The 144,179-nt window shown below is 46.7% G+C and overlaps 1 protein-coding gene across 1 annotated transcript; it reads right to left on the reverse strand.

Moving 5' to 3' along the window:
* Positions 1-40,045: 40,045 nt before the first annotated feature.
* TNFRSF21 (TNF receptor superfamily member 21) lies at positions 40,046-109,692 on the reverse strand. Its single transcript, XM_077811529.1, has 6 exons — positions 109,582-109,692; positions 89,883-90,537; positions 87,553-88,056; positions 71,924-72,189; positions 42,598-42,820; positions 40,046-41,284 (listed from the first exon to the last, which is right to left on the reverse strand). The coding sequence occupies exons 1-6, from the start codon at positions 109,666-109,668 to the stop codon at positions 41,055-41,057; spliced, it is 1,965 nt and encodes a 654-aa protein (XP_077667655.1). The 5' UTR covers positions 109,669-109,692; the 3' UTR covers positions 40,046-41,054.
* Positions 109,693-144,179: the final 34,487 nt, after the last annotated feature.

Raw genomic sequence — 144,179 nt, forward strand, 5'->3', positions numbered from 1 at the left:
ACAATTAAAAACAATTTCATTGATCAGTTCTACACAGGCCCAGGAAGCTGCCTGGTGCTCTAACCCAAATCCCTAACCTTATATCCAGTGACTCTGCTCCCCTGTCCCAGCCGCCTGGGGGGTACTGCCTCAGCCTGAATCTCAAGGGACCAGATGGATTGGATGCAGAGAAATGCCGTGGAGTTGAGTGTAAGACCTGACTTCGCTCGACCAGCTAGCAGTCTGTGGAGTGTATCAGCATGAAGTTTGATAGCCCCAGAGGACAGGTATCTCCCTGCCCCCGACCCTTGTTGTTATTATTGGCCAAGAACTACTGCTTCTCTCCTGGACTGGTCCCTCCAAACAAGGCAGAGACACACTGACCAGGAAGAGTGCAGAAATTTGCACAGCCTCTGCCCATGCTAGACCTATGCTGTGGCTAAGTAGAGGACTTGAATTCCCAGAGCCATCAGGTTATGTGACTCCTCCTCCTGAGGGGACAGGCCTTTTGTTGTTCCGGTTGGCTTCATCCACCATTACAGGATTTACACAAACCAGCACATGTCACCAGCACTACATTAATTTAATTTAAAAGAGAGAGAGGAACAGAGCACAGAGAGAATTATTCGGGGAACACTGCCATCATCCATGACTGCACTTGCTTCCAACACACCAGGCCAAGATTTTCAAAAGCAACGAGTGATTTTGAGTGCCTCCATCATGGCCTGGCCTGCCTGAGATTCCTTAATTGGGTCTTGTTTTTCAGAGGGCTGGTGAGATGTGAATCAAAAACAGAGACACTTAAAAATCACAAGTTACATTCGAAGTTGTAGACCTATGTGTTTCTTGTATTTCACACTAGGGCTGATTAGCCATAGATTCTGATCCCCAGTGTGCAGATCTTCTGTCTGGCAAATAAACACTCAGCACAGCATGACAGCAGCTGGGGTTTTCTGTGTATCTCCTAATGGCACTCCTCTAGGTTCCATGCAGCTTCCTCTCCTCTGTTTTCTTTACAGACAGTTTCCTGGAACTGCACTGGTAATCACACTCCCATGCAGTTGTCTCATTCAGTGACAGGTATATTACTCCCAGAAGCAATCATTAACTAAGTGGTCTTCAGAAATTCTAAAGTCCTTGTTTTGCTTTTACTTTCAAGATTACTACCTCAGTTCACGGCCTGGTTAACCCTCATCGGAGCTTCCTGAAAGGAAGTGTTTTCCTATCCAAATAATTTAATAAAAACCAGATGTCCAGGTCCACAGCCGGTGTAAATCTGTAGCACAGAAGTCAGTGAAGCTGTGTCAGTGAACACTCTCTGAGGATCTGGGTCAGATACCGGATTGCTGCATGTACCATAGATACTTACGTTTCAGTTTACAAATCTGGCATCCTGTGCCAGTCCAGGGCCTCTGGAGTGGGTCTCAGATGCATCAGAGCAGGTGATCAGAAATTCTGATCAGGCCAAATTGCACATAGCCATGCACATAGGGTCTTAGCAGCATAAAAACACTTGAGCTGCTGGCATTATTTATCCCATGACATAAGTGAGCACAGCCCTTTAAAGACCAGTGTAGGAAGACAAGGGCCCCCATGTCCTGAGGAATGTAAAAGCTGAGATACACAAGACCAGATGTTATAGTGAGAACAGAAAGCATAGATCAGCAATGGGAGGCTGTGAGAAATAAGTAGGATGAGAAGAGAGGAGGGAGGTTATCCAGGAAAGAGGCTGATTCAAACCTAGGCCATTGCTTGGGCTGGTTGTAAAAAAAAAAAAAAAAAAAAAAAAATCATTTATTCAAAACCCTAATTTTTCATCAAAATAGTTTTTCAATAAATGAAAATTTTTGCAAAAATTGTCTCTGTGGAAAATGTTGATTACTTTTCAAAAAACACATGCCCTGAAATGGTAAATAGCTCGATTTAGTCACGCAGCTGAAGTGCCTCAAGGGAGTTGTAGTTCAGTTGTCCCATGTCCCCATTCTCCTCTATGGGCTGGGCTCCACAGCTGGACTACACCTCCCCTCTTCCAAAGGGCAGACCTTGGGGCATCATGGGAGATGTAGTCTGACAAAGGGTCCAGCCCTAAAGAGGGAAATGGGATCATGAGGCAAACGACAACTCCTGCAAGGCACCAGAGTAGTATTTCCAAATCGAATTATTTCAGTTTTCAGATCAAATTTTTCATTTTTCAAATTTCCACTGAAAATCAAAATTTTCCTTGGGGGGTGGGGGGGAAAAAACAACCAAACACTATTTTTGACCAGTTCTAGATATTCCTACACTTGGGGGATACACTGCATGAAGGGGTCCCATTGTGCTAGGTGCTGTACATAAACATAGTGAGAAAGAGCCCCTTCCCTGAAGAGCTTACAAATCAACACACACACAACACACAAAGGTGGAGAAAGGCAGTATATTCCCCATTTTATGGATGGGCAACTGAGGCATGGAGCAGTTAAGGACCAGATTTTCAGAAGAACTCAGGGGCAGATTTTCAAGTGCTCAGGACCCACATATGGGGCCAGATTTTCAAAGTATATGAGTTCCCATTTAGGGACCTAAATAAGAGCCATACCTGAAAACATGCTTAGCAGCCAGCAGCTCCCATCTGTCACACACAGTGTCTGGTGGGGAGCTCAGCTCTTCAGCATAAGATACTTGCCCAAAGTCTCATACTGGGGGTCTGTAGCAGAACCAGGAGAGGAGCTCGGGACGCTTGACCTCCAAGTCAGTACCGTAACCACAAGACCACTCTCCCATTCAACTACAGTCAACTAATGCTTCATAGGCTGGGTAAGGCCTTTATGCTTTACTAAGAGGTGGGGGAGGGGGGCAGTGATGCTGAGATAGAGCACTAGACTGAGATTAAGGAGATCAGGGTTCTATTCCCAGCTCAGCCTCTGGCCAGCTGTATGACATTGGGTAAGTCACTTCACTTCTCTGTGTCTCAGTTCTCCCATCTGTAGAATGGGAATAACGACAGCAGTCTCCTTTGTAAAGCACTTTGAGCTCTAGCAATGATGAGAGCTAGGTATTATTATTATTGTTGTTAATAAAAAGGAACGAGAAGACTAGGTCATAGAAAGTTCCTACCTACACATGAAAATACCTTGAAAGGATGGCAACCTCACTCCTACTAAAGAGGTACAAGCGCCATGGAATCCAATCTGTCAGATTAATATCCTGTCCAGGAACCTCCTGGTTTCCCCACTGAGGTGTGAGAGGTTCTGACGAAAGCCATGGTGTGGAGAAGCTGATTTGGAAAATAAAACGCATTGTAATTAGTTCCTTTCATATACAGTTAAAATGAGGTTAATCAAATACATGTTGGAAACAGAGCAGATGACTGAAGTTGACATTTCAGCCACGATGCCTTCTCAGGGTCATATGGAAAACAGGAGGAACCAGGTGCCCATGCTCAAATTTTTAAAGATATTTAGGCATTGTTGCACTCAGCACAGAAAGGCCTAAAGTCTAGATCCTCAAAGGTATGTCACTGCCTAACTCCCATTAGGGATCAGTGACTAAGGCCTGGTCTACACGAGAAAATTAGGTCAGTTTAACTACGCTGGTCAGGGATGTGAAAAATCCACACCCTTGAGCAGCGTTGTTAACCCAACCTAAGTCCCCATGTAGACAGTGCTAGCTTGATGGAAGAATTCTTCCATTGACCTATCTACCACTTCTCAGGGAGGCGGATTACCTCCCGTTGGTGTAGGTAGTGTCTGCAATGAAAAGCTACAGCAGTGCAGCTGTGCCAATGTAGTGTTTTAAGTGTAGACAAGCCCTTAGAAAGCTAAGTCTCATTTTCAAAGTGACTTAGGCACTTGGGCCTAAAATCTGGCCGTAACATCCTAGCCAACCTCAACCAGGAGTGCAAAATGAAATCACCACAAATTATTTCTTCATTGTGCATATAGTTTCCAAATGCTGCACTGAAAAATATTGACTTCTTCCTACCATCTACAAAAGATCGGGAATCCATACAGTCCCAGAGCTGGAGCGTTACAGCCACCCTCAGCGTGGCCCATCGGATGGGGCACAGGGAGTTAAGGGAGAGGCATTCTTTTCCTAGGGCTCCCACTGATGCTGGGGCAAGTTGCTGCACCTCTCAGTTTCCCCACCTGTTCAGATGGGAATGATGAGACATCCTCCTTTATATAGTACCATGAGGTCTATGACTGTAAGATGAATGTGTCAATCTCAACGAATTACTACCTCGAAATATTTGTACTACTCAGAAAACTCCCTTTCTCAACACTGGCCACTCTTGTGACAACTGGTGTTTTCGTTCTTGCCCTAGCTTCTGAAGTTATGTGATCTCATGAGAATTGCAGCTTCCAGTTAAATAAAAATACTTTCTAGCCCTTGGGGGTTACAGAGAAAAGCTTGGAAACACACCATAATCAGAAGGTCAAATACAAGGACCCAACTTTCTTTTTTTAAAAAACTGCATGTGTTTTAACTGATCTTATGATTTAGGATGGGGACGAGCTCTTGATTTTGGGGTCAGCAATCCTGCAGTCTGACAAGTACATGGCTGTGATGTTAATCCCCTGGACCTATGCTGCAGAGCAGGTGAGATTTTTACGCTTCCTTGACCGCAGCTGATGTTCCCCTTTGAAATGTTGGCGAGGCAAAAAGTGAAACTAGTGGGAATGGTCTGAAGTTGCTGCGATACAAATGCAACAATCTGGCAAACCCTTGTTCCTTTGATCTGTCTGCGTCCCTCCTGGGGAATGTCCAGGGACTGTGTGCATAGAAGTGGGAGTCAGAGATTCATCTCATATTTTCCACCACAGGGGCTGTGCTATCATCATAAAAAATGGAATAGTGTATTTTATGCTGAGTCATATAATGCCAGGGCAGGGAGCATCCAGGTTCGCAGGGCTGGGGTGGAGATTGCTTTGCTATAGAACCATCTCCCACCGAGAAATTCTGCTCCCTGCCACCAGATATGAAAGGCGTTACCCACGCAGCTGTCTGGGGAGCAAATGACCAATATCTTAGCAGGGCAGGCACTGTGGGCATTAAAGTAATTGAGTTCAGTGTTCACTGCTAGACAGAGCATGATGTGTTTTCTGGGGAAAGGCCAGTGAAGGGCCCTGTGCCAAATCTTTAATTATAATGGTGCAGGAGGGAGCGAGAGCAACTGCACATCCATTGCTCTGAGTAAAGCTTGCTGCGCAAATTAAGCAGGGCTGTCAGATGCTGGCTTGGCTCAGTGCACGGGTTGACTGCCTGTTAGTGGAATGATTGATGAAAGGACTAAACAAGCCTGCAGAGAATCCAGCTCCTACAGGGAGGCATCTGAGGAGAACCGCTCGGCTCCTCCAGAAACAGCTTAGCATTGGCACCTGACTCTGCAGATCTTTGCCTTCACTATTAAACAAACTGAGCTCCTGGGCAATTATAAATCCCCAGGAAATGGCCTGCATCAGCCAGTGCTATTGCTTAATTAGAGAAGCCGATTGCTTTGTGTTACACAGGGAACATATATCACATAGCAATATTCCTTACATGGTTAATGGCCATTTAGTTGCCTGGTAAATGCTGTTAATGTGAGGATAGTTCCATGACAATTACATAGGGCTGTCTCCCACTATTCAATTTTTAAGCAGAATTTCCCATTGATTTCAATAGGGAGTTCCAGGTAAAAATCCTTAGCACAATAAGACCCCAGGTAGCAGGCTTATTGCTGACTTTTACATTGGAATGTAACTATGGGACCAAACCAAGCCATATTCCAGAATCCCGTAACTGCCTACTGCAGGATTTCTTGCACCCTCCTCTAAAGCATCTGGTACTAGTCATTGATGCAGAGAGAATATTAGACTATATGGGGGTATGATCCAATATGGTAATACCTGTGTGTCAAACCTCCCCCCAACTTTTGGGCAGTTCAGATCAGGACTGAACTTTGCATCTGGCTCTTGTCTCTATCCCGAGCTGACCCTAGATCCCAGACATGCACAGGACTAGACACTACATTCTGGATCCTAATGCTGCGGCTCAAGCGTCTCTTCAGAACACAGTTACATGGAGATCTGCCCCAAAGAAATCACTTTCATTTTGCAAACTTGCCTAAGCTACATCTGAAATTGTACTGAGGAAGAGAGAGGGCGGGGGTCATCCCTACCTTCCAAATTTGCCTAGTGTTCAAGTCATCTCCATGTGGTTGCAAGATTCCTGCATGCTCACACCTAGCTCCCCACCCTCAAAGTATTATTTGTGTGTTTGCAGCTATACCCCAAAAGGGAGCAAATGCCACTTTGGAACAAACAAACAAACCATAAACAAACACTTTCATCCATTAGTAGCACCATGTTAAGTAGAGAGAGCCAATGATTATATTACTGTACAATGTTGCTCTAAACAAAAGCTCACTGTTGTAATGATTATTGTATTGCTGGTGACAGTTACATGGCCAGAATTTGTAAGCCTCTTAGAACTTCTTAAAGACCTCATTTTTAAAAAAATCACCTTTAGATTTGTGGAAAAGTGAACTAAAATAGAGGAAAATCAGCAAAACATTTTGCTTCTTGCAAAACAGGTAATAAAAGTGGCCTTGCAAAAGTGCTGCCTGGATATATATTCGCAGAGCCCTAATGGGAATGAATGACACTGGGAGCTAAATGGTATTTATGAAGGAAAATCCTATTGAATTGTGGAGGTAAATGCGTGGTTACGCAGGTGATGTCGGAGAGAGGGCTTGGGATTCTTTAACCATGGGATGTTGTTCCAAGAAGGGTAGCTAGGAAGAGATGGGATCCACCTAACGAAGAGAGGGAAGAGCATCTTTGCAGGCAGGCTTGCTAACTTAGTGAGGAGGGCTTTAAACTAGGTTTGCTGGGGGATGGTGACCTAAGCCCGGAGGTAAGTGGGGAAGTGGGATACCAGGAGGAAACGCAAGGAGGAAGGTGCTACAGGTGAGCCTCCTGACTTGGGCAATCGGCTAGTTATCTTAGGTGCCTGGATATAAACACAAGAAGCCTGGGAAACAAGCAGGAAGAATTGGAAGTCCTGGCACAGTCAAGGAACTATGATGTGATTGGAATAACAGAGACTTGGGAATAACGGTGGGGTAACTCACATGACTAGAGCACTGTCATGGATGGGTATAAACTGTTCAGGAAGGACATGCGGGGGAGAAAAAGTGGAGGAGTTGCACCGTATGTAAGAGAGCAGTATGGTTGCTCAGAACTCTCATATGAAACTGGAGAAAAGCCCGTTAAGAGTCTTTTGGTTAAGTTTAGAGGCTAGAGAAACAAGGGCGATGTCATGGTGGGCACCTGCTATTGACCACCAGACCAGGATGATGAGGTAGACGAGGCTTTCTTCGGACAACTAACAGAAGTTTCCAGATCACAGGCCCTGGTTCTCATGGGGGACTTCAATCACCCTGACATCTGCTGGGAGAGCAATATAGCAGTGCACAGACAATCCAGGAAGTTTTTGGAGTGTGTTGGGGACAAGTTCCTGGTACAAGTGCTGGAGGAACCACTAGGGGCCGTGCTCCTCTGGACCTGCTGCTCACAAACAGGGAAGAATTGGTAGGGGAAGTAGAAGTGGGTGGCAACCTGGGCAGCAGTGATCATGAGATGGTCCAGTTCAGGATCCTGTCAAAAGGAAGCAAGGAGAGCAGCGGAATACAGACCCTGGACTTCAGAAAAGCAGACTTTGACTCCCCCAGGGAACGGATGGGGAGGATCCTCTGGGAGACTAATATGAGGAGGAAAGGAGTCCAGGAGAGCTGGCTGTATTTTAAAGAAGCCTTATTTAGGGTGCAGGAACAAACCATCCAAATGTGTAGAAAGAATAGCAAATATGGCAGGCAACCAGCTTGATTTAACAGAGAAATCTTAGGTGAGCTTAAACACAAAAAGGAAGCTTACAAGGAGTGGAAACTTGGACGGATGACAAGAAAGAAGTATAAAAATATTGCTCGAGCATGAAGGGGTGTAATCAGGAAGGACAAAGCACAATTGGAGTTGCAGCTAGCAAGGGATGTGAAGGGGAACAAGAAGGATTTCTACAGGTATGTTAGCAACAAGAAAAAGGTCAGGGAAAGTGAGAGACCCTTACTGAATGGGGGAGACAACCTAGTGACAGATGATGTGGAAAAAGCTGAAGTACTCAATGCTTTATTTTGCCTTGGTCTTCACAGAAAAGGTCAGCTCCCAGACTGCTGAACAGGGCAGCACAGTACGGGGAGGAGTTGAGCAGCCCTGAGTGGTGAAAGAACAAGTTAAGGACTGTTTAGAAAAGCTGGACAAGCACAAGTCCATGGGGCCGAATCTAATGCATTTGAGAATGCTCAGAGAGTTGGCTATTGTGATTGCAGAGCCATTGGCCATTATCTTTGAAAACTCGTGACGATCAGGGTTGGTTCCAGATGATTGGAAAAAGGCTAATCCAGTGCCCATCTTTAAAAAAGGGAAGAAGGAGAATCTGGGGAACAACAGACTGGTCAGTCTCACCTCAGTCTCTGGAAAAAAGTCATGGAACAGGTCCTCAAGGAATCCATTTTGAAGCATTTGGAGGAGAGGAAGGTGATCAGGAATAGTCAACATGGATTCACCAAGGGCAAATCATGCCTGACTAACCTGATTGCCTTCTATGACGAGATAACTGGCTCTGTGGATATGAGGTAAGCGGTGGACGTGATATACCTTGACCTTAGCAAAGCTTTTGATACAGTCTCCCACAATATTCTTGCCAGCAAGGTAAAGAAGTATGGGCTGGATGAATGGACGATAAGGTGGATAGAAAGCAGGCTAGAACGTCAGGCTCAACCATGTGACAAATTGCCGGCACTACTATGGTGGGTCTCACGCTTTCTCTTCTTGGGTGGGGGTTCAGGGCACCGTTTCTTGCCCCTGAACTGGGGTATTAACTGCCCCACTAGTGTCCTAGAGGAGGGGAGTGGAGAGGGAGGGACCCGGGCCCGCCTTCCACTCCGGGTCCCAGCCCAGGGGCCCTAGGGATAGCGGTAAACCACTAGAACTAGCGGTTCCTTCCCCTGGGCTACTTCCCTCTGCTGCCCTTCAGCTTGTGGGGCTTCCTGCCCTCCCTCTGCACAAACCAGTTGTCCCTTTACCTAGGGTCTTGGTCTTCTTAGCCCACCACAGCACTTCTCCAAATGCTCCTCTGCTTCCCTCCAAACTGCTTTCTGCTCCAACACCAATCCACTCTGCTTCAACTCCTCCAAACTGCTCTCTGCTCCAGCGCCAATCCACTCTGCTTCAACCCCTGCACTTGTCTGATTGAAGCAGGGGGGTTTTATCATGTGACTGGCTTCAGGTGCTTTAATTAATTTATAGCAAACTTTCTTCCCTCTACAGGGAATAAGGCTCCCTTCTAACAGTCTCCTGCTGCCCTCTGGCCATGCTGTATCACAACAGGTAGTGATCAACAGCTCAATGTTTAGTTGGCAGCCGGTATCAAGCGGAGTGCCCCACGGGTCTGTCCTGGGTCTGGTTTTGTTCAACATCTTCATTAATGATCTGGATGATGGGATGGATTGCAGATGACACTAAACTGTGGGGAGAGGTAGATACACTAGAGGGTAGGGATAGGGTCCAGAGTGACCTAGATAAATTGGAGTATTGGGCCAATAGAAATCTGATGAGGTTCAACAAGGACAGGTGCAGAGTTCTGCACTTAGGACGGAAGAATCCCATGCACTGCTACAGGCTGGGGACTGACTTGCTAAATGGCAGAAAAGGACCTGGGGATTACAGTGGACGAGAAGCTGGATATGAGTCAACAGTATACCCTTGTTGCCAAGAAGGGTAACGGCATACTGGGCTGCATTAGTAGGAGCATTGCTAGCAGATCGAAGGAAGTCTACTCGACACCGGTGAGGTCATATCTGGAGTATTGCATCCAGTTTTGGGCCCCCCACTACAGAAAGGAAGGATGTGTACAAATTGGAGAGAGTCCAGCAGAGGGCAACAAAATGATTAAGGGGCTGGGGTTCGTGACTTATGAGGAGAGGCTGAGGGAACTGGGGTTATTTACTCTGCAGAAGAGAAGAGTGAGGGGAGATTTGATAGCAGCCTTCAACCTGAAAGGGGGGGGGTCCAAAGGAGATGGAGCTAGGTTCTTCTCAATGGTGGCAGATGACAGAACAAGGAGTAATGGTCTCAAGTTGCAGTGGTGGAGGTTTAGGTTGGATATTAGGAAACACTATTCCACTAGGAGGGTGGTGAAGCACTGGAATGGGTTACCTAGGGAGGTGGTGGAATCTCCGTCCTTAGAGATTTTTAAGGCCTGGTTTGACAAAGCCCTGGCTGGGATGATTTAGTTGGGGATTGGTCCTGCTTTGAGCAGGGGGTTGGACTAGATGACCTCCTGAGGTCTCTTCCCATCCTAATCTTCTATGATTCAATGGTAGTTGTGAGTGGAAACCAGGCCTTTCTAAAGGAAACTGACACAACCAAGATCAACTGCCCCTTCTGAAAATGAGTCTCAACCACTCTGTGCCTCTGTTTCCCCACCTGCAAGCTAGGGATAACAAAACTTGCCTCCTTGCAGGGGTTTCAGGATTTGCAAAATGGCTCAGCATTGGCTTAACTCTTCTCCCATTGATACCCATGGAAGTTCTCACACGAGAAATCCAAAGTATTCTTATTGCTCTTACCTTTCTTTACCTGCTGGGATCAATCGAAGCACCCAGGCACCTCTTTCTTATCTTCAGTCATGTCATTGCCTGAGAACAAATCAATCATAGCCGTGAGTTGCTTGTGCTTGGTGACCTGCAGATGGTTCAGAGTTCAGGGCAGTTCAGATACCTACTTGGAAGTTTATTATTAGTAAAAACTGGGCTGGACACCTCCGGAGCACACACCCTTCAGTGGGATTTCCAGCACTCCTTGCTTCTGGCTCAGCCTTTCTGCTGCTGCTTCAGTCCCTACAAGAACCCAACAAGTGCAAGACCATGGCACATAATGGGGATAGAGCAAGACTGGGGTTGATCAGGGTCTCTGCTCCAGGCACTGTCCTCCTAGCCTCACTTAACATGTTAGATGCACCTATTCCTCTTCTCTGTGGCAAACCATTTCTAGTTCGCTCATATTGAACCTCCCAAGGTCTGAGGGCTTTACAGACTCACAGAGCCGTGGATTTTAAGGCCAGAAGGGAACATTCAAACAGTGGATCTGAGGGTTTTATTGACTTCAGTGGGAGTTGGAGGGACTCACGTTTAAATCAATCAGTAGGCGCATCAATATATTTGAGGATCTGGACCCCAGTGCTTTATAATACAATCCCAAATGAGAGAATTGATTTGGTTCTTTGCTTGATCATCAGATACAGCAGACGAACTAATTAATTGTTTTTTGTTTGTTTTTTTTTTAAATAATTCTCTCTGCACAACTGTTCTCTTCAGACTTGAAAAGAAAAATAGAAGTTTTCAAGGCTAGCCTATTTTAAAAAGGAAATAATGTTGACATGATCTCTCATATCTACAGCTTTGTTTTTCACCCCATCTTTATCTCAGTCTTGTTTGGCACTTGTCATTTTGCACCCATCTTTAGCTACCTGAACCTACCTGCTTATCAGGTTGTTAGATATTTCAACAACTAAGGCCTGGACCCTGCAAACAGCTGCACCTGGGAGGTGCTGGGCCCCACCTGCCTGGAGCAGCTTGTAGGATCAGGGCCGTCAATTGATCCTGTAATTATTTGTTTCTGCAAAACTGCAGATGCCAAAGGGATGCCAGGTTTTAAAACGCGTCCCTTAATGTTCTGGGTCTGTGCTGTGCTGCGGGCTTAGTGTTTTTCATTTTAAATAATTGAATTTAGAAGAACAACAACAACAACAAAAACAGTTAGGAAGGAGTGAGGGAGTTGTTTGTTTGGGGTGGGTTGTTTTTTTTCCTCTTGAGAAGCCCTTCAGCAAACAATGAATTGCTGACAAGTGTGGCCTGAAAACATTTTTAACCACAGTACATGACAACTGTTCCAGCAAATCTGCTGCATTAAGGAGGATCCAATTTTAGTTGTGCTGCCCATTGCAGAGTAAATTTTTGCAAGGCAGGAAGAGGAAAAAGAGAGCAAGACAGAGCATGCTTTTCAAGTATCCCGAATAGTACTGAGCTTAGGGTGGGATCCATAAAGGTACACAAGGTGCCTAAGGGTATGTCTACACAGTAATTAAACACCTGCGGCTGGCCCGTGCCAGCTGACTCAGGGTCCCAGGGTTCAGGCTACAGGGCTATTTAATTGTGGTGTAGATGTTTGGGCTCAGACTGGAGCCTGGGCTCTAGGACCATGTGCGGTGGGAGGGTCCCACGGTTTGGGCTGCCCAAATGTCTACACTGCAATTAAACAGCCCCTTAGCCTGAGTCAGCTGGCACAGGCCAGCCACAGGTGTCTAACAGCAGTGGAGACATACTGTAAGTCTTAGGTGTAGGCACCTAAGTCCTAGTTTTGGCTCCACTGTGATCCAAAATCTCCCACTGAACCCTGTAGGTGCTTAAACTTAGTGCCTAAGTTTCAGCCTCTGAGCATGAGCACTGATGCCTCCCTATCAGCGTCCCGATGCCTAGCCCCGGAGTGAATCACAAACTGGGGGAAGACAGGCATTTGGCTGCCTGTCTTATGTGCGGGGCCCAATCCAGTAGGTAGCTTCAGGCCACCCGTACCAGATCAGGTCCCATTCAGTTTCTGGCTGGAGACTGAGCCCACCTTATGACTGTTAGCCCAGTGGTCAGAGCACTCCCCTGAGATGTGGGAGACCCAGTCTCAATTCCCCCCTCTCTGCCACAGGGGGAAGAAAGGGTTTGAACAGGGGTCTCCTAACTCTCAGGAGAGTCCTTTAATCACCAAGCTATGATCCTGTTGAAGCTGTTCCATTATAGTTAAACCATTAAATAGTCGTTAAGCTAGAAAGCAAGAGCAAGAGAGTGGGAATGACTGTAGTCCAGTAATTAGGGGAGTAAGGGCACCTCCCTGGGAGGTGGGAGACCCAGGGCCCTGTCCTCTGCTCCAATCACTCTTTCATTATGCATCCACAATGAAATGGCTTAAACCAGGGGTTCTCAGACTGGAGATCGGGACCCCTCAGGGGGGTTGCGAGATTATTACAGAGCGGGATTGTGAGCTGTCAGCCTCCACCTCAAAACCCGCTTTGCCTCCAGCATTTATAATTGTGTTAAATATATTAAAAAGTGTTTTTAATGTATAAAGGGGGTTGCACTCAGAGGCTTGCTGTGTGAAAGGGGTCACCAGTACAAAAGTCCGAGAACCCCTGGCTTAAACTGACAGAGTGGGGAACTGAACCTGCATTTCCCCATCTGAGTGCTCTAACCACTGGGCTAACGATCGTCAGTCAGGCTCCTTCCCTCCTCCCTCCCCAATTTTGTGTGGTGTGAGGCAGGCATCTAACGCATTCCCTCCAGCACGGGCGCTGACTTTCTCATTCCCCCAGGGCTGCTTGACCTGCTTCACCCAAGCCCCCGCCCCCACTCCGCCTTTTCCTGCCCCGTTCCACTCCCTCCCCCAAGCACATCCTGCCCTCGCTCCTCCCCCTTCCCCCAGTGCCTCCCACATGCTGCTAAACAGCTGATCCGTGGTGGAAAAGAGGTGCTGGGGGGGAGGGGCAGGAGCTGATCGGTGGGTGATAAGCATCCCCTGTTTTTTTTTTTTTTTCTTTCATTGGTGCTCCGGGGCCCTCAAGAAATGCCTAAGCCCCATGGAGTCAGGCAGCAGGTGCCGATTCTTGGGTTGCCTATCTCAGAGAGGTGCAGGGCTTGGCACACACGCCTCTCATTGGCATCTTCCACTGGCTCGCTTAAGAGGCTGCCTTTTGTGAATCCCATTTGAAGGCGCCTACCTCTCCTCGTGCATTGTCTAGGGAACCTAGGCACCTAAATCGCGTTTAGGGATTGAAGTGTTGTTCCTGTGATTTTCTAGGTATCTCAGCATTGCAATGCCTTAGTCCCTCTACGGATCCCACCCTAAGCTTCCAGGGGGCTGAGTAGCATCATGTATACAGCCATAATTCTCCTCATTAGCACATCTTTTCACTTGCTTAACGATAGCAAAAATGAATAATTAGCATACTCATAATGGCATTCTAGGCTGAAAACAATCTGTGTTCGAGAATGGATGTGGAGTGGTAAACCATCAGCCTTAAAGATTAAATAAAGGAGATAAACCCATTAGGTCATAATTCCTCAGGCTGCAATGTAGAATTTTTCCCTTGTCTGGTCCAAACCTGATATCCTGGGTGTGTCTGTTGTCGGCATGCAGAATTAGATGAGTCATAGCCGCACAACTGTAGAGGTGCAGGTCTTGAAACAGGGGAAGGAGAAAATGGATAGTGACAATCCTATTTCAGTCCAATCCAAAGTGGGGAATCTTTTGTTCCCCACATATTTTTGGTCACCAGACCCACCTTTCATCTCTGGAGATAGGGTTTAAACTCCACTTTACAGCACACGTAAGATGAGTTTTGGTGGGCCCCACCCTATCTGTGTAGGTGCTTGCATGGGCCTTGTCATTGTAGTATAGTAATCCTTGGTGGACATTAGTCCACACTAAGGCTGGCTGGAAAATGAAGGTTACTTACCTGTAACTGGAGGTGCTGTGCTGTGTTAGAAGGTCACTGGGTCTCCTGGCATTGGCCACTGTCAGAAGACAGGATACTGGGCTAGATGGACCTTTGGTCTGACCCAATATGGCTGTTCTTATGTTCTAAGGTCCAGGGACATTATGGTTGGTTGAACTGAGTTTCAACAGATCTGTAAACCAGCACTGTCTCAGCCAGTTGGGAGCAATCAGGACAACCCGAGCTCTGTCTTGGCGGCTCTTCTGTGGAACTTGTGGTATCAATGAAATGGGAGGGAAGGCATACCCCAAGGGATCCTTTCATGACACCAGTAGGGCATCTGCCACCCAGCCAATGTCCAGGGCTTCTCTGAAACAGTACAGAGGAAGTTTCCTGTTTGCCCATGAACAGAAAAGTCCCAGGCCAGCATTCCCCATTGTGATTTGTGGGGAAATGTCTGTTCAAGCAGTCCACTGGGGAGTTTTGCACCCCTGGTAAATATGCTATTGCTAAGTGTAGCAGAGCAGTTATCCCGCTCCTGTGAAAGGCCAGGCTGATTGGGGAAGCAGCCACAGCTGGATCCAAGCCCCAATCAGGCCACAGCTGGTCCTATAACAGGGCTGTGAGCCAGGAGCTGAGTCAGTCTCTCTCCAGCCTTGGAGAGAGAAGGGCCTAGCTGCCTGGGAGAAAAGGGTACCTGGAGCAGAGTGGGGGGAAAGGTAAGAGGAGCTGGGGAGCTCCAGCCTGGCAATGCCCCAGGCTGAGGGCCTTGTAAGGCCTAGGAAGGTACTGGGGCTACAGAGGTGTAGCCCGGGGATAGGCAAAGACAGCAGGTCCTAACCCCTTGCCAGTGATGAGTGGTTTACAGACTGTAGTCTGCCCCAGTGAGTGGGGACTAGATGATGACTGGCAGTAGCTACTGAGCCAAGGTGGGTATAGATGGTTGGGGGTTCCACTGGGAGGGGAGACTCAGACTGTGGGTTACTGCTGGGGGTAGAACCCCAAGGCAAAGGGCACCGGGGTCCAGGAGGGACACGGGGGCCAGCGGCAGGTAAGCCACTGGCCTGCAGAGGGCACTCCATATGCTGGAAGAGAGCTAATTCCCAGACGACCAGCAGGAGGTGCCGCAGCGGTGAGTCGTCGCTTTGCTACATTAAGAAATATAAGAAACAAAAGAACTGCCATACTGGATCAGACCAGTGGTCCCTTTTGCTCAGTATCTTGTCATCTGATGGTGGCTGGTGCAGGTTGCTTCAGGGGCAATGAACAGAACCGGGCAATTACCAAGTGATCCATGCTCTGTTGTTCAGTCTCCAGCTGAGGTTCAGGAGACATCAAGTCTGTGGGGATAGGAACCTCCAACTGTTTCTTTGCCAGAATGTCTGCCATTTTGTTGCCCAATCACTAGTTTTGTGGGATCCTTTTGTAACTCTTCACAGAATTAACTATGAGTAATTTTGCATAATCTGCAAACTTTGCCACATCACTGTTCACCCCTTTTTTCCAGATCATTTATGAATATGTTGAACAGCACAGGTCCCAGTACAGATCTTTGGGGGACCCCACTATTTACCTCTCTGTGTTATGAAAACTGACCATTTATTCTTACCCTTGTTTCTGATCTTTAACCACTTACCGATCCATGATAGGACCTTCCCTCTTATCCCATGACTTCTTACTTTGCATAAGAGTTTTTGGTGTGGTACCTTGTCAAAGGCTTTCTGAAAGTCCGGGTACACTATATCCACTGGATCAGCCTTGTCCACATGTTTGTAGACCTCAAAGAATTCTAATAGATTCATGCGGCATTATTTCCCTTTATAAAAGCGGTGTTGATTCTTCCCCAACAAATTGTGTTCCTCTATGTGACCGATAATTCTGTTCTTTAATATAGTTTCAACCAATTTGACTGGTACTGAAGTTAGGCTTACTGGCCTGTAATTGCCAGTATCACCTCTAAAGCCTTCCTTAAAAATCAGTGTTACATTAGTTATCCTCCAGTCATTTGGTACAGAGGGTGGTAGGGTTATGCCATGCTGATGCACCAATTCCAGATGGTGACTGCCTGTATGCACAGAGGAAGAGATCTCACTCCCCCTTGCTTGTTTATATAAAATACTGTTGTCATCTTGTCCAACATTATTTGGACATGTCTGAATCGGATGAGTGGGAGTAAGGCATTGCAGACAATGGACTGCCCAGAATTCTAGTAAACTGATATGCATTCTGCACTCCTGTAGAGTCCAGATGCCTTGTGCCATATGATTACCCATGTGAGCTCCCCAACCCAAGAGAGAGGCATTGGTAACGATGGTTGTCTTGGGTATTAGTGTGAGGAAAAGGATCCCCATCTGAACCTTCACCAGTTTTGTCCACCAGATGAGAGTCTAAAACTTTAGGCGGAATTGTCACTTTGCTGTTTATGTTGCTCATCTCTGGTGAGTGCACAGAAAGAAGTCAGGCTTGTAGGCAGTGAAATGAAGCCTGCTAGACTTCGTCAGGTGTGTGCATGAAGCCACATGGCTGAGGAGGGAAAGGCAAGTTCTGATTGACATTCTGGCTCAGAGCTCATGGCCTGAAAACTCCTCAGAAGGAGATATGCACTTGCTGTGGTCAAGACCAACATTGCGCCTATGAAGTTTTTGAACCTTGTGGGGGTCAAGGTGGATTTTTCGTGATCAACGTAGATGCCAAGAGAAGGGAAAAGGCTGAGCAGAACACTGGTTGCCTACTGGACTTCCTTGTAGGAATTGCCCATCCGAAGCCAGGTGTCAAGGTCAGGCAAGACTGTAAATCCCTCTCTTCTCATCCAAGCTGCCACTACTGAAAAACCTTTGTAAAGACCCTGGGTGCTATGGCTGGATCAAAGGGGACGACTCTGAATTTGTAATGGTCTTAATCAAAGAGGAACCTCTTGTGGTCTGGGAGGATATCTATGTGAAAATATGCATCTTTCATATTTAGAGCTGCGAACCAGGTGCCCTCCTCTCACGAGGGAATTATTGATGCCAAGGATATCATCATGTGGAATTTGAATGAACCTGTTCAGCTGTCTCATATTGAGAATTGGCTTCCATCCCTCATTCTTCTTGGGGATCAAGAAGTAAGGGGTTCAAAATCCCTTCCCTTGACGTTGAGGTGGAACCCTTTCTACAGCTCCCTGAGAAGGGAGTTCACCTCTTGTTGTAGAATCTCCTTGTGAGAGTGATCCCTGAAAAGTAACCGGGAAGGGGTTTGTGGGTAGGAGTTACCGGAAATTTGATCAGATAGCCACCATGAATAATCTCTAGTATCATAACTTGACTTTAGTTAGGGCTCTCAAGTTTTTGGCAAATTGGGTAAGGCAGCCTCCGAATATCAGAGGAGGGGAATGAAGTAGCTTCAACAAAGGGAAGCAGGTCTCAACAGTCCCATCAAAAGAAGCCCTTTGCTTGGGGCCTAGAGTACAGTGTGGCAGTGGATGTTGCAGAGACTGGCTTCCTGGGTCTATAACCCTCTGTCTCTTGTATGGTGGCTCCTGAGGATGTTGGTAAGTAAGAAGGCTGAGGAGGTGGTCTTGCCCTATATACCCCTGCCTATGGTGTTTTCTCTTAGGCCAGGGGTATAAATGCCCAACTAGCAAAGTGTTGTCCTTGAGGCTTTGAGGGAGTGGAGAGACTCATCCATCTATTTGTGGAATGGGTTGATAGTATCAAAGGGCAGATCTTGGATGGAGCTCTGCACCTCTGTCTGGAAATCTGAGTGTTGCAACTATGAGTCTCTCCTCATAACAACGGCAACAGCCATCTCCCTAGATACACTATGTGCTGTGTCCACCACAGCTTGGAGGGAAGTTTCAGCCACCAATCTGCCCTCATCCACTAAAGTCTGAAAATGGCAGTATGCTGGACTTTAAATACCATAAACCGTATAAATAGTAAAATCATATTTGGCCAAGAGGGCCTGATCATTTGAGATCCTGAACTGGAGGGAGGTAGAAGAGAAGACTTTTCTCACTAGAAGACTTGAGTCACTGGTGTACCTTATCCAAGGGAGTAGCCTTTGGATGCTCTCGCTTGGACCACTCTGTAGCCACCTGAGCCACCAAAGTGTTAGGTGGTGGGTAAGAGAACAAAAAGCTCTGCCCCCCTTGGGCAGAATGAAGTACTGCCTCTCGTTCCTCTTGGGAGGGGAGCACAAGCAGCAAACCATCTTTGCTAGATCCAGGATGGTCCTTTGATGGGGAGGGTCACTCAAATGGAACCAGCAGGCTGAAGAATGTCTTGTAAACTGTGCTGAGGTTCCTTGACTTCCTTAAGCTGAAGCTCTGCAGCCTTCCTGTGCATGAGCTCTTGACATTGACTAAAGCTGTCTGGCAGACACAGAAGATGGAGTAACCGCCTCATCTGGTGAAGACGGTGAGATTGCTCCCAGAACTGTTGGGACTGACAAATTTGGCTCACCTTCCCCTTCTGAATAAATATTCCAAAAGGGCCAGTTGCGAGGGTGATGGCAAATAGGATTCCTCTACTGATCCAGGGTGTCGAAAGTAAGGCTCCCTCAGTCCCCTGTTTTACCAACAGGCTGGATCAACTGGTGAAGGAGGACACCATGGCATAGGGTACCACCTGTCTCTCGGCCAACTGTATCTGGTGACAGGCTACACCTGCAGTCTTCTGAAGCTCCTTTCCCCTCTGCCGGATGCCACAGAGAGTCCTTAGGGGCTTCAGACTCATCCAAAGGGCCATTTCCTTGATCTCCGGCAAAATTGATGGTATCAATGGTTGTGCCTCAAGGCTGGCAGGTGGAATGGGAAAACAAATGCATCATCAGGTTAGTCTCTTCCTGTGGTGTAACAACATCTTGGAATAGCAAGAGTTCCAACAGGTGAGGTGAATGTGGATAGGGAAGGGTAAAGATATTGTCCAGCAAGATGCAGCTCTCAGATCATCCTGGGTTGCAAGGAGAGTCCACTGGCAGACCCATCAGAACCAGATTCTCTTGGTCATCATGGTGGCTGGCTCCCTCCGGGTTTGTATCGCTACCAGTACTGCATCGGTTTAGAAAAATATTTGAATTTGTTTTTGTTGCACATTGGAATACAACAGAACTTTCAGAATTTTTCACCAAAGTGGGGGGGGGGGGGAGGAAGAGCTCCCCGAATCTAGCCAATAGAGCAGTGGAGAGGGCGCTAACCTGGGAAGTTCTTGCTGTGCCCGATTCAGAATCTGGCTCTCCTACATTGCAGGACAGGGCCCTAACCACCAGGCTATAGAATCAGCCAGGCTCGTTTTCTCACTCTCTCCTGTTGGAGCTGTTCCACTGGGCATAAGTAATTAAATAGTCACTGGTCTACAGCGAGAATCTGCAGAGCAGGGATTTGAACCTGGGGTCTGTCTGTACTGTAAGTGAGAGGTGGGACTGAAGCTCATGTAGACCTACCCAAGCTGGAGCAGCAGGTGCTTCAGGGTGGGCTGTACAATCCCACCTGGAACACTGGGTAATTACTCAAGGGGCTAGCCTGTGCTGAAGCATGTGCTGCTGCAGTTTACCTACTCCACTATCTGAATTAAAGCTAGCTGTGGTGTGACTACTCAAATTGCCCTCACACTTGATAAATGACTGCAGATACCCTGCGTCTCTGAAATCTTACATGACTGCCCTGACCACTGGGCTATTGGCTGTTCTAAAGCTGGTCTCATATATATATACACACATACACACACACACACATATATATATATCCTGGAGCAGATTTTTTTTTTTTGACAGATCAGCATTTTCTGACAGACAAAAGATTCATGGATAAATTCACAACCAGATCTAGTCTGCATCACAAAGCCTGGGAAGACTGTCTTAGGGCAAGTCAAGAATTGTGCAAGACAACCCTTAAACAGACATAATGGGAGCTTGTGGTTCAGGAGCGAGGACCATCAGCAGTTCTGCAGGAAGTTGCATCCACCAATGAAATTAGTGCCTCAGGAGCAGTGAATTCACACAACATCGCAAAGGATATAAATGAGACAAGTGAAGTGGGGAGGAACAACAGAGACAGGGAAGGGACAGTCACTGGCTAACTAATGAGCCTGAACCCCTTATTCCTTAACATAATTTCATAATTTGACATTCTTCACCATGACTGTAAAATCAGCCCAGCGTGGGCCAACCCACATGGGACCTTCAGCACTAAAGGAGTGAGGCCCAGATCCTCAAAGATATTTAGATGCTTTAGACCCTGTCAGGGTTCCTTCCCCACTCTGAACTCTAGGGTACAGATGTGGGGACCCGCATAAAAGACCCCCTAAGCTTATTCTTACCAGTTTAGGTTAAAACTTCCCCAAGGTACAAACTTTGCCTTGTCCTTGAACAGTATGCTGCCACCACCAAGCATTTTAAACAAAGAACAGGGAAAGAGCCCCCTTGGAGACATCTTTCCCCAAAATATCCCCCCGAGCCCTAAACCCCCTTTCCTGGGGAAGGCTTGATAATAATCCTCACCAATTTGTACAGGTGAACACAGACCCAAACCCTTGGATCTTAAGAACAATGAAAAAGCAATCAGGTTCTTAAAAGAAGAATTTTAATTAAAGAAAAGGTAAAAGGATCACCTCTGTAAAATCAGGATGGAAAATACTTTACAGGGTATTCAGATTCAAAACACAGAGGATCCCCCTCTGGGGAAAACCTTAAAGTTACAGAAAACGGGAATAAACCTCTCTCTTAACACAGTTATAATTCACATAAAACAAAAGATAAACTAATCCACTTGCCTGGCTTATCTACACTGGTTGCAATATTGGAGACTTGGATTAGGATGGGTTGGAGAAGATGGATTTCTGTCTGGCCTCTCTCAGTCCCAAGAGAGAACACACACATAAACAAAGAGCACAAACAAAAGCCTTCCCCCACCCCCCGAAGATTTGAAAGTATTTTGTTCCCTTATTGGTCCTTTGGGTCAGGTGCCAGCCAGGTTAGCTGAGCTTCTTAACCTTTTACAGGTAACAGGAGGTTGCCTCCGGCCAGGAGGGATTTTATAGCACTGTATTCAGAAAGGTGGTTACCCTTCCCTTTATATTTATGACAGACCCCTAACTCCCACAATGGGACTTTCCTAAATACCTTTGCAGATTTGGGCCTCATTCCTAGCTGGAAGCAGTAGATGACTCATTAACCTATTGTGTGGATCAGCCACTAGAAAGGGACAAAGGCCTGCATTGTCCTAGTGTGGGTCAAAGTGATCCATAATTTCCCTACATCATTGACCCCGATAGCATGAGGAGAAGCCCATACTGTCTAACATTTGCTCCACTTTTTCCTGAGAAATACTTCTCTGCCCAATTCTCAGATCCTTCCTCCACTACTGGAGCAATCTTCCCGAGTGGGAGTGGGTCACTCAGGGGTATGTCTACACTGCAGCTGGAAGGTGTGATTCCCAGAGTGGGTAGACAGCCTCGTACTAGTTCAGCTCAAGCGAGCATGCTAAAAATAGCAGTGTGGCGTTTCGGCACTAGAAATGGCTCTGTTTAAACCAATCTAGAGGAATGTCCCCATACCCGCATCTGTCATCGGGGTTTTTTGTTGGCCCCTTAAAAAAAAGAAACAACTAGGATGTGTGGGTGTGGGTGTGTAGGTATTTATTAAACCATTGTCAGTTATAAACAAGGTAAACCAGAGGTAAACCAAATGAATAAGAACACAGGTAAAGGCAAGGACCCCCACAACAGGTGATATAAGGTAAGTAAAGGACCGGCAGTATGCTGACTGTGACTGAGGGGGAGTTCCCTCCCCGAGGATGGGACCCAGATAAGAGGATGGAGGATCAATGGACCACTGCCATGTCTTGCAGCTCCGAGGACCCTCACGACAACGGGACAGCTCCGGACTCTGTCCAGGTAGGTGGAACCCACAGGTAAGGAGTGGACCTCAGGATCAGGCAATGACAGCTCTGCCCCAGTGATGACTCGGCTTGTACTCCCCCTGCGACGTCGTGGGCACGTGGTTGTCCTCAGTGAAAGAGTGAGAGCTGGTGACACACACTCTGCATGCAAGTGAGAATCACCCTCCCGCAACCCGATGAAAGAGCGCGGTGCTCAGCGCACTCCTCTGAGGCAATCTAGAGAGCTGAGGTGTCTGCTGTGCTTTCCAACACTTGCAGCAGCAGCACCTCCAGACTCTGCCACTCAGAAGGGCAGCCCCTTCCCTCTGCTGTGCAGGCCCTTATATGCCCTGCTGTTACTGGGAAGATCATAGGTCACATGGCTTGCTTAGTTTCCCGCCTTTTGGTAGGAAGGGCGGGAAACTACACCTGGGGAGAGGGAAGAAGGGCAACCAAGATGGATCCCCAGTTGTTGTTTGGGCATTTCAAGATGGCGCACCTAAGATGTTAAGCACCAAAATTTTTTCCCCTACAGCTCAAGCTAGCTGTCTGAGTCCACGTCTGCCTGAGCCCCCGGGTCCCAGCTCAGGCACTGAGCCTGAGCTGCTGCCCATGCTGCAATGCCCACATAGGTGTTTTTAGTGCACTCGCTCCCGCTGAGCTAGCACAAGTCTGTCCGCCTGTGCAGGGAATGGCACTTCCAGATGCAGGGTAGAGTACACATACCCCAGAGCCCAGAAGCCAAATAAAGAGCCAGAGGGGATAGACGCCATTTGAGGAGGAGCAGCAGCAACAGCTGTAGGCTGAGGGAAACCCAAGAAGAATGGCATAAGACATATGTTTGCCTGCAGCCAGGAACTAGCTGCCTGTATGCAGCTGTGAACTCCTCACCGTTCCTGGCCTGTCTGGTTAGCTGAGTTTCTTTACTCTAGGAACATGAAACAAGCACTAAAATTCTTGTAATGATCTTATAACTTACTGACAAATACCAGCTTGGATGAAAACCAGTTTACACACTTAGGGCTCAATCCTGCAAGGTGCTAAGCATCCTGCATACCACACACATCAATGTCACTAAAGCAAGGAAGGCAAAGGAGGACAGAATAAGAGACATGAAGATAACATGAACGGAGAACACTCAAGTCCAGATCATCTATGCTAGTTGGTGCCTAAATCCCATTGGTTACAATGGGAGTGAGGACCCAGATCCTTAAAGGTATTTAGGCTCCTAACTTCCATTGAAGTCCATGGGAGTTAGACACCTAAATAGCTTTGTAAATACCACCGTAGGTGCCTAAATGATCTGGGTGGGCTTAAGTACCTTGTAAAATTAAGCCCTTAATGTGGAATGGTTACATGACTGAAAGTCATTAATATTTACCCAATAATAGTAATTGAAACTAATGACTATTATTTGCATTACAGTAGCACATAGCTACCCCAGTTGAGATCAGTGCCCTAAAGTGCAGTGCATTGTACAAACACAGTAAGAGAGACCCTTCCCTGAAGAGTTTATGATATAAACAGACAAGGAGCAGAAGAAAGGAAGTATAGTTATCCCCATTTTACAGATGGGCAACCGAGGCAGAGAGAGATCAAGTGATTTTCCCAATTTCCCACAGGTAGGTTGTGGCAGACCGGGGAATTGAACATTGATCTGCTGACTCCCAGTCCAGTGCCTTAAACATAAGACCATCTTCCTCTGAATTACTGATGGATTAATACCCGTTGTTAGCCACAGGGTCTTGATAAAATTATCAAGTCAATGGCTCTCCAAATGTCCACAAATATCCTGTAGAGAAGCTATTGTTTCTCTCTCCTTTTTGCTTAACTGATAATACCTTGTATGTGTAACCCTTCTGCCAGGCCAAGTTGATAGCAACAAGGGCCGGGTTCAGTACACAGGGGTTCCCTCTCATCAAAGCAAATGCAAAACTGGCTCGAGCCCCCACCCAGTGACCTGGGAAAATCTTACACACCCCCTGGGCGCCTCAAAGAGGCAATACTTCCCCTCTCGCAAGCACAGAGTCTCGGTGTAGTAGAGAATCTTTAATAACATGAGGTAAACGACATCAGCATTAAATTGGGGAAACACCACAACTAGTGTTCATTAACCAAACCATGAGCAAAGACCCACCCCAGAAAATTGGGCCACATCCTTTCCCTCGGGTTCTTGAGTCCCAGAACCCAAACGTCTCTTGAGTCCAACAATCCACAAATCACCCAAAGTCCAAAAAGTCTAGCCCCAGAGTTCAAAAGTTCATCTGCAGAGTGTTACTCCCCAGTCTGGCTAAAATGTGCCTGTGTGTGGGGGAAAGAGGTAAGGGGCACCTTACGTGTCCTGAAGCTGACTGCCCCACAGGGCTCTGCTCTGCTGTCTCACGAACGGCTCTGCTCCACCATGACCGGCTCTGCTCAGCTCGCCATCTCACGAACAGCTCTGCTCAGCTCGCCATCTCACGAACAGCTCTGCTCAGCTCACCGTCTCACGAACACACCGCTGTCTCACGAACAGCTCCGCTCCACCACACGACCGGTTCTGCTCTGCACAGCTCACCGTCTCACGAACAGCTCTGCTCACCTCGCCGTCTCACGAACACTCCGCCAGCCTATCCACGAACAGCACCGCTTTACTCTAGATCTTCCTGCTCCCCACTACTTGACACAGTGCTCAGTGATTTCAGCTCATAGTAGTGGGAGCCTTAGTGCTGGTGCACCATAAGGCCAAAGCGAATGCAGCACAGTACCTGTAGCAAGACTCTTAATAGACCCAAAATTAGCTCTGACATTCCACAGGGGAGAAAGACAGAGGTGCAATTGGTGCTTCAGGCCCTCACAAAGGGACCCACACCACCAGGTACTAATACCTGTCTCAAGTCTCTCTACATTCACAGAGTTTTGGAACCCATGTCCCTTGCCTAGCGAGTGCTACTCAGTTGATGGTGAGTCCCTCCATCATAACAAAAGGCCAAGTACAGTTCCAAGCACAGTTCCAATAATCAGGGTAATAACAATTTATTCTTCCCGCCCCAATAACAGAGACACTGGGGATCCCACAACAGCCAAAGTGACTATTTGGGCAGTTATGGCCTCATTCTAGGCGGGGTGGGTGTGCCTATGCAAATGAGATCAGCCCCTGAAGTTCTTTTCCACAACTTGCCACACCTCACCACCAGATGTCAGGGTGGAGCCCATCCTGACTCTGCTTACATCTGGAAACAAGTGCCCTTGTTAAGAATTCATCACCTCGCTGCAGTTTCCCTGCTCGAAATCATAATCCTGTTTGTAACAACACAATTAGTTGCTGTGGAGATTATGACGATGTCATAGAGAACTATGACTTTGGGTGGGGAATAAACAACAGATTTTCTTACCACCCGCCCCTTCCCCAACATCCTCTTTGTTATGCAAGTCTCCTCATTAATGAAGAATGAGGAAGTCCCCTCTGGATTATACAGCAGTAAGAGTATCTTAAAACCACAGAAAGAAAAGGAGTACTTGTGGCACCTTAGAGACTAACGAATTTATTTGAGCATGAGCTTTCAGCTCACGAAAGCTCATGCTCAAATAAATTCGTTAGTCTCTAAGGTGCCACAAGTACTCCTTTTCTTTCTGCGAATACAGACTAACACGGCTGTTACTCTGAAACCTGTCATTCTTAAAACCACAGTTTCCCATGGAACGTCAGCAGCTGTTTTATGGATTGCGAAACTAACAGGTTTTTACATGGGCCTCTGAGTTCATAGGACATTAGTGAACATTAGACTACTCCCAAAAGCTACAGAACATGAGCTTGTCCAGTAAAAGGTGTGTTTTCAGCTCTTTTATGCCTGCACATACCTGATGAACTTGGAGAGTGAGCTTTAATACAGGAAGACTATTAGGACAGTGAATGATCCACACATCATTACAGAAGAAGCAAGCACACACTATTCACCACAACCATCTTGAAATCAGAGACGGCCCCAAGCCCCAAATCAGCAATCACTGTGCTTTGGTGCCACTCAGACCCAGCCTGGAGCTTGTTTCTCTAGCTCATGTCTAACTGGAGATTTAAAATTGGAACAAGGTTATCACAGGGCAAGTGCAACTTAATTCAAGAGCATTCAGAGTCCCGGGGAATGAGGAGGCGGCAGCAGAGATGTTATGGTTTAAAGGAGAAAGTGGAAGAGTCTGCTGTTCAGCAGGGATGCTACTTGTTTCCCAAGGCAACTTGGGCCTTCAACTCTCTGTGACCCAGCCTCAGGCAGTTGTATCAGGCCAGAACTCCCACATATTGCCACATTCCTTTCAGTCCCATTCACTCTATTCTTTCTACCAGGCCAAGGATTTCATTATCCCCATTCAACCTGTTTGCCATATCTCCAGTGACGGCACAAAGGTGGTCTGTTTTCAATCATTAATGCTCTTTGTTATGTAAGAGAAGGAAAAAGAAGTGACTTTACAAAATAGAACCAAAGAAACTCTGTTAGGGCTTGCTTAGGAGGGACAACTGACCCTGCCTAGGGGCAGTGCACTCTAGTGGATAAAGAACTGGACTGAGAGTTAGGAGACCTGGATTCTGTTCTATTCTATTCCCAGCTCAGTCACTGGCCTGGGAGGTGACCTTGAGGAACTCACTTGACCTCTCTGTGCCTCTGTTCAGTGGTTTGAGCATTGGCCTGCTAAAACCAGGGTTGTGAGTTCAATTCTTGAGGGGACCATTTAGGGATCTGTGGCAAAAATTGGGGATTGGTCCTGCTTCAAGCAGGGGGTTGGACTAGATGACCTCCTGAGGTCCCTTCCAACCTTGATATTCTATGGTTCTGTCTTATTTCAGGAGTGACGTCTTCAGGGTAAAAGCGTGCCTCTCGCTGTGTGTTTGTGCAGCGCCTGGCACAGAACTCTGAAGGCACGCTATTAAAGTACACTTGTCTCCATAAGAGTTCAATCATAGAATCATAGAATCATAGAATATCAGGGTTGGAAGGGACCCCTGAAGGTCATCTAGTCCAACCCCCTGCTCGAAGCAGGACCAATTCCCAGTTAAATCATCCCAGCCAGGGCTTTGTCAAGCCTGACCTTAAAAACTTCCAAGGAAGGAGATTCCACCACCTCCCTAGGCAACGCATTCCAGTGTTTCACCACCCTCTTAGTGAAAAAGTTTTTCCTAATATCCAATCTAAACCTCCCCCACTGCAACTTGAGGCCATTACTCCTCGTTCTGTCATCTGCTACCATTGAGAACAGTCTAGAGCCATCCTCTTTGGAACCCCCTTTCAGGTAGTTGAAAGCAGCTATCAAATCCCCCCTCATTCTTCTCTTCTGCAGGCTAAACAATCCCAGCTCCCTCAGCCTCTCCTCATAAGTCATGTGTTCTAGACCCCTAATCATTTTTGTTGCCCTTCGCTGGACTCTCTCCAATTTATCCACATCCTTCTTGTAGTGTGGGGCCCAAAACTGGACACAGTACTCCAGATGAGGCCTCACCAATGTCGAATAGAGGGGGACGATCACGTCCCTCGATCTGCTCGCTATGCCCCTACTTATACATCCCAAAATGCCATTGGCCTTCTTGGCAACAAGGGCACACTGCTGACTCATATCCAGCTTCTCGTCCACTGTCACCCCTAGGTCCTTTTCTGCAGAACTGCTGCCTAGCCATTCGGTCCCTAGTCTGTAGCGGTGCATTGGATTCTTCCGTCCTAAGTGCAGGACCCTGCACTTATCCTTATTGAACCTCATCAGATTTCTTTTGGCCCAATCCTCCAATTTGTCCAGGTCCTTCTGTATCCTATCCCTCCCCTCCAGCGTATCTACCACTCCTCCCAGTTTAGTATCGTCCGCAAATTTGCTGAGAGTGCAATCCACACCATCCTCCAGATCATTTATGAAGATATTGAACAAAACCGGCCCCAGGACCGACCCCTGGGGCACTCCACTTGACACCGGCTGCCAACTAGACATGGAGCCATTGATCACTACCCGTTGAGCCCGACAATCTAGCCAGCTTTCTACCCACCCTATAGTGCATTCATCCAGCCCATACTTCCTTAACTTGCTGACAAGAATACTGTGGGAGACCGTGTCAAAAGCTTTGCTAAAGTCAAGAAACAATACATCCACTGCTTTCCCTTCATCCACAGAACCAGTAATCTCATGATAAAAGGCGATTAGATTAGTCAGGCATGACCTTCCCTTGGTGAATCTATGCTGGCTGTTCCTGATCACTTTCCTCTCATGCAAGTACTTCAAGATTGATTCTTTGAGGACCTGCTCCATGATTTTTCCAGGGACTGAGGTGAGGCTGACTGGCCTGTAGTTCCCAGGATCCTCCTTCTTCCCTTTTTTAAAGATTGGCACTACATTAGCCTTTTTCCAGTCACCCGGGACTTCCCCGGTTCGCCACGAGTTTTCAAAGATAATGGCCAATGGCTCTGCAATCACAGCCGCCAATTCCTTCAGCACTCTCGGATGCAACTCGTCCGGCCCCATGGACTTGTGCACGTCCAGCTTTTCTAAATAGTCCCTAACCACCTCTATCTCCACAGAGGGCTGGCCATCTCTTCCCCATTTTGTGATGCCCAGCGTAGCAGTCTGGGAGCTGACCTTGTTAGTGAAAACAGAGGCAAAAAAAGCATTGAGTACATTAGCTTTTTCCACATCCTCTGTCACTAGGTTGCCTCCCTCATTCAGTAAGGGGCCCACACTTTCCTTGGCTTTCTTCTTGTTGCCAACATACCTGAAGAAACCCTTCTTGTTACTCTTGACATCTCTCGCTAGCTGCAGCTCCAGGTGCGATTTGGCCCTCCTGATTTCATTCCTACATGCCCGAGCAATATTTTTATACTCTTCCCTGGTCATATGTCCAACCTTCCACTTCTTGTAAGCTTCTTTTTTATGTTTAAGATCCGCTAGGATTTCACCGTTAAGCCAAGCTGGTCGCCTGCCATATTTACTATTCTTTCGACTCATTGGGATGGTTTGTCCCTGTAACCTCAACAGGGATTCCTTGAAATACAGCCAGCTCTCCTGGACTCCTTTCCCCTTCAAGTTAGTCCCCCAGGGGATCCTGGCCATCCGTTCCCTGAGGGAGTCGAAGTCTGCTTTCCTGAAGTCCAGGGTCCGTATCCTGCTGCTTACCTTTCTTCCCTGCGTCAGGATCCTGAACTCAACCAACTCATGGTCACTGCCTCCCAGATTCCCATCCACTTTTGCTTCCCCCACTAATTCTACCCGGTTTGTGAGCAGCAGGTCAAGAAAAGCGCCCCCCCTAGTTGGCTCCTCTAGCACTTGCACCAGGAAATTGTCCCCTACGCTTTCCAAAAACTTCCTGGATTGTCTATGCACCGCAGTATTGCTTTCCCAGCAGATATCAGGAAAATTAAAGTCACCCATGAGAATCAGGGCATGCGATCTAGTAGCTTCCGTGAGCTGCCGGAAGAAAGCCTCATCTACCTCATCCCCCTGGTCCGGTGGTCTATAGCAGACTCCCACCACTACATCACTCTTGTTGCACACACTTCTAAACTTAATCCAGAGACACTCAGGTTTTTCTACAGTTTCGTACCGGAGCTCTGAGCAGTCATACTGCTCCCTTACATACAGTGCTACTCCCCCACCTTTTCTGCCCTGCCTGTCCTTCCTGAACAGTTTATAACCATCCATGACAGTACTCCAGTCATGTGAGTTATCCCACCAAGTCTCTGTGATTCCAATCACATCATAGTTCCTTGACATCACCAGGACCTCCAGTTCTCCCTGCTTGTTTCCAAGGCTTTGTGCATTCGTATATAAGCACTTGAGATAACCTGTTGATCACCCCTCGTTCCCAGTATGAGGCAGGAGCCCTCCCCTCACAGACATTACCAATCACTCCTGGTAATGTGTCTCTTTAAGTCCATACTTGCAGATTTAGGTTCAGACAGCTTGACCATATTCTTCACGTGCACAGAAAGTGCTTCCTTTACCTCTTGTCAAAATGACTACTTGTTTGGCCTCTCCTTGCTCAGCCTTCCTGGTTCAGAACCATACTTCCTCTTTCCTGCTTAATTAGCATGTCCACAGTCTATCTCACTTACCAAACAGTCTGGTCTGCTCCCGTGGAGCTGAGTTTCATTTCCCTTGTGAAATCCTTGACAGTTAGTCAAGCAGGGACATGTTATAGAGTGCTTCCAATTTTGCCACCACGAGGGCAAGGATGGGGTACCAAAACCCCTTGACTGTGACAGAAGACATTTTAGAAACCCAGGGCCTGATTTTCCGAGGTGCTGAGCCCCCACAGTGACAAATGAAGTCAGATGGAGCTACAGGGGCTTGGCCGTTCTGGACATCAGACCCCAGGTATTAAGAATGCTCCTTTTTAAAGAAGAACTGCAAAGCAAGCATGAGTTAAATCCAGGTTTTTCCACTATCAGCTAAAAGTCCCGTATATCAGAGAGCATTCAGAATAAAAATAAGTTAACTACCCCTTTTTAAAAATCCCTCAGGCTTTCTGTTGGTATGGCTCAGTTCACTGTGACATTACAAGTAGCATGGGGTTCAGTGGGAGATTAGACATGTTGGATGTCACACAAAGTGCCAAGTTCACAAAGGGTTAAATCATTTACAAAAATTAAAGCTTATTTCTGTGTTGAATAGCCCCAACCACTTGGCCAGCGAGAACACGGAGTACAGAAAGCCAAGCTCCAGTTTTGTTATGCACCTTGCCTTTAAAACAGTGAAACATTAATCTGTTGGCTGAACACTGGTTTTATTGCCAATGTCTGAATGAAAGGGCAGCAATCAAGGCCCCAAGGAGCTGTTTATTATGAAACTAAACTGGTTACAAAGAACTCTAACGCTATTAAACACACACGAATCACCTCACTTCTCAGGCTAAACTGCTCCAAGCCAAACTTGGCTCAATAGGGCCCATGGTCCTAAAATCTCAGACATTTCAAATGTTATTTTCCTTCAGATAGAGACTGGGATTAAAGGTTGTTTTATTATATCATCCAGCCTAACCCCTTGAATCAGGTCTACCTCCTGCATCTATTATATCCCCTTATGTACCATCACCGTGGTAAGTAGCTCCAAGTACGTCGACTTCGGCTACGTTATTCACGTAGCTGAAGTTGCGTAACTTAGATCGACGCCCCCTCCCCCCCGGCCAGTGAAGACCAGGACTAAGGCTATGTCTACACGAGCAAACCTACAGCAGCATAGCTCTACTGATACAGCTGTGCCGCTGTAAAAGTGCTTGTGTAGCCACTCTACGCCGACTGGAGAGAGCTCTCCCGTTGACCTAATAAACGAGCATTGGTAGCTACGTCAGCAGTCGAAGCTCTCACACCGACATCGCACTGTGCGCATAAGCACTTATGCCAGTAAAATTTATGGTTTTAGAGTAACAGCCGTGTTAGTCTGTATTCGCAAAAAGAAAAGGAGGACTTGTGGCACCTTCATCGATGAAGTGAGTTGTAGCTCACGAAAGCTTATGCTCAAATAAATTGGTTAGTCTCCAAGGTGCCACAAGTCCTCCTTTTCTTTTTAGTAAAATTTATGTTGATCAGGGGGGTGTTTTTTGCCACCCCCAAGCTAGATAAGTTTTGCCGATGTAAGTGGCCGCGTAGACATGGCCTTCCACTCTTCCCCTACGCTCATGCTCCCCAGTCACTTTTTTGAACGTCTCAGTGATGCCTCATCAGTCACTTGGGTGTGGCCAAAGATCAGTGAAAAGAAGGCAACAACGGAGCTGGATGAATGATTGTTTTTCCATTTTGCCTCCAGCTCCCGGGGAAAAACAAAACAAACAGACAAACAAACAAACGTGGTTCCAGTTGAACTGAATCCTAAACATTGCACAAAGTTTTGGCAATTGAAATAAAAAATCTGTTCCATTTGACTGGAAATGGATTTTTTTCCAGTTATTTTTAAATGGCTGGATTCACAAATGACGACAGCAGCAGCAGGAGCCACCCACCTTATGACTTTCAGTCCAGGGGTTAGGGCACTCACCTGAGATGTGGGAGATCCAAGTTCAAGTCTTTGCTCCAAGGACTAATTATTTATAAAAAAGTGGAACAGCTCCAATAGGAGAGAGAGAGAATGGGAAGTAGGCACCTAAATACCTTTGAAGATCTGGGCCCCAGTGGGATGTGCCTGGACACCTAACTCCCACTGCATCACTTACCTGCATCTTTAGGCAAGTAGATACCTTTAAAAATCTGGCAGCTAAATCACTTAGATGCTTTTGAAACTTTTACCCAATGATTATTAGGGCCTGGAGTGACTAAGGGCAAGTCTACACTAAAAAATCAAGTCCATGTAAGTTACCTAGAAATACAGCCACTGCAGTAAAATAAAATTGATTTTTCATGGCCACACTAGGCTCCTTCCGTCGGCGGTGCGCGTTCTCACCAGGGGGCTTCCACCAATTTAAACAGACAGTGCGGAGCATTGTTCGCTGATGGCTCTGGGCTGTCAGCCGCCAGGGGCTGACAGCCAGAACAGTCAACTAGCGTCTACACCAGGGGTCAGCAACCTACGGCACACGAGCCGATTTTTAATGGCACACTGCTGCCTGCCGGGTCCCAGCCACCGGCCCTACTCAGCCCGCTGCCAAACCCAGGCTTGGACCCCAGCAGGCAGCAGTGTGCCATTAAAAATCCTGCCCACCCTGACCCGCTCTTCTCTGCCCCCCTGCAGGGGGCAGAGTGAAGATGCTTGGTCCCGCCAGCTGCTGCAGGGCAGGCAAGGTCCCCCTCTCCCCAGCCATGCTGGGTTCCTGCCCCTCCTCCTCTCCCTCCCTGCTGCCGATCAGCTGATGGCCCTTGCAAGGGAGGGGGAGAAGCGCAGCTGCATCCGGAGAGGAGGCAGAGAAGAGGTGGGGACAGGGCCTTGGGGGATGGGGGTGGAATCAGGGCATATCCCCTCCAGCCCCCTGCCGTGAGCCGCTCTAGGCAGGGAGCACCCCCATGACTCCAGCCCAAACCCACAGCCCCCTGCCCTGACCTCTGCACCTCCCTCACACACACCCAGCCCTCTGCCCTGACCCCTGCACCCCCCCTTCAACACCCCCCACCCATGCCCTGATTCCTGCACCCCCCCACATTTCCCCAGTCCTCTGCCCTGACTCCTACACCCTCCTCACACCCCCAGCCCTGACTCCTGTACTCCCACACATACCCAGCCCCCCCACCCCATGCCCTGACTCCTGCATCCCCCCACATGCTCCCAGTCCTCTGCCCTGACTCCTACACCCTCCTCACACCCCCAGCCCTGACTCCTGTACCCCCCACACATACCCAGCCCCCCACACCCCATGCCTGACTCTTGCACCCCCCCCACATTCCCAACCCCAACCTGAGCACCAAACAGGAGCTCTGCACCCCACCCCACCCCCACAGTCCCACCTGCACCCCTTGCACCAAATGGGAGCTGCCCAGGTAAGCACTCCACACCCAAACCTCCTGCCCCAACCCTGAACCCCCTCCCTCATTCTAGCTCCTGGCCAGATCCTTCACCCCCAGCCCTGTGCTCAGTGCATTCCCACCCTCAGCTCAGCGCAGAGAGAGAGAGAAAGAGAGCTAGAACCAGGGAGAAGGTAGGTACCCACTCTATGTGGGCAGGGCCGGGAACCCAGACCGGCAGCGGGCTGAATGGGGCCCTGGCTGGCAGGAGCCAGCGGACGGAACCCCAGACCGGCAGCGGGTTGAGTGTCAGCAGGCTGAGCCGCTCAGCCCACTGCTGGTCTGGGGTCCTGGCCGTCAGCCCTGCCCAGCCTGCTGCTGGCCCGGGGTTCTGGCTGCTGGCCCCTTGCCAGCCGGGGTCCTGGCCACAGGCCCCACTCAGTCTGCTGCCAGCCTAGGTGAACGGAACCCCAGGCAGGCAGCGGGCTAGCAGCATAAGATCAGCATTTTAATTTAATTTTAAATGAAGCTTCTTAAACATTTTGAAAACCTTTTTACTTTACATACGGCAATAGTTTAGTTATATAATATATAGACTTATAGAGACCTACTAAAAAAGGTTAAACTGTATTACTGGCACGCAAAACCTTAAATTAAAGTGAATAAATGAAGACTCAGCACACTACTTCTGAAAGGTTGCTGACCCCTGGTCTACACTTGTACCGTGTGTCGGCCTAAGTACATCGACCTAGGTGCTATGCCTCTCGCAGAGTGGGAGATATTAGGTTAGTGTAGTGGGCAACTTACAGCGGCAGGAGCAACATTGTATTGAAGACGCTCACAGAGTTGAGTTGACGAAAGCTGCCTTACATCGACCTAACTCTGTGGCACAGACCAGGCCTAAAGCAGAGAAGAAAATAAAAAGGGCAATAGACAAATTGTAAACAGATTTCATTGCGTGTGCAAATTCCCTCTTAAGAAGGTGAATGGAAAGCCTGGTACTCCTGGTTCTGTAACTATGAGAGCGGTTGTCACCACTAACCAGCTCTTACATCACTAAACGGTTAGACTTCTGTTGTTTGTGTTTTACCTTCCCATTTGGTAGCAGTAACCCTAGAAACTCCCTCATTATGCCATCAACAGTAGCAATGATCAACAAGCAAATGGAAAACCTGAGCAAAGCACCAATTCAAATGGGATTAATTTAAACATTCTCAGTCATCTGCCCAGAATGAGTTTCCCTCAGAGCTGGTTAGCTTCACAATAATTCAAGCCTTCCCTACCCTAACTTGCCATGGCCCTTTCACACCCTAGCAGCAGAGAGTCTTTCAAAACCTTGCAGGTGATACACCTGTTCTTCTTCGGCTGCCACAGGGTGGCTCATACAAAGGCAGAGGAGCTAGAAAGAGACAAGAAAATGGCACGTGCCCAAGGAGCTAAAACCGGCCTTGAGACAGTCCTAAATGATGCACTTATCACAGTGGCTAAAATAGGCACATCCTTTACCCCGACTGTGAACAGTGTTTGATACTAGCCCAATGGCATCTTATTGCACTGCACAGATTAAGCTGAACCACAACTGAATGTAACTGGTTCCAGTACTCAGCTGATGTGGCCTGTTGGCCCGCATTAGGATGTTATCTGGGGAACCCTATTGTTCTCTATGAGCTCATGGTCCAGACGCTTCTGCAGCCACTTGACGAGAGATGGTCTCGTGACAGCAGAGGCCCATCTCCCAGTGGATTATTCACACAAATACTGTCCATATCTAAAAAGAAAAGGAGTACTTGTGGCACCTTAGAGGCCAAACCAATTTATTTGAGCATAAGCTTTCGTGAGCTACAGCTCACTTCATCGGATGCATACTGTGAAAAATACAGAAGATGTTTTTATACACACAGACCATGAAAAAAAGGGGTGTCTATCATTACAAAAGGTTTTCTCTCCCCCCACCCCGCTCTCCTGCTGGTAATAGCTTATTTAAAGGTTTCAGAGTAACAGCCGTGTTAGTCTGTATTCGCAAAAAGAAAAGGAGTACTTGTGGCACCTTAGAGACTAACCAATTTATTTGAGCATGAGCTTTCGTGAGCTGTGATGAAGTGATGAAGTGAGCTGTGGCTCACGAAAGCTCATGCTCAAATAAATTGGTTAGTCTCTAAGGTGCCACAAGTACTCCTTTTCTTTTAACTTATTTAAAGTGATCACTCTCCTTACAATGTGTATGATAATCAAGGTGGGCCATCTCCATGCTTATCTAAAGTGATCACCCACCTTGATTATCATACACATTGTAAGGAGAGTGATCACTTTAGATAAGCTATTACCAACAGGAGAGTGGGTTTGGGGGGTGGGGAGAAAACCTGGATTTGTGCTGGAAATGGCCCACCTTGATTATCATACACATTGTAAGGAGAGTGATCACTTTAAATAAGCTATTACCAGCAGGAGGGGGGGGGGGGGGAGAAAACCTTTTGTAGTGATAGACACCTATTTTTTCATGGTCTGTGTGTATAAAAACATCTTCTGTATTTTCCACAGTATGCACCCGATGAAGTGAGCTGTAGCTCACGAAAGCTTATGCTCAAATAAATTGGTTAGTCTCTAAGGTGCCACAAGTACTCCTTTTCTTTTTGCGAATACAGACTAACACGGCTGTTACTCTGAAACCTGTCCATATCTAGTTATCCCTACACTCTGCACTGTATCCCAAGACTGTGTCATAGTTAATTCACCAATCGGATGATATAAAACTATCTGGAGGGTAAAGTTTTCAAAAGCACCTAAGTGACTTACAAGGAGACTTTGGCTGTTTGCTAGTTTTAAAAAAATGCGGCTCGGGCTTTGAAGTCACTTAGGCATTTTTAGAAATTTTACTGGAGATCAAATCCCAGCAAAACTAACACGCCACTGATTGGCTGAGGCAGATGTGGTAAGAGCAACAGTACACAAGACACCATTTTCAGTGGGACGCTGTTGCAGAAGGTTCGTGTGATACAAAAGGCCACTTGGGCAACGTCCTTAACCGAGGCTTGAAACTAGGAGAGCAGTTTTAACTAACAACCAGTGAGGTTATCACCAGTTTAGAATCTCAACTGCAGCCTCCTAACCTGTTGAGCTGACAACTCTGATTAGTGTGATGCAACAACCCTGCCACAATGTCACACAAGCATGTAGTGTGGGCTGGCAGGAAGGCTGTACATTGTTTAGCTGCTACAGAATGCAAAACCTTATTATGGGAGGTGGTTGGGCAGAGGGTGATCCTGCTCACAGGCTGTTTGCTCTCTTGCCTGGAGCAACCAACTCAGATTATTTTAAGATTGTAATTCTTAGCGTCGTTTACTGGACTAAGTGGAAAGACGAATACTTGAGACCCTCTGATGGAAGGCTCTATAAATGTGTTAGTCTCTAAGGTGCCACAAGGACTCCTCGTTGTTTTTGCTGATACAGACTAACACGGCTGCCACTCTGAAACCTGCCACAGAAGCAAAGAGCTTCCCATAATGCTTCTGGCAGTCCAAGTAAATACAATGGAGCTTGAGCTAGTGAGAAAGTGAAGGCATAGATCATAACCATCACCGAAACTGTAGAATCAGTCTCTATGACAGTTATCTGGGGAAAGGGCCTAAGTAACCGGGAAGACCTAATGGAAGTTGATGGGAGGAAGGCAATAGGATGACCAACCTGAAAGCAAAGCTGTTGTAGGGGCTGCCTGAAACCTAAAAAGGCTGGATTAGGAGGGTAATTTCCTACCTGAAGCAAGTGGTTCAAACATCCAGAACTGAAAATAGGGGGTGGGAGGAGGCATGCTAGAGAAGAACAAAGTGACTATGAGCGTAGCTTGTAAAGGGGGGATTTGTTTTAGAGCACTAGATGATGCAGGGAATTGGATGTAAAAGCTGTACGTCTCTAGGAAGCTGGCTTAAACCTACTCCCATTTGATGGCAACCAAAGTTGCACCAGCTGATAGTTCTTTGGGGTCAGCCTGATTGACTCATTAAGCCTCAGTCTGTACACAAACCTTCACAAAATACCACCACCGGCAGAGCAATGCAGGGAGGTTTGTACTCACTGCATGCACTGGACCCGGTCTATGGCTAGACAGAGGGCTTCAGTCTCCAAGACTATCAATCCAGCACTAGAATTCACCTTCTTCCCCCTTTCCTGCCCCATAAGTTCCCCTAAAAGATTCCTCATCAAGCTGGTAGCCACAGCTACAGAATTACATCACTTAGATTGCAAACAGGGCATTCTTTCAAGGGGTTTGTTAGCTTCTCTAAGGCAGTGCCCCCTATCTCTGCGGGGGTGGTGTTCAGTACTGGCTCAGGTGTATCAATTACAAATTACACACCTATCAAAAGTACACGCAAGATTGACAAGCTGTTGCCTGGGCTGTTACTTTAAATAACAGGAAAAACTGTGGCACAATAGGAATAACTACACTGTATGGGCCTTGTGCTATCTCAAACGCAACAGAGACTGGACAAGATCGAAGGGTGAAAGGGAAGGAACAATTCAAAACAGACACACCTCTGTTCTGGCAAAAACAGCCCTGTTCAATTTGTACAGATGGAGATCAACAGGGAGGGGTAAGCCACAAAGCTCTCCTTGTCAGCAGCAGTTTTCAGACAGCTGTTTTGCTATTTCAGTTTTGTCTACGCTTCACTGGTTTAACCACAGCTTCAACCACACAGGGCAGTGAAATTTCAAAGTGAAACAGCAAGCAGATTTCTTTCCCATCTCCTTTGATGTCTAAATATCTGCACTTGACTTACAGATCCCACAATAATCAGCTGTACCCATAAAATGAGACAGAGTTCCAGCCAGGCAGTGTCATTTATATGGATTTTTGGGGCTTCACTTTGTGCCTCCAGGCCATGAATGAATCAGTCCTACCCAATTGCTTGAGACTGTCTCTACAAAGACCTGGGGATGTTTTAGTCTGAAGCTTCCACATGCATTATGGGGTGGTAATATCAGTGTGATAAATTGAACGTTGACTACCACAAACACACGCTGGCCACTGACCCATCTCCCCACAACTTTGCATTCCAAATCTCTGAGCAGCTCTAAGCTGCTACTTTTAAAAGACGGCCTTAAAAAAGGTTTCTTCTTTGTTCCATTTCCCCAGCAGAGAGCCTCTATTGGTTGAGCTGGGAAATATCCAGTCCTGCACTTCAGACAGGCTTATGCTCATCAGGTTAGGAAAAATAGGGAGCTTTATATCACTGGAAAGGAAAGATTCCCAGTTTTCCAGCATTCATCTTACTGTGGGAAAGTCCTCAGATAGTCTGCTTTCAAAGTACTCCACGTATATACTGAACACCTAGTTTAGGTGATAATTATAGCTCCATTTTACTTTAATATCTACTAAGCCTGTCTCCTCTAACTGAATCCTGGGCTCTCCTAGTACACCCCTAGCTACCCTGGGGTCCATACACTAGAGTTCCTTAACATGGCTTGATTCAGCCTTTGAAAAAATGTAGCCACCCACTAGCCAGAAACCAACATGAAAAATCTCCCACAATTGAGGGGTAACTCAGTGAGAAGTCTCCTCCCGCAAACATGCTGGGAACAAAAAAGGATGCAACATTTTACCAAGGTGAGATGTGTTCACCTCTGCCTTTGTTGTTTACTACGTGTGCTGCACCAGACTTAGCCTTCTAGTGGTGGCAAGTTACGTTCAGTCTCAGGTAAACAGAGGTGCAGCAGCCTAACCTGGCGGCACAGATCACCTTGGCTAGATGCTTGTTCAAGAGGAAAGTGTGGCACAAGGCACCATGCCTCACCTCTGTGGCAGTCCACATATCCAAAACCATCAACACAAATGAAGAGAAAGTATGAGCTTTCTTGGGTATGAATTTAATGTAACAATTTCACTTAAGACAATCACCCATTATGCCTAGACCACGTATGCAGAACTTCAAACCAGACTACATCTTAGAACTAGTTCAAATGCCCCACATCAAAACTAGGGCTTACTGAAACAGATTCCAATCATCTTATTTATAGCAGTGATTTGGAGACATCCAGCCCACAGAGCGAAGCATCACAGAAGTTAACACAGAAGCATGTCAAGTAACAAACATCTAGTATTTATTAATAAATTAGTACACTGGAAGGCAATTTTTCCATATCAGAACCTCCCCTCCCCTCAACCTCACCCCATCCCAAGGTAGCAAATGCCATCCTTGTATTATAGTTCTTCAAGCTGAACATATTACAGACTGTTCATTATGGGAGCATAACAGTTGCAAATATAATCAGACCGTTCTGGTTTTGCTTTTTTTTTTTTTTTTTTTTTTAATAAAAAGTGAAGTGTGATTTAAGAGACCACTAAGACCAGGTAAGGTCTTCGGAACCTTACCTATTAGCCAACACCTGTATAAAAAAAACCCCAAACAAACAAGAGAGAACTGTAAAAGCATAGCTCAGGAAGTTTTATGATCACAAGGAGAGTGTCACCACCAGGGCTCTCCCTCACCTTCCACAGTTCAGCACCAGTGCTGACTGAGATGATTTATTCAGGGCCTGCTTATCTCTTAAGTTGCAAGGCAAGATACTTCTTGTTGCGTGTGGTACATTCAGCTGCAGGCCAAGTGACTTTGTTATAGTCTTGAAGGCTGGAGGAATTAAGCCATTTATTTTCTTTAAAACATTTCTGCTTTAGCTTAAAGGAGCACAAGTAATCAAGCATTTTATGCATTGTCCAGGTGAAAACCATACAATAAATAACTGTGCTAGTAAAATCTCCGCAAGGAAAATGAACCATACAATAGTACATTTAAAAAAAGTCAGCTCAAGAAAAAAAATAAAAGCTAGTTGCATTAGAGAGTAACAGATGAAACTCAATTCTCATGTTTTCCTATTTTCCACCAAGGAGAAGAGGGGACAAGGGGAAAAAAAAGGTTTGTGAAGAGGAAAGCTACTTTGGAATAAGACAGATATGACAAAAACTAAAATGAGTTAAGAACTATTCCAGATTCAATGTGTAAGTTACACCGGATTTGTGGTCTTTCGTTAATGACATGTTTTAAAGTGCATAAAATGACTGACTGGAATGAAAACAGAAAAATAATTCAGAAGGGGACAGAGGGAACAAAGATTTTAATTCTGAAAGTTAAGCATAAAAGGGGCAATGTTTGCAAACTGCCCCTTCCACAAACGAGAGAGAGACCTTGAAGAAAATACTGGCCATGTATTCTACAAAAAAACAGCCTGCATATTGTCACTCATCTTTAATGAGTGCCAAGCTAGTACTAGCAAGATTCAGAGTGCGTGGTGGCCATTGTCTACAATAGATCGGGAAGATGACTATAGACAGAGTCCAGCAGTGTTTGGCTGGCTTCCTGGCTCTTGACTCCAGCAATTTCAAATAGCCTGTCCAGCTTATCCTCTGCCTGTGGAATCTCTTCAATCACATGGAGCTCCTCAGGAGTTAGGATGTGAAGCATATCGTCAAAGATGGGTTGCAGGTCACAAGGGTCCAACCGCACCTGACGCAACACTGTGTCTTTCTTTTCTGTGAAGGGAAGAAGGGACCGATGGTTAAGGCACCATTTCCTGGAAGAGCATTCTCCCAGACAGGAGACAAACAAACAAATAAATTCACACCTTGGAGACCTCACTCCCCATTCCCTGCCTCTAGGAAGCAGGTCACAACTTGCGAAGAACATGAAAAATGTGGGTGGATGTTAGTCACAGAAACTAGAGATGGAGAAAGCCTATTGAGTCACCCAATCCAAACCTCTGCCACAGCAGCATGGTTCCCCAGAGCATATTTGCTAATGCTGAATTACAAATATTAAAAATCACAGGGAAAGAAGAGAGGCCAAAAGCCAGGGAGTGCTACATTCTGTTGGTTTCAGTCGTTTTAAAGGGTCAGATTACTTTGTGTCCTCAAGTGTAGATGATTGGGTTAGGTTCCAATGAGTCATGCTTCAAATTACAAGTTACCTTAAAGGAAGTTGGTTTAAAAAAAGAAAATGTACGACCTGGAATTCATGCAACAAGGAAGAGGCTCAAGCAAGAAGGTCTCCCTTCCTTGGGATCTCTCAGACATCTGATCTCCTAATACTGACTAGGAAAGAGGCAAGTGTCATGGGAATAATAAAAAAAAAAAAAATCTCCAAGGAAAATCACCATGTTGAAACCTACTCTGTTTCAAAGACAGCAAATTTAAAATAAATTCAGGTATGACCTGCCAATTCTTGTGGTTTTATAGCCACGTTTTCCTATTTAAAAATCTCCCCCCCACCACCATGTGTTAAAAACCTTTACAAAGGGAAGGAAATTCATTGACTGAATACCCAGGGAATACAGTAAAAATCAACTGTAAAGTTGGACCTGGTGAAACACCAAATAGCGTCAATGGGCATTTTCCTTTAATGAAAATTCGATCAGTAGCCATGAAGACCCTAAAAAGCCATCTCCAATCTGAGAGATCTTAGATGTTATGTACAGCAATAGTAGACAAAATTTGACAGAAGAGTGATTTTTAGGTTGAGTGTCCCTTTAAAGCACTTTGTCCTTTCTACTCAGGTCTTTATACCATGTCTACAACAAAGGTATCTGGTACCTGAATCCCCATATCAAGTGCCTATACTGTCAACTCATAATAGTCTCTCCAATTGATATTCAAATTGTATTTATTCTAGTGACAACATACTCCCAATAACTCACTAATTTCTTCTCCACATATCCTGGCTTCCTAGTTTTACTGGATGCAGCAAAGAAGCAGTAACCCTTCCTATGGTCAGACATTAGCACTTTCCACCTTTTATATTGTTCTGAAAACACATTTAAACATGCAGACTAGCATGCTGACTTGGGTACCTTTGGTAATAAAAGAGCCTGTTCGGCTGAGTGGAGAGGAGCTGCTGGAAGTCGAATCACAGCGCAGAAGAGGTTCAGATTCATCGACAAAGAAGCCCTTGTTCTTCTCGCAAGGAGACTGTTCCACGGGGAGGATGGTGGCATCAGGAAGTTTCAGATTTGGACTGGCAACGGGACCGAGTGGGCCAGGGCTCACTGGAAGGGCCAGTTTGTCAGGTTCTAGCTGTGAAGACAAAAGTTGATTATGATTTGTTACGCAAAACCTAAAGCAAAGTTCACATTCAGAACCATTTGCATCTCAACTTACCAAACAGGGACAGAGGCCAGGACATTAATATTGTAACTTTATAGGTAGACTCTAGCCCCTTCTCAGTGGAATTCAGAGTAAACACGTAATAGCTCTACCTTTTAACAGGATTCACAATATTCTGATTGACTTCTCCACAAGGAAAACTGAAAGTGCCTAACGTGAATGGCCTGTTCTCAAAGGAATTTCTCTCCCTACATCCTACTGTCCCAGTAAATAGGGAACAAAGCAGAGAGTTCAAAATGATGGGGTCTAAATTAGCTGTTACCACTCAAGTAAGAGCTCTTGGAGTCACTGTGGATAGTTCTCTGAAAACATCCACTCAATGTGCAGCGGCAGTCAAAAAAGCTAACAATGTTTGGAACCATTAGGAAAGGGATAGATAAGACAGACAATATCATACTACTACTATATAAATCCATGGTACCCCCACACCTTAAATACTGCATCCAGTTCTAGTCACCCCATCTCCAGAAAGATATATTAGAATTGGAAAGGTACAGAGAAGGGCAAAAAAATGAGTAGGGATATGGAACAGCTTCTGTATGAGGAGAGATAAAAAGACTGGGATTTTTCAGCTCGGAAAAGAGAGGACTAACGGGGGATATGATAGAGGTCTATAAAATGATGGTGTGGAAAAAACGAGTAAGGAAGTGTTATTTACTACTTCACATAACACAAGAACCAGGGGTCACCCAATTAAATTAATAAGCAGCAGATATGAAACAAACAAAAGGAAGTACTTCACACAATGCAGTTAACGTGGAACTCGTCGTTAGGGGATGTTGTGAAGGCCAAAACTATAATGAGGTTAAAAAAAAAATTAGATAAGTTCATGGACGATAAGTCCATCAATGGCTATTAGCCAAGAGGGTCAGAGATGCAACCCCACGTCCTAAGTGTCCCTAGCCTCTGTTTGCCAGAAGCTAGGAATGGGCGACAGGAGATGGATCACTTGATGATTGCCTGTTCTGTTCATTCGCCCTGGGGCGCCTGACATTAGCCACTGTCGGGAAGACAGGATACTGGGCTAGATGAACCATTGGTCTGACCCAGTATTGCCATTCTTATGTGGTGGAAAACCGTTACCAGTATTTGGTGTACTTACATGTGTGTCCCAGAGCGTGTCCAAGTCCAAGTACTTGTGTTAAAAGCAATTAAAAATATACTGGCCATTTAGTATCCGATATACATATTCAAAGGTGAGTCACTATAGCTTATCTTCATGTTCTTTTCATTCCTTTGCATGGTTAACGGAAAGAGAGAGAGAAAAGCCCAAGATGGCTTGCTGATACCAAGAGTCAGGATTCCACAGCTCCAAAGTAAACATACAGGCCCCAGTTTCTCACTATGGCTAAGCTGTGCTGATGTACTGGAGAGCAGCAGCTGCAGGGAGCAGGTTGTAGCTCCCCCATTCAGGGCCAACCAGCTCTGGTCAGAGGCTCCATGTACCACAATAGTGGGTTCAGGAATAGCTGAGCTCAATTCTGCCACACTCCCTCATACCCCAACCCACCGCGTCTTCTTATGGCAGGTTTGGAAGGGACTTGTGTAGGAGCTGGTGCTATTGCCAGCACAAATTCCCACTAACTGGGAGGAATTATTCACTGGAAACCACTGGCCACTTAGTGTTGCATAGCAGAATGGAGACCCACAGCTATACCTCTATGACCACAGAGCACTCAATGGGGTTGCACAAGTGTAACTTAATGGAACACCCTGAACAGTTCTGTTGCTGACGCACCAGACGAGAATCTAGCTCCCGCTCCTAGAGCTGAAGATATTTTCATTAAATGAAGTGCAATTTTCAGCTACTTTTCAGAGTTAATCACATTTTAAATTAGTCATTTATTTGGCCAAACTGTGTCTCCTCCCCAAAAATACATACACCTGCTCTAAAAGTTACACTGTATTTAACTCCACTATGGGCTTACTCACAGATCTTAAAGCCAGAAGGGACCATTAAATGATCAACCGTCTGACCTCCTCTGGAGCACAGGCCATTAAAATTCCACCCAGTTATCTCTCTTATTGAGCACAATAACTTGTGTTTGGCTAAGGCGTATCTTCCAGAAAGACATCCAGCCTTGGTCCGAAGACATCACATCAACCTATGGAGAAGCCACCACTTCCGTGGGTAGGTCATTCCAATGGTTAATCAACCTGAGTGTGCTTATTTCTAATTTGAATGTCTACTTCCAGTCATCAGTTCTTGTTATGCCATTCTCTGCTAGATTAAAGAGGCCTTGAGTAACCAGTATTTTCTCCCTGTAAAGATGCCTATACACTAATCAAATCACTTCTCAATCTTTTTCATAAGCTAAATATATTGAGCTCCTGACATCACACCGGAAAGCATTTTATCCATTCCTCAAATAATTTGTGTAGCTCTTTTTTTGCATGCTCTCCAATTTATCAACATCCTTTTTAGATGTGGACACCAGAACTGTATGCAGCATTTCTGGACTCCCATTTTCCTTCATCTAAACCTATAGGTATTGAGAGCGAGATTTAGGCAACAGCACTGTTGAGAACCAGAATATCCCAGGAAGGACTAGGACTGTTCATACTCAGTTCTTTTGGTCCCAAGTCCCATATCTTGACTCATTTCACTTGGTAGCAGAAAGTCCAATTTCCAGATGGAGCCAGTTTTATTTAACTTGCGCACACGAATAGAGAATAGGGAGCATAATACCACATGCAAGGCAATTTATATTCCATGGACTAGCTAGATACACAAGCAATGAAGCCCATTTAACTATTCCACTAGATAAATAATAAAGGCTCAAGGTATTGATTTAGAATCATATTAAGGCAACTTCTTAGCATTGGTAGCCCAATAGCATTTCATAGCCACACCCGAACCCCACTCTCTAGTATACAAAGGAAGTATGGAACAATGTTCGCATGCTGTCAGATTGTTTAACGCAGCCCAGCTCTGCTAGGCATTTTAGGTGTTGTATTAGAAGAAGGAAGCTTGCTCCACTCAGCCCTCTGCATATGCTGGAAATGGTAAAAGGTTTCTGGTATTAGCTCTGCAGACTGACCCCCTAAGACATATGACAACTGCAGTCACTCCCTCACATTCATACAAATGTCTTATGCACCTAACAAAGAGGTACTTGTACACACTGTGCGGTTCTCAGGAACTCTGCACTGATCTTTAGTACTGTGATTCACATTAATGTAATTCTACATTCTGCGTGTGCAAAGCATTTACTGCCTACAAATGTCCATTGAGCCGCCCACCTCACTTCCATCAATTCATGAAATTAACTTTCAGTCCTGTTCCACTGTAATAAAAGGACTTCTTTCAGCAGGAGACAGGGGATTGTTCTACTTCAACATGTTTTGCAATATATTTACAGTGGTGATTGATTAAAAAAAAAACCAAAACACACAATTTTGTACTCTCCATTAAAATGCCCTGCATGATTCTGCACGATTTGTTCACAAGATTTAGACTACTGTTCTTTACTGGCATTCTTTTTCTCAGTTGAGAATTGGTCTAGTAAACCTGGATGCTTCCAACACAGCATCCTACAGGACAGGGATTTTACCTTTAAAAATAATTTGACAGTGGGGCTAACTCTTCCAAAACATGCAATTTGCCTGCTCAATACCCAGGTGCAAGCCTATTTTTACCCACAAGAGAGGTCTGAAGAACAAGGGGCATGAAGAGACAAGACTGAAAGGATCAGAGATGTTGAAAACTTAATGCCTCCTAACACTAAACACCAAATAAATCACAAACAGCTGCTAAAGCATTCATGAAAGGGTGGTTTTCTAGAATGTAAAAATCCTCAGAGCCTGACCTGTTCTGAACACACTGTTTACTTAATAAGCGAAGTACACAGGATTCTGGGATGTGTAGTTAATGTTTAAACAGTGAGGGAAAGAAAGCAGAGTGAAGTGACAGTGTTTAGGAGGAGAGTAAAACACTGCTTTGGAGAACTATTAATAGACTGAGTAACTTACATGAACCTGCTTGCAAGATTTATTTTTAAAGCACTAGTCTAGAAAGGTGCTGTCCACTTCCTGACCTAAGCTGGGTTCATGGTGTTGCATCCAGATGAGCACTGCCCCATGGGTAGCTATGTTTCAGAAGCTGGAAAAACAATTCCCGTATACAGTTTATCCAGCACCATGGGCTCCTTGGAGAGTGAACACACTCCTAGAATCTGTGCCCAACTGATCATAAATAGTCTCCTGGGTAAGGTTTCAGAGTAGCAGCCGTGTTAGTCTGTATTCGCAAAAAGAAAAGGAGTACTTGTGGCACCTTAGAGACTAACCAATTTACTTGAGCATAACCTTTCGTGAGCTACAGCTCACTTCATCGGATGCATAAAGTGGAAAGTACAGGGAGGAGATTTTATATACACACAGACCATGAAAAAATATACATTGTAAGGAGAGTGATCACTTAAGATGAGCTATTACCAGCAGGAGAGTGGGGTGGGGGGAGAGAACACACTGGTCTGGGATTCTGGAGATCTAGATTCTATTCCCAGCCTTCCTGCGCAACCCTGGCCAAGACAGCTTCTATGCCTGGGCTACCCCATTTGTGGAAAAAAGGGGGACAATACAACCTACTCACAATTGGTTAGAGTTTATGGATGCTTAGACAGAAGGTACTATGGAATTCCTCTGTTTTCTCATTCCCTTTTACCATTCTACAGGGGAGCCTCACATTAGTTATTGTAGTAAGAGTCTAATGATGATAAAAGCAAATATCTGTAAAGCGCAGAGGAGGCAAACGAGCTCTCTCACTACACTGGGAATCACCATGTCTAATCAGAGAGGCATTCACTACCACTGACCCGCAGTTACCTCACTAAAGCAGTTACACATTTGGTTTTCACACTGAAACCAACTAATGGCTTTGACGAATCAGTTACCCTCTGCAACGAAACAGGATTAAATCGCACCAATTTTTCTAAGTTTTTTGCAATGTAAAACTTCTATCTTCCACTTTTCTGCTATTCCAGGCTCTTTAACTTCCAGGCTCCAAGGACTTGAGTGACTGCACCTCCCGCTATGTCTGTTCAGTCCCTAAACGTTGTGGCAATGGGAACTGGCACCAAGGCAAAACAGATAGCTTCAAGCTTGCTGCCCCAGACACGATGGATTAGTTCCTAGCTGGGAACAGAGAGGCAACAATTTTTAAAAAGCCCTAGAAGGCACTTAAAATGGCCTACTGAAATACACAGGACTTGTTTCCTAAAGACAGCTGTGAGGACCTTCAGCCAACAACCATCTGCTGACAGCATCCCTACAGCCTGTATTTTTACAGCTGGTGCTTTATTTTGGCTGAAAATGTTTGCATTGGCTTTATTACACTATAGTACTAGATCATCTTCACAATAACTTATCAGCCAGCTGAACTGATCTTTATGTATTAACATCCGTGAATAATATGAATGTACTTATGCTCATTCATTTATAGCCCCTTCTAGAGCACTCATCATGGTACCTGGGCGACTCAGCCAGCAGCGTCTGAAGTTCAGTGATCTTAAATATAGAGGGAAGACCAACCTATGCCTGAACCACCTCGAAGGTGAACTGTAAAACCAGAGGAGAAACACTGATCCCTGTACCTGAACATCCTTGCCCTCTCCTCCCACCTACCTCCATCGGGCAACATTCAGATGAAACTGTCAATTCTTTCCCATTCGTGATGACTGCCAGCTCTTCCTGGTTTATTAATGGTATCCCAGAATTCATCATATTGTTGGACCATATTAAAGAAGTTCTGTACTAAAATCACAAATGAGTTTGATTCCTCATAGTTTAAATTCCAGGGTATTACTAATTAAGAGGTCCCTTGGTTTTGGATACTGTTTCTTTCCCTCTGTGTGAAACTTGCAAGCTGTTAATTGTGTTAGTACATTCTAAGACAGTCTGTTCTCAAAGCAATTCTTTGTAATAACTACTCACACAGAGAGAGACTCAAAACAATACTCTGTAACAACAGAAACAGCACCCAGAGACTCCCCGCCCTTTTGTTGTATTCATCTCGCTTTGTTAACAATTGTGATTAAAATAGAGATAGAGAATGTATGTGGATGGATGCTTGGTGTGGATAATAACTGAATGATCAGGGAGGTGCCAGCCTAAGAATCCAGTGTCCATCAGCTGAAGAAGGCGTCAAGTGGAAATAACCAAAGGACTCCTGGAGGGCATACTGGAATCCACCCAACCGCCTCAAGAATGGGAGAACTGAAGAACAAGATAACATCTGGTAGCATGGAGACGTCAGGAATGTGCCATCTGCTGATTGATTCAGCAACAGCATGATGAAGCAATTCCCATAGTCTGGCGTAGGAAGAAATTCCTATAAAAATGGACTCTAGAAAGTGAGAACTTTGGGGTCTGATTCTGCAAACCAACTTCCAGGAGCATCAGATGAGCATCTGACAAGGCCCTGCTCCCTCCTTGTGTCCAGGCCACCTGGCCAGTGGCTTGGCATGAGCAACTCTAAGGCTGGTAACTATGATAACCTTGCAAAACGTGTGTGTGTGTGTGAATCAATATGAAATTGAATGGAATGTTATAGCTATAACTAACTGCTTACTATAATTCTTTCTGTATTCATAATAAATGTGGCATTTTGCCTTTTCCCCTTTAATAAGAGCCTGCTGGTTTTTATTTTATTGGTATAACAATATTGGCACATCACCGGTGTCTCCACAGTTACAGAAGACTTAGATTTGCTAGGTGGGGAATTTAGCAAATGGTGCTGGACTTCTACTCATTTTAACTTTGCATCCCCCTTTTGGATTATTCCTTAAATTTAGCAATAGCTTTTAGAAGCACATGGTGGGACAGACAAATTCACCCGACAAGTGCAAGAAAAACTACTACTTCAGGGCTCTTAACTCTAGCTAGAAAGATTATCCGGTCCACCTCATGCAATGAACCTTTCAGTTTTCTGTGCATGTCAGCAAACTGCCACGGTCTCTTACATCAAGGGTAATTCTATGACAGCCAGGCCCATATGACTCACTGAATACCTTAACTTATAGAAATGGAGGGCTCTGGAAGTTAAGAAAAACACTGGGCTCAGCTAAATTCAATTCACATTTGTACAAAGCGGCAATTCATACTGGGATGTCTGAGGACTCAAGTGACCTCAAACGTGCATTTGCAGCCCCCTCATGGAAGGGAACAGTCAAGGAACACGTTTCGACACAATAGCTGTTTGGATTTTTGCCCCTAAAAGACATGTGTTGCACTCCCCGCATTCCCTCGGCGGGAGTCTTGTTGTGGGTGCTTCGTTAAGGAACGCATCAAGATTCTTTCTGCTGTCTCTTCACCTTACAGAGACCTTCAGACAGCATAATGGGTTTAAAATTTATATGCAGCTCATGAACAAGCGCTAACAGATGAATCTGGCTCACTGGAATCAGAACAGCACTTGCGTTGTTTTTGTTATTAAACTACAATGAGGGAAATTAAATGTTGGGACCTGATGATTAAGAAGAAGCCTGATGGTAAGTTTTAATTAAACAGTGCATTATACTGGCTAATTGCCTAATGCCAATGAAGAAACAGCTACCTGTAGTTTGGTTAAGCAAAAGTTTTCTTGCCTAACACACACAACTGTAATTTTCCTGGCCAATTTAGCAGCTGGCTCTAGTCAATGGAGAAAATCTTAGAGACTGAGACTTTGCGGTCATTGGGTCAGGTGACAGCGCAGATTTCACTGCATAAGAGAGGAGGGATTTACATATAGGATGGGGTTGCTGTTTTCCTGCTTCCTTGTGGCGGGACAGCTCAGTGGTTTGAGCATTGGCCTGCTAAAAACCCAAGGTTTGAGTTCAATCCTTGAGGGGGCCATTTAGTGATCTGGGGCAAACATTGGGGATTGGTTTGGACTAGATGACCTCCTGAGATCCCTTCCAACCCTGATATTCTATGATTCCCTCACCACTAAGATTCCACAGCCCTGGAGGAGGGGATGACCTGAATGAAACTGATGAGAGCCCAGTCAGTTCCAAGCTGTGAGGGAGGACATACTCTGCACACAGTACAGCAGAGGAGACATGCCTCAGCAGGCGCTCACTGCAAGCAGGCATGATCTTACCGGAAGGAACAGAAGGCACAGCAGGTGGGAGGAATAAGACACTGCAGTGCCAGCCAGACTGCAATTAATAATCTCTCAAAACACTTAACTCCCATTAAACCTAACAAGCCCTCCATGCACACGAGGAAGATACACCCCAATAAATGGTGTACATGTTCAACTGGCAGCAGATTTGGTCTATTTTACAATCAGCCCTCTAAATTAAAGTTTCCAGATTATCTGCACCAGTGGGGGTCACAATGTCCACAGCTTAGCAGTTTTGATCACTGCTTGGGGCGCAGGGGGTGGGAGTGTACATTGGATTAAGTTCCCGTACAGAATTTCAAAGGAGGAAGACATTTATATTGCGATTCTCTTCCGAACCCTCTTCAGAGCTCCAAGCTCATTTTTATCAACAGAGGAACTTCACACCACTCCTCCAAGCTACAGTGTTAAAAGTTTATTAAGGGGAGGGATTTTAATTCTGAAAGATCTTTTTCATTCAAAGTCAGTTAACTGCTACCATTAACTGGACAGCCAGCCAAAAGGGAGACTTCTGCTGTGTCTATTGAAAGACGAACAATTGGCTTCTTCCTCTTACCACTCTTCCATTAATTTTCCTGGTTTGAAATAAAAGACTGGCCATTTTGAAAAAAATTTAAAAAGTGCCAGGAAGACTCATACAAAATCTTCACACCCCTCTCCTGCACATAAGAGCCAGAGAGATGACAGAGACTGTGCGCAATGCCAAACACCCTCACTCTTAGTTCTCCAGCTCAACACCCTCATCCCTCAAAAAGAGCCATTTAAAAATCCACGTTTTCCCCACCTCTGATTTCTGGATGCGTTCAGTCTGTGTGGCTACAGTTGAAATGTTAAGCTCTTTGGGGCAAGGGCTGTATTTGTGCCCTGTACAATGCCAAGAACATTGTTAACACCAATAGTGCAGTTTATTGGGCTATGTCTTCCTGAAGTGTGCATGCAGGACTCAGTTTTAATGGTATTAAGTTTAACAGGGTGCCAGCCATGATTAACAGTGTTTGTTCCAATACTTTGTCACTAGTGTAGACTAGACACACCATGGTTCTCACACCGAATTAGGGATTGTCATTATAGTACAGGTCAAAATCTTGGGGGTTTGTCTACATTGAAAATATAATCAAAACCAGGGCAGCTGGTTACAATACTTCTTGTATCCTGATAGCCTTGAACTTTCCAAAGATTTTGTAAGAAGACTACATGGGCACTACAGGTGTTAACCACAGTAACCAGTGTAGATCCAGAGCCGGATTAGTTCGAGATCTAGGCTCTAAAGCCTGGTCTACACTAGGACTTTAGGTCGAATTTAGCAGTGTTAAATCGATGTAAACCTGAACTCATCCACACAATGAAGCCCTTTATTTCGACTTAAAGGGCTCTTAAAATCTATTTCCTTACTCCATTCCTGACAAGTGGATTAGCGCTTAAATCGGTCTTGCCGGCTCGAATTTGGGGTACTGTGGACACAATTTGACGGTATTGGCCTCCGGGAGCTATCCCAGAGTGCTCCACTGTGACCGCTCTGGACAGCAGTCTCAACTCAGATGCACTGGCCAGGTAGACAGGAAAAGAAGAGCGAACTTTTGAATCTCATTTCCTGTTTGACCAGCGTGGCAAGCTGCAGAGCTCATCAGCGTGACCATGCAGAGCTCATCAGCAGAGGTGACCATGATGGAGTCCCAGAATCGCAAAAGAGCTCCAGCATGGACCGAATGGGAGGTACGGGATCTGATCGCTGTATGGGGAGAGGAATCCGTGCTATCAGAACTCCGCTCCCGTTTTCGAAATGCCAAAACCTTTGTCAAAATCTCCCAGGGCATGAAGGACAGAGGCCATAACAGAGACCAGAAGCAGTGCTGCGTGAAACTTAAGGAGCTGAGACAAGCCTACCAGAAAACCAGAGAGGTGAACGGCTGCTCCAGGTCAGAGCCCCAAACATGCCGCTTCTGTGATGAGCTGCATGCCATTTTAGGGCGTTCAGCCACCACTACCCCAGCCGTGTTGTTTGACTCCTTCAATGGAGATGGAAGCAACACGGAAGCAGGTTTTGGGGACGAAGAAGATGATAATGAGGTTGTAGATAGCTCACAGCAAGCAAGCAGAGAAACCAGTTTTCCCGACAGCCAGGAACTGTTTCTCACCCTGGACCCGGAGCCAGTACGCCCTGAACCCACCCAAGGCTGCTTCCTGGACCCGGCAGGCAGAGAAGGGACCTCCGGTGAATGTACCTTTTAAAATACTATACATGGTTTAAAAGCAAGCATGTGAAAGGATTACTTTGCCCTGGCATTCGCGGTTCTCCTGGATGTACTCCCGAAGCCTTTGCAAAAGGTTTCTGGGGAGGGCAGCCTTATTGCGTCCTTCATGGTAGGACACTTTACCACTCCAGGCCAGTAACACATACTCGGGAATCATTGTACAACAAAGCATTGCAGTGTATGTTTGCTGGCGTTCAAACGTCCGTTCTTTATCTCTCTGTGTTATCCTCAGGAGAGTGAGATATAATTCATGGTCACCTGGTTGAAATAGAGTGCTTTTCTTCACGGGACACTCAGAGGAGCCTGTTCCTGCTGGGCTGTTTGCCTGTGGCTAAACAGAAATGTTCCCCGCTGTTAGCCACACAGAGGGGGGAGGGTTGAGGGGGTAGCCACGCGGTGGAGGGAGGCAAAATGCGACCTTTTAACGAAAGCACATGTGCTATGTATGTAATGTTAACAGCAAGGTTTACCCTGAAAGAGTGTAGCCACTGTTTTATAAAATGTGTCTTTTTAAATACCGCTGTCCCTTTTTTTTTCCTCCACCAGCTGCATGTGTTTCAATGATCACAGGATCTTCTCCTTCCCAGAGGCTAGTGAAGATTAGAAAGAAAAAAAAAAAACGCACTCGAGATGAAATGTTCTCCGAGCTCATGCTGTCCTCCCACACTGACAGAGCACAGACGAATGCGTGGAGGCAAATAATGTCAGAGTGCAGGAAAGCACAAAATGACCGGGAGGAGAGGTGGCGGGCTGAAGAGAGGGCTGAAGCCCAAATGTGGCGGCAGCGTAATGAGAGGAGGCAGGATTCAATGCTGAGGCTGCTGAAGGACCAAACCAGTATGCTTCAGTGTATGGTTGAGCTGCAGCAAAGGCAGCTGGAGCACAGACTGCCACTACAGGCCCTGTGTAACCAACCACCCTCCTCCCCAAGTTCCATAGCCTCCACACCCAGACGCCCAAGAACGCGGTGGGGGGGCCACCGGCCAACCAGCCACTCCGCCACAGAGGATTGCCCCCCCAAAAAAGGCGGCGGACATTCAATAAATTTTAAAGTTGTAAACTTTTGAAGTGCTGTGTGGCATTTTCCTTCCCTCCTCCACCACCCCTCCTGGGCTACCTTGGTAGTCATCCCCCTATTTGTGTGATGAATGAATAAAGAATGCATGAATGTGAAGCAACAATGACTTTATTGCCTCTGCAAGCAGTGATCGAAGGGAGGAGGGGAGGGTGGCTAGCATACAGGGAAGTAGAGTGAACCAAGGGGCGGGGGGTTTCATCAAAGAGAAACAAACAGAACTTTCACACCGTAGCCTGGCCAGTCATGAAACTGGTTTTCAAAGCTTCTCTGATGCGTACCGCGCCCTCCTGTGCTCTTCTAACCGCCCTGGTGTCTGGCTGCGCGTAACCAGCAGCCAGGCGATTTGCCTCAACCTCCCACCCCGCCATAAACGTCTCCCTCTTACTCTCACAGATATTGTGGAGCACACAGCAAGCAGTAATAACAGTGGGAATATTGGTTTCGCTGAGGTCTAAGCGAGTCAGTAAACTGAGCCAGCGCGCCTTTAAACGTCCAAATGCACATTCTACCACCATTCTGCACTTGCTCAGCCTGTAGTTGAACAGCTCCTGACTACTGTCCAGGCTGCCTGTGTACGGCTTCATGAGCCATGGCATTAAGGGATAGGCTGGGTCCCCAAGGATACATATAGGCATTTCAACATCCCCAACAGTTATTTTCTGGTCTGGGAATAAAGTCCCTTCCTGCAGCTTTTGAAACAGACCAGAGTTCCTGAAGATGTGAGCGTCATGTACCTTTCCCGGCCATCCCACGTTGATGTTGGTGAAACGTCCCTTGTGATCCACCAGAGCTTGCAGCACTATTGAAAAGTACCCCTTGCGGTTTATGTACTCGGCGGCTTGGTGCTCCGGTGCCAAGATAGGGATATGGGTTCCGTCTATGGCCCCACCACAGTTAGGGAATCCCATTGCAGCAAAACCATCCACTATGACCTGCACATTTCCCAGGGTCACTACCCTTGATATCAGCAGATCTTTGATTGCGTGGGCTACTTGCATCACAGCAGCCCCAACAGTAGATTTGCCCACTCCAAATTGATTCCCAACTGACCGGCAGCTGTCTGGCGTTGCAAGCTTCCACAGGGCTATCGCCACTCGCTTCTCAACTGTGAGGGCTGCTCTCATCTTGGTATTCATGCGCTTCAGGGCAGGGGAAAGCAAGTCACAAAGTTCCATGAAAGTGCCCTTACGCATGGGAAAGTTTCGCAGCCACTGGGAATCGTCCCAGACCTGCAACACTATGCGGTCCCACCAGTCTGTGCTTGTTTCCCGAGCCCAGAATCGGTGTTCCAAAGCATGAACCTGCCCCATTAGCACCATAATGCATGTATTGGCAGGGCCCATGCTTTCAGAGAAATCTGTGTCCATGTCCTGATCACTCACGTGACCGCGCTGATGTCACCTCCTCGCCCGGTATTGCTTTGCCAGGTTCTGGTGCTGCATATACTGCTGGATAATGCGTGTGGTGCTTAATGTGCTCCTAATTGCCAAAGTGAGCTGAGCGGCCTCCATGCTTGCCTTGGTATGGCGTCCGCACAAAAAAAAGGCGCGGAATGATTGTCTGCCTTTGTTTTCACGGAGGGAGGGAGGGAAGGGGGGCCTGACGATATGTACCCAGAACCACCCACGACAATGTTTTAGCCCCATCAGAGTGCTCCATTGTGACTGCTCTGGACAGCACTCTCAACTCAGATGCACCATTGTTTGCCGTTGCTCTGACGCAGGGAGGGGCGACTGACGATACGGCTTACAGGGTTGGCTTCAGGGAGCTAAAATCAACAAAGGGGGTGGGCTTTACATCAAGGAGTATTTCAGGCAGGACTTCACGGAGGGTTCCAATGAGAAATGGTGCCCCTAAGTTATTTTTCTTATTGGAACGAGGAAGTTAGCCTGGCCTCTGATTGATACATGGCTAGATTTACCTTGCTGTACCTTCTCTGTGAGTGACTGCAGTGTGACCTAGAGGAATGAGTCCTCTAGACAGGGGAGGAGGCAAATGAGTACAAAACAAATCTGGTCTATTTCTTGTTTTGATCCACTCCATCTATCTTTTACATCTTTGGCTGGCAGCAGATGGTGCAGAAGGACTGCTAGCCATCCTCATCTCTTGCCTGCCCGGCAGAAGATGGTACAGTACGACTGCTAGCAATCCATATCGCCTGCCTGCTCACTATAAGACGGTTCAATAGGACTGACTACAGGACTAAAGAGAATGACCTGGTCAAGTCACTCCAAATTTAGTCCCTGCGCCCATGTCTGCCGAGGCGCTCCCAGCCGACGTGGCCAGGAGCACCTCGGACACGACTATGACAGCTACCAGTCGTATTGCACCGCCTGCTGCCAGAAGGCAATGGGTTGCTGCTACTGTGTAGCAATGCCGTACTGCGTCTGCCAGCACCCAGGAGACATATGGTGATGGTTAGCTGAGCGGGCTCCATGCTTGCCGTGGTATGGCGTCTGCAGAGGTAACTCAGGAAAAAAGGCGCGAAACTATTGTCTGCCCTTGCTTTCACAGAGGGAGGGAGAGAAGGGGGGCTTGACGATATGTACCCAGAACCACCCGCGACAATGTTTTAGCCCCATCAGGCATTGGGATCTCAACCCAGAATTCCAATGGGCAGCGGAGACTGCGGGAACTGTGGGATAGCTACCCACAGTGCAACACTCCGGAAGTCGACTCTAGCCTCGGTACTGTGGAAGCACTCCTCCGAGTTAATGCACTTAGAGCATTTTCTGTGGGGGGACACACACTCGAATATATAAAACCGATTTCTAAAAAACCGACTTCTATAAATTCGACCTTATTCCGTACTGTAGACATACCCTAAGTAGGTTTCCCTAACATGTTTAGAGAACAGCACTGTCACACCCACACTGCATGTTCTCCCTCAGTTCATACTAAGTCCTTCAAGGTCTTGTACTCCCACCCCTACTATTTCACTGGAAGGTATACCAGTGTTCAGATAGATCACAAAAACAGATTCCCCAGACCTCTACTGATATTCAGCCATAATCAAACACACACACACCCCTGATGTAGTTTGATGCACGTTTTCCCTAAAGACCTGCCTTAACCCAAATTTAGGTCTCTTTACACTCCACTTTGGTACAATGGGTGGTTAAATAAATCTCATTCCTGAAATTCGGAGGAAAAATGTTTTCATGTACCCTTCTTATTTAATTGGCGGCCTTTGCATTTTAGATACTCACTACACAGACTGACATCTGCGCAGTGTTTAATTCCTTCCCATCTTGAACCTTGCAAGTGAGGAATTTAGCTGTAACCCCTTTATAGAAGTGCCCAGTTCTCTGTTTTGCTAAAAGGGGAAATAAAGTAAATAATTCATGAACCAGGAGTCTGACACAGCAAAAGATTTAGGCTACATTTGAAAAGAGCTGCTTAAAAAAATCCAGACCAAAGGGTTTTGAGCTCTGATAACAGGAAGTAACAGAACGATTGAACCTTGGAACAGCTATTAGGCCATTTGCAAAACTGCTTTATATGGAACCTTTCACATCCTCTTTTCCTTAACCATCCCCCAGATGGGGAAAGCTGCAGAGAGACTGAACGTCACAGAGTGTGTCAAGTGCCGAGTCAGCAACAGAATCTAGAGCCCTAATGCTACGAAGATTCAGGAATTTGTTTAGATTGATACACTGAATTCCCCTGCACTAACCACCCCCTTTAAAACAATTGCACTTGGGAGAACAAGTAGCATGGGCCTCAGCTGACATGAGTAACACAAATGTTGCTGTCATGAGGATGTTTACTGCCCTTAAGTCAGGGCTCTAAAATACTTCAGCTGTATCCAGTAAAGTCACAAAAAGGTAAGTGAGGGATAAAAGTAATAAAAGTAGCAAAAACCCTAGTGCATAAGAGCACCTATAGCGTTCGGGCACTGTTATTTTAGTAAACCGGACATGCTATGTAACACTGCTAGTTACAGTTAGCTGCATTCTGCAGCTGGTGTGAATATGTTTAGGGTCACGTTGCAAGACAAACTATACTGGCCTATTATCTGTAAGCTGCTAAGCAGATCACTGCAATTGACCTTATGCCCAAACAGAACCAAGTACAGCTTAAGGTAGGGACACAAATGTTGAGCTTCTACAACCATCCCAAGAATGGAGATTTGCAAGTTATCAGTAACCACAAAGCAAAGTCCTTTGGGCAGAATGCTACTGGGATTCTGGGAAGAGCTAATACTCTACAAAGTGTTTGGATGCAAATTAGGCAACAGAACCCATCGTATGAAAAACGGCCATTAATTTTCCCCAACAGAACAAGCCTGGAAAGGAGACATTTTGCAGAACGTGCTCTTTTTCTTGCAAACATTGTTCAAATTCGGTGCATGCTTTTCCAGCTCATCACGGAGGCCAGAGCTCATTTGGATCTGTACACGTTAACACCACAAAGTTCTTCCCAGAGCTGTTCTGCTCTTTGCTCATGTTCACAACAGTCACTGATCCAGAAGACAAAGTGAGCCAGAGGGCTAATCTAGTTTTAACCTAAATTCACTAAGTGTGACGTAAGACTGGCATAACCTTACACAGTAACAACCCAGCAAGCATTCAGCAGAGAAATTCTCTTGCTATATGCCATGCTGCTCTCTACAGATGAATGGATTTAAATTAAGTCTATGTGTATGCATTAGTAGTAGTAAATATTTATATGATGGTAGTGCCCAAAGACCCCAATCAAGAGCGGGACCCCTGTTGTGCAGGACAAAGACCAGAACGAATCCTTGCCTTGAAGGTAAAACAGATAGAGGGGAGGGGAGACAGACAAGTAAGCGAATGAGGGCTGGGGAGGATGGTCCAGTGATCGGAGTGCTAGCCTGGCATTCTGGAAACCAGACTTCAATTTGCAGCTCCTGGGTAATCTTGGACAAAAAGTCTCTTAATTCCTCTGCACCTCATTTATGAAATGGAGAGAAGAACTTTCCCCACCTCACCAGTATATTCGGAGGATAACTTCATAAAAGACGGACATGCTCAGTTACGACAATGATGGAGGCCATGCAAGTCCCCGAGGTTTATCTTGCTTTATTACATGGGTTTGTAGTGTGGATTTTTAAGTTGAGGATACGAGCAGGAAAAGGAAACAAGGGGAAGAGGAACAGTCACAGCTAGTCACCCATCGTCCTGCCAGTCTGCGAGCTGGGTTTTGTAGGCACTGTAGCAAAAGGAGTCTTATGGATGCACTGGAAGAAGGTTGGACAAATAAGAGCAACAGAATTCAGCTTTCCGGTTAATTCTCAAGTCTCTAGCATACCCTGCTGCGTCCTAAGTACGGAAACATGCTAGGTGTAACACCACCGATTTGAGAGCAGAGCATGGCCAGAACCAGCTAAGGGATGGAATCAGAGCCTCTGCAGTAGGGCCACCCATAGCTAGATAGTCTGCGGCAGTAAGCCGTTATTCATCTGAAGGGTGACTCCACAAGAAGCCAGTTTGATGGTGCGTACTCATCCAGTGGGAACTGGATTAACTGGCAACCTTTTTGGAAGCCTTGAAACCATGCCTTTAAGGAACAGCTAGTTACAGGTGCAAAGAAATAAAGGTTTCTGAGACCTGAAAAGCTTGTATGAGACGTTTCAGAGTAGCAGCCGTGTTAGTCTGTATTCGCAAAAAGAAGAGTACTACTTGTGGCACCTTGGAGACAAAACACGAAAGCTCATGCTCAAATAAATTTGTTAGTCTAAGGTGCCACAAGTCCTCCTTTTCTCTTTGTATGAGAAGGTTACTGCTTCAGGAGTGTTCACTGCCAGGCACTGTGCTATGTACACAGCTAACTCTGCTTCTTAAAATGAACGGAGAATTCTTAAGGAACAAGCTAGCTTCATCCCAGTGACAGCTACTGGGAAAGCTAAGGGAGGCAAGTCCTACAGGCCACCATCAGCCGCAGCACAAGCGTCTCACATCACTGCATCTCAATCCTGCTCTGCAGGGGACACCTCTAGGGGAGAAAACAATCCAGACTCCTCCCTAGTTTGTTGTGTCTACTTACATCAAAGCTTTAAGGGATGGGTTGCAATGGGGACATTCTCTAGCTTAGGTAAGGTTCATGTACATGTCCCAGAATCCAGAAGAACACTTTCCCCTCACCTGTCTGCTGTGCCTCTCCAGTCATCTCCCCAAGGCTCTCTTCTCCCCACACATCTTTTCTTACCTCCCTCTTGACATAAATTCCAGAAACTCATTTAGAGAATACTTTGGGGTAAGCATGTTCAGGCATAGCAGTAACTTGCAGAAATGCACCAGGCTCCAATCTCAAATCCATACCCTGAGGGCCCTATTAGCCTTCGTTTAACTAGCCCCGTATATTCATCAGATGGATTGCTGTGTGGAACATTTACCAGTAGAGACACAACATCTGTACAAAAAAAGAAGTTGGCCCAATAAGACTACCTCACCCATCCGGTCTCTCTAATATCCTGGGACCAACACAGCTACAATTACACTGCAACCTCCAAACAAACAAAAAAAACCAAAACAAACCAACCACACACCAAAGGAATTCCAGTGCCATGAGCCTGATACAAGAGCTCCAGCAAAGGGGTTAATTTTAAGTGCCACTCAAAAGACATACCATGACTTCCCACAGAGCAGCGGGGAAAAAGGGCTTGGTCTCACATCATGCCAGTGAGTGAACTGGAATGGTAAGTCAGAAGCCACATGGTACTAGTGACAGGGCCATATCCAGTCTCCAAGCTAGAGGATGCGGCTGTTTCACAGGTGAAACACTGCTGGGGATGCCCAAAGCTGTGAGCCACTGTGTTACCTCTCTGCTTAGGCAAGAGAGAGTTTTACTGGCAAGTAGATTGTGCGTCAGCTTCCTGCCACACCAGTCTGTTTTCCCCGCCAGAAAACTCCTCAAGGCTCTCTCTGCCCAAACATTGCCTGGCAAGTAACAATCAGTGAACTCTAGCTCCCAAGCTCCTCAGGAGATATTTCTCTGTTGTGTACAGGTCCTACCATGGTGCATTCATAGAAGATATTAAAATTCGCTGCTCTGTTAAAGAGTCATACATCACAGCTTACTAATTTTAGTGGATACAGGCTTCCCTTCAAACATGGCCCTAAGCTGGTTTACAGTAAGTAAAACAAGTTCATTAAAAAAAGAGCAGAGATTAAGTGATACCAAACAAGAGATAAAATGTAGAGATGATTACAAGCAAATAAAAGTGAAAACAAGTCTTTCAGAAAGGAGGAAGTTAAACAGACATTAAAAGGTACAGCACAAAAAGTGAAATCTCTGCAAGCTGCATGGAAACTTTTTAAAGACACCATAATAGAAGCTCAACCTAAATGTATACCCCAAATTAAAAAACATAGTAAGAGAAGCAAAGAAGTGCCACCGTGGCTAAACAAAGTTTTAAAAAAGCAGCAGTGAGAGGCAAAAAGGCATCCTTTAAAGAGTGGAAGTTAAATCCTAGTGAGAAAAATAGAAAGAAGCATAAACTCTGGCAAATGAACTGTAAAAATATAATTAGGAAGGCCAAAAAAGAATTTGAAGAACAGTTAGCCAAAGAATCAAAAAGTAATAGTAAAATTTTTTTTAAGTACATCAGAAGCAGGAAGCCTGCTAAACCAGTGGGGCCCACTGTATGATCGAGATGCTAAAGGAGTACTCAAGGATGGTAAAGCCATTGCAGAGAAACTAAATTAATTCTTTGCATCAGTCTTCATGGCTGAGGATGTGAGGGAGATTCCCAAACCTGAGCCATTCTTTTTAGGTGACAAATCTGAGGAACTGTTCCAGAATGAGGTGTCACTAGAGGAGGTTTTGGAACCAACTGAAACTAAACAGTAATAAATCACGAGGACCAGATGGTCTTCACCCAAGAGTTCTGAAGGAACTCAAATGCAAAATTGAAGAACTACTAGTAGTCTTCAGAGTAGCAGCCATGTTAGTCTATATTCGCAAAAAGAAAAAGGAGTACTTGTGGCACCTTAGAGACTAACAAATTTATTTGAGCATAAGCTTTCGTGAGCTACAGCTCACTTCATCGGATGTAGTCTGTAACCTATCATTTTAATCAGCTTCTCTACCAGATGATTGGAGGATAGCTAATGTGACACCAATTTTTAAAAAGGACTCCAGAGCTGATCCCGGCAATTACAGGCCGGTCAGTCTGACTTCAGTACCAGGCAAATTGGTTGAAACTATAGTAAAGAAAAAAATTGCCAGACACATACATGAACACAATTTGTTGGGGAAGAGTCAACATGGTTTTTGTAAAGACAAATCATGCCTAACCAATCTACTAGAATTCTTTGAGGGCGTCAACAAGCATGTGGACAAGTGGCTACAGTGTACTCAGATTTTCAGAAAGCCTCAACAAGGTCCCTCACCAAAGGCTCTTAAGCAAAGTAAGCTGTCATGGATTGAGAGGAAAGGTCCTCTCATGGATTGGTCACTGGTTAAAAGATAGGAAACAAAGGGTAGGAAAAAATGGTCAGTTTTCAGAATGGAGAATGGTAAATAGTGGTGTCCCCCAGGGGTCTGTACTCAGACCAGTCCTATTCAATATATTCACATATGATCTGGAAAAATAGCTAAACAGTAAGGTAGCAAAATTTGCAGATTATACAAAACTACTGCACATTGGAAAAATTAATCCTAACTATACATACAAAACGATGGGGTCTAAATTAGCTGTTACCACTCAAGAAAGAACTTGGAGTCATTGTGGATAGTTCTCTGAAAACATCCACTCAGTGTGCAGTGGCAGTCAAAAAAGCTAACAATGTTGGGAATCATTAAGAAAGGGACAGATAATAAGACAGAAAATATCATATTGCCTATATATAAATCCATGTTACACCCACATTTTGAATACTGTGGTTTGCCCCATCTCAAAAAAGATATATTGGAATTGGAAAAGGTTCAGAAAAGGCACAAAAATTAGAGGGTACAGAACAGTTGCCATACAAGGAGAGATTAATAAAACTGGACTTTTCCGCTTGGAAAAGACACTACTAAGGGGAGGACATGACTGAGGTCTATAAAATCATGACTGGTGTGGAGAAAGTAAAGTATTATTTACTCCTTCTCATAACACAAGAACTAGGGCTCACCCGACGAAATTTAATAGGTACCAGAATTAAAACAAACAAAAGGAATATTTCTTCACACAATGCACAGTCAACCTGTGGAACATCTTGCCAGAGAATGTTGTGAAGGCCAAGACTATAACAGGGTTAAAAAAAGAACTAGATTAATTCATGGAGGATAGGTCCATCAATAGCCATTAGCCAGGATGGACAGGGATGGTGACCCTAGCCTCTGTTTGCCAGAAGCTGGGATTGGGTGATAGGAGATGGATCACTTGATGATTACCTATTCTGTTCCTTCCCTCTGGGGCACTTGGCATTGGCCACTGTTGAAAGACAGGATACTGGGCTAGATGGACCTTTTGTCTGACCCAGTATGGCCTCTCATGTTCTTATGACAAAGTCTAAAACTTATTCTAGCACAATGGTTCTCAAACTTTTGTACTGGTGACCCCTTTCACATAGCAAGCCTCTGAGTGTGCCCCTCCCTATAAATTAAAAACACTTTATGTATTTAACACCATTATAAATGCTGGAGGCAAAGTGGGGTTTGGAGTGGAGGCTTACAGCTTGTGACCCCCTCAGGGGTCCCAACCCCCAGTTTGAGAACCCCTAGCAAGATAGAGTCTTTGTTCATGACAGTTTCTTTCATCTAGTCTCCTTTCCAGCCTTCTACCAGTCAGGATGCAACACAGAGATGAAACAGACAGTTCTCTTTGTCTCCTCAAGTGAAGGATAAAGATGGAGTTTCTCTGTTCCTTATATTCCTCAAATGCATTTCTTTGTCTTACATGTCAGGAAAGCTTCCGGGGGACTTAGTCCCCTGTCTCTCTCTGGGGTCCAGGAGCCCTGTTAATTTTCTGTCTCTCGAGGTCACAAACATGATAACACCCAGTGGTTTAGCTCAATGGCTTTGTTCACTGCTAGTACGTAAACCGAGGCAAACCCACATTCCTTTGTGTAGGGGAGACCTGCTTATCACGTCCACCTAAGCTAGGCTGTCTTGTCTTAATCATGTTCTAACATCCTACAGAGGAATTCATAACTTCATATATAAGGCTAACACATGCACTTTACAATGATTCTAATGTTACGGGCTTTCTTATGACACCTCACACGGTATATTTTGTGCAAAATATCATTGCAGTAGTATGTAGGCTGTGAATAGAGGGGTGCCTATATAGCAAAACATTATTCAAGCTAAACTCTTCAAGCAGCAACTCTTGAAAGATATTCTTTTTTTAAAAAAGTGCTGTGTTCTCTGTTTCCAACATCATATGGCATCTGGAGGCTAGCAATCTACCCTCAAACCTCTAATGATCACTTTCTAGCAGTGGCATTGGTTTGCTTTCTTGAAAAGTAGTGAAATTAGGTCACTAATCTCTTCAGCAAGCTGCATTAGGCTTGCCTACAGGAGTTCACTCAGTGGAGCTCTAATGGTTCATTTCAAAAAAATAAATTCAGCTGGTGCAGCCCCCTTTGTGGGCACTTATTTCAGTTTATCTTAAAACAGACTGCTCATCAGCTTCTCCTAAGCCCCCTGTTGTGACTTTATGGTAGAGCAGTGGCTCTCAACCTTTCCAGACTACTGTACCCCTTTCCAGAGTCCGATTTGTCTTGTGTACCCCAAGTTTCACCTCACTTTACAACGACCTGCTTACAACATCAGACATAAAAGTGCTTTTTATGTAGCCTATCGTAAAACTAGGCAAGTATCTAGATGAGTTGATGTACCCCCTGGAAGACCCCTGCGTACTTACAGGGATACATGTACCTCTGCTTGAGAACCACTGGTTTAAAAGACACCTTTATCTAGCCTGCCCCACATCCCATTTATATGCCTCGTGTGCTCCACTGAACAGCATTCTATTCACAGGTTTCAGAGTAACAGCCGGGTTAGTCTGTATTCGCAAAAAGAAAAGGAGTACTTGTGGCACCTTAGAGACTAACCAATTTATTTGAGCATAAGCATAAATTGGTTAGTCTTTAAGGTGCCACAAGTACTCCTTTTCTTTATTCTATTCACACAATCTCTTTTCAAAGGTAGCTGCAGAAAACATTCCTGGCTTTTAACTAAAACCAGTTTCCATCTTACAGTCAGCGTCCCTGGGTGAGTCTTCTCCCCCGTTGTTCTCCATGAGCTCTCCATTCTCAGGAACATGAAAAAAATTATTTGGCAAAGCAGGTATGTGACAATGGCTACGTCCTAAAAAGTACAGACAGGATTTTTGTGTACTTTCAAATCCTTTTCAAATAGTGTCTTTCTATCTACATATGGTAGCTGGTTGAAAAATTGGCAAACATCTAGATGAGTTGATGTATTCCCGGAAGACCTCTAGGTGTCCCCCAGGGGTACTCATACCCTTGGTTGAGAACCACTGCGGTAGAGGACTTGTGGAGAGTTTCATGTCTGTAGAGAAAGTGACAAATAATTATCTTGTAAGACCACTGTGGTTTGGCTTGACTGGTTTGCATATGCTAAATAAATAGTCAGTGTTTGGAATCACACTGAATAGGGATGAGAGAAAGATCAGGGCAAATATTGTGAGCAACTCTTGGGATATCAAATTCCCTAGTTTGAGGTTACCAGTGTGATCTGTGCTTGGAAGCCTCCGCTCCAGCCATCACTGCATCCATGTTACCCTGACATCCATGCTCCTACAAGTCAGATCACAAATCCCACCAGTTCTTATTTCCAACCAGCAAATAAGATTTACTCCTCAACTATTTTTAGTAAATCCCCAAGTTCTAAAAACTCCAGCCACTTGCCCAAAATGAGTCAGAAAAAAAAAGTGTCTACAATATCCAATTGAATAAACATCCCACCGTGCAAAAGCCCAGAGTCAGACACTGAACTAGTACCATACTCCAGAGATGGATACAATCTGGTTACAAAGAGCTCAGGAGCAGCAATTCTCACTTGTGTTTAATCAGTGCTCCTTCCCTGTAATGTTAGTTTTGGAGAACAAGCCCTTAGTCTGTCATGTTCTTACAGGAAAGAGGTCGCTTTGGCAATTTTTTGAAAGACGGTATTAAGGCCTAGTCTACACTAGGAGGGTTTGCTATCAGTTCCTTAAACAAAATAAGCAATACCAGGAAAAGCACTTTTCTGTCAGTATAACCGGTTCTATGCTAGAGCTTTTACCAGTATACAAATATCATAGAATCATAGAATATCAGAGTTGGAAGGGACTTCTGGAGGTCATCTAGTCCAACCCCCTGCTCAAAGAAGGACCAATCCCCAACTAAATCATCCCATACAGGGCTTTGTCAAGCCTGACCTTAAAAACTTCTAAGGAAGGGGATTCCACCACCTCCCTAGGTAATGCATTCCAGTATTTCACCACCCTCCTAGTGAAAAAGTTTTTCCTAATATCCAACATAAACCTCCCCCACTGCAACTTGAGACCATTACTCCTTGTCCTGTCATCTGCTATCACTGAGAATAGTCTAGATCCATCCTCTTTGAATCCACCTTTCAGGTAGTTAAAAGCAGCTATCAAATCCCCCTTCATTCTTCTCTTCTGCAGACTAAACAATCCCAGTTCCCTCAGCCTCTCCTCATAACTCATGTGTTCCAGACCCCGAATCATTTTTGTTGCCCTCCGCTGGACTCTCCAATTTTTCCACATCCTTCTTGTAGTGTGGGGCCCAAAACTGGACACAGTACTCCAGATGAGGCCTCACCAGTGTCAAATAGAGGGGAACGATCACAATCGTTCGATCTGCTGGAAATGCCCCTACTTATACAGCCCAAAATGCCATTCGCCTTCTTGGCAACAAGGGCACACTCTTGACTCATATCCAGTTTCTCGTCCACTGTCACCCCTAGGTCCTTTTCTGCAGAACTGCTGACGAGCCATTCAGTCCCTAGTCTGTAGCAGTGCATTGGATTCTTCCGTCCTAAGTGCAGGACTCTGCACTTGTCCTTGTTGAACCTCATCAGATTTCTTTTGGCCCAATCCTCCAATTTGTCTAGGTCCCTCTGTATCCTACCCTCCAGCGTATCTACCACTCCTCCCAGTTTAGTGTCATCTGCAAATTTGCTGAGGGTGCAATCCACAACATCCTCCAGATCACTAATGAAGATATTGAACAAAACCGGCCCCAGGACCGACCCTTGGGGCACTCTGCTAGATACCGGCTGCCAGCTACACATGGAGCCATTGATCACTACCCGTTGAGCCCGAAAATCTAGCCAACTTTCTACCCAACATGTAGTGCATCCATCCAGCCCATACTTCTTTAACTTGCTGACAAGAATACTGTTTGAGACTGTGTCAAAAGCTTTGCTAAAGTCAAGGAATAACACGTCCACTGGTTTCCCTTCATCCACAGAACCAGTTATCTCATCATAGAAGGCAATTAGATTAGTCAGGCATGAATTGCTCTTGGTGAATTCATGCTGACTGTTCCTGATCACTTTCCTCTCCTCTAAGTGCTTCAGAATTGATTCCTTGAGGACATGCTCCATGATTTTTCCGGGGACTGAGGTGAGGCTGTCTGGCCTGTAGTTCCCAGGATCCTCCTCCTTCCCTTTTTTAAAGATGGGCACTACATTAGCCTTTTTCCAGTCGTCCAGGACTTCCCCTGATCGCCATGAGTTTTCAAAGATAATGGCCAATGGTTCTGCAATCACATCCGCCAATTCCTTTAGCACTCTCGGATGCAACGCATCCGGCCCCATGGACCTGTGCACGTCCAGCTTTTCTAAATAGTCCCGAACCGCTTCTTCCTTCAGAGGGCTGGCCACCTCCTCCCCATGCTCAAAAGAGTCACATCCTTAACCAGTATTAAGCAAAGGTTTCAAGTGTATCAGCAAAGGTTTCAAGTGTAGACCTGGCCTAAGGCTACCGAAGAGTCCCCAATGATACAGACCTACTAAGTTTCCTTCACTGGAAAACTCATGGATTAGTTTTTAAAAGATGACTTGCAATGTTTAAAATGGCATTTGTACTCCTTTTTGCTTTTTTAGGAGACATATACAGGTGCCCAAGTTAGTGTTGTTCTGTGTGTGTGTGGTTTTGAGAATTCTCTTTTAAAGTTTTGCAATACAAGGAATGTCCAGTCTGGTCTTGCTGGAGGTCTCAGATAATGTATACTGTGAGCTTCCATTTTTAAAAGGGAAAGAGCTCACTTGGACCACTTAACAGAAGCCATCCTCTCCATAACGGGCATTAGCAGGCACTAGAGTTCACCAAAGGTCCATCTAAAGTTGCTTCTTGCGAACTAAAAATTTCTCCCCCTTAATCGCTTGGCTCTCTTGTGACGTTATAATTTTACTAGTTTTCTGGTTGGAATCTTCCTCTGGTAGGCAAGATCTGTATTTCTACTGTAAACTCTTGAAAAAATGTTCTTGTTTTCTTTCCATGTTATAAAGCAGCAGCAGAAAGCACAAGCCTATTTCACCTTTAGAAAGGAACCTTGGAGGTTTTCTCTTGTCTAGGATTTTAAAAGGTGGGTTAGAACATTTTAATTGCCACATTCCAAACACCTTAAAACCCTAGTTGAGCCAAAACTTTTAGGCGGCTTTTTAAAATATCCCTCCTATGAAAGATTTTGCAGTGCTCTTAAGCAATAAATGTCTCAATTTCTTGACCTCAAAGTGAGACAGCCCTATACAGTACAAGCATATGCTCTCTGCATTGCAGTGGATTTTGCAGAAATCCATCTCTCCACCAGGGTCTAGTTTTTAGAATTAAACACATGCTTAAGTGCCTTGCTGAACTGGGGCCATTGTTGCTCACTAATCCCAACAGAGAGGAAGGTCTCTCACACAGAAAAACCTTACACATATGGTTGTAACTATAGGCTGTAGGGATTACAACTGATCTAAACCTGTAGTGTAGAAGGTTTGTTTTTGCTTGTTCTCAGAGACATTAATGCATCTATTCCCTGCTTGTTTTTAGAAGTCCTCTTATAGGAAATGAGATGGTCAAACCTGATATGGACATATCTTTCGTGTAAGCAAGTATCAAGTAGTTATTCAAGACATTTACCTCTCAGTGTAATGCCTTGCCAGGTTATAAAAACATAATCCCTGAGAATTCTTTCGAACAGTGAAGAGAAGAATTTAGGAAAGGAGAAAAATGATGTACAGTACCCAATGGTTTTAATTAAATTACTGACTGTGATGCCTCAACAAATCCTCCAACACTGATTACCTCTGTTCTTGGGCAATCTTAATTTTTTCTAATCGGATACTGATGACAAATCCAAATCAAATTTCATTTTATCTGATGTCCTAATCCAGGATTTATCAGGGATATTCAATGTCAAAATGCAACCAGACAAAAAACAGAGTTTACTACATACTCAAGGAGACTAGGAAAGTCAGTTTGATATGCTATACACGCAACAGGAATTTCTTGCATGCACACCACAGAGAAAAAAAATATACATCTAAGTATGTCAGGTGTTGATTTTACATATAATTATGTCTTATGCTTTTCATTTAGGGTTTTAAATTTTGGATGCAAGATGTCTTGAAGAACAGCATGCAGACCAGACAGTTATATACTTTGGCCTATTAGGATTAAATTAGAACAGAAGCTGTTGCACTGGACAGGGCAAGACAAAGCTATCCATTATTTAAACATGGAACACAAAGCTGTACTCCATGCACAAATGACTCTCATAGGGTTACAACTAGGAAGCTCTATACACCCAAGTATCTCTCTTGAAAATTAATTTAAAGTCCAAGCACAAAGTCATTACTACAAAGTGTAAAAGACCCACTAATACAATACATGGTTTCAAGATCAAGCACTCAAACATCAGGGAGCACCCAGTTTTGAGGCTGCTCCAGCAACTGTAGCTCTTAATGCATACCCTAAAGGTATGCATGCTGTTTGCAGTTTACCTTTAATGTGAGATGTGAGAGCTGGCACCTCCATATGCAAAATCCTGGAATAGTTTCAAGAGCTATTTAACCATGAGGCAATCTGAATGACATACAAAACAGTAATAGCAGGCAGCACCACAGGAAAGAGAAATGCTGACTGTGAAAGTTTAAGGAGACTTTCCCCTCACCCCCAAGCACCCCCCTAACAAGGGTTCAGGTATGAGTTCATAAAGACAAGTACCGTTCCTCACGAGCAAAGCTGCATGAGAATTCTACTCCAGCAAAGCTCAACCGTGCAGGGCAGAAACCTGAACATAAGCCCCTGTGTAGTTTAGGGCCCCCCACAGAAAGGCTGCACTGACAGAAGCTGCCCTAGGGGATATTAACCTTCAATTAACCTGGAGCCTAAACAAGTTCACACTGAAGTCATCAGCAAGACGTCCATGGCAGCTGATCAGAACCCTGAGGCTGCACTGTATACAAGTTCTAGAGCCCACAAGATGCTTTGAAATAACCTGTAAGCTTGGTGTCATTCATTTCTTTGGGACTTGTCTTCATGTACAGTGCTATAGTGAAGCCACTAGTATGCTGATGTAAAGTATCAGGGGGTAGCCATGTTATTCTGCATCCACAAAAACAAGGAGTCTGGTGACACCTTAAAGACTAACAGATTTATTTGGGCATAAGCTTTCATGGGTAAAAAAAACACTTCTTCAGATGGAGAGCTTCTCCCATTGGTATAGTTAAATCCACCTCCCTAAGAGACAGTAGCTATGTCGGTGGGAGAAGCTCTCCAGTCTACACTGGGGGTTAGGTCTGTATAACTGCATTGCACAGGGGCGTGTATTTGTCACATCCTTGAGTGATGTACTTATACTGACATAGGTCTGTCATATAGATCTGGCCTTGGAAGGATAGACTAGTGCAGGGGTGGGCAAACTTTTTGGCCTGAGGGCCACATCGGGTTTCGGAAATTGTATGGAGGGCTGGTTAGGGGAGGCTGTGCCTCCCCAAACAGCCAGGCCTGGCCCAGCCCCTGCCCTTTATTCCCCCCCCACCATCCCCGGGATTCCTGCCCCATCCAACCCTCTGTTCCCTGATGGCCACCCCCCACCAGGACCCCTGCCCCATCCACCCCCCCACACTCCCTGTTCCCTGACTGCCCCCCGCTGCCCCATCCAACCCCCCTTCTTCCTGACTAACCCCCCCGGGACCCCTGCCCCCATTCAACGCCCTGTTCCCCACCCTCTGACCACCCCAACCCCTATCCACACCCCTCCCTCCTTACCGCACTGCCTGGAGTGCTGGTGGCTGGCGGCAATACAGCTGCGCCGCCCGGCTGGAGCCAGCCACGCCACCGTGCAGCACAGAGCCCCGGGTCAGGCCGGGCTCTGCAGCTGAGCTGCCCCAGGAGCTCGCAGTCCTGCTGCCCAGAGCTTTGTGCCGGTGGCACAGTGAGCTGAGGCTGCAGGGGAGCGGCCAGAGGCGAGCCTCCCGGGCTGGGAACTCAGGGGCTGAGCAGGAGGGTCCCATGGGCCGAGCAGGAGGGTCCCATGGGCCGGATGTGGCCTGCGGGCCACAGTTTGCCCACCTCTGGAGTAGTGCATATTTCTGTGATGAAGAGTGTAATGGAACAAAATAAAACAAGCTGCCTCCGCAACCAACATACACTTTACCTGGGTTGTATCTTCCATCAGGCCTCTGATCTTCTCCACAACATCATTACGTCTGTGCTGACGAAGAGCGCTGATGAGCTGAGCGAGACTGGCTTCCGGGCCTCGGATGGTCCAGTGCTGTAAGGCAGCATAGGCCCTTTCATGGTCTGCAGAGTACCCGTTGGAGAAAGCTGCCATCTCACGGTCAGTTGCATTGCTCAGGAATTGGTAGATATCTTTCCACTGACTTCCAACCTGGGCTGCTACGAGCTTCAGGATGTCAATGCCTGGCAGACAGAAGAGGTGGAGATGAAGCACAGCAGTTTCCAGCCTTGCAACCTCTTGTCGGCTAAATAGCCAACTATTTATGTTTTGTACTAGCAGAAGGGTGGGTCTCGTCCATCTAAGAACTACATTTAACACCTCTTTAGGTCTTGTATTAGCAATACAGGATGCTTATAATACTGGGCGGCATGCTACTTCCCAGGGTTTTGCTTTAACAATGCATCTTTAACATTTGTTATGTAAGTGTAAAACCACAAATACTCTCTGATGCAGACATCTAAAATTAGCTATTGTGTTTGAGCAGTTGCTGATATTAACAAGCTTCCTCATTGGTGGTTGCATTATATTAGGATACCTGGCCAACTAGCCCTTCACTTGCTGGTTTGATTTGGGGCAGGAGATGTTACACATTTCAGAATGGATTCTGGTGAGAGGGGCACTTGTTATCCAGCCCTCTGTGCTGCAATCTTATCTAGTTCATCCAGTAGGGATGAAATCCAGTTACGTGTTGCATTCAGCACTGCTAATGCCTATGGATTGCTCTGGTGTGAAGAGATCCTTAGAGGGACTGAAGTTTTCTACAGCCCTGCACAAAAGCACTGAAGCTGTGACACATTATGGAACCACTGACTTGGGTGTGTTATGGGAAAAAGATGTGTCACCTGAACTTTTCTTCACAAGTAACAATCACTTTCCCAAATATTAACGCCCCATAACAGCAAGAGACTGTGCTAGCTACAACCATATGTAAACTTCTGCTCCACTGTAGAGACACTTTAAAGACCTGTGAAATACTTGAGGTTTAGGATGCAAAAAGCACAACTCTGTTACATGAAAAACTTTACACAAGTGATCCAAGTTTTCTATTAAAGAGAGTGTCTCTCTCCCCTCCCCTCTTCCACCCACCATGTCTCTCAAACCACTGAGCACAAGAGACTGTTACAAAACTACCAACACAATATCCTCTCACTGTGAAACTTCAGAAAGGATACAATTAAAAGCCAAGTTCATCCATGTGGGGAGAAGGAATCAGCAAGCACAAACCTTCAGATACAAAACTACAAGATGTTGTTTTGGAGCAAGGAAAGTTGAGTTTTTTGGTTTGTTTTTTTTAAGGCAAGTAACCTTAGCAAAATCCACCTCAAGCAGCCACACAAGGGATCCACACAACTGGTTTTCATACAAGCAGTTCTCAAGTTTTCACAGGGTGGGCCACATCTTAGGTTTCCTCATCAATTGCTGCCCTTTCATTTCATGATCACACAGACCACTTCCTCACCCATCTGCAGTCACATAACATCTTTGTGGCAACTACAGCAATAGCTTGCAGAGAAATGCCGAGAATGTCTGGGAGATCTTTCCAAGTGGGATCAGATTTAACAGCCTTGGTAATGCAATTTTTAGACTAAAGCAAAGACCCTAGTCACTGCGTTTCTACACTCAGGACTGAAAATTCAAGCCACAAATTATGTAGTCCAATTATGTTAGCAACACTCAAGTCACTATTTGTTTTTTTTTTAAATGGTGGTGCTATGCAATTTCAGTTGCCAGACTGTATGTGACAGTTACAGGAATTGAAAAGCCAGATCAATCAAGTTAACAACTCCAATATAACTAACTTTTCCAGTTAAGTGGAAGATCTGGTACCTCCTGATTTGGGATTAATAAATATATGATCACTAACATATTTACAACATGAAAACAAAACCTTTAACCATTAGTTGGCTTTATCTTTCTCGTCCTGCCCAGGTAACACATCTCCATAGAATAACTTTACACAGCGAACTCCAGGGGCATCCAACCCATCTATAGCTGGAGGTAAGTCTTCCTTAATGCTTTCAGTTAAAAACAAAACAAACAAACAAAAAACCAGAGAGATATCAGGTTCAGAGGGAAAAAATACAGTCTGCTTTGGAGGTTTAAGCAGAGGAAAGGCTCTTAGAGGTCACTGAAAGCAACCATCAGTGAGAACAATTGGTGCCAAGTATTGTGAATTCTTGTACTTTAGCCATGCCACTCAAGATCCCAAAGCTCCAGGATATGGCGAAAGTCACTTAGACATGTTTTAATCCTACTTTAATCTACTGTTCTCATAAACAGGGCTAAGATTTTGTCATGGTTGTTTTTAGTAAAAGTCATGGACCAGTCACGGGCAAAAAATAAAAATTCACAGAAGCTGTGACCGGTCCGTGACTTTTGCTGCTGCAGCTCCATGGCTTCCCCTGCCACAGTGGTGGCTGGGAGCTGTGGGGTTCCCCCTCTGCCTACAGCGGCAGAGAGCTGCAGGGTGACCATATTTCCCAAAGAGAAAACGGGACCCCAGCCACTCGCCTGAGGTGTCCCCCTCCCCCTGTGCGAGGCTGTCGCCTGTCGCTGGAACCTTGAGAAGGGCCCCCTCAGGAGTCTTTCACCTGTCCTGGAGTCTTGCTGGGGGCCCTCTGTCACAGCACGCTGGCTGCCAGCTCAGGAGTCCTGCAGCCCCTGGGGCTGAAGCAGAGAATGTCATGGAGGTCTCTGGAAGTCCCAGATTCCGTGACTTCCATGATCACTGTGACAAACATAGCCTTATTCATAAATAAGGAAAAGCCCACACAACATTCAGCTAAAATCTTTTCAAAACTTTTGGGGCACAATATTTTCAACCCTGCTAAAAACAAATGTAAGAGCCATTGTTATGAAAAGACACCATTAGCCTCAGAGGTGTTCCACCGCTACAGACAGGAAAGGATCAGCTAGGACTCAGGAGAGCTGGGTTCAAGTTCCTGCTCTGATACAGACTTCCTGGATGATCCTGGACAAGTCACTTGGGAACCGAGGCCCAGTTCCCATCTGCAAAGTGGGAATAGCAGCGTTTGCCTACACCACACCAGGTGATGAGAAAGGAAACTAACTGGAAGATAAGGTGCTCAGATACTACGGTAATGAGGCCATATAAGAATTAAGACGGTTAAGAATTAAGACTCAGACTGTTCTAGCTGTATCAGCTGTAGACAAGTACTCAGAGTTCCACACAATGAGGAATAAGTGCCCCAACTGCAACCAATATTAAACTTGGCGGAAGCTTTGCTAACAGCCTGCTGCTGTACAAGAGTCATCCACACAAGTAATGAAACATAATTGACATTTTATTGTCCTGGAGTATTAGCTATGGGGTTCACATGTTAACGCAGTACTCTCTTCTGGGCTACCTGTGCCTATCCAGATATATCAACTTCAAACCTCCTTTTCCCACACGAAGAGGCGTGGGGCAGATCTCAGCTGGTGCCAGTTTACACAAAGATATGCTATTTAGCTATTGTGTTCTTGAACAAGACTTTGCTACATAGAACATTTTGTATATTCATACTGATGCTCACAAGTTTAGTAAGCTTAATCACACAATTTGCTAGTGCTACGTGAATAGTTCTATAAGCTATGCAATGTTTATACCCTCTGGAGAGGTCATTAACCTCTCAGATTAGGATAAAACACCCTGCGCAGGGTTTAATGGTGTATAAAGCCTTTAGGAACAACTGTTCCACTGAAGAGTGAGTTGTGAAATATCAGCCTTATGCTATACCCAAAGGCTTAGATATTGTGATTAAAAGTAAGTTTTGAAATCTTAGATCCCCCACATGCACTATATTGTGTGAACAAACACGGAAAAGACAGACAGAAAGTACGAATTTGGCTTCAGTCAGCCAGAAGACCATTATGCCCACTGTTCTGAAAAATATTAAAACTATTACATAAGTTACTGGTGCATGCTGCCACGTTGAGATTAATATTATTTGAACCATTTAGTGCAACTTAATTCACTTGTTATTCAAAAAAAAAGTTGTTAATGCTCATAGTAAGCCTAATCGTACCATCTTCACATATCCAGAAAAACGTACAAAGTTAGCACTAAGAATAGAGGGTTATAGCTTCTTGTTTTAATAAGAACATGCAGTAAACAGTGATATTATTAGAACTCATTCAAACGTTCACTCAGGTTTTAGATAGTAACGAGTTACATACAGTGTTACTGAAAGTAGAATTCTAGTGTCTAACCCTGCGTGCACTGTTTTCCTAAGAATTAGTTACTACACTAGCATGTCCATCTAGGTAGGACCATTAGGACCACCATTCATCAGGTCCTTTCACTACCTTACAATCACTGTCCCAGTTTTCAAACTGTGGTAACATTAGATTTAGCACTCTACCTAGATGCCAGGCACCTGCAGCACCCACTGAGTGCAACAGGATGGAGGGTGCTAAGCACTTTCAAGGTTTTTAGAACTTTGACCCACACTATTAGCACTGAAGCAATTAGGCTGGCCACAGGTTTTAACTCTTACCTAAGGCTAAACCAGCTTTGTGTTTGCCACTAGTTTATTTAGGATTTTGTCACTTCCATCCCACTCCTTCTCCCAAGCCAGACCCAATGCCTCTGACCTTCTCCCTTGCTGCTATCTTCTTCACAATGAGGAGAAAGGAAGAGGCAACTGAGCCTTGCTGCTAGTACTGGCTTTTTATTCTGTGGCAGATACCAGGGCATGTCACCCCAATCAGTCCATCTTTTATAGGCCCTATTAGTTTAGTTTCACACTCATAGGAAGAGATTGGAACTAAAGCTGCTTGACCCTTATTGTGAAACCCAAGGCCATGCAAAATATCCCACTAGTCTCAGGTTCAGACCTGGAAACTAAGCTTGAAGTGTTATCTCTAAACATTTTCAGATCCACGACCTTTTGCAGCCTCTGGAGAAGCACACAGGTTATTTTTCTAAGGAGTCAAAGGGATTTACAACTGTATCTTCCACCAAAAATGGAGCTGAGTTTTGCAATGAAAAATGCCAGATAATCACAAGGTATTTCAGAGTTGGGATTTGAAATGACCTGAACCCCACAAAATGGGGCTTTTCAAGCAAAGCAGTTAAAAATTAGTATGTCATCGCTGTGACTGAATTGGAGCTGATCCAGTAAAAGATATTACCTCACCCACCTTCTCTCTCTATTATCCCGAGACCAACACAGCGACAACATTGCAAACATATTTAATTAAAAGACACTATAGAATGATGCAGAGCTGAAAAGAGATTCTTGCAGTGCTCATCCAAGGAGAGTTGTGAGAGTCATGGCACAACTTCAAGTTATTCTCCAGCAATCCAGTGCCTAGTTTTGGTGATTCTACATTCCCGTCTAGAGCAGCTCTCCCCCTCGGGTAGCTTTCCCTGTAAGCACTGTCTCACAGGTTTGCCTTGTCTTTCCTTTGTTTGTTTACCTTTGAATAGTGAACTGGAAGTTTTTCCAGCTGCTCCAGACATCTTTGCAAATCTTTAGCTTACTCTGGAGTGCTCAGTGTTCTCCTTAACTTAAACTTCTACTTTGTTTCAATGCAGCAGTTACTCATTCCATTGCTGAAACATACTTAATTGGTCATCAAGCAAGTCTGCAAAATGCCTTCGTGTTTTAATGACTCAATCTATTCTTGGACAAATCTTATCCATCTCCCATAAGTCTGGTTTTTACCGGGTGGAAGTTAACAGTGCCCTTTGTTGATTGTTCATGCTCAAGGCCAGCTTCTCTCCTCATTTTAACTGAGCTAAGGATCAGTGTTGCTAAACATGCAGGGTTTGTCTACGCTTACAGTGCTGCAGCAGTGCAGCGACATCACAGTCGTGTTTAGTGTACACCAGTGCACCTCAACCTATTTATCATTTGTTGGCCACATATGTGGCCCACAATGTGTTACCTGGGTTGCAGTTTGAGAACCACAGCGCCCACCCCCCAAGACCTCTATGCCCAGCATCAACGGCCCAGAGACCCCTCCACAGAGTGGGGCCCCGGGTGCGGGGCCACTCAAGGGTGTGGATATTCCACACACCCCAAGTGACACAGGCTATGTCTATGCTACACACCTTTCAGTGACACAGCCGTGCAGCTAAAAGGTGCTCGGTGTAGCCATTCTTTGTCAGCAGGAGAGAGCTCTCCTGCTGATAAAATTAATCTATCCCCAACGAGAGGCGGTAGGTAGCTTGGCAGTAGGTAGCTTGGTCGGCAGGAGGGCGTCCCTTGCTGACGAAGCATTGTCCACGGTGGTGCTTTTTGTGGGTAAAACTTTTGTCGGTCAAGGGTGTGTTTTCTTCCCCCCCAAACCCTTGAAGAACAAAAGTTTTACCAATGAAAGTACACTGTAGACAAAGCCACAGTTATACAGACATAAGTCTGTAGTGTAGACCAGGGCTCAGGCACTTTCATTTTGGAAAGAGCTGCAGTAATATGAGATCATTTGTCTATTGTCTTTACGTACACGCACCCGTTCACATCCATTGTAGGAAGTATGAAATGTTTACTTCTACATAGCTAAGCATTGCACTCGGTATTGTAAGATCGCCTTACAAGCGTTACATGAAGTCAGCAAACAGTCTACACAAAGCAGAGCTTTGTTCTTCCATTTCTGCGGAGACAAGATTTTGGTGTTTGTACTGTAATGTTCTTTTCACACTGTTCAGGGCTGAGCTGTACCTGTGACCCAAGTCTCTCCATGGGCACATCTTTCAACAGACAGGCCTACATCTGCCCTTCCCTGAGAATAAAGTCCATTATTCAGCTCACTTTTGACTGGACTGCCAGGTTACAGCACCTGATTTTCCCCAATAGGCACCCTATTACTTCACCTACACCTTTCCTCCCTACCACCCCCAAATATCCCATGGACTCGCATGAAACATAGTCGCAAGCCTGAGCACTTATTTAAAACACAGTGTTTAACTTTGACAGCACATCAAGAACTTACATTCACACCAAGCCAGAATGTGTCAAATCCAAGCCACTTCCCAGGGCATCACAGACAGCATGTGTGTTTTAAACAGGAGAACTGAAAATCCCAAACATTTTTACACTCCAAGAATGGAACACAAAACAAACCACTGAGGTGGAATTTTCACATTTGAACTTATTTGGCTTTTGAGCTAACATCTCTCCACTCCCCTCCCCAACCCGAAGTTTCAGTTCTCAAAGGACAAACCAGGGGGGAAGTTACAGGTGAACAAAATCCTTAGTCGAAATGCTGGGGTGGGAGTACAGGTGAAAGGAATTTGGAGCCAGATGGTGCCAATGGCTGTGTGCCAACAGCAGATTTTACTTTGGAAGAAAGTTTTGCTATTAAACCCTCTCATAGATTAATGATGTGCTGACTGAGAACAATATTAATTCACTAAGCCACTGAAGGAATTTCTCCTCTCAACCAAAAAAGTCTTGTAGGATGGGAAAAGGACTCATTTAAGATACTGAACAATTCCCATGTGCAAGATGGGAAGTAAGAACTCGCCTTAAGGTGTACAGTCAATCATTGTGGGGTTAGCATTCATTGTACCCCAGGACACACGAGAGTGCAAGAATCAGTGGGGCTTTAATTGCATTTCATTATACAGCAGCCACTGTTCACCATCCCTGACCCTCCCCACCACCACCACATTATCCACCGTCAGTGAATACTTAAGAATTATGCAAAAAGAAAGAGGAGTACTTGTGGAACTTGAGACTAACCAATTTATCTGGGCATGCATCTGATGAAGTGGGTTTTAGCCCACAAAAGCTTATGCCCAAATAAATTGGTTAGTCTCTAAGGGGCCACAAGTACTCCTCGTTCTTTTTGCAAATACAGACTAACAAGGCTACCATTAAGAATTATGCTTGCTCTACACCTTTCTTGAAAAGAACCCTGTGTAGTCCACATCAGTTAGTATATAGGAGTGACTTATCTAGTCATCCAGCTGGTTTTCTTTGGTGCAGAAGAAAGTGCATATCCACCCAGACAGTGCAAGCACCTTATTGAATTTTTACCACTTACACAGAATTAATCTTCAAAGTAATTCTGGGGTATGGACTGATAACTCAGGAGCTCAAACGTGCCAATAGCAAATGTGGTATGAACCTACACATGGGGAACACAGAGGGACGCTGCCAGGCCTGGCATTAAACTCCCCCTATCACACCAACTAGTCACCGTAAGACCAGTTGTCTGGATGAAGGGGAAAAAGCTTGGGCTAACTCAGCAGTAGCTATCAAATGGACAAACACCCCCACGCTCCCCCCCGGAACAATCCCACCTCTACAAGAGAAATTAAACTCCTCTCTCCACCTGCCTGTCACCTCCTGCCCAGTTTCAATTTGTGTGGGAGGCAAGGTTTCTCTCAGATCTGCCAGACCCCAGGCATAACATCTCCCTCTCTAGCCCACGGCTATTATCTTACCATGATGTAGCAAATCAAAGTAAGGCACATTCTCTCTCACGGAGCTAGCTCAGTTTGGGGCTACCGGCTGGCATGGCTAACACTTTAGAGGATGCCTCCAACGGGTCTGACTGAGTTCTTTTAAATAAAGATGTGAGCTCACACTAAGCATGCAATACATGGATGCTGACCATGTTAAGTCATCCCACTGTCAGCCAAAACTTGGGGCTGTTTCTTTTGAAGTGTTCCTTCTGAAACCAGATGGTTAGAAGAATCTGCCAGTGCTCAGGGGCAAAGGGATCTGAACGTACTGCAATACAGACAGATGGGTTGCACAGCAGGACCTGCTAAGTAACTAAGAACCAGTTTTGAGACATGCCAATATAACAGTGCTTGAGAACAAGGATTCCATGTCTTCCTGATTATGTTTAATCTTGCTTCAAAGAAAACTGCCAACTTTTTTCTTCTGTTTGCACTTTCCAAGTCTGAATCCCAGAGGAAATCTAAGAGAAGCAACTCCTGTATGTTCCCTTCAGCATTTAGAGGCTATGCAATTCAAGCAATGAACATGGCAAATGAAAGCTTAACAGTATGGATGTGGTATTCAGTAAATTTACATTTAAGAAAAGATCCCTCCCCACCTTTAAATACAGCCCATACACATCCAATTTAACTAGATACTGTGCTCCTGAATTCGGGATTGCCCTAAAATATACATAAACAACACCATTAAGGAACCAGTTTGGAAGGAGGTTACATATCCAACTATTTAGTCCACTAAGGAAGGAAAGGAGACTGCCATTTTGTAAACTACAGCTATACTGTCAAAGGGCAATTCCATCTATGGTTATAATACTATTCAACCATTCATGTAAAGGTGGATTTAGTGTAGAGTCTGTATGGAAAGTTAGCAAATAATGCAAAAATGCATGCCCTAATGCAACAGAGGCAACAGAAGAGTTTTAAGGTCAACAATGCAGCTGCACTGATACTTGCCTGTTTCTGTGTTTGCAAGTTCTATCTCACTATTCCTCCTTCAGTAAGCTAGCAGGCTGCTAGAAACCTTAATGTAACTTGGGGCACAGGGTAGAAGATGCAAGACTTTTAGGGAAAGAGGACCCTTTGCTTTCCTCGTCTCAACATTAAATGTAGTCCGCTATTTCAAACTCACCTTTTCAAAGTCAACCCTGTTGATGTAGGATGCTTACTGGTAAAATGTGTACAAGAGTATTCACACAAAAACACATACCCCTATGGCACTGAACTGACTTCTTCCCTGCCCTGAAGAGACTGCAATTTTAACAGTCCTGGGGACGAAAGCATAATAAAAGCAGAGCAATTGACCACTGTATCTGGCACACAACTGGTAAGATCTGAGGGCTCTGGGTTTAGACTATAGTGTAGGGTTAATTAAGGAAATGAGTCCAGGCAACAGAGTAAGGGACAACTGCTAGCAAGTGGTGTAAGTTTATCCAGGAGACAAGAGGCTGTATTGCTTGCCATATAACTGCGGAGATGCCAGACACCTACGGTATGTCTACCCCGCTGATGGGAGCGTGCCTCCCAACCCAGGTAGACACATGCCTAAACTACCATGCTAGAAATAGCAGTGTGGACCTTACAGTATAGGTTAGCCAGCCAAATGACAGGGGGAAGGGTTTGGCAGACATGTACTTGGGCAGCTAGCCTCTGCAGCGACATACACACTGCTATCTTTAGCACGCTAGCTCACACCAAGCTACTGTGTCTGTCTACCACCCCGGCTGGGGGAACACGCTCTCAACTGCTGTACAGACACATCCCTAGGGTCAGCTGAAGACTGAGGAACGTTCTCTTGATGCATAGCATTTACAGCTGAAGGAGGTGCCTCTATAAATAGGCAGAGTCCAATTTCTTAAAATGGAAACAAGAGTACAGTTCCTGCATCACTAGTGCAAGGTTGAAAGTACTTTCAATCACCCCAAGCCAGGCAATACTGTCCAAGCAGGAAATGAAAAATTTTACAGGACAAGTCAAGGGACACTTCAGCTAAAGCAGAAGTAGGAGAACCAGAATGAAGAGAACCTGGGATTTCATAGAGCTATGATTTCATTACTCATCTAGTTTAAAGAAAGGCAGACCAAGCTTAGCAGACCAGAGAGACATCTGCAGATCATTAAGTTTCAGTTGCCAGAGTAGCAAGTACTTTCAAAGCAGCTCTCCATTTCTCTCGTCTATTTTGGCAGGTAGACGGACATTAATCCCTGTTCTCAGACACTGCCTGCCAGAGAGACATTGAGATTTACATGTATCCACAAAGGGCTGTTCCTTCACAGACATAACTTCAAGTGCTATTGTCAAGGTTCTTCCCCCACTCTGAACTCTAGGGTACAGATGTGGGGACCTGCATGAAAAACCTCCTAAGCTTATCTTTACCAGCTTAGGTCAAAACTTCCCAAAGGTACAAAATATTCCACCCGTCGTCCTTGGATTGGCCGCTACCACCACCAAACTAACACTGGTTACTGGGGAAGAGCTCTTTGGACGTGTCTTTCCCCCCAAAATACTTCCCAAAACCTTGCTCCCCACTTCCTGGACAAGGTTTGGTAAAAAGCCTCACCAATTTGCCTAGGTGACTACAGACCCAGACCCTTGGATCTTAAGAACAATGAACAATCCTCCCAACACTTGCACCCCCACTTTCCTGGGAAATGTTGGATAAAAAGCCTCACCAATTTGCATAGGTGACCACAGACCCAAACCCTTGGATCTGAGAACAATGAAAAAGCATTCAGTTTCTAACAAGAAGACTTTTAATAAAAATAGAAGTAAATAGAAATAAAGAAATCTCCCCTGTAAAATCAGGATGGTAGATATCTTACAGGGTAATTAGATTCAAAAACATAGAGAACCCCTCTAGGCAAAACCTTAAGTTACAAAAAAGATACACAGACAGAAATAGTTATTCTATTCAGCACAATTCTTTTCTCAGCCATTTAAAGAAATCATAATCTAACACATACCTAGCTAGATTACTTACTAAAAGTTCTAAGACTCCATTCCTGGTCTATCCCCGGCAGAAACCAGCATATAGACAGACCCACAGACCCTTTGTTTCTCTCCCTCCTCCCAGCTTTTGAAAGTATCTTGTCTCCTCATTGGTCATTTTGATCAGGTGCCAGCGAGGTTACCTTTAGCTTCTTAACCCTTTACAGGTGAGAGGAGCTTTCCCCTGGCCAGGAGGGATTTCAAAGGGTTTACCCTTCCCTTTATATTTATGACAGCTATATTTTGCCATGTGTGTCTATGCCTTTTAGTGAGGTGCTCCAAACTGTCTGTCAGCAGCTCTCTGAAGAGAATAACCTTGCTCTTGTACACGAGACCATCAGGTCACTTGAAAAAATCCAGACACTCCCCGACACAGTTTGTGATTCATTGGGTCCCTTTAATAGCACCCCACCAACAAAACAAACAAAAAACCTAACTGTAACTGCAAGAAAAGATTACAGCTGTAAGTATGTGCACCGGCACTTGTTCAGTGGCCAAATCCCACTTATTCACATGAGTAGCCACAGAAGTCAGTATGACTGAGTCAACAGCCAGAACTGAGCCTTATAATTCTATTAATTCAGATGACCAACCTGTTGGGTAAGCTCAGTGACAAGTGTCACTTGAAGCCAAAGCATTAGTATGAATGACTAATGTTTACAGCTAAGATGCTAACTATTCATACTACTGTTTCCAATGGCAACCTATTTAGTCCTCTTAATATACTGTTACCTGAATTTTATATTTGTACCTGGACTAATCTCCTCCAGGCAGGGCCTGTACCTTTGTCATCCTGATAAGGCACCACATAAGCCTGTGGGGATGTATACAGCAAAATCCATTGCTGGATTGAGTTTATGCACTTGCTGCCTCTCTGTTAAGCCCGGGTCCAAGTCTAAGGGATAGAAATCATTTCCCCCTTCACAGAATACTTTTAGACTCAGGAAGAAGAGTGTATTTTGAAGAATACAAAGTAAAAGCAATTTTGCTTTGATGGCAAAAAAGGCATAATATGGCCTGATTTTACCTAGTTCAGAATATTCGACTTTAAAAGCCAATGACAAATCTACAATGGTATAAGAATCCCCGTGCAAAGTGCACTTTTAATTAGGCACATTGACATGCACTGCCAATAGTAGTTATATTTGTCAACACTTTGAAGAGTGATACAGAAGGAAGAGTGATACAGAAGGGAAAGTTTAAAGTACAGGTGTGATCTGACTAGGCAACTATGGAGAAATGGCACTTACTCAGATCTGATCCCTTTCCAGCCTGCTTACATGGGCAACAGATTGTACGCCAAAGCACTGTCAAGCCAATACAGTGATGAACTTTTCAATCCCTTCCCTCCACTGGCCTTCCCTCAGCACTGGGCCAGGATTAGGGTTGCGATGCCGGGGTGGACGGAGCATACATATAATTGTGGGTTGCAAAAATAACAAAACAAAACAAAAAAAAAAACACACCACAAAAAACCAACACCCCACAGAAAATGCAGTTGGAGCGTCACCTTAGTAAAAAGTTTGGGAAACACTGATCTAATGATCTGAGCACAGAACCGGGATCCAGGAATAGCACAGTTCTTTCTAGGCCTCGCTCTGATACGAACCATCTGCCTGGCCTTGGGCAAACAAAACCATCTGCCTGCCTTTATGTATCTGTAAAATGGAGAATACTTTACTCTGAAAGGACTGTAAGGATAAAGATTTTAAAGAACACTTCATTGTCTAAGTGCTGGAAAAAGCACCCTGCAGTAATTGGATTAAAGGATTTAAAAAAAAAAAAAAAAAAAAAAGACAGCTGCTTACAAAGCTACTGAATCTTATACAACTCTTTCCTTACCATTTTAATGAAGCCCCTGAGTTGGAGTGTTGCAGATCTAATTTATCCTTATTTATAGAACCTACTATGGCAGTTTCTCCATAGCACCAAAGTCTCAATACTCCTGTGAGGTGGGGAAGCGCTATAATTAAAGAAACTGAGGCATGATTAAGCAGTTGGCCCAAGATCAGACAGAAAACAGAACCCTGGGCTCCTATGTCTTGTTCCATAATCATAAGGCAATCTTTCTTCCCTTGTGCAGAGAACTGGATTTAACTTCATTTAACTGGTTTTAAGATCTGCAGCTAAAGACTGTGCATACAGTACCTAGACTCTCTTGGTGCAGTCTAGATATTGATTTTTACTTTTTCCCCCGCCATATTCCTTTAATCTTTGCAAGTACATCAATCTGCATCATCCACCACTCCAAAAACAGCATAGCTTGCAAAGCCCTCAACAAAAATAGAGAAGTGATGCATATCTTGCGTGGTCCAGATCTTGCAAATGTCAAGTTCTGCACTGAATTTTACAAAGCAAAACTGTAGCTTTGTATAACACACAACAAAGCCACACAAAACTTGGACCACCACAATGCTCAACACAATTCAGACTATTCAAACAATCTTATTGTCTGTGACAACCTAGGTTTATAAACTAGTGAAAAGCAATGGTTATCCAGACAGACTTTAACCTAAGCTAACCTTGAGGTGCAGTGACCTACTGTCACACCCATCTTGAGGCTGAAAATGACAACAAAAACTTGCTGCCTCATTCTTCTGCCATTCAGTGCTGTTTACAAGAAATGGAAGACCCATACCTCTAGCCTGAGGTGCCAGGGAAGGCATTTATCATTGCCACTTGGGCCGCACCCTCATGCACTCCTCCCAAAATGCTGTCTGTGCTTCCCTACAAGATTCAGTATGGGATGCACCTGTTACTCTTGAAATACCAAATAAAATAAGGAGAGACAGGAGGCTACTTTTCAGCCTCTTGTGTTTTAATGGCAGATCAGCAGCTGACCATTGAGGGACAGACATAATCACAAGTTAGTTTTAGAAAAACCTTATACTGGATCCAAAAAAAAAAAAAAAAAATCTAGTCAGACATCCAAATCTGGTATGTGGAAAGGATTGGTTATGTGAACTTGGAAAAATTATTTTTCAGTCCTGGTCCAGCTGAGACTTGATAATCTATAGTATCATCATTAACCTTCTCTTTTACCAGGCCCTTAGTAGAATAACTGATGCTTCTTCCCAGGCACAGCAGAAGATCAAAAGTGATGGGGTATTTAACACAGGCAAAATTTATGAATAGAGTGATGGTGTTGCAAATAAAAAATATATCTGCTCCCTTCCCCTCTATCAGCCATTTAGCAGTCTGATTTCAAGTAACATGAGGGTGGCCGTATTTAACTGGACCTGAAGGGAACAGGGGCTGAGTGAGCTAGAGACCCCCTCTTCCCTCCCAGCATGCTTGGGCCCTCCCCAGCTCATTCCACCATGTTTCTGTGATGCCTGTTATATCAATATCTTCATTTAATACCAGGCACTCAAGTTCACTCATCTTAGTATTTAGACTTCTAGTATCGGAATAGAAGCATACAAGTGGAGCCCTGCATATACACGGATCGGATGCAGATACAAATTTTGAACTGTGCAGGGCTCTAAATATAGGGTCTCAAAGGCAGAGCAGTAGCTGTCTGTAGCTCATAGCCTAGGAGGCTACTTCGCTGCCTTCGAGATCCTATATTCCTTCTCCCCCCATATACAGAGAAAAGGGGAGGTGATAGGAGCATGAGGGATTTTGCTGCCTGTCTTGATCTATCACCATGGTTTAGGCAGCCAAATAATTTAGGAAACCTCTCTAGACTTCAATGCCATACCAGCTGAGTTGGAGAAGGAGGCAGCTGCTTCTGCAAAGCAAGTCAGGAAGCCATACTCAGAAGCGGTCAAAGGATGGGCGACACAGAAGACATTTCCTCTACCTCCATTTCTGGAGAAACAGAAGAGCGAGTGGAGAAAATGGAAGGGAAGAAGACAACAGAGTGGGAAGAAGCTGGAGGGAAATGTGTAACCTAAGGAAGAATATTTAGTGAGGATCAGGAATGTGGGTGAAGATGTGGCTTGCTGTTGATGGACACAGTAGGGTAGAAACTTATGACTGACTCACTAAATGTGATGGCTGCAGATCAATGGCATCTGCAACCAACGTTTTTAACATGGAAGAGGCCTTGAGGAGTTCTGCAGGTAATTAATGGAGAAAGCAAGGGACACTATTCCCTGTATAACCTGCAGTTAATTTCTCAGTTGCTATTACTCACCATGCCCATTGCAGTAGTAGATCCACTTCTCTCTGTTCTGGGTTGGAGTAACGGATTTTTTCAGAGCAGCCTTTTCCACAATGGCACTGGGATCTTGCCGAGGACCCTTCTTCAGAGTTCGTGAGCTTTTCCGAACACTACACACAACTATAACCACGAGAACTAGCAGCAGAAACAGGACGATCATCCACGGTAAGTGTTCATTGATATCAAAATGCTTGTGGGCGTTCTGGCGTGGCGGTCCTCTCTTGGGGGGCACGAAGGGGATGCTCGATTTTTCACCGCTCGTCATCTCCAATGCTGGCTGCAGTTTCAGAACTGACTGGCTGTGTTTGTGGTAATAATTTTGCTGGTGATTGGTAGCCCTGGAGTTTGAGATGGTCACGTTGACACCATCCGTTTCATTATCTGAGGTTTCATTGTAAATGTCTGCTGGGTCGACTGTGCCGTTGTACACATTTGGTCTATGAGAGGCAGCAAAGCTGGAAACTGAAGTGTTGACACCTGTGAACAAGAGAGAAATTGAGGACGGGGGGGAGTTGGTTTATTTTTTTAAATCTTAAGCCACACAAAGACCCATTTGGAATAGTCATAGCATGCTTCCTGTTAAGTTCCAAACACACAGACTTTGATGGCTTCTACCTGTCTAGGACATCGAGGTTCAGTTTTAACTACATAAGAAATAAGAACACCACAAAGTTTGTGTCTTACACACCAGTCTGCTCACCTTATCTCTAATTACTTTGGCTTACTTGTTAGACACTGGATTTGTGGCAACTCCTCATTAAAGACTGCTGGGTGATTAGAGGGATGTTGTCAATTTATATTCAGCCTTAATTTTAGACTTTTTAAAAAAGGAAATCACGCAGCTTTTACAGAGCTTAAGGTCAACAGGAAAGCTTCTAACCCACAAACGCATTCTCCCATAACGTTTGTAACTCAAATATTGCAGTAGTTAAAATTAAATTGAAAACGACTGAACTGATTTTGGTAAGAGAAATGCAGAACATAAAACAACGTAAGTAGCTGCAAGAAAATTATCCATTTCAGGAGCCTAGTTGTTCTTAGGAGAGGCTTGAGGTTCCTTGTCCACAAAGTAGGACTTTTAAATTGAAGGCGTTCCTTTAAGGTGTATTTTCTTTACCCATCTCAGTGTTATTTTTATTTCATGAATAGATTTATGCATTAGTGACAGCCCTCAAGTTTTAGTCAATCTTATGAATTAAAAGCCTTGTAAAAGAAGAGCAAAGAATAGCATAGCAGGGACTGTAGCCTAGTCGAGTACTCACAAGGCTAGTATTCCTGAGACTGTTTCTATTCCCAGTCCTGCCAGTGACTGGCTGTAACTTTTTGTAGCCATTTAACCTCTGCCTCAGTTTGGCTGTAAACTGCATATGAATCTTGTCCACATTTGAGAGCTACAAATTAAAACCTTAGTAACTATTAGGGATTCAAGCGGAGAGAAAATTTAAACATAATGGAGGAGGTTTGAGGGTGACTAGAAATTTGGGATGCCTCAATATGAGAATGCCCAATTTCAGACCTGTTAATGAGGCCTAGTTTTCAGGCAACACTGAACATCTACCCTCTAAATATCAGGTCCCTTTAAGGCACCCCAAACTGAGCACTCCAACCACTGACACCCCAAAAATAATCACTTCTGAAAAGTCTCAGCTAAATGCACTACAAGTTTAGGTTTTTTGTATATTGCTCAGCTTTACTCTGCTAAGTTATTGAGGAATTATTTTGTATATAGTCAAAATGAAAACTATTTGACAGAGACTGGGAACATTTTGTATTTTTGATCATGTTAAAGCAAATAGAGTTAGATATAAAATGTACATTTTCCCCACCAGCAATGGCTTGTGGAAACCTTAAATATAAAAAAATAAGATTTAACATAAGGAGGTTTCACTCCAGACTTAATAGAAATGCCCAAACAGCTCATCTTAAGGTAGGTCATCATGGTATATATAAAAATACTACTGGAAAGGAGATTGTAACTACCTAGAAACCGTTTCAAGCTTCCATCTCTCCTGCAGAAACCACTGTTGGAACAAGGTCCTCCCTGTTCTAGTATGTTGGCTTAGCTCAGATGGGAGTGAACTACTTTTTAAGTGTGTTCCCAAACTGCGTTACAGCCTTAGAGAGCAGCAGCGCCGTTTGAGCCCATCAGTGGTGCAAGAGCAAGTGCCCTTTTAACAGCATCAAGGAGCCTAGAGTTCTGCAACTTGGTCCCAACTGAATAGCTGGATTCTTGCTTCACTGCAGCAACATAGCTGTAATTTAAAATTCTAAAACCTGTTATCTTTTTAGTGGGAAAAATCTACCTTCAGGAAGATAAGTGGTAGACGGAACTTCATAGTTTACATCATCCTCTTCTGGGCTCAGTGAAGACATAACTGTGTTAGGAAGAGATGATGAGAACCCACAGATGTGATCGCTTTCCTTAGTTCCTGTCTTTATTACCACCATATTCTTCCCCAAGCAGTTAGTGTATGTTTTGCATCTCATCACACTGGAAGGCACATCAGAAAAGGTACCCCGAGGACATGGTTTACATCTAACATCTTCAGTCTCCGTTCCTTTCTTTCGTACACCCCAGCCAACAGGGCAGACTGAATAAAGGACGCAGGTAGCATTAAACTGAAAGGTTCCAGATCGGCAAGTGCACTCGCGGTCAGTCAAGGCAGTGCAGTGCGTTTTCTCAACCATTGGCAGTTCGCAAGGTTTTTGACAGACATGGCATCTCTCTATACCATTCTCATGCTTAGTAAAGGTCCCATCTGCACAAGGGCTACACTCTCTTAAGGTTGTCTTTGTACAGTGCTTAGACACATAGGTTCCTGCTGGACATTTGTCACAGACCAGCTCTTTGTTAGTGGCACGGTCTAGGTGGTGATATTTGCCAGAGGAGAGGCTTATGGCATTCTGTTCAGAAGTCAGCTTGGACTGAGCACTAGTGGTGCCAAGAAACACAAGTACCTGAAAGAGAGAAATATGCAAGGTATCAATAAATAAAAAGTAACAGTGAGCCCTATATCAGATCTATCCCTTCACCAATCAGTATTTGGTTAACATTGGAGAGTCATCCAAGGTAACTTCCTGCTTCTTGTACAGTACTGAGAACAGCCCAGATGTCACCAACAACGTAGGGTAGACCGGAGAGGTGGGGGGCCAGGATAAAGTTCTAGTATTCGGGGGAGAAGTGGCCAGTGTGGCTAGGGATTTAGCAGAAGGGGATGCAGAGGAGAGAATGGATTTTGGAAATGTATAGGATTTAGCCGGTGTCTGGATACAACAAGGAATGGACTATACCGTCATTTTGATGCTTATAGCACCTTACGTTTAGTAGCCTGTCTGAACAGCACAGTGTAAGCACTATTTCTTGTCCTTGAAGGGATTACAACCTAATTAAGACTAGATGGCCTGCAACTTGTTTTTAAACACCCTCAATTTCAAAAATATGCACGTAAGACTCAGAACAGGGGAATCCACAGTCATTTTACATTTTAAGGTAAGAGTTTCAACTAAGGCTTGGTCTACACTTCCGTTAGGTCGCAGACACAGCTAGCTCGACAGAAGAGAGATTCCATCAACACAGCAAAATTGGGGTGGGGGTGTCGTTCCTACGCTGACAGAAAAATTCTTCTGTCAGCATGCACTGTGTCTACGCTCTACAGGATGATGTTGACATAGCTCTGCTGACACAGACATGCAGGTGTAGTCTGTGAAGTATAGATATAACTTTAGTTTCAAACAACCTGAACGCCTCTCTACTGGGGGACCATAGCAGACGCTGAGGAAATTGTGCTACGATATAGGTGAGCCGCAAACATAGGGATGGAGATGTTTACAAACTGATCAGCAGTTGGGCCAGAGATGTACATTCATTCATATGCAAGACAGGCAGAACTCCACACTAAACTATTTTATAACTGGATGTTATTAGGTTTTTCACTCTATAGAATAAGACTCATGCTAGATAAGGTTTTGTTTACATATGCCATCATATTAGTATTTTAGCCCCATAATCTACTATGTTAGAGGCATTTCATTAAGATATTGACTTTCAGACTGTCTCAAATGCACTGTTAAGATGAAATTTTTATTTGTTTGGGGTTTTTTGTTTGGTTGGTTTTTTTTAAAGGGAGGAGGAATGTTAGGTCTTATTTCGTTATTCACATCCTCTGTCTCGTGGTAATCCAGTTCTACTGTATATGGGACATAGGTTCAATTCCTCATCCCAGTTCTTTGGGCTGACATCCAAGTTTTTAAAGCACTGACCTGCCATGCAGCAAACTAGGATCTGATTCTGGCTAAACTGGGATTGTGAATCATTCTTCAATAGCTATTTCACGTTGTGTCCAGGATTTCCTCCTCTACCCACCCCTATTTCGCTACCCCAGCTTTCACTCTTCAAGTGCAGGCGAGTGTACCAAGTCTCCTATAGATTTCACATAAAAGGTTCCAATGGAATAAAAAAATCCGATTAGAACTGAAAGAATGTCAGTGGGCTCCACCTAAACCAAAGTGGATCCAGACTGCTGGCACTTAACATTAAAAAGGTTGCAGAGCAGTTTTTAAACTAAGAGATGGGGGAAAGCAGATTGCTGCAGAGGCGCACATGGATCGGACACAGACTTCTCTTAGAGGAGAGTCAATTGATAGAGATTCTCTAGGTTTTAGTCAGGAGGAAGGGATGAAAGAGGACAAAGTATGGGGCACATCAGATGAGAAAACATTCACAAACAATGTGACATCAGAAAAGGGAAGACAAAAACAGTGACAAGTTTTTAAACTGCTTGTACACAAATGCTAGAAGTCTAAATAATAAGATGGGTGAACTAGAGTGCCTTGTGTTAAAGGAAGATATTGATATAATAGGCATCACAGAAACCTGGTGGAGTGAGGACAATCAATGGGACACAATCATTCTGGGGTACAAAATATATCGGAAGGACAGAACAGGTCGTGCAGGGGGAAGAGAGTGGCACTATATGTGAAAGAAAATGTAGAATAAAATGAAATAAAAATCTTAAAATGAATCCACATGTTCCATAGAATCTCTATGGATAGTAATTCTATGCTCTAATAAGAACAACACAGTAGGGATCTATTATCCACCACCTGACCAGGACAGTGATAGTGATGATTAAATGCTAAGGGAGATTAGAGAGGCTATCAAAAGAAAAAGAAAAGGAGTACTTGTGGCACCTTAGAGACTAACAAATTTATTTGAGCATAAGCTATCGTGAGCTACAGCTCACTTCATCGGATGCATTCTGATGCAAAGACATGATCGGTGTAGAGAAAGTGAATAAGGAAAAATTATTTACTTGTTCCCATAATATAAGTACTAGGGGCCACCAAATGAAATTAACAGGTTGCAGTTTAAGCCAAATGAAAGGAAGTTCTTCACTCAGCGCACAGTCAACCTGTGGAACTCCTTGCTTGAGGAGGTAAGGCTAGGCTAGGACTATAACAAAGTTTAAAAGAGAACTGAATAAATTCATGGAGGTTAAATCCATTAATGGCTATTAGCCAGGATGGGTAAGGAATGGTGTCCCTAGCCTCTGTTTGTCAGAGGGTGGAGATGGATGGCAGGAGAGAGATCACTAGATCATTACCTGTCAGGTTCACTCCCTCTGGGGCACCTGGCACCGGCCACTGACAGTAGACAGGATACTGGGCTGGACAGACCTTTGGTCTGACCCAGTATGGCCGTTCTTATGGGGAAGGCTGTTGCAAAACCACAGCCCATCATGCAATATGTGCAGAGTTCTAGAGGACAACTTTCAAATAGTTACAAAATGGAGAAGTTTGATAAATAAACCTAAGTCAAAATTACTTTAGAATAGTGGTTTTCAACCTTTTTCAAATTGCTGACCCCTAAAAAATTTCAAATGGAGGTGTGGACCTCTTTGGAAATCTTTGCAATAGTTTGCAGACCTCCAGGGGTCCACAGACCACAGTTTGAAAGTCACTGTTTTATGGTAACAACCACCTTTTGTGGACCTTTAGACATAGTCTGCAGACCTCCAGGGGTTTGTGGACCACAGATTGAAAACCCCCTCCAGGGGTCTGCATCAGAAATCAACTTTGGGAGTTCAGTTATTACACTAGTGAAGATTTAATTAAATACTGAAAGGACTACTGGGATCAAGACCAATAAAACCTATGTATTTTAATCTAACAGGTGGGGAAATGCATCACTTTGCTGTACTATATTGTTACTTGCTCTGCTACCTATTCCAGGATATCAGCCAATGAGAATACTTAAAAACCCAACAAACATGACTCTGCAAAAAGGATACCAATGGAACAGCAAATTACACTGCATCGTTTTTGGTGCAGTCTCCAACTTCCTGGAAACGTATACTCAGTCTAGCACATTTACATTTCCCCAGCTCAATAATTTATGGCCAAGGATTTGTACAAAACACATAGTATTTTATAAAAGGAGCAATTACTTGTGTTCAGAAGTTGACAAGGATGCTTCAGCTGACATACCAATTATTGTACATCAAATAATGGTTCTGACAGTAAATAAAGCGTTGCATAAAAGGTTTCTCCCCCTCCCCAGTACAGAAATAAAAAAAGTCTCTTGCTACAGATAGGGAAACTCCATACTTGGGCCAACCTAGCTACGTAGCTCAGGAGTGTGAAAAACCTCACACTCCAAAAGATGTACTTAAGCCGACCTAAGCCCTGGTATAAATACCACTAGATCAACAGAAGAATTCCTCTGTTGATCTAACTATTACCTCTTGAGGGGGTGAATTAACGAGCAAGACGGAAAAAACCCTCCCTTGCTGTACAAGCGTCTACGCTGGAGCACTACACTGGCACGGTTGCAGGCAAGCCCTAAGGGTATATCTACACTACGGAGACTATAAATGCAGCCTACAAAGGGTTTTATCTGTTGGCGAAGGAACACCTCCTCCGCACAGCTCAACTGGTCCAACCAATATTGATCTGCCTTTGGTTTGCTGCCCCTCTGGCTCCAGCAGAAGGAAAAAGGGTTGCTTAGCTCTTTCAGATTATGTATTTACTAATAGGGTTTGAAACCTAGCTCATCCAGGGAAGAGTTTGGGGGCAGGCAAGTTATGCCAGGGAGCCAGACTTCTTCCCTGGAGAGAGAGAGAAGCAGAGGGGCTGCAGTTTTGCCAGGGGGGAGAGGGGCTGAAGATTTCAGAGTGCTGCAAGACATGCTGTTACTTTAAGAGAGGGACCAGAGAGCATAGGTCCCAGCTGCAGGTGGTGTCAAGGGATTTCTACATCTCACACAACTCTACTGCGTAGGAGGAGAGGGCAGAATTGTGTGTGGGGGGGGGGGGGGGGGGCGGAAGGAAAGGTGGCACATGGAGAGGCTCAGTGGATTTCTTGGAGGTGGTGAAGATACATAGCTGTCAACTAAAATGATAGGGGTTTTGAGGGCATGACGGAGGTAAAACATACAAGTCCTTTACACCCTGAATAGTAGGAACAGAGATGACAGAAATGTTTCAAAATACTGGTTTATAAATGGTCTTGAAAGGTAACACTCAACAAAAGAGTGATAGATAGAAGAGACTGAATACAGGGGTTTTAAAGGGATAAAAACCTAGTTAAGAGTTTCTCAGACTCTCTCAACCCAGAGCCATGTTAGCAATTCGCCAGGACTCCAGGGAACCAATTCTCATTGAACTGTAGCAGAATACATGTGCATTCCACTGATCACACGAGGGGGAACCAGTGGATTGCAGAAGGCTGCTCAGATCAAGGTAGAACATGGAATTCTGTGCTTTATAGTTTACTTGGACTGCACATCCACACCTGTATTAGAACATGAGGCAGCTGCAGGCCACTGCTGGCCCACACCTCTGATGTCATGAGCATACAAATAAATGACCTAGTTAAACTGTATTTCACGTAACCCCTCACAATTAACTACAGAGCTACATACAGGGGGACATGTTCTGTTTTCTAACCCATTCTGATCACTAAATTTCTACCATTTTCTCCTAACTGTGGTAATTTTCTATAAAGGACTCAGATAATTTAACTCCAGTAGGAGTTACACTGGGGCAGCAACAGGGCAGAATTGGCTCAGAGCCATTTTGTGACTGCTTGTGGTTTTAACCATACAGGATTTAATCACATCAGCAGACAGTGAGAGCCCACCTGATCCCATTAACACCCAACCGCATCATAGGTGTGGGGCAAGCAAACCACCACAGGTTAAAATCAGCAGGACCAATAACCTTTGTGTGACCCTTAAAGGCACATTACAATCCAATTGCAATGCCTCTCAGTCAGGACAATTCACATGTGTGTGGGCATCAAAGAGATGTTAAAAGAGCTAGACCTAAGAGATCAAGGAAGGGGCTGTGCATATGTTTGTGTCTGTCTTCAAGGAGAGACTGCTGAATTGGAATTAACTTGCAAACTGGATACAATTAACTTAGGATTGAATAGAGACTGGGAGTGGATGGGTCATTACACAAAGTAAAACTATTTCCCCTTGTCAACTGCTGGAAATGGCCCACCTTGATTATCACTACAAAAGGTTTTCTCCCCCCTCCCCGCCCTCCTGCTGGTAATAGCTCACCTTAAGCGATCACTCTTATTACAGTGTGTATGGTAACACCCATTGTTTCATGTTCTTCATATAAATCTCCCCACTGTATTTTCCACTGAATGCATCTGATGAAGTGAGTTGTAGCTCACGAAAGCTTATGCTCAAATAAATTGGTTAGTCTCTAAGGTGCCACAAGTCCTTTTCTTTTTGCGAATACAGACTAACACGGCTGCTACTCTGAAACCTGTCTATATCCTGTAGCTCTATTAATCTTAAAATCAAATATGTATATATACTGCATGAATCTAATGAATATTACCTATATTGTCTTCAGCTTATCTCTCCCTGTTATGAATGATCAGCAACTGCCTTTTGCAATCAGTGCAGCTGGATTATCTTTGTATGCACAGGAAATAGAATGTTAACTTCAAAGGGTGGGTCCTTGCGGACTCAACAATGAGGAATCTGGACACATGCCGTGCTCAAAACAGTATAAAAGAAAAACCTTGGGATTGATCTTGCCATCTCTGGTCTGCTGAACTTTAACAGGGAAAGTTTGAGCCCTTGGATGGAGAGCTCCAAGTAATTACTTGGATGCTCTGAAAGATCCATGGAAAATTCGACAACTAAGTTGTCATTTGGACTCAGACTCTAACCTTTTGGATGAACCAGAGAGACTTATTACAAACTGGAAGATTTAACATCACTGTTATTATCCTGATCTACAAATTCTGAAATCAACTGTAATGTATAGGATTCATTTTAACCTCTTAACTGTTTTCCTGTTAAAGGTCTGGCTACCTGCATGGTTTTTGGATAAGATCTGAAGTATATTTTGATCTGGGAAGTGTGTCTGGTTCTTTGGAGCTGGAAGAACCACATATATGTGATTCTTGGTTTTAATAATCATTATCACAGAAGTCTGGTTTGTCTGGGCAGTACATAAGAGGCTAGAGGGCCTGAAGAGGGGCTGTCTGTGGCTTCATAATAACTAGTACAGTGTTTTTGAAGCATACATTTGTTATTGGCTTGGTGAAATCTTACGACAGAATGTACCACAAGTTTGGGGGTACATGCTCTACATTTTGGCAGTCTGACATGAGATTGGCTCTCTTAGCTGTGTTCCATACCAGGCAGCATGACAGAACGTCTCCAATCTCCCCCCGTTTAATTGCCACCACAAAGAATGGGGGGTGGGGGAAGATCGCAAATGGCAGGTTTGCAGAACTGACCCTAAAGATTGTAAGTACCCATGTCAGGAGGGATGCTAAGAGCACAATCATGTTCCAAGCAGATGTGTTTAAAAAGGAAAAAAAAATAAAATAAAATAAAAAAATCAAATCCCACCTCACTATGAGATCACCTCATGTCACAGTCACAGCTCTTCCAAGCTGCCCCAACTAATTCCTCTACCATTCAATACAACTACACTTAACACAGTGAATGCAGCTGAAGTAGATGCAGATAATTCCCAGTGGCTCTTGCAAACTCCAGGGAGCTAGCGTTAAGGATGTAGGGGTGTTTACCTTAACTCTGTATTTCATGGTTTTCAGAAGTTTGAGTTTGTCTGAATTCGACATTCTGAAAGGACTTGCGCTGTCACTGAGTAACCTTAACTTTGCCTTAATAAAGTTTTTGGCCACTTTAATAGTCTGTTCTGATCTAGTTGACAGGGTCCAGATGTTAATGGCTTTAGATTAGGGTTGTCAAGCAATTAAAAAAATTAATTGCAGTTAAGCATGCAATACAACTACACTACTATAGTTTTTCCCCCAGTGTTAGAGGCACTTTAGGTTTACCAGATTTTCAGCTCAGTCTCAGGACAGCAGGTTTATAAAATCTCTAACACTAATATTTGTATTGCTTTAGTTAAGGCTACAATTCCCGTTTTAAGGAGGGACCCTGTCAATGTTTATCTGAAGATGCTGTGCCTCCTACAGTAATATTAGCAAGTCTCTTTGGTTTTACTTTGTGCATTTGACAGCGCTTTTGCATATAGTCAGTTTCACACTCTCCGTGCTGTACAGTGAGCTTCTCCCTTGTTGGAAGTACCTTAGAAACTGGGGAGACGAAAAAACCCCTAGAAGTTTTTTGGGGGGGTTTTAGAAGTAGGTTCTCAAAACCAAGTTCAGCAGGAGAGATCAGAAATTGGATTTTTAAAAGTCAATTTCCAGAAACTTTGAATTATCGTAGAATCAGAGTTAGAAGGGATCACAAGGTCCTCTAGTCTAACAGTGTCCCTTTAATATACTGTAACCAATCACCATTTGCTGACAGATTAAAAAAGGGACAAGAGTTTGAGTCAACTTGAATTGAATCTCTTTCGTTGTTGTCAGACTGCACAGATGCCAAATACAAATTTTGGTCATCAGCAATGAATAAGCTCAAGTTGATTCGATTTTTTTAATCTGCAGTGCTTAAAGTGGGGAGCTGAGCCCAACCTGGCTCCTGCTACACAGGGTCACAGCACCACTGAGATTTGGCCCAGCCGTTCCACCCTCAAATTGAAATGCCACCCCATGTGCCAGGGTCAGGTACAAGCACCTGGAGCCAAGCCCAGCCAGCCCCACTGCAGGGTGAGTGCGGTGAGGGCTCTCTCTCTGCAACCCCTGCCCCAATCCTCAGGACAAGACCCATCCCACTTTGGCCAGTGGAAGGAAACATTGGGAGATATGGCACAATAAGTCCAGGACAAGTGGAGTACCACACCTCACCCAAGGTCATGCCAACACAAGGAAAATGCTATGCTAATATACAATGTTCAATTGACCTCATCCAGGCTAAGGGACAATACAAGCTCTGGGTTACCTAAAGCTTTATTTTGTGTTTCAACATTAAAAGGTAACTTTTGTATTCTTATTTCAACCTAGAGCCACCTCAAAAACCAGGAGAGATCATCCAGTGTGAGCACAAACAAGAGACTAATAGGACACTTACATATGAAAAATTGTATCTAAAGTAGGGATGTTGATTAATTGCAGTTACTCAAGCAATTAACTCAAAAAAAACAATCACAATTAATTGCAGTTTTAATTGCACTGTTAATCAATTTCAATTGGTAGTCTATTGTTTAAGTATTTTTGGATGCTTTTCTACATTTTCAAATATATTGATTTCAATTACAACACAGAATAAAAGCATACACTACTCACTTTATATTATTACTTTTATCATCTTTACAGTGCAAATATTGGTAAACAAAAGAAACTATTTTCAATTCACCTCCTACATGTACTGTAGTGCAATCTCTTTATTGTGAAAGTGCAACTTACAAATGTAGAAATTTGTGTTACATAACTGCACTCAAAAACAAAACAATGCAAAACTTTAGAGCCTACAAGTCCACTCAGTCCTACTTCTCGTTCAGCCAATGGCTCAGGCAAACACGTTTATTTACATTTACAGGAGATAATGCTGCCCACTTGTTGTTCACAATGTCACCAGATAGTGAGAACAGTTTTTCTCATGGCACCATTGTAGCCGAAATTGCAAAGTATTTACGTGCCAGATATGCTAAACATTCGTAGGCCCCTTCATGCATCTGCCACCATTCCAAAGGACATGCTTCCATGCTGATGATGCTTGTTTAAAAAAAAAAATACCTTGCAATGCCGGCTACAACAGTGCCATGAGAACAACTGTTCTCACTTCCAGGTGACATTGTGAACAAGAAGCAGGCAGCATTATCTCCTGCAAATGTAAACAAACCTGTTTGCCTGAGCGATTGGCTGAACAAGAAATAGGACTGAGTGGACTTCTAAGCTCTAAAGTTTTACACTGTTTTGTTTTTGAGTGCAGTTATGTTTTGTACATACTTCTACATTTGTAAGTTCAACTTTCATGATAAAGCGATTGCACTACAGTACTTGTAATGGGGGACCTGAAAAATACTATCTCTTGTTTTTTACAATGCAAATATTTGTAATAAATATAAAGTGAGCACTGTACACTTTCTATTCTGTGTTATAATTGAAATCAATATTTGAAAATATAGAAAACATCCAAAATAATTAAATAAATTGTATATTATTAATCATGTACTTAATTTCTTTAATTGCATGCTTAACTGCAATTAATTTTTTTAATTGCTTGACAACCCTAATCTAAAGCCATTAACATCTGGACCCTGTCAACTAGATCAGAACAGACTATTAAAGTGGCCAAAAACTTTATTAAGGCAAAGTTAAGGTTACTCAGTGACAGCGCAAGTCCTTTCAGAATGTCGAATTCAGACAAACTCAAACTTCTGAAAACCATGAAATACAGAGTTAAGGTAAACACCCCTACATCCTTAACGCTAGCTCCCTGGAGCTTGCAAGAGCCACTGGGAATTATCTGCATCTACTTCAGCTGCATTCACTGTGTTAAGTGTAGTTGTATTGAATGGTAGAGGAATTAGTTGGGGCAGCTTGGAAGAGCTGTGACTGTGACATGAGGTGATCTCATAGTGAGGTGGGATTCGAGACTAGCCTGTGGATTTAATAATGGGTAGGGGAAAGTATAGGGTTAGATGGTGTCCCATGTGCAAGCCGTGTGAAGGTGTCGTAAAAGGGTATGAAGCGGTTGTTAAATTTTACAAGCACAGTATTCTGACGGAGGAGTAGGTTCAGTGTTTGAATGTAGGGCATGTGCAGGTGACACCTGTCCATTAGTGACAAGGCAGAGTATGCGTGTGTGTTATGGGCATATGGGACAGTGCTCAAAGAGGGCAGAGTTAGGGGTGTGCAGGCCTACACCTTAACTCCCTATTTCCTGGTTTTCATCCCTTTCCAGTGGGCCATATGGTTGCTCTGAGATTCCTCTCCGGTCCTCCCCCTCCTGTACATTTTGTTGTAATTGAATGGGGACAAGTCAGGCTCTGAAATATCTGCAACATGTAGGGATGGTGAGAGGCAGGTTTTTCCCCAAAAGGTTCCAGTTCATTCTCAGATTTCTGCCCAAGGCAGGTTTCAGCCTTCAAAGTTGCAGGCTCAGAGGTGTTAAGTGGCCCATTCATCTCCATGAGATGTTCTCAGCTGAAAAAATACCTGATGGAGATGAACACAGCCTGAAACAGCTCTGAGACATGTGAACTGCTCTGTTCATGACAGTGAGTGTTCCCTTCCCCTCTTCCCACAGCTGAAGAGTTTCTGATGTGTGCGCAGTATATCAGCTCTTCACCCCAATGTCAGCAATGTGTTCTTGGTGCATGCATCAAACCTGCCTGCTCCAAGTTCCCCACTCAGAGGGGCACAACTTCCCCAGATCCTGCTTCATATGGAGGGGCTCAGACCCAGAAAGGCAAGTACCCCCCTACTAAGAACCTGGTTCACATGAGGGAGGCTAGGGATCGGGCTCAGACCCCCAAGATGGGCAGGGCCCCACAGGTCATGGCAGACACACAGGACAGGTAGCAGGCTCGGACACCACTGGAGCAGCAGGGACCCCAGAACCAAGCTCACAGAGGAAGATAGGGAGTGAGGCTCAGACCCCGGAAAAACAAGCCGTCCCCCCACAAAATATGACTCAAGAGGCAGGAAAGGGGGTCACACCCCATAGATGTGCAGGACTCTCCCAGATACTGCTGTACACACAGAGGCAGGGAGCAGGGCTCAGACACCCCCAGAAAGGCAAGGCCCCCCACAAATCAGCTCATATTAGGACAGTAAGAGGGGCTCAGACCTCCCAGATCCTGGCACGTGCACACACAGATTCAGATAGACACCAGCTGGGCCTGAGCTATCCAGCTGGTGTATACGTCCGAGGGCTAAGAATCTTGTTAACACCTCTGCCTGCGCAGGCTCAGTGTAAGCTTTAGAAGGGACAACAGGCTCATGAGCATGTAAAGGGGGGAAAAAAAAGCTGGTTATTTTTAGAGGCTGTTTCTTTGGAACCCCTGGGTCAAGTAGCCCCAAACGTGGATCACTAACAAAAGCCTGTACTCCATGAGACCACTCACATTGCCTCGAAATTTGGAAATCATCTAGATTTTAGGGAACTTAGAAGAGCCAAGCTTCAAACGGAAAGCTGGTCTTCATGTTAACTAGAGCAGAGTAATTGCTCTGCTGTAACAGTGGACTTGATTAACTTTAAGATGGGAAAGGGACCACTCCTGGAGTTATACCCTATCCCTAGTAGGGCCAGCTAGTTCATTTTTTCAGAGTACGAGTGCTCTTCTCATGGCACATTCAGTCTGGTCCAGTGGATGAAACGCTAGATTGGGACTCTGGACTTGAAGTCCAGGGTCTCTTCTTGGCTCTGCCATCCCTTGCCCAAAGTGATACCTCACCTCTGTGTCCCCTCCCACTCTTATCTTGCCTACAGCCTGGTCTACACTGGACAGTGCTAGGTCAACAGAGTTCTCCTGGCAGCTTAGCTACCTCCTCTGGGGGAGGTAGAGCACCTACTGTGACAGCAGAACCCCTCCCAGCAGTGTAGGTAGTGTCTTCACTGAAGTACTAACGCAGTACCGCTGCAGCATTTAAAGTGTAAACAAGCCCTAATCTTTAGTGTGGGGACTGTCCCCTATGCTACAGAACAGTAGGGCCCAGGTCTCAACTGAGGTTTCTGTGTACTACCGTAATACAAATAACTGGGATAGGTTAGTAACAATTATTCTCAGCTTGAAGCCTTTGTATAGACAATTACACTTCTAAGGGAAGAAGGAAGCAGCCCCTCTGTACAGCATTTTTTAATCAACATGAGCTCCATTTGAATGGAAATGTGTCATTTTATTTATTGTGCGTTTAACCTGGAACATAGGAGCATTTCTACAAATTAAAATAGAGCTAGTAAGTCTGAGCAGGGAAAGCAAACAGCTGGGATTCTGATATCTTGAGCACTTGTACCAATTTGCCAGACTGAAAACTCTGCTGTATCAGACACTGCCTAGTCTCCCATTCACCTGTGCATGCACTAACTAGCATGGAGATAAGAACTCTGAATAGCCCAGGCGCACAGCCAGTTAGAGGTGGGTAGGTGTGTACCAGAGGGAGTGCAGGCCACCACTCACAAAAGCTTGAGGTAATGGTTTGGAAGCCAGGGCTGTATACAGGGCATCCAGAAGTTATTCAGTTTTGTTCTCCACCCGGACCGCCAGCACACAAAACAAACAGTGCTTGTGTCACTTGGCTTGTGAAAGATTCAAGAAGACAATGCGACAGCCAGGAACTACAAAAGGACATTAGTTAAAAATTAAGGCAGTGTTGATAACAGATTCCTCATTCCCATGACTTTGCTTAGTAATTTCAAAAATCAGATTGAAGTAGCTGACTAAGCTAATACTTCTCATATCAACAGTTGCAGGAGCATAGGTGGCGGGTGGAGCCCCCATGCAGGGAGGCTAGCCCCAGCTCCGCCCCTCCCCCATGACAGGAGCCCCATACCCCTGCCTCCCTTATGGCTGGAGCCCTGAGCCACCCCCCGCACCTGCCTGGAGGAGCCCCGGGCCAAAGCCCCAAGCACCCCCCCACACACACACCCCTGCCTGGAGGAGCATCTGTTTGATATGCCCCATGCAGGTCTCAGCTGGCTGAGGTGGTGGTACGGAACATGCTACTCAGCTTCCTGGGCTCATCAGTAATCTACATGGAGTCCAGACGAAGCTGAATAGCACACACTGTCTCCTTGGCCGCCCTGAAACCTGCATGGGGCATAATGAAATCAAAAACTTCCCCCCAAACCCTGCAAGGGGGGAGGGGGTGTGGGGTGGTCTGGCAGTAGCACCAGGAGAGGCAGAACCTCCCCTGGCCTATTATACTCACTGCCCATGTGCAGGAGCATAGCAATAATGAACTGAAACTTGAAGCATAATCCAATTCATTACTCAAATACCAAAGAGTGGACTGCATGAGAAAAAATGAGGGGAAAAAAAAATCTATCTTGTGCAAGACACATCTAGTAGTATATCAGATTTCAAGCTGTTGCATCAGCACTGTTCTTAGTGCCCAATATGCTCACTGAAGTTGTCATAAGCAGTGGAGAAAAGCTCTCTGCATCCAGCATGAATAAGAGTTGGTACCCCAATTCTTTCCACCACAAAAAGAGCTGGTTTACATTTGGAAGAGCAGTTCTCATTTGGTCATAACGCAGCGTGCCAGCACATCTCTCTCGTCAAAAGGTGCACTTCCATGAGTTTCCAGTCCATTCAGATATTTTAAGGGTTTAAACATCAAGGCAGTACAGAGACACTTTGGAGTGCTAGAAGGGAGCTTTAAATAGGACAAATTGGGAAAGGAGGAAATTCAGGCTGGCTATCCCGCTGTTTCCATCAGCTCTGGCCATGCTACCCCTTATTTGATTCCCTTCGCTAGCTCCTGTTTCCTTCCACATCAAAGTCAAACTTGTCACTCTCACCTTCATTCCACTGCACAATTCTACCCTTCTCTACCTAGTCCCCCACTCCCATGCCCTCTGCTCAGCCCAGTTCTTACCTGGTTTTCTCTCCCACTATGGAATGTTGCACAGACTCCTATGTAGGCTCTCTACTGCTGCTCTCTTGCCCAGATTCCGAAAAAGCATAGGCAACGTAATAAAGCTCGTCAGTCAGAAACCCTAAGAGCGCGCAGTAAAACTGAAAGGGACATGTCCATTACTCATCTGAGCTACCAGAGCTTCCTGATGCTTGTTGTTAACCTCAATATTCCTTCCTCTTCACCTCCATGCTCTGCTTGTTACCCCAAGTGTTTTCTTTGTCTCAAATTAGGGCCCAGTTCTGCCACTGTGGGTACTTATGGCAGTAAGCACTAAGCCCAACAGTAAGTGTTTACAAGACTGGTCCTCAAGCTCTCCATGGCGGAGATACTGTATCTATTGCGATACTCGTTCCTCCTACAACTTCGTCATGATTTGTCCAATTTAGAACCTGACTGACTCCTTGCCCAAACGAATCTGCTAACGGTGCCAATGGAAATTTTGGCAGGACTAGTGGCTTGGGACCCTTAGATTGTATGACCTCCTCAGGACCTTGTTGTGTCACCTTATTTCTGTAATATCTCTCACACACACTCAAGGTTACTAAGGGGAAATCAAGGCACTGGTAAACGCAGGAAAGCACATGGGGAAAAAAAAATCTGAGTGTGGTGCACATGACAGTAAGTTGGTAGAAACAAGAGCTGACGCGTAGGCAAGGACAGAGTTATAGTTAGCAGTGAACTTTGATGCTACAGCTGTTAGTCTGTGGAATTGCCTCTGGAGGGAAATGGTAAAATCTCACCACTTGGCACACATAACTGAACTGGACATCACTAGTAACTGTATAATGGGGAAAATCCTGTACAAGCAGAGTGAACTAGACAATCCACTAAGTAAAGTGAGTTTTCACTTGTTAAAAGGAGTACTTGTGGTACCTTAGAGACCAACAAATTTATTTGAGCATAAGCTTTCGTGAGCTACAGCTCACTTATGCTCAAATAAATTTGTTAGTCTTAGGCACCATAAGTACTCCTTTTCTTTTTGCAGATACAGACTAACACGGCACGGCTGGTACTCTGAAACCTTTCACTTGTTAAATAAGCCATATGAGTAGTTTCATTTATGCAAGGATGATCTGCTATAATTCATTTTCACTTATGCTACTAAATTTTGTTTAAATCAAGCCTAAGTTCTGTCACCTGTATTAAAGTGGGTGACACACCAAATACATGTTTTCCCTTCAGTCATGTAGGACCATTTGTTTGGACACTTCCTCTTCCCAGCTGCTGGTGGTTTTAGCTTCCCTAACTATGCCTGCTTTCCTTTACATTATGGGTCTGAAAAGAGCCACCTGTGCAGAGGACAGGATACCTTCTATCCTGGAGAGTAAAATCTCCAGGTCTGTTACCATTCTCTCCTCCACCCCCAAGAGACAGGGAAGCAAAGCAACTAAGATAACCTGGGTCTTAAACAGAGACTACAAAAGAAAATATGCTGTAAGTTATTTATTTTAACTCAAGTTTAATGATGCGGAGGTTCTTAAGGAAAGCAAATGAGTTCTCATTTGCAGAAGTGTTGAAGATATTCTAATTGGGTTTGGTTTTAAGAGAATACATGAATTTTGCTCTAACCTACCAATAGTCTTTTTAGGTCTGCATAGAATAATGAAATTTAAGGAATATGCAACAAAATTGTTCCATACTAATAAGATGAAACAGTAGCAAGGCCTCATTCAGTCCCCACCTGAAGAGACAATGTGTGACAAGGAAAAGCTGTAATGGTTAGTTACTACCCTAGTACACATGGGAGAAGGAGACAAATGTTAAATGGGTACAGGGGACTACACATTTCTGTAGCACTTTCTGAACAGCAGGCACTGATCCTGTCCCATCATAAATGGCAACGCTCTTGGACCTCAATAGGAACAGGCTCCCAAGGCCACTAATCAACAAGCAGCACCCTCAAATCCCCCTGCCTGCCTTGATAAGAGAAACAAAGCAACAAGTAGGAGAATTCAAGCAAAAGACTGAAAACTGATGAAGTAAAGGTAGATGTAGGCTCCTTTAAAACTCATTGCTTTCAGCAATCTGAAAGAGTCACTGCCTGCTACATGTTAAATAACACTGTTAGGAATGACCCAAGGTAAACAATTATGAACACAAGAAGGTTACATAAGGTAATTATTGACTGATCAGATAGCCAGCTGTAGCTTCAGAACCACTAGCCAAGTTGCACTGTTTGTACCAACGGTAAAAACTATGAACAGGCCTTTTATTTTTATAAGTGATTTTTTTCTGAATAGAAGCCTCCAAGAAGGTGATACGGATCATTAACCATTTAGTCTGTCAGATCAATTAAGTTATCAAGTATGATCAAGTGATAGCCAGGGAAACACGGTCAGTAAGTTTCAGAGCCTGGGGAATGTAGTTCGTTCTCTGTAGTTTGTTGCTGTTTACTACAGGGCAATTTGCTCAACCATTTGTTATGATTGAGAATGAGGCCCTTATGACGACCATATTTTGGCAATTTATGAACCTAATCTGACCTATTTTCTGAAAAATCTTTAACATGGTGTAAAAATTAGTGTTCTTTTATCTGAAGGAATAATTCATTCGGTTTTCCATTTAACACCTTTATGATCTTAGATAACTTTTCTTTACCGAGGGATTCTCGTAGAGCCAGCAGTGACTTGCCAACACCCACCCTGATCCAGAAAACAAACATTCCTTAGCTATACAGTTCACTTGAGTACATTATTTACCATCCACCTGGATTAATTCTGACATACCAATTTACTGGTGTCTCCTGGGAAAGGAAATGGGGAAGTCTGTGTGTTAAAGCCTTACCTGCATACGTAAACATTCAAATGAACTCTGAACTGTTCTGTAGCCTGAGCACAATGTTAATTTAAGACAGCCAACAGCATTTAGATGTGGTGAGCTTTCACTTCTCTCTCTACAAGGACTGCAGCAAAAACTCACATTTCCCTGGTAAGGTGCTGAATACACAGTGCCATAGCAACAACAACGCTCAGAATGAGGGAGCTCTCACTGTACCAACCTCAGAAGAGTTCTTAAGTCTAGACAGCAAAATTGCTTCCTTATGAATCCAGATTAAAATCAGAAATTCAAATCTCTCACTTGGGTTTATAATACATGCTATCACAAGTCACCTCCTACAGTCTCGTACAGGGGCCTTGTACTGATCAACCCTGCAAGAGCCAAGCACAAGATGCAGCCCTGTTAAATGTCTTCAAGATGAGGCTGGCAAATACAGAGGAGGATGCTTGGAATGGTGGGGGATTAATTCATCTGACTTCTATTAAATTTCCCATAATCTCAGTTATGTTTTATTTCTGATGCAATTAGTTTTACTGTAACTGCCACATTTGTGGGTTAAGGAGTGACATCCATCAGAGATGGCAGAGGCCTAGAAAACTGGACAATCTATTTTCCTGCCAATGCAGGATTGTCCCTTATGCTACCTAGTCTAATATTTTAGAAGTTCAGTTGTTGAAGTCCAGAGTCTTGTGGCTTCCACCCTCTCCCCTGGGGAGATGATTCTACAGCCTAATACCTCTCTCACTGCCACGAAGGATTCCCCTAATAGTCTGCCTAGAGGAACCCCCTCTCTAGTCCACCCTTTTGATCCTAGTGACACCACCCTGGGCAGATTTGGGAGGAGGCAGGCACAGAAAAAAAACAGCGCAAAACTGTGCAGAGATCCCAGCAGCAACACATCCACCCTCCCCCACCACCCAACCACTAGTACAGACTTTTTGCCACCCCAAAGGCAACACATCCACCCCCACTCAGCACCCATTGCCGGGGTACCCCCTGCCGGGCAGTGGGAGATGCCAGCTAGGATCCTGTTCCCGGGAGATGCACAGAGGAGGCAGAGAGTCCAGGGGATGCAGGAGGAAGCTCCACCTCAATCCTCTTGGCTGGGGCCGAGGGATTGCTAACGCCCTCCCCTGGCTCTGGGCACCTGCCCGCGGGGGAGAGCCGGGCAGATGGAGAGGGAAGGGGGGGGAAATGGTGCCCGCTCGGGGTGGGGTGTTTCCCAGGGTCTCGCCGCAGCGCCGGCGGCAGCATCGCACCATGACTCACTGCAGCGACAACAAACGGCTGCGCGGGCCGGGCGAGCACCGCGCAGAGCCGAGCCGCAACAGCCGGGCCAGCCCGGACAAAGGGGCCCGCGGCCCAGCCCCCATCGCCCCAGCCGGCCCCCCGCCTCTCGGGCAGCTGGCGCCTCGTCCTCCGCGAGCGATGCACAGCCCGCCCCCGAGCCTGCATGAGGAGCCCCACGGTGCGCTGGCCCCCAACCCGCAATGCACAGCCCGTGTGTACTAACCCCGCACCCAGCCCGGGCCCCATCGACCCCAGCCCCCTGAAAAGCCACCCTCCGTGTCCTAGCGCCCCATTAGCGCCCACCCCCCCCATCCAAACCCTCGCCCTTCCCCATGTGCCGCTTACTTCCCGCATCCATCCTCCCACGTGCCCTGCCATGTGCCTAGCCCCCCATCCACCCCATGTACCGTAACCCCATGTGCCTAGCCCCCCAATCCATGCCATGTGCCGTAGCCCGCCCCATCCATCCCCATCCCCCCCATGTGCCTAGCCCCCCCCCAAACCCCCCTATGGGCTTAGCCCCCCCAATCCATACCATGTGCCGTAGCCCGCCCCATCCATCCCCATCCCCCCCATGTGCCTAGCCCCCCCCAAACCCCCCTATGGGCTTAGCCCCCCCAATCCATGCCATGTGCCGTAGCCCGCCCCATCCATCCCTCCCCATCCTCCCATGTGCCGTAGCCCCCCCTCCCAACTTGTGCCCTGCTCCCCCTCCCAATTTGTGCCCTGCTCCCCCAATTCCCCCCTATGGGCTTAGCCCCCCCAATCCATACCATGCGCCGTAGCCCGCCCCATCCATCCATCCATCCCTCCCCATCCCCCCATGTGCCTAGCCCCCCCAATACCCTCCTATGGGCTTAGCGCCCCCAATCCATGCCATGTGCGGTAGCCCGCCCCATCCATCCATCCATCCCTCCCCATGAGCCCTGCCCCCGCGGCACTCACAAGGAGAAGGCTGGCGATGGCTGCGGCTCTCCGGCCGGCCCGGGGGAAGGCGGCGGCGGCGGCGCGGCGGGCCGCAGAACCCCCCATGGCTGGCGGCGGCGGCGGCGCGGCGGGGTGCGGGGATGTCACAGCGCCATGGAGCCGGGGCCGGCCGGCAGCGGGAGCAGAGAGGGGCGCGCCTCGCCCGGCGCCGCAGCGTGCACGGCGGAGGAGCAGCCCATCTAGGCGCGGCGTCCTGGGCTGGCCTGGGGCGCTCAGCGCGCGGCGGGGACCCCCGGCTGCGCGGCGCTCCGGCCCTCCGGCCCCAGCCGCGCGGGCTGCAGGCAGCGCGGGAGCAGGGCGAGGAGCCCGCTTCCCATTGCTACCGCGGGGCTGCGCCAGCCTCACCGGCCGGCTTCAAACTAGCAGCGCGCGGCGGGGCGGAGCGAGGAGGAGCCGCGCGAGGGCGAGGCGGGGCACACACACGTGAGGCGGAAAGGGGCGGGGCCTCCCTGTGTTGCGTCACTCGGGGAGGGCACCGCGCCCCCCCCCCCCAGCGTTCTGTCTTGGGGGTGGCACTCCGACCCTCCCCCGCCCAGGGACCCAAGCCTACTGCAGTCAATGGAAATCTGGAGAGTCCACTTCCCTGGAGCAGGGATCCCACAAGGGCAGTGGGCTGCAAACAAGATCCTTTTAGCTGGAAGAGCAGACACTCCCTGTGCCACACCTAATACTGGAGCCAAGAGTGGGGAGCAGCTGGGGAGAGCGAGCAAGATGGGGGCCTGGGCGGAGAGGGCCCAGTGGAGGGAGTCGGCTCCAGACACGAGGGCCTTGAAGGCCAAACGGGAGGGGGGCAGAGGGAAATGTGAACTGAAGAGAGGGGCTGATGTTGGGGAGTCGGGTCCTGCCACGAGAGCCTGAGGGCGTGCGGCCACCCCAGCAGCAGGGGTCCTGCCCGTGGGACCACCACAGCGCCGCCACGTCCTGGGAGGGAGGCCTGGGACACGTGAGGAATAGGCTGGGACTCTTCTTGACTTCAGTGGCTGGTGTAGAAAGAGTACCTCGGAGTAGGGACACCCCTAGCCTTTCTCTCCTAAGTGACCACAACAAGACTGGAGCTTAAGCCTCCCAGGAATGCTAGGCCCAGCCTTATCAGGGTTCTGAGGACTCTGCCACACAGGAGAGTGGAAGAGAAGTCCTCAAGGTCAGGCAGGCATTCAGGTAAAGGGAGTTAGACTGAGGACTCAGAGCCTTTTGCTCTCCGGTTGCTCCGGCATAGTACAGAAGCCAGGAAAGTTCTCTACAATAGCGGGATCATGCTATTCCGATGCAGAGGAAAGATAAGAAGAGCCACAGGAGGCCAATGTAGCTACACAAGGAACTTTTAGCTATCTACAAACCAAGAGGGATACATACAGGAAATGTAAGGAGGGGCATGTTACCAAGGAAGTATACATGGGAATAGCACAAGTGTGTAGGGAAAAAAATAAGGAAAGCCAAGGTAAAGAATGAGTTACAGTTAGCAAGGAATGTTAGAGACAAGAAGAAGGGGTGCTTCAACTATGTCAGACAAAAAAGAAAGATCAGGGATTGTGTGGGTCTACTGCTCTTTAGAGAAAGTGAGCTGGTAACAGAGGATGATAAGAAGGTGGAGCTGCTCAATGCCTACTTTGCTTGTTTTCTCACAAAAAGTATGTGAGCAGATGACTAGCAAAGTTATCATAGACAACGAAGAGGAAGGGATGCAGATCAGGATAAGTAAAGAACACAGAGATCTTCTGACCAATTTGAATGAATTCAAGGCAGCAGGGCCAGATGCTATTCACCCCAGGGTACTGAAGGAAGTAGCTAAAGAAATCTTGGAGCCACTGGCAATAATATTTGTAAACTCATGGATGACATGGAGACGTCCCAGAAGACTGGAGAAGGGTGAATGTAGTGCCCATCTTTAAAAAGGGGTAAAAGGAGGAGCTGAGGAATTATAGACCAGGCAGCCTGACTGATACCTGGGAAGCTACTAGAGCATTCAATTTGCAGATACCTGGAGGATGAAGAGGTAATCACTAGCAGTCAGCATAGATTACTACGAATAAATCATACCAAACCAGCTTAATTTCCTTCTTTGATAACGTAACTGGATTTATAGATGGGGGATGTGGTAGACATAATATACCTAGACTTCAGCAAGGTTTTTGACACCATGGCACATGACATTCGGTAAGTAAGCTGGAGAAATGTGAGCTCAGTATTTCACAGAGCAGGGGTTCTTGCAATCTGAATTTACTGGCCTTTTCCCACAATGGAAAGCTGTTTGTCTGCATAGGAGCTACTCCATCATCCGTACATGAAAGAAACTGGCAGTTCCTGCTATTTTCCACAATGCTCTGCTAATTTCAGACCTTAGGATCTCTTACATGGCATCCCTAACCTGGGAGATTCCCATAGTAGAAATGCACCAGGGAGGTAGCCACTTTCATGGGTACATAAGGACTGTCATGAGAAAGGAAGGGCTGACATGTAGCCTGGGAAGAGCCCCTGCTGCTGCTCTATGCTGTCACAAAGATGAAACAGTAGTTTCCACCCCAGAAGCTGTTGCACATGTTGCCAAAGGGGTGGAGCGGTGGTCTTGGTGGAACATGAAAAGCAAATCCCCACTGCTGGCTATGTGACCGCTGGCTCTGACCCAATATCTGAGATAGCCCTTCCTTATGTGACTTGTCAGTTCCCCAGTCCCAGCAGAGGAGCCCACAGGGTCCCAAGAGCCACTCTTTGTCCAGGCTCAGGCCTGCAATGCTGGAGTTTCCCACTGGGGGCTAGTCCAGGGCTCAGTGGCCTGCTGAGCCCTTTAGAGGCTGGTGCTTCCTGTCTGATTGCTGGTTCCCCTGGTTGGGCTCTCCCTTGAATCAAGTGGCCTCCTTAGTCTCAGGCAGTTGCTTGTGTGAGGCAGTCAGCATCATCTCTGTTGCTAAACAATTCTCTGTCAGCTGGACTGCATCGGCGAGGAACTCTGGCCAGTATTTGAGCACCCAGTCCCTACCCCCAGCCAGAAGTGTATGCACAAGGTGCTCCACCACGATGAGCTCAGACCTCATAACTCCAGTCTGAGTCTCCAGCTTTAATCACTTCCAGCACAGGTCTCTTAATTTCTGGGTGACCACGTGGGGCCAGGTCCCTGGGGGTATTTCTCCCCATAGAACCTCAGTCAGACGGGCTCCACCATGATGCTGAGGTAGTCAAGTATGACTGCTTTCACCTGCATATAGTCTTGGGCAAACACTGCATCCATCCCCCAGTATAAGGTCTGCACTGGCCCCTTCAAGTGTGATACCAACATGGTGGCCCACTGGTCGGGTGACCACTAGGCTACCATTGCCACTTGCTCAACCATAAAGAAAGCCTCTGGGTTGTCCTCAGGACCCACCTTAGTAACTTTCATTGGCACTGATGTGGTGCCCGGCCCTACAGCCCCTGGAGGGGAAGTCCCAGGGAGCATCAGGATTAGGCCTTCTCTTCCCTCAGGGAGGGACTTTCAGACAGTTCCTGCCCTTCCTCAGCCCTTTCCTCAGGAACTGAGGGTTGAAGGTTTGTTCTGTCCCCTAGTCTGCCCACATGTGAGCTGTTCTGCTCCCTTTTAACTCCTCCAGCCTGTGCATGTCTTGCAGGTGTGGCAGGGTGGGGCTGGCTGAGCTCAGAGTATCTGTTTAGCCCTGCATATCCCATCACAAGTGGATATATTTCAACATATCAGTAGCTGGATGTTTCTGATCTACTCAGTCAGCTGTGGTTTGGTAAATTAAATCACCTCTCTCATTTTTAGGCTTTGTAGTCAACATTCTCCCAATGAGATGAATGAGTTCACACCTCTTCTGGGACAACCAGATTTTTGGAGATGCTGAGCACCCATAGCTGCCATTCCGCTTAGATTCTGCACAGAGCTGTGGTAGTTCCTATGGGAGATTCACATGGGAACCTTAAATAACCTCAGGAATTAGCAGATTTCAGTGGTAACTGCTCACAGTTCTCTCTTTGGCACTGATCTGCCTGACACAAACGGTACCTAATGCTGCTGCTCAAAATTCATGAGAAAACAAACTAAAACCACAAATTCAGATAAACTTCTGGGCCACGTTCTTCAACGGAAGAAAGCTAGTGTTCTCCCTGGCCGCTACAGTCAGTGCACAAGGAGCCAGCCAGAAAGAAGCTGAAATGAAAGAAGATTTGAAATGTCTCATTGAAACTCATAGGAAAAACCTTGATCTCATACATTGTTTAAAAACGCTACAAGATGCAAGCCCCAGACAAGTTACAAAAAGTAAGTAACACCCCACCTCATGCTATGCAGTGCAGATTTTGTAACCACCCGAGAAGCCAGGACAGGCCTCAGACACTAGAAGATGCTTAAGTTTCTAGAGTATCTATTTACCTTAGACACTATTAATCCTTCCAGCAGCACAGCAAGTGCACTCCCCTTAGACATACCTGGAGCACCCAGCAGAAGATGAATGTTTAAGATGAATGGTGAAGAAACCTGGGTTCAAATACTGTCTTATGTCACAACCAAGATGGGTCTGATGATCTCCACTACTAAAACCCTTTGGCTCTGGACTTATTTGACTTGAATAAAGGCAAAGCTGTTTTAGAACCCTCACGCAGAAATGAAGAGAACAGCAACAGATAGCAATATTAGGTGCACAAGGATGAATTTGATCGAGTGCCTGTGGTGACAATCTGCAAGAAAACGATCAGATAAAATAAGAGAAGGAACTGAGCACTCCTGTAGCTTCTGCTCCACCCCTTGGCAATAAAAAAAAGAGGGATAAGTTTGAAAACAGACCTGTCAAATCCTTTTTAGTTGAGTGGCAAGCTGTACAGAGGCCTTCCATTCTCTCTCCCAGCAGCAGCACAATAATGCATATAGTCCAAAGTGGAAGTTTACCTCTGTCTGAAAGCAATGGCTGCCTAAAAGCTGCCTTCATGGTCAATTCCGCAGAAGTAGAACTAGCCCAGCCAGAGGCGACCCATGCCCCATCCACAGTGGGTCTCAAGTTGAGTACAGGAGCTCAGTCAAGTTCTGCTATCAATTCCAGCCATGCACAAGTGGAGCTGCACAAGTGTAATTCGGGACAGAATCTGGCCTGTTGGGTTTAAAGATAGCTGACAGATAACGGACTAGATTCACCCTGCTTTAGCTCGGCTGCTATTGTGAACCGGGATGCAGGGCCAGGTAGTGACTTAGAATGGTTCCTCTTGGTCAGCCTCAGAGGGAAACCATTCCGCCTCGCTATGCCACCTAGCAGCACTTAGCCAAAAGACAGGGGATTAGCATGGTAAGTGCCAGCAAAGAGACCAGGGCCCTGACCCTGTGGGGCGGGACAGGGAAATTGGCAGTCTATAGCCCAGCTCTCTGGCTGGAGCAGACAGCAAACACAGTCAGGCTCAAGCCCTCTGGGTGGGGCAGAGCAGGAGAGTCTATAACCCATCTTGCTGGCTGGGGCAGACAGCAAACACAGACAGGCCATCCAGCCTAAGGTGGGTAGGCTGCCATCTCAGGGGTGGGTTTGGCAGCAGGGCCCACCCTATTCCACTAGATCCCAGCCCAGGGCCCTGTCAGTGTCAAGTGGTCCCACCACTGGGTCAGTGGGTCCGATTGAAACATGCTGACTCTGGTTTCAGCAACACAACCGGACGAATGGCTGGTTTCTGTGGGCTATTTCCTACCCCTACCTGAAATATGGCCAAGTTATAAGCCTGTCAAAAACTGCAGTTTGCACGTGCTCAGAGATGTGTTAGAGTTTGGCAGCTGAATTCTCCAAAGATTCTATCTCCCCTGGGCACGGGCTGAGCAGGACTTAGCCTGCAGTTGCTGCTCTGGGCAGCTCTGGCACTAGGCAGAGGAACTGAGAGTAGAGAAATTGTCTTTCTCGTGCTCCCAATGCTCCTCCTGTTGGAGCCTAAGCAGCCAGAAGGAGGAAATAGTCTGACTGGAATGCAGAGGGGACAAGAACTGGACCTGGAGGAGGAGGCATGCAGCAGAGGGAATAGATTGGGACAAGGATCTGGTGGGGTGGCACCTCAGGCAGGGAAAGAAACTGGGAGAAGGAGGTGTTATCTGACCCGGTATCTGACTCTGCTGTTGCCTCAGTTTCCCCCTCTTGGGGTTCCCTACAATTATTCCTGACTCCTGTTCAAGTCAAATGACACCCCTTCTTGGGGTCTGTTTTTTTCAAACAGTTCAAATGTCACCTTAAACCAAAACAAGTATTCCTACCTGCCACACCCCCAGCTGTTTCAGCCTCTTGTTAGGCTAAACGGTTCTCTCCTAAAATCCAAGGCCTGCTGTTTTAGCATTTTCTCAAGCCTCTTCCTCTGAAATCTTCCACTTCTGTTCCTCACTGCAGGCAGCTCCAGCCAGGGTGGATAACTAGGCAGAGGTGGAGCAGAACCCAGGTGGTCAGCCCACCTTGTGACAGGAGTAGACTGGGACTAGTGTGCAAGGAGATTGACATAAAGAGCTGGGAGGGGAGGTGGGGGAAAACTACACTGAGATCAGATGAGGAGTCAGGGGAGAGGAGAGACTGGGACAGGCAAGGAAACTGGGAGGAAGGGAGACTGGGGCTGACCAGGAAAAGAGACTAGGATGAGGAGCCAAGAAAGGGAGATATGGTAATGATATGGGAGATGTAATGGTTTTACAGCTTGCACCCCATTATTATGTCCGTTGAACACACTAACATAATCCTGGTCATTCCTGGTAGGGAGAGTTAAAGATATAATTGTGAGTGGCATGTTCAGAAATGTATCCAGATCCAGTATTTGGCACTGAGAGGAAGGAGAGTGGACCCGAATCAGCTCTGATAATTATGTTGTGTAATCCAGTACAGGCCACCTTAGGACACAAGAGATGTGCTCCATTGGGAGTACAAACCCCTTGCCATATGGTAACTGTGAAGGTGAAGACACAAATAGCGATGCAGTGAAGGCAGAAATGTTCAATAGCTATTTCTGTGCTGTATTTGAAAGGAAGCAGGAGGAGGGGAGGCAGCATCTGCTAAAAATCAAACGTTTTCAAATCAATAAGCCTGGATAACTTACCCCCAGGAGTCCCAAAGGAATTAGCTGAGGAGCGTGCTGAACCACTAATGTTAATTTTTAACAAATCACGGGGAAATGGGCACATGCCAAAGGACTGGAGGACTGCCAACTTAATGCCAATATTTTAAAAGGGTAAAAGGGGTGATTCAGGTAATTACAGAGTGGTTAGCCTGACATCGATCTTGGGGAAAATAATGGAACAGTTAATGCAAGACTCTATCAACAAGGAATTTGAGTCTAAAAATAAAAATTAATACCAGTAACATAGTTTTATGAAAGATAGGTCTTGTCAAACAAACTTGTCTATTTTTGATAAGGTTACAGATCTGGGTGGTAAAGATAACTGTGTTGATATAATATACCTGGATTTCTCAAAGGCATTTGACTTAGTGCCACATGATATTTTGATTAAAAACTTGTTTTAGATGGAATTAATAGGCACTATTAGATGGATTAAAAGTGGCTTACAGCTAGATGTCAAAATGTAGTTATTGATGGTGTGACAAAGTTTCTGCTCTACCTTGGTGAGTCTTGCGCTTATTGGCGAATTTGCTCGCCTTGGAGCTTCACGACAGCCCTCAGCTTGGCCCTTTTTCTGAATCTACAGTCCAGGTTGGCTCCTCCTGTGTCTGACTAGGAGTTGGGAGGATTTGGGGGGGTAACCTGGGCCCGACCTCTACTCTGGGTTCCAGCCCAGGGCCCTGTGGAATGCAGCTGTCTAGAGTGCCTCCTGGAACAGCTGTGCGACAGCTACAACTCCCTGGGCTACTTCCCCATGGCCTCCTCCCAACACCTTCTTTATCCTCACCACAGGACCTTCCTCCTGGTGTCTGAGAATGCTTGTAATCCTCAGTCCTCCAACAGTCTGCGTTCATGTCCTCACTCTCAGCTCCTTGCGCCTCTTGCTCCCAGCTCCTTACACGCACACCACAAACTGAAGTGAGCGCCTTTTTAAACCCAGGTGCCCTGATTAGCCTGCCTTAATTGATTCGAGCAGCTTCTTGATTGGCTGCAGGTGTTCTAATCAGTCTGTCTGTCTTAATTGTCTCCAGAAGGTTCCTGATTGTTCTGGAACAGTCCCTGTTACCTTCCCCAGGAAAAAGGGACCTACTTAGCCTGCTCTCCTGCTGCTGCCCTCTGGCCTGGGCTTTCCTTGCTTTTTGCCCCTGCTTTCAGCTTCCCCCCCCGACTGGGCCAGACACTCTCCCCCATTTCTTTTCTTTTTGTTGGTTTTTTTTTCCTTTCTCTGCTATTGCTAGAGTGCTGGCCGGCTGCCGGCCAGCTGTTAGCCCCGCCCGCCCTCCCTCAGATGCTGCTGCTGCTCCAGCTGAAACCCCCCCCCTGAGAGAGGGGGGGCCTGCTGGCCCGCTTCCCTGGAGGCAGGGAGTGGAAGGACCCAGCCCCCAGACCCAGCTGCCTGTTGTTTGTCTGCGGACCCGTCTCCGGTCGAGAGGACTCTTATCACTTGCTCCGACATTTCTGGAATGCTGCTGCTGAAAAAAAGAAAGCCCGGAACAGACAGAGAAAAAGCCGTCCACCAGAGGAACACCGCCCGGGGAATCTACAAATCGTCGCGGAGCAGGCCTAAGACTGAGTAACTTTCGAACTGTGCTCTCGTGTGGGGGGAGGCCTTGACTGTATTTTAACTGTGTTTGTAGGGACACAGGGGGTGTGGCATGGAGCTGCCCCCTGATCCATCTGTGTCTTCCCAACCCCCACACTACCATCTTCACAACTGCCTCCTCCACCATCTTTGCTGGCTGTTTAACATCTTCCTCTGGACTTAGCTGCTCGCCCTGATTCCACCGCGTGGGCCAGAAGCACCAGTCAACCAAACAGAACTCTCTGGTCAAGCATACGGTGGTTTATGTGCCCGCCGCCACGAATTGTCTATCCCACAGCTTGTCCCTTTCTACCAAACCCCAACTCCTGTTAATCACCTGCCATCACCCCCGCTGGGGCATCGGCAATGGAGGGCACCGGGGTGACATGGGCTGCCATGCCCATCGCCTCCCCAGACTCTAGGGAAGCCCCCCCAGCCGGCGGGAAAGGCCAGGGCAAGAAGAATGGGAAGGGCCCTGCTAAAACCACCGGGCCCTCCATGGAAGGGGCCACCCCCACTGCTGTAGCCCCGCCACCGACCACGGCCTCCTCCCCCGCTGCCCCCTCCACCAGCTCTGCAGATGTCCCTCTCTCAGCGCCCAGGACGTATGCCCGGGCGGCGGCAGCCCGCCCGCCTGCCGCCTCGTCATCTCTCCCACCCACCGCCTCCGCCACCATCAGTAGCGGCTGGGGCCCCTTTCCCACCATGACAAGAAAGCACTGTGTCCAATGCCTCCTGGTGCCCGCCTCGCCCCACGTGGAGACCTATGTGTGGGCGTTGGCGAGGGTGGTGGGGCCCTCGGCCATTGTGGCAGCCTCCAAAATGTACGGGAAGGTCGTTTTCTTCTTAGCATCGAAGGATGCTGCCCAGGAAGCGGTGGAGAGGCGCCTGGCAGTGGCGGGGGGGGTGTTTGTCCCCCTAGAGCCGCTAGAGGATCTGGGTGTCCGCCTGGTCCTGACCTCTGTCCCTCCTATTCTCCCCAATGCTGCCCTGCTACCCGCCCTTTTCACCCTGGGGAAACCTGTTTCTGTTATCAACCCTCTCCCGTTGGGCTGCAAGGACCCCACCCTCCATCACATTTTTTCCTTCTGCTGGCAAGTGCAACTTTTACTGCCGTCGGCGGCGCGTGACAGAGTGGCGCTCGAAGGGTCCTTCCTAGTCCCCCACCAGGGGGCCCATTACCGGGTGTACTTTTCCATGGGGGAAGCCCGGTGCTACTTCTGCCGGGCGTCGGGGCATGTCCAGAGGGACTGCCCCTTAACCCGGCAAGGAGGGGCACCTGGGATCCCTGAGACCCGGCAGGACATCGGCCCCGTCATTGCCGACACCCCTGGCCGCCCGGTACCCAAACCCACCCCCCCTCCTCTTCAGACCACCGCTACTCCCGCTCAGGCCCAAGGGGCACCTCCCCCACAACGCCCAGACGAGCGGGAGAGCCCCGCCCTCGCTGCTGACAATCTAGCGGGGCCTATGGAGGAGGGTGTGGCAGAGATACCACCAGGCATGGGAGAGAGCCTGCCCCAGGGAGAATCCTCCCTCCCTTATGCTGCCCCACCGTTCCCCCGCCCCCAAGTCCCTGAGCCATCATCTTTACCCCCTGACATGACCCCTGCTAACCAGCCCCCAGATGATGCCATGGAGGCCTGGGCCCTAGTCCAGGGGAAGCGAGGCAAGCGGAACGCTTGAGCTCCGCCTCATCTACCCAAGGCGGAGGCCCCCCGGAAGACCAGGAAGGGGGGGCACCGATGCCAAACCTTCCGCTTTGCCCACGAGTGCGTCCCATCCACCGGTGTCAGCCGGTGTTGCTGTTTAAATACAAGACAGCACAAAGCTTTAAGCAAGCAAGCAGGCTGGTCTGCCAACAGGCTGCTTTGCCTGTCAGCTTTTCACCCTCTCTTTTATTTCTCTCTCTCTCCCCGCGCATTACATACTCCAACAGATAAAAGGAATACACTGGCTTTGTATAATATTCTTATTTACCAATTTCTATCTACCGCATTCCTTGCTCTCAGGCCTTGAGCCCAGTCCTGGGAGGCTTCCCATGGTTCATGTCATCTGAGCGAGATTCCAAGGTTCCTGCCCTTGAGAGGAGCCGCGTGTGCACTGCTCCTACACAACACTCCGGGTGTGCCCTGAATGTTGCCAAGTGCATGAACCTTGCATGAATGCTACAAGCCGGGAAAGACGTGGCAGCACCGGAGGGTAGTGTCTTCCCTCCACGGGAGACCCTCCCCTCTGAGACCCTCGAGGAAGCCCCTTCTGTCCTGATGCTACCCAAAGCCCCCGTGAACCCCAAGGCAACCGTCGTGGTGGGTGCCGGCGGGGAGAACCCCGGGGCGGCGGAAAGTGTCCTCTCCTTCATGTTTGAGGAGATCAAGGCCTTAGATCTGACCCCGGTCGCCCAGGAGGAGGACGACCTTTTGCCAGCAAATCTCCATCTGGGCGACCTCACTCCACCCCTCTTTTCCCCATGCTCCCTCCCCTTAACTGCTGCTTCCGCTCCCACCTCCGAAGAGCCCCTGGACTCCTCCACCGACCCAGCCGCTGATGGCATCCCGCTGACAACCACTGAGCCTGTTCAGGTGACAGCCGGCGCCACGCGGCCGGGCCACAAGTCACCAGGGGCACCCCCCGTTGGTGCAGAGCAATCGACTTCCTTCCCGGGCGGGGACCCTACAGAAGATAATCCACCTCCTGATGCTGTGGCCACTAAATCCACCACAGAGTGCGCGTCCAGTCCCACTGAGAGCTCCCTCCCCACCCCCTTAACCCTTGAGCCTGATCGGGAGGTGCCACCATCCTGCTGCTTGCCTCCCGAAACCCAGAACCTCGCCTCTGCCCCTGCCCCTATCCAATTTACCTCTTGCAATGTCATTGCCGCCCCCAGGGGTGTCTCCTTCCCTTTCCCAACTGATGACCCCCAGGGAGCAGCCTTTGTGTCCTCCTGCCCCGACCCATTAGGAGCTGCTATTTTCCCTCCACCGCCCCCAATCGCCCCAGAGCTTGAGGCGGGCCTAGAAGCTCCAGCCCATCAGGCACCCTGTCGGGGGTCCGCACCCTGCTTGTCCGTTTTAGTGGACCACAGGGCTGCACCAAGGGCCCCGCTGGGGAACAACCAGGAAACCGTAACCCCACCCCCACATGAGCTGCGAGGAGAGCTGCGGAAGTTTTTAGAGGATGTCCGTGGCTCCTGCAACAAGGTACAACTTGCTCTCCAGTGATGGGGGGACTTTTCTCAAATCCACCGGGCCACAAGGGCCCTCATGGGGGAAGGTAAAGGGACGGGGAAGCAGGATGCCGCGGCCTACTGGCGGGTCTGTGTCTTCCATGAACAATTACTCACCTACGGGATGGGTCACTGACTGCTGCGCGGCCCGCTGGGAGATGCAAGCGTCCCTGCCAGTGAGGACCCCCCCGACCCTCCCCATGACACCTCTCACCATCGCAACGTTGAACACCCGGTGTTGTAGGATGGCTCTCCGCAGGTCCCAGGTGCTCTCCTTCCTTCGGGAGGGAGGGTACTCTGTGGTTTTCCTCAGGAGATCCATAGGGACCCGACTGCTGAAGACAGTTGACGGCTGGAGTGGAGGGACAGGGTCTACTTTAGCCATACCACGGTTTGACAGGCTGGAGTGGTGACCCTGTTCTCCCCCGACCTATGGCCCGAGGTGCTAGGGGTCGCCGAGGCCATGCCAGGTCGCCTGCTGCATCTCCGGGTCCGTATGGAGGGGCTCGTGGTTAACCTCATTAATGTCTATGCCCCGATCGGGCCCGGAGCGGCTACAATTCTACCAGTGGGCGTCTGCCTTCCTCGGCACCTTAGATTCTCATGAGTGCCTGGTCCTGGGAGGGGACTTTAATACCACCCTCAAGGAACAGGACCGGCCGCCGCGGACACCCTCCGGGAGATAGTCGAACATCACTCCCTAGTGGACATCTGGCGCGACCACCACCCGGATGACACTTCCACGTTCACCTTTGTCCGGGTGGAAGCCCATCGGTAGAGCCACTTCCAGTTGGACTGCATTTATTTATCACGCTTCCATCTCTCACGAGCCGACTCCTCCAGCATTCGGCTGGCCCCATTTTCTGACCATCATCTAGCCCCCGTGACAGCCTCCCTCTGTACGGAGAGGCCGGGGCCGGCCTACTGGCATTTTAACAACAGCCTATTGGAGGATGAGGGCTTCGTGACGTCCTTCCGGGAATTCTGGCTGGCCTGGCGAGGGCAGCGGCGTGCCTTTCCTTCGGCGTGGCGACGGTGGGACCTGGGGAAGGTGCGCGCCAGGCTTTTCTGCCGCGACTACACCCAGGGCACCAGCCGACGGAGAAATGTGGCGATAGAGCAGTTGGAACGGGAGGTCTTAGAGCTGGAGAGGCGTCTGGCTGCCAGCCCCGAGGACCCGCTCCTTTGCGGAGCGTTCCAGGAGAAGCAGGAGGAGCTCCGGGCCCTCGAGGACCGTCAGGCCCGGGGCACCTTTGTTCGATCCCGCATCCGCCTCTTTCGGGAGATGGATCACGGCTCCTGCTTCTTCTATGCCCTGGAGAAAATGAGGGGGGCCAAGAAACACGTCACCTACCTCCTGGCAGAAGACGGCACTCCCCCTCACGGAACCGGTGGAGATGTGCGGGAGGGCCCGAGCCTTCTACACAAGTCTTTTCTCCCCAGATCCGACCAAACCTGGCACTTGCAGAGTGCTCTGGGAGGAGCTCCCTATGGTCAGCATGAGCGACCAAGACCGGCTAGAGTTGCCTCTCACTCTGGCCGAGTTCTCGGAAGTCCTCTGTCGTATGCCCACTAATAAGTCTCCAGGCATGGACGGGCTGACCGTGGAGTTCTACCGTGTGTTTTGGGACGTCCTCGGCTCAGACCTAGTTACTGTCTGGGCCGAGTCTCTGCAGAACGGGGTCCTCCCTCTTTCGTGCAGGCGAGCTGTGCTCGCCTTACTGCCAAAGAAGGGGGACCTCCGCGATTTACAAAATTGGCGTCCCGTCTCGCTCCTCAGCACAGACTACAAAATCTTAGTGAAAGCAATCTCGCTGCGGTTAGGGTCTGTGCTGGCGGACGTGATCTGCCCAGACCAGACCTACACCGTCCTGGACCTCAGTATCTTTGATAACCTATTTCTGGTTCGGGACCTTTTGGAACTCGGGCGTAGAGACGGTCTGTCGTTCGCCCTCCTGTCCCTAGATCAGGAGAAGGCATTCGATAGGGTGGACCATGGGTACCTCCTGAACACTATGCGAGCATTTGGCTTCGGACCCCAGTTTGTGGGTTTTCTCCGGGTGCTGTACGCCTCCGCAGAGTGTCTGGTTAAGCTCAACTGGACTCTGACCGAACCGGTCAGCTTCGGGTAAGGAGTACAGCAGAGGTGCCCCCTTTCGGGCCAGCTGTATGCTCTGGCGATTGAGCCCTTCCTCTGCCTCCTCCGTAGGAGGTGACAGGGTTGGTGCTGCGGGAGCCGGAGCTGCGGCTGGTCCTGTCAGTGTACACCGATGACGTGCTCCTCGTGGTCCAGGACTCGGGCGACTTCACGCGGGTGGAGGCTTGCCAGGCCATCTGTTCAGCAGCCTCCTCTGCCTGGGTCAACTGGGTCAAGAGCTCTGGCTTTGCAGTAGGAGACTGGCGGCAGGCGAGCTCCCTCCCACCCGCACTTCAGACCATCCGGGGGAGCACGGATCCGCTGCTCTACCTCGGCATTTACCTTTCTGCCACGCATCCCTCTCTGCCGGAGAACAGGGAAAATTTAGAGGGCGGGGTGATAGAGCGGCTCCAGAAATGGACGGGACTACTCCGATGTCTCTCTCTTTGTGGGAAAGCGCTGGTGCTTAATCAACTAGTCCTGTCCAAGCTCTGGTACCGGCTCAACACCCTGGTCCCGGCCCCGGGTTTCCTGACCAACCTCTGGACACCGAATCTGGGGTTCTTTTGGTCAGGAATGCACTGGGCCCCTGTAGGGGTTCTTCATCTATCCCTGAAGGAAGGAGGACAGGGCCTGAAGTGTCTGCACACTCAGGTCTGTGTCTTCCGCCTCCAGGCCTTACAGAGGCTCCTTTATAGTGCAGGCAGTTGGCGTGGAGTTTACTGGCACACGCCATCCTGCGCCGCATCCGAGGGTTCCAATATGACCGGCAGCTCTTTTATCTCTGTCCGGGAGGTCTTCCGCGAGACCTCTCCGGGCTGCTGGTCTTCTGCCAGGACCTCCTCCGGACTTGGAAACGGTTTTTAATGACCAGGTCCATGGCAGCCACTGAGGGGGCAGATCTCCTCACGGAGCCCCTGGTACACAACCCCCAGCTCCGTGTGCAGGTGGCGGAGTCCTGCTCGGTGCGCCAGAGCTTGATCCTGGCAGAAGTCACGAGAGTCGGAGACCTCCTGGACTATGACTGGGGAGACTGGCTGGATCCCCTGACGCTCGCTAGGCGCATGGGGCTCTCCAGACCTCATACCCGCAGCGCGTACTTCAGGAGGTGAAGGCTGCTTTGCTGCCCACTACTAGAGCTTACCTCGATCGGGTCCTGCTCGAGGGCACGCCCTGCCCACCCTCTACCCTAGGCCCACCGGACCATTTAATTGGACCCCTGCCCCGTGGACCCAATCGACCTCCTCACCCCTTTACAGCGAGCCGGCTGCATGAACTGCAGCTGGTATGCTTCCAAACCGCGCCAAGGAAACATCTATACACGCTCGTGCTTCACACCCTTCATGCCCTCACCCTAATGTCCTGGCCCGACACAAAGTGGCGAGGCCTTCTGCCACCTTTGGAGGGTGAGCAGCCCCGGTGGGCCAGCCTATATTCCACCTTGATTCCGAGGCCCATCGGGGACATCAGTTGGCGGCTTCTTCATGGAGCTGTGAGCATGGGCACATACTTGGTGCAGTTCAGTCCCATCCCAGATACCTGTCCCTTTTGCGGTGTGAGGGAAACCCAGGCGCACGTATATTTGGAGTGCACTAGGATGCAGCCCCTGTTCCGGCTCCTCACAAATCTTTTATTACGTTTTTGGTTGCATTTTTCCCCTCACTTTTTTATTTATGCACTCCCCATCCGTGGCCTCACAAAGTCGCGGGATCTCCTAGTTAACCTCCTCCTGGCCCTGGCTAAAACGGCCATCTATAAAACCAGAGAGAGGAGGTTGGCTGATGGAGTTTTCTGTGACTGTGGGGCCGTTTTCCAATCCTTGGTCCGTTCACGTATCTGGGCGGAGTTCCTCTGGGCGGCGTCCACTGACTCCCTTGATGCTTTTGAGGAGCAGTGGGCGCTGTGCGAGGCTTTCTGCTCGGTGTCCCCGTCTGGCTCCCTTTGTTTTGACCCTTTGATTGGGGGAGAGAGTAAGGGACCCCAGCCCCAGCCATTACTGCTGCGGACACCACCACCTTAGAGGGGTCCTTTCACACGTGGGTGCACGTGCCCCCCCCCCGGGTTGTCCACCCTACAGCCTGCCCCTTTTGTTGGGTGCTTTCAGAGGAGGGAATTGTTGGTGACACTCGGGCGTGGCACCAGGTAACTTGAGGAGGTTGCAGACCTTGAGAGTCAATGAAGCCCCCTCGCTCTGGACCACCAGGTAACTTGGAAGGGTGGAAGACCACGAGAGTCGAGGAAGCCCCCCACTCTGGGCCCAGGCAAGCTTGAACACTTCCCTCCCCTGAAGCTAATGAGAAAACAATTGTGATTGGTTGCTGTGTTACACATTGCATATGCTTTGTTTTGTTTTGTAAGTGTGTTATGCAAATAAAAAAAATTACTCTCCTATAGCCATCTGGCCCGACCCTGTCACAATGGGGAGATGTCAATGGCCATTTCTAGTGAGGTCTCTCCTTGGTCCAATGCTGTTTAATACTTTTAATCAAGGTTCTAGAGGATACGAAATCTTTACTGGTAAAGTTTGCAGAAGACTAAGATTGGAGGAGGACAGTTACTGTTATGGAGTGATCTGAATCACCTGGATTAATGGGCATGACCCAACAAAATGCATTTTAACACAGCCAAATGCATCTGGGAACCAAGAACACAGGTTATATCTAGAAAATGGGAGATTCTGTCTTGGAAAAGCAGCGATTCAGGAGTTACACTAGATAACCATCTCAACCAGACGTCTCAGTGCAATGCAAGTTGTCTGTCCAGCCCAGCAGAGCAATGCTGGGGCAAAAAGGGCTAATGTGATCCTTGGATGTACAAAAAGGGGAATATCAAGTAGAAATGGGGAAATGACCATGCCTCTGTACACAGCATAGGTAAGACCACTATTAGAACAGTGCATCCAGTTCTGGTGTCCACACTTTAAGAAGGTAGTAGAATTACTGAAGAGAGTTAAAAGGAGGTCCACAAAAGTGGTTCAGGGGCTGGAAAACAAATCTTACAATGTAAGGCTTCAGGAACTCAATTTATTCAGGTTTCAGAGTAGTAGCCGTGTTAGTCTGTATCTGCAAAAAGAAAAGGAGTACTTGTGGCACCTTAGAGACTAACAAATTTATTTGAGCAATTTATTATTATTAAATTTATTAATTTTGTTAGTCTCTAAGGTGCCACAAGTACTCCTTTTCAATTTATTCAGTTCCTCAAAGAGATGGCTGAACGGTAACTCGATCGCTACATGTAGGTTCTGACACATGGAAAAAAAGATCTGATAGTGGGGGGACTTTCAAACTTGCTAAAAAGGCATAACGAGATCCAGGGGCTGGAAATTGAAGTTAGATACAGTCAGCATTGAAATAAGATGCAGTTTCCTAGCAGGGAGAGTGATTAAACATTGAAATAGCTTACCAGGGAGGTGATGGACTCGCCATTGCTTGGAGTCCTAAAAAGGAGATTAGATAGCTAAAAGACATGCTTTAATCCAGCTTCTGGGAACAATTCTATGGCCTGTCTATACTAGAGATCAGACTAGATGATCATAGTGATGCGTTCTGGCTTTAGTCTGTGAAAAACAAATCCCCGTTATTAATGTAGTCAGCCCAGCTCTTTGCTAAGCACACCCCCTCTACGACTCTTTCTTAGACTGTAGATTCTCTGGGGGGATGGGCTGTGTCTCCCTAGGTGTGTGCACAGCACCCACACATTAGATTAAGTATGAGTTAGAGCTGATTGGGAATTTTTCAATGAAGCAAGTTTTAGCTGGAAAATGCCAAATTATCAAAATGGAAATGTTTGATGGAAGCGTCTCGGTTTCGACAAACTGTCAGACACCAGGAGAGCTCAGACTCAGTGGCTCTGGGGCAGCCTGACCATACGGTCTGCCACAGAATTGAGAACCCCAATGCTTGCAGGGTCTGTGTCTCTCAGACAGCTCCACTATGTGTGGACTGCCTCAGAGATGGGGACATGCCTGAGCCTACCAGGTCGCTGGCTCTGGGACAGCCCTACCATCCCGCCCAGTTCTGCAGCAAGGAGCTTGAAAGCCATGGCTCTAGCCTGAGTTCAGCAGCTCAAGCTGGGGCCCTGAGGGTTTCCAGGCTCCCTGCAGTGGAGCTGGGATCCCTAGCCTGCAAGCTGCAAGGTTCCCAGCTCAGCCATGGCTCCCAGTGCTTCCAGGCTCCCGGCTGCCCTTCAGTCTGGCTGACAAGGAGTGGGGAGCCAGATATTAGCCTGGCGCTTTGGAGTTTGGGCTCCCAGGGTCAATTTGGTTTTAGAAATTGTCTAAACAAAGTGTTTTGATTCATTTGAAAGATTTTTTTCCCCCACATTTTCCTTCTGTGGGAAATTTCAAAAAATGACCATTTTGGTTCCAAAACACAACTCAATTCTTTTTCTGAATTTTTGGAACAAAAATTCTGACATTCAACCAGCTCTAGTCAGAGCCTGTGGACACTACTATCACGTTAATATTACATAATCAGATTGAGGTTCCGTGGGCATGTGAGGGCAATACTTGACCCACTCTTTACCTCCTTATTCTCTTGGCCCAACTGCAGTAAAAGTCCAAGCAGACCATTACATTGCATCACAATGCTAATCTCAGCCATAAGAACGGCATTACTCAAACTGTCAAGGTGTTTATTGACGGGATGGATTGATTAATGACATGGTGCAAGGCACATGTTATTTGTGCCTCCCGTCCATCCATGTCACAGTGCAGCAGCAGAATGTTTATGACCTATCTATGGGATAACATGCTGATCCCAGCAGAGGATACAATTGCTACCTCCCCTCTCTGGCACTAAATGTCACAACACTGTGCCCTCTCCCACACAAACTCCTCCCCATGGGTGAGATTTAGCAATCCAGGCATGAAGTTCTTGGTCCAGCACACCCACGACTAGTTGGTTCATCTGCTGTTCTTGGAATGCTGTGCCAAAAATGAAAAAACTGGGGTTAGATTCATAATAGTAATAAAGATTAACAGAATCCAAGCAAGATGCCCCCAGTTGCTGTTACGGAGAAGAAAAATACAACCTTACCTACAGCTTGTATCTGTGAGATTGACAGTGATCAGGCAGGACATGGAGTGTGGAAGAGTGAGAAGACATCTGTCTAGTGGCTTGGGCACTAGCCCTAATTTGGGAGACCTGGGTTCATGTCTCAGTTCTGCAAGAGACTTCTTGTATGACCTTGGGCAAGTTGTTTAGGGCCAGATTTTTTAAAAGGTATTTAGGTACCAAAAATACAGATAGGTGCTTAGTGGGATTTTCAAAAGCACCTAAGCAGATTAGCTGCTTAAGGGCTTGCCTACAAAAGGGCACTCAGGAAAATTAATCCAGATTAATTTTCAATGTGATTTAGGGTATGTCTACACTACGAAATTAGGTCGATATTAGAGAAGTTGATTTTTAGAAATCGATTTTATTCAGTCGATTGCATATGTCCACACTAAGCACATTAAGTCAGCGGAGTGCGTCCTCACTACCATGGTTAGCATCGACTTATGGAGCAGTGCACTGTGGGTAGCTATCCCACAGTTCCCGCAGTCTCCGCCGCCCATTGGAATTCTGGGTTGAGCTCCCAATGCCTGATGGGGCAAAAACATTGTCGCAGGTGGTTTTGGGTACATGTCGTCAGTCGCCCCTCCTGCCGTGAAAGCAATGGCAGACAATCATTTCATGCCTTTTTTCCGTGTAGATGCCATACCAGGGCAAGCATGCAGCCCGCTCAGCTCAGCCGCCGCTGTTGTGTCCTGGGTGCTGCTGGCAGCAGATGGTGCAGTAGGTCTGCTAACCATCGTCATCCACCGATTCTGCTGCAACTCTGCTCTCCTGCAGCTCGGAGGATCCTTTCTGGTCCTCCTGGGTGCTGCTAACCGTCATCATCGACCGCTTCCGCTGCAACTCTGCTCTGCTGCTATTGTCTCAGTAGCGAATTTCTCCATGTTTTCTGTCATGGGCTCCCGGGTGCATGTGTTCTTCCTTGGGAAATGTGCGCGGTGCTAACAGTCGTCCTCCACCACTTCTGCTGCAACTCTTCTCTCCTGAATCCACCTTGCAGGTCCTCTCGTCATTCTCTATAAATATCTATTCTCGTGGCATCTGTCTTTAGCCAGTGCTTCCACTGCAACTCTGCTCTCCTGCTCACACCATACCACGGCAAGCATGGAGCCCGCTCAGATCACCACAGCAGTTATGAGCATTGAAAACACCTCACGCATTATCCTGCAGCATGTGCAGAACCAGAACCTGCAAAAGCAGGCGAGGAGGTGATGGCAGCGCAGCGACAAGAGTGATGAGGACATGGACACAGACTTCTCTCAAACCACGGGCCCCGATAATTTGGACATCCTGGTGGCAATGGGGCAGGCTCATGCCATGGAACGCCAATTCTGGGCCTGGGAAACAAGCACAGAATGATGGGACTGCATAGTGTTGCAGGTCTGGGATGATTCACAGTGGCTGTGAAACTTTTGTATGTGTAAGGGAACTTTCATGGAGCTTTGTGACTTGCTTTCCCCTGCCTTGAAGTGCAAGAATACCAAGATGAGAGCAGCCCTCACAGTTGAGAAGCGAGTGGCGATAGCCCTCTGGAAGCTTGCAATGCCAGACAGCTACCGGTCAGTTGGCAATCAATTTGGAGTGGGCAAATCTACTGTGGGGGCTGCTGTGATGCAAGTAGCCAACGCAATCACTGAGCTGCTGCTATCAAGGGTAGTGACTCTGGGAAATGTGCAGGTCATAGTGGATGGCTTTGCTGCAATGGGATTCCCTAACTATGGTGGGGCGATAGACGGAACGCATATCCCTGTCTTGGGACTGGACCACCTTGGCAGCCAGTATATAAACCACAAGGGGTACATTTCAATGGTGCTGCAAGCACTGGTGGCTCACAAGGGACGTTTCACCGACATCAGTGTGGGATGGCTGGGAAAGGTACATGATGCTTTCATCTTCAGGAACTCTGGTCTGTTTGAACAGCTGCAGGAAGGGACTTACTTCCCAGACCGGAAAATAACTGTTGAGGATGTTGAAATGCCTATAGTTATCCTTGGGGACCCAGCCTACCCCTTAATGCCGTGGCTCATGAAGCCATACGCAGGCACCCTGGAAAGTAGTAAGGAGCTGTTCAGCTATAGGGTGAGCAAGGGCAGAATTGTGGTAGAATGTGCATATGGATGTTTAAAAGCACGCTGGCGCAGTTTAATATCTCGGTTAGACCTCAGCTAAACCAATATTCCCATTGTTATTGCTGCTTGCTGTGTGCTCCACAAAATCTGTAAGAGTAAGGGGGAGACATTTATAGTGGGGTAGAAAGTTGAGGCAAATCGCCTGGCCACTGATTATGTGCAGCCAGACACCAGGGCGGTTGGAAGAGCACAGGAGGGCGCGCTGTGCATCAGAGAAGCTTTGAAAACCAGTTTCTTGACTGGCCAGGCTATGGTGTGACAGTTCTGTTTGTTTCTCCTTGAAGAAAACCTGCCCCCTTGGTTCACTCTACTTCCCTGTAAGCCAGCCACCCTCCGCACTTTGATCACTGCTTGCAGAGGCAATAGAATATCAGGGTTGGAAGGGACCTCAAGAGGACATCTAGTCCAACCCTCTGCTCAAAGCAGAACCAAGCCCCAATTTTTGCCCCAGATCCCTAAATGGCTCCCTCAAGGATTGAACTCACAACCAAGTCATTGTTGTTTCAAAATCATGCATTCTTTATTAATTCATCACACAAATAGGGGGATAACTGTCAAAGTAGCCTGGGACAGGTGGGGGAGGAGGGAAGCACCGGGTGGAGTGGTGGATGAGGGGAGGAGGGAAGGACAAGGCCACACTGTACTTCAAAACTTATTGAATGCCAGCCTTCTGTTGCTTGGGCAGTTCTCTGGGGTGGAGTGATTGGGTGCCCGGACCACCCCCTGCCCACGTTCTTGGGCATCTGGGTGAGGAGATTATGAAACTTGGGGAGGAGGGCGGGCCGTTACACAGGGGCTGCAGTGGCGGTCTGTGCTCCTGCAGCTCCACCAGACACCGGAGTATATCAGTTTGATCCCCCAGTAGCCTCAGTATTGCATCCTGCCTCCTCTCATTGCACTGCCACCACCTCTCATCTTGCTCATCCCTCCTGTCCTCGCATTCATTTTCTGCTTTCCTGGACTCTGACATTGTTGGCCTCCACACATTCTGCTGAGCTCTTTCAGTGCGGGAGGGCTGCATGAGCTCAAAGAACATTTCATCGCAAGTGCATTTTTTTCCGCGAGTGCATTTTATTCCGCCTTCTTATCTGCACTAGCCTCTGCGATGGAGATGATAGGGGGAGTGTTGAAACATTTGCAGCTGCGAGAGGAAAAAAAAAGGGAGAGTAGTATTTTAAAAGACACATTTTAGAGAACAATGGGTAGACTCTTTCGTGGTGAACCAAGCTGTTAACATTACATAGCACTCGCGCTTTCGGTACAATGTCGCATTTTGCCTCTTATATTGAGGGCCTGCCGGTTTGGTGTGAGAGATCACACATGCAGGGCAGGGCAACAGAATTCGGCTTGCAGGCAGCCATGGTAAGCCGCAGTCTTTCGGCTTCTTCAACCTTCATAACATGTGGGAATGGTTTCAAACAGCAGCGCTCTCCTTTCCCATACCAAGCACCCATTGGGTTGGCCATTTAAAAGGAGGGGCTGTACTGGCTGCGAATGCATCCCAAGTCTTCAGGGAAAATTAATCATTAAACACGCTTGCTTTTAAACCATGTATTATATTTACAAAGGTACACTCACCAGAGGTGCCTTCTCTGGTTTCATGGTCCGGGAGCCTGCCTTGGGAGGGTTGGGAGGCATATTGGCTCCAGGGTGATAAACAGTTCCTGGCTGTTGGGGAGAATGGTTTCTCCGCTTGCCTGCTGTGCAGTGTCCTCCTCCTCCTCCTCATCTTCCTCATCCCCAAAATCCTCATGCCTGTTGCGTGAGACTCCCCACTTGCAGGTGTCCACGGACAGGGGTGGGGTAGTAGTAGGGGAGCTGCATGCAATTTTAGGGAGCGCATCATAGAAGCGGCATGTCTGGGGCTCTGACCCGGAGCAGCCGTTTGCCTCTTTGGTTTTTTGATAGGCTTGCCTGAGCTCCTTAATTTTCATACGGCACTGCTGCAGGTCCCTGTTGTAGACTCTGTCCATCATGCCCTTAGAGATTTTGGCAAATATATTGGCATTTTGTCTTTTGGAACGGAATTCTGATAGCACGGATTCGTCTCCCCATACAGCGATCAGAGCCAGTACCTCCCGTTCAGTCCATGCTGGAGCTCTTTTGCGATTCTGGGACTGCATGGTCACCTGTGCTGATGAGCTCGCCATGCTGGCAAACAGGGAATGAAATTCAAAAGTTCCCAGGGCTTTTCCTGTGTACCTGGCTAGTGTATCTGAGATGAAAGTGCTGTCCAGAGTGGTCACAATGGAGCACTCTGGGATAGCTCCTGGAGGCCAATACCATTGAATTGCATCCACACTACCCCAAATTTGACCCAGTGATGTCGATTTCAGTGCTAATCCCCTCATTGGGGAGGAGTACAGAAATCAATTTTAAGAGCCCTTTAAGTCGACAAAAATGGCTTCGTTGTGTGGACGGGTGCAGGGTTAAATCGATCTAATGCTGCTAAAGTCAACCTAAACTCTTATTCAGAATGAAAGGGGCCTTAATTCAGTTTAGCTTAATTCACTTCCAACATGTATTAGGGGCATGGCTACACTTCCAAGTGTGCTCTAACTCACGACGCGTCCACACTGGCCAGGCATGTAGAGCGCACTGACTCAGTGGCTGGAGTGCTCCTGCTAATCCACCTCCACGAGTGGAATAACATTTGACGCGCCCACGCTGGAATGCCGTGGCACCTGTATGGATGCCCTGGCCTGTTAATGTGCTCTGATCAGCCTCCAGAAGTGTCCCACAGTGCCTGTTCTAGCCACTCTGGTCATCACTTTGAACTCTACTGCCCTGCCCTCAGGTGACCAACCATCAGGCCCGCCCTTTAAAGTCTCTGGGAAATTTGAAAATCCCCTTCCTGTTTGCTCAGCCAGGTGTGGAGTGCTCTCAGCTCATCTTTCCAGGTGACCAGGCCTCCCACGCGCCAGGCGATCCCCAGTATGGAGCAATGGCGAGGTGCTGGACCTCATCAGCGTTTGTGGGGAGGAAGCTGTCCAGTCCCAGCTGCGCTCCAGCCACAGGAATTACGATACCTTCAGCCAGATTTCAAGGGCCATGCTGGAAAGGGGCCATGACCGGGACGCAATGCAATGCAGAGTTAAATTGAAGGAGCTGTGGAAAGCCTACCGCAAAGCCCACGAGGCAAACCGCTGCTCCGCTGCTGCCCCTGCAACCTGCTGTTTCTACAACAAGCTGGACGCGATACTTCGGGACGATCCCACCTCCACTCTGAGGACCACCATGGACACTTCAGAGCCCAATTCAACAAGGCAGGAGGAGGAGGAGGAGGAAAGCGGGAGCGAGGGTGCTGAGAAGGAGGAAGACACCCCGGCATCCCTAGATGCATGCAGCCAGGAGCTGTTCTCAAGCCAGCCGCAGCGGAAGGAGGAAGGTAGCCAGTCGCAGCGGCTGATGCTTGGGGAAGAACAAACACCAGAGGTGCCCGGTAAGCGGCTTTTATTTTGGGAAGGAATTTATTCGGTGCGGGCTCTTAGGGCGAGGTGGGTTAGGCTGCATGCATGCCTAGATGCAGAATAGGGCGTTGATGTGCTCAGTGATCTCTTCAAAGGTCTCATCCAGAAGCTGTGCAATGTGCCTGCACAGGTCCCTTGGGAGCACTGCTATACTCCTTGTCCCAGTCAGGGTAACTTGTCCACGCCACTGTGCCGTGAGGGGCGGGGGGATCATTGCTGCACACAGGCAAGTTGCATATTGGCCAGGGCAGAAGCCGTATTGTAGTAGAAGACCCTACCTTGCTTCCTAGGTCACCCTCGGCAGCAAGATATCTTCCAGGACAAACTCCTGTGGAAAATGTGGGGACAGTGTTCAGTAAAGGGGCCCCTGCTGCTGTTGACTATCCCCAAGGCACAGAGCCCCAGAGGACAGTACAGCCATGAAACAATCAGTCCCCCTCAACCCTGTGCTTACTCACCATTTTGGGGCTCCTGTGGCTTACGTGCGCTTGCTTTGGGACAGGCAAATTCTGCTATCGTTAGACTGTGCTTGTGTTTAAGTACAGGCAAATCATTGCTTTGTCTGGTGTGAACAATACTGCCTCTGTTAAGAGTTGCATTTTGCCTTTACAGATGCAACCTTGAGATCTCAGCCATCTGTGTTATCGCCAGCCGAAAGACTCCAATGAATTAGGAAGAGGCCACGTAAAAGCAAAGAAGACATGCTGCATGAAGTCATACAGCAGTCCCTTAATGAAAATCAAAAAGAGCAGGAGTGGAGGGAGAGTGAAAGGAGGATCTACCAGCAGAATGCAGATCACTGGCACCAAAGCACGGGGCGCTGGCAACAAAGCATGGAGCAGCTGATAACCATTGTGGAGTGCCAAGCAGACTCAATCCAGGCGCTCGTAGCCATGCAGATGGAGCACTACTATGCCCCCCACCTGCAGCCCTTATCCCAAAACTCTTTCCCTAGTGCCTCCATGTCACCTCCAACCCACTTTCCCCAACATCCGGTCCTTATCACCACCAGCTGCCTCCAACACCTGTAGCTTCATCACCCAGCCCTGCAAACTATGACCCTTACCCACTGCACTCAACCCCCATCACCATGCATTTTAGCCAGCCTGAAGTGCAGCACTCATTGCACAGCACTCCAGACAGGAAGGCTGAGTATGAGAACAGGACATATGCAAATCTGTGATTGAACCATTCCCCACCCCACCCCCTTGCCCTTTCTGTTTCCCAAGCAGTTGTGTTTCTTTTCAATAAATGAATTTCATTTTAAATAAATGGATTTTTTGGCTTTGAAAACATTCTTTATTATTGCATTAAGTAAAAGATACCTTAGCCCAGGAAAGCGACAGGCACTACAAGTCGGTGTAGCAAGCACAGATTCCTACTAACGTTGGAACCACTGCATTTCACTCCCGTGCAGAGCACCAAACACTACTGGTGGCTTTCAGCCTCAGATTGCTCCCTCAAGGCATCCCTAATCCTTGAAGCCCCGCACTGGGCCCCTCTAATACCCCTGTACTCTGGCTGTTCAAATTCAGCCTCCAGGTGTTGAACCTTCGAGTTCCATGCCTGAGTGAATCTTTCACCCTTCCCTTCACAAACGTTACGGAGGGTACAGCACATGGATATAACCGCGGGGATGTTGCCATCGGCCAGGTCCAGCTTCCCAAACAGAGAGCGCCAGTGGCCCTTTAAACAGCCAAAAGCACACTCCACAGTCATTCTACAACAACTCAGCCTGTTGTTGAACCGCTCCCTGCTGCTGTCAAGGCTCCCTGTGTAGGGTTTCATGAGCCACAGCATTAAAGGGTAAGCGGGGTCTCCAAGGATCACAATGGGCATTTCGACTTCCGCTACAGTGATCTTCTAGTCTGGGAAAAAAGTCCCGGCTTGCAGCTTCCTGAACAGCCCACTATTCCAAAAGATGCGTGCGTCATGCACCTTTCTGAGCCAGCCTGCGTGAATGACAATAAAACGCCCACAGTGATCCACCTGGAGAACCATAGAGAAGCGCCTGGAGAACCATAGAGAAATACCCCTTCCGATTAATGTACACGGAGGCTAGGTGGGCTGGTGCCAGAATTGGAATATGCATCCCATCTATTGCCCCTCTGCAGATAGGGAAACCCATTTGTGCAAAGCCAGCCACAATGCCGTGCACGTAACCCAGAGTCACGGTTCTTCTGAGCAGGATGCGATTAATGGCCCTGCAAACTTGCATCAACACAATTCCCGGTCAACTTTCCAATTCCAAACTGGTTAGTGACCTATCAGTAGCTGTCTGGAGTTGCCAGCTTCCAGATTGCAATAGCCACCTGCTTCTCCACCATCAGGGCAGCTCTCAATCTCGTGTCCTTGAGCCGCAGGATGGGAGCGAGCTCATCACACAGTCCCAAGAAAGTGGCTTTTCTCATCCGAAAGTTCTGCAGCCACTGTTCGTCATCCCAGACTTGCAGGACGACGTGATCCCACCACTCAGTGCTTGTTTCCTGAGCCCAAAAGCGGCGTTCCACGGTGGTGAGCATGTCCATGAATGCCACAAGCAATCTCGTGTCACAGGTGTTATGCGAGTCGATATCATCGTCGGACTCCTCACTGTCAGTTTGTAGCTTAAGGAGTAACTTGACTGCCAAATGTGACGTGCTGACGAGACCCATCAGCATACTCCTCAGCACTTCGGGCTCCATGCCCGCAGACCGAAAGGGAAGACAGAGCGCGCAGTACAAAAAACACTGAAAGACGGCACCAAATGTGGACGGAAGCACAGGGATCGCTGGGATGCGAAGCGATGCATCACAGGGCGTTGGGACAGGACCCAGAATTCCCCGCACTCCCCGCCCCCTTCCCACAAGCCACAGCGCCAGAATGGGAAGAGGGGCTCTGCGGGACAGCTGCCCATAATGCACCGCTCCCAATGCCGCTGCAAGTGCTGCAAATGTGGCCACGCCAGTGCGCTTGCAGCTGACAGTGTGGACACACGGCAGCGCTTTCCCTGCTGTGCTCTCCGAGGGCTGGTTTGACTCACAGCGCTCTACATCTGCCAGTGTAGCTATGCCTTAAGCTAAACTGAATTAAGTCTACTTTAATGCTGAACAAGGTTATGTCTACATTTAGAAAGCTACAGTGGCAGAGTTGCTGCTGTCAGTGTAGCTAATCACGACAGCAACAAGAGGGATCATCTCATTGCCATAGTTAATCCATTCCCCCCCACCCCCGAGAGGTGGTAGCTAGGTCGAAAGAAGGCTTCTTTCATCAATCTAACGCTGTCTATGCCAAGGGTGAGGTCGGTTTCACAAAGTCACTCAGGGGTGTGGATTTTTCACACCTGAGTGATGTCGCTGGGTCAGCCTAATTTTGTAGGCCAGCCCAAAGAGCATCCACAAAGGGGTTTAATTAAATGTCATAGAATCATAGAATATCAGGGTTGGAAGGGACCTCAGGAGGTCATCTAGTCCAACCCCCTGCTCAAAGCAGGACCAATCCCCAACTAAATCATCCCAGCCAGGGCTTTGTCAAGCCTGACCTTAAAAATATCTAAGGAAGGAGATTCCACTGCCTCCCCAGGTAACGCATTCCAGTGTTTCACCACACTCCTAGTGAAAAAGTTTTTCCTAATATCCAACCTAAACTTCGCCCACTGCAACTTGGACCATTACTCCTTGTTTTGTCATCAGCTACCATTGAGAACAGTGGTAACTAATCCACTTGAAGTTCACACCTTTGGTTAATTTGGATTAATGTTCTTGAATGTCCTTGTGGAGACAAGCCCTAAATCCCACTGAAATCAATAGGAGTTAGGACCTGAAACTGCAGATGCATTTTTGAGAATCCCAGTATGCACCTATCTGCATCTTTAGGCAATGAGGGCTTGTCTACACTGCGAAGTTGTCGGCAAAACTTGTCTTTCACGGGTACTTAAAAAAGCCCCACTGTGAAAGACAAAAGCTTTGCCGACGCAAGTGGCAGTGTGAACGTGGCTTTGTCGGCAGGAGCATTCTCCTGCTGACAAAGCTAATGCCACTCACAGGGCTGGAAGTATTTTGTCAGCAAAAGTGCCAACAAAGTACCAAAAAAGAGCGTTTACACATGCTGACCTTTAGCGACAAGGCTGGGTCGACACTGCCTTGTCGCGAAAAGCGTCGTGGTGTAGACAAGCCCTACATACCTTTTAAAATTTGGCACGTAGGGCAGGTCTACATTTAAAATGCTGCAGCAGCGTAGCTCTAGTGCTTCAGTGGAAACACAACCTGTACTGATGGAAGAGCTTCTCCCATTGGAATCCGTCCCCCTCCTCCCTGAGAAGTGATAGCTGTGCTGACGGAAGAATTCTCCCTTCAACCTCGCGCTGGCTACACTGGGGCTAGGTTGCTTTAACTGCATCACTCAGGGGTGTGGTTTTCACCCCCAAGTGACATAGTTATACCAACCTAATTTCCTAGTGTAGACCTGGCCTCAATCTCTCTGTGCCTCAGTTCCCCTTCTGCAAAAGAGAATGGCAGTCCTTACCTTGCAGGGATGTTGTGAAGAGAAATACATTAAAGAGTCTGAGGTGCTCAGTTACTATGGTAATGGGCGCCATAAAAGTACCTAAGCTAGATAGTACTGTAATGGAGTCTCAAGTCGACGACTTCCTTACCACTAGATGCCAGGAAAAGTGGACTGTGACCTAAACTCCTCCTGTATATCCTTGGCCAACAAATGCTTTTGAAAACAGACTTCCTATTTTGCAGCGAGACCATTGCTATGTATATTATAGTAGCACCGAAATGCCCCAGCTCAGGCTGGGAGGCCATTGTACAAAGAACTGTATGCAGTCAGAGACAATCCCTGCCCCAAAGAGTTTACACTCTAAACAGACAAGACAGAATGATACTTCCCTTCTCCCCATTTTATAGGTGAGGAGGTAAGGTGCAGAGAGATCAATTGTCTTGCCTGAGGTCACCCAGGGAATCTGTGGCAGAGTTTGGAATTGCGCAGATCTCCGGAGTCCCACTCCAGTAACTTAACTACACAGCCACCCTTCCTTCTCATAGAATATCAGGGTTGGAAGGGACCTCAGGAGGTCATCTAGTCCAACTCTTGCTCAAAGCAGGACCAATCCCCAACTAAATCATCCCTTCTCAAGACCTTAGAGCCTTATTCACAGAGCCATATTGCACAACTTCCCTGGGACGCTTTCATTCCTGGAGCGCAAGCCAAAAACCTTGGCTTTTCCAGACAAGGGCTCTCGTTCTTCCCCAGCTGAAAACAATAGCCACACACAGGGTCCCAGTCATGTTTCTTCTTAAGGACACTTTAGCCCAGGGTATTTATTGTGCGGCTGACATTCAGCAAGCGAGCTCACTGCTTCCCAGCCTCAGGGGGACCAGCAGTTCAGCTCATCTCTTCCAGGCAGAGCGGAGCCTGTCAGCACCACAGATACAGAGCAGTCAGAGCTAACCCACGAGATCCTTCCCCACCAAGGGTGACAACCACATGGGATAAGTGACTGAAGACAAGACGGGGTGTCTGGCTTCAGCATTGTTTCTGCTGAGAAAGCAGGATGATGAACCAAAAAAATGCCAAAGCACAGTGGTTCTCCGGCTCTTCCAGTCTGCCAACCCTTTCATAAAGCATGGGCCACATCCCCTCTCAATCCCCCCGTGCTTTGGCTTCAAGATTTCTTGCCTTTCCCCAGACTCAACATTTTTCTCTGTCCCAGGATTTCTCACCCAGGTTCTTCCCCCCCCCCCGATATTTGTCACCCTCTCAAATAGCCCTTTTCAGGGGTCACCATGCCAGGCTATTGCTGTAGTCTGTCTCTGCTCCCCCTGCCTCTCTACACCTCTCTGTAGCAAGGCTGGCTGTGACCCTGGTGACACTGGCCAGCCCGATGTGCAGTACTGGGAGAAAGGCAGATCAGTTAAATGGTGCTTGAGCAGTTCTCCTGATGCAGCCAACAGGGTAATCCATGATAGGGTGGCTAACAATGTGGGAAAATAGAATATGTCCATGGAGAATCCCAGAATTCTCAGCTTTTCCTTGTATGGGGAGATGTGTGGGCAAAGTACTTATTCTGCACCTTGCCTGATAGGCATAGTTGAGTCTACACAACAGGATATACTTGGATATGGTGACTAACTGGTTACAGGAGAGACGGGTCCATGCTGCAAAATTCAGATCTGGATTTAAACAAACTCAAAGGTTGGCAGGGTCCAGCTACAGGTGTTGGTTTTATCTATTTACAGAGATATATCTAGTCATGAAATTCAGATCTGGGCTCTGTGTTTGCAACCCCACTCCCACCTAAAGTTCAGGAATGTTTGGATCTTGGATTCTGGTTGTGGCCTGATCTTGTAGCCCTTAGTCATCTGGGTCTAGGCTCACTGACATCAAGGGATCTATTCACATCAGTGTCATGATTATATATATGGACTCAGCCTCTCTTAAACAGGAGGCTTTTAGTAACGAAAACAACTACACAGAGACAAAAGTATATCCACACAGTTTGAGTTCTAGCGGTGTCTGTGTTTTCCAGGGACCATCCCCTGTCTAGACTGCATATATCACACAATAAGGATTGAGTAATATGCTGCAACGAAACATCATTACAGTGAGTAAGGGCTGCACGATCAGGCTCCTAGTTTTTAAAGAAGCATGACAGTTCCTGGTGGTTCCCCTGTGCAAATTGTATTTCTTGTTATGGTGAACATCTGAGTGAAGGCATTCTGCAACCAACATAGCTTCCCCATAAGATGGCTCCATGGGGCACAACGACACCTAGCCTGATTTATGAGCTCTGTGATTTTGTTGATCTAGATCAGGGGTTCTCAAACTGGGGGTCGGGACCCGTCAGGGGGTCATGAGGTTATTACATGGGGGTCATGAGCTGTCAGCCTCCACCCCAAACCCCGCTTTGCCTCCAGCATTTCTAATAGTGTTAAATATAAAAAAGTGTTTTTAATTAATAGGGGGGAGGGTTACACTCAGAGGCTTGCTGTGTGACAGGGGTCACCAGTACAAAAGTTTGAGAACCGCTGATCTAGATGATTCCATACATTTGCTTCTCGGCACCACAAAAATGTGGTCACTGTCTCAGCTCAGGGGACAAAAGACAGCAGGATTAAAATCCAAAAAATTCTGAGCAGTCCATTTTATTAGACTAATATCAACACACAAATAGTATTGGCAAGCTCTCCTTCATGGCACAGAACCACTGAGCCAAATGGAGCAATGGAGACACTCATTTACCCTGGAATTGGTTAGAAGCAACTCCATTGAAACAGTGCTCTGAGACTGCCTGGGGTAACTCCATGAGGCCCCAGGGCGGAAATACCCCCAGTGACTTCAGTGGGAGTTGGATTGTGCCCTGACGACTGACTCCATAGTGTCTGGATGCTGATTCAGGCTACATAATTAATTTTTAATTATAATTTTAATTATGAGGGCTGAATTTTAATGGAGAAATTGTATAATTTCACTTTACATCCTCTCCCCAAGTCAAGTCATTATCAGATTCCTGTAATGAGTCTGGAATAAAACAAAACCCCACACAGATTTCTTTCTGATTGGGACATTCGGAAGAACAGTGCCATGGGGAAAAAGGGGAGTTACCAGGACAAAATCTTTGAAATCAGAAATGCAAAGCTGCCAGCAAGCTCTGAGAGCCAGGAGTGGATACAGTGGATTTCATAATGCTTTATGGCAATTAAAAATAATTATTTATTCATTTACCGACATGGCATTTCAGAGCATGCAATAACTTGGGCTCATAAATTAAACATGCACATTGTTTTAATATATTATCTGCATCTTATACCAGGATAATAGGATATTTAACTGCCTGTCGTAGAATCATGTATCCATTCTGCAGGCATCATACAAAGGCAACTGTGACATCAGTGGCCAAGGCCAGTATTCAAAGGTGCATTTAAATCCCAAGCAAATGGGAGAAAGTGTGATTAATGGAGAAGCTTTAGAGACTTGAGACAGTCATAAGTAAGGCAGGTTGTTTTTCATGGTAAATATGGGGAGAGACACGGCAAAAAAAGAAAATACAAGCAATAATTGTAGGGGTTTAAAAAAAAATAAGAGAGAAAAGTGATGTCATGAAATCCATTAATTATTTTCTGTTAGTAGAGGGGTAAGTAATTGGCACGGATAGTTTATAGACACATACAAAGATGGCAAAACACCAAAGAGGAGCCAGATGTGTACACATTCAATGCAATGACTTGCTCAGCAGTGTGGAAAACTGGGTGACTTTCAGAGAGGAAGGCTGGTGCAGTGGTGAACCAGAGACCAGGGTTCAATTTTCTTCTCTGCCACAGACTTTCTGGGTAACCTTGGGCTTGAGCACTTAAAGGGCTTCTCTGCATTGTTAGCTAGAGGTATAACATGAGCTTTGTTCCTAACCCATCTCCCATCCACACACACCAATCTCTAGTTTGTGTTAAGTGATGCTCTAAACCAGTGGTTTTCAAACTGCAGGTCGCAACCCAGTACTGGGTCGCGGAATATAAGGCACTGGGTTGCGGTGGCTCTGGTCAGCACTGCCAACCGGGCCGTTAAAAGTCCCGTTGGTGGTGCTGCTCGGCTAAGGCAGGTTAGTCCCTACCTGTTCTGATACTGCGCTGTGCCCCAGAAATGGCCAGGAGCAGGTCCCACTCCTAGGTGGGTGGGCCACAGGGCTCTGTGCACTGCCTGAGCACCAGCTCCACACTCCATTGGCTGGTTCCCAGCCAATGGGAGCAGGGGGGGCAGTGCCTGTGAGTGAGAGCTGCACGGAGCCACTTGCGTGCCTCCGCCTAGGAGCCGGACCTGCTGCGGGCCACTTCTGGGGTGCAGCACGGTCTGCAGTGCCAGGACACACAGGAAGCCTGCCTTAGCACCCTCACTGTGCTGCTGACCAGGAGCTGCCTGAGGTAAGCCTGTGCCCCAACCCCATGACCCAATCCCCTGCTCCCCCAAACCCAGAGCTCCTTTCTGCACCCCAAACTCCTCATCCCCAGCCCCACCTCAAAGCCCTGACCCCCTCCTGCACCCCAACCCCCTGCCTCAGCCCTGAGCCCCCAAAACCCTGGAGCCCCTTCCTGCACCCCAACCCCCTGCCCAAGCCCAGAGCCCCCCTCCCACACTCTGAACCCCTCATTCCTGGCCCCACGCCACACCCCTCATCCCCACACCCCAACCCTCTGCCCCAGCCCTGAGCCCCTCCCACACCCCAAACCCCTCACCCCCAGCTCCGTTGCTTCACGGGTATCAACAATTTTCTTCAACTGGGTCGCCAGAAAAAAAAGTTTGAAAACCACTGCTCTAAACTCTAGCTAGTTGGTCTGGCAGGAAGGGTGAGTTCAAGCTCAAGTGCTGACGCTGGAGATAGTAATGCAGGTGGGGGGGATGCAGCAGATCGAATTACAACTCAGGAGCTGCTAAATCAATCAGTGTATGGAGCACCAGTGTTGTTTCACAGCGTGGGTCACTCTCAGTTGAGCTAGGCCAGCTTGCACAGAGTAATTTGAGTTACCTGCTGCAGTGAAGACAAACCCTCTGTGCTTCCATAAGCAAAAAGGGGGATATAGAACTTCCCTCCCTCTCAGGGGTGCTGCAAGGCTAAATATGCTAAAGAGTATGATGTTCTCAGATGTTATTATCCAAGCTAGATTTGATGGAAAACCAAAACTAGGGGCGTGCATCTCTTTGGTCCTTGACAGTGATTGAATGGCATGAAAGGACTGTAAAGGAAGCAGATCTGCTCACTGGGGTATATTCCTAGCAGAGGGGCTTCTGCAAATGAAAAAGAGCTCGTATAGCCAGCTGGCATAGAGGTCATGTCAGAGGCATGGTCAAGGGCAGGGTCATGGCTGAAATGCCACTGCATTCTGGCTATTCCTGGCTGCTGCCTAGAGCCTGTTAAGCATAAGTAAGAG

This window comes from Eretmochelys imbricata, chromosome 3 (assembly GCF_965152235.1).
Source record: "Eretmochelys imbricata isolate rEreImb1 chromosome 3, rEreImb1.hap1, whole genome shotgun sequence".
Taxonomy (NCBI): Eukaryota; Metazoa; Chordata; order Testudines; family Cheloniidae; genus Eretmochelys; species Eretmochelys imbricata.

What these genes read in the sequence shown, in the direction of transcription:
- TNFRSF21 (XM_077811529.1), bottom strand. Translation starts at nt 109,668, where the DNA reads ATGGGGGGTTCTGCGGCCCGCCGCGCCGCCGCCGCCGCCTTCCCCCGG. An exon ending in CCATCGCCAGCCTTCTCCTT is followed by an intron (nt 90,538 to 109,581) that starts GTGAGTGCCGCG and finishes TCTCTCTTTCAG; the next exon opens with GTACTTGTGTTTCTTGGCAC. An exon ending in TACCACTTATCTTCCTGAAG is followed by an intron (nt 88,057 to 89,882) that starts GTAGATTTTTCC and finishes TCTTGTTCACAG; the next exon opens with GTGTCAACACTTCAGTTTCC.